The 144,179-nt window shown below is 42.7% G+C and overlaps 1 protein-coding gene and 2 pseudogenes across 2 annotated transcripts; 1 reads left to right on the top strand and 2 right to left on the bottom strand.

The window, feature by feature from the left end:
- The first annotated feature begins 35,785 nt into the window (after positions 1 to 35,785).
- LOC147440075 (adenosylhomocysteinase pseudogene) lies at positions 35,786 to 36,835 on the top strand (annotated as a pseudogene).
- A 789-nt stretch (positions 36,836 to 37,624) lies between these two features.
- On the bottom strand, positions 37,625 to 114,589 carry LOC147440074 (uncharacterized). Of its 2 annotated transcripts, XM_086485749.1 has the most exons (5): positions 113,850 to 114,589; positions 112,983 to 113,016; positions 112,380 to 112,740; positions 38,333 to 38,562; positions 37,625 to 38,239 (listed from the first exon to the last, which is right to left on the bottom strand). In XM_086485749.1, the coding sequence occupies exons 1-4, from the start codon at positions 114,572 to 114,574 to the stop codon at positions 38,480 to 38,482; spliced, it is 1,203 nt and encodes a 400-aa protein (XP_086341875.1). In that variant the 5' UTR covers positions 114,575 to 114,589; the 3' UTR covers positions 37,625 to 38,239; positions 38,333 to 38,479. The 2 variants fall into 2 exon arrangements, 1 of the variants encoding a protein (XP_086341875.1); XR_015184678.1 differs by lacking the exon at positions 113,850 to 114,589 and having other exon boundaries at positions 112,380 to 112,731; positions 112,983 to 113,119.
- Positions 114,590 to 120,865: 6,276 nt separating this feature from the next.
- Positions 120,866 to 125,110, bottom strand: LOC147440073 (uncharacterized; annotated as a pseudogene).
- Positions 125,111 to 144,179: the final 19,069 nt, after the last annotated feature.

The raw sequence follows: 144,179 nt of genomic DNA, 5'->3' as shown, positions 1-144,179 counted from the left end.
TCCAATAGGTATCTTTCACTCTCAGACTGTCGGTCTTCCTATGTGTAGTGATAATATAATTGCTAGATGTATCTACGTTCTCTCTTCTTCTTAATCTTTGTGTAAAATTAGTACGTAATTTTATTAGTGAGGAGCACTCCCCATTTATCTCAATGGTTGGGTGTATCTCAATGGTTGGGTGGAGAGTTGACGAATTACCTCTCTAGGCAAGAAACTCTTCTTAAAGGGGAGGGGCAATGTCAGGTAGCCTATAACGACTCTGACGAGGTCGACCATCCTCTAGCCATAGAACCTTGAGCACGGGGTTCAGGGGGAGACAGTCTGGTCCTAGTGCTCGGGCGGCCAGACCAATGTGGGATGGCAGGCCACACATTTCTAAGGCTGGAAATGAGGGACACTTCTCTCATTATCTCAATGGTTGGGTGGAGAGCTGACAACCTATCCCTCCATGGCAAGTACGTCCGTAGGGGTCTTATAGTGTTCTAATAGATATCTTTCACTCGGATTGTCGATCTTCGTGTGCATAGTGATGATATATGGCAGGCCGTATGCTCGTATTGGCGTTATGCTATTCTTATAGGTATCTATCACTCTCGGACTGTCGGTCTTCCTGTGCGTAGTGATAATATAGTTGCTGGATGTATCTATGTTCTCTCTTCTTCTTAATCCTCTGTGTGAAATTAGTAGGTAATTGTATTAGTGAGGAGCACTCCTCATTATTTCAATGGTTGGGTGTATCTCAATGGTTGGGTGGACAGCTGACGACCTACCTCTCCAGGAAAGTATGCCCGTAGGGGTGTTATGGTATTCTAACAGATATCTTTCACTTGGATTGTGAGTCTTCGTGTGCATAGTGATAATCTAGTTGGCTGACGACCTACCTCTCCAGGCAAGTATGCCCGTAGGGGTGTTATGGTATTCTAACAGATATCTTTCACTTGGATTGTGAGTCTTCGTGTGCATAGTGATAATCTAGTTGGCTGACGACCTACCTCTCCAGGCAAGTATGCCCGTAGGGGTGTTATGGTATTCTAACAGATATCTTTCACTTGGATTGTAAGTCTTGTGCGTAGTGATAATCTAGTTGTTGGATGCATATTTGCTCTCTCTTCTTCCCAATCCTCTGTGTGAAATTAGTAGTTATTGAATTAGTATTGTCCTCTATTGTGTACTGGTCGGTTATACAATCATGGGATCAGTGATCGAGAAGTGATGTTGCTACAGTCAACTTGGCGGTCTTCGATGGCGGCTTGAGGGAGAGTAGTCTGCATTGGAGCTACCCTTGTGTGGAGAGCCTATCCAACCTAGGCCCAAGATGAGTGTGCACTCCTTATAGCTACATCCTTTGTCCAGGAATCCTCATGTATGTATACATGGCAAGGTGCACTCTCGCTGCCTGAAAACAAGTATACCACAATGTGTCAACAAGCTCTATCAAGAGACATCAGAGAAAACATGGCCAGCGGCCGAAGGGTCTATATCAAATCAGTCACGCCCAAGTCTCACGTGTGGTGGAAGAACTCAAGGGCTTGGGCATGTAGCCAATCTAGTGTTATATGCATAGTCTAGTTTGTGTGATCCCTGCCACACAATGGAAAAGAGAAATCAATCGTTGTGTCCAAAGCATTTACACCCCTGGCTGCTAGGAAAAGAATATGAACTCTGAAGGAAGTTGCATCAAGATTAAAAGATGGGCCACCAAGAAAGCGTGTAAAGCCGTAGTAAAAAAAAATCCCATCATCGATGAATACCAAAACTGGTCAGTCCGCGTGGGCAATTCGTCATGAGTATGGAAACGCAAAAAAGCGACCCTTGCAGAAGGTGACTTTGTATTCTTAAAGGTTCTTGCAAAGTCAGAAACCATGAAAATGTGGAAGTGTGACAAACTTTTTCCTATCTATCGTGGTCTTTTCAAAATCTCCCAGTTCGAGCATCTTCAGGGTAGTTTGGACTCCATGCGGGAGCACCATGAGGTGGAGGCCTGGACTCTTCTTCACCATGGTTCATGGCACGCCTAGATTCCATTACCCGCCACTAGTGTGGTTGTTTCCACCTCCCATTTATTGATTGAGCTATCTTTGTACATAGTTTGTTTCTTCATTAGGAGAGTCTCCCCAGATGAGGGTGTAGCCAACTCTTGAAGGGGCAGTTTGTAGTCCAATGGGCAGTTTTCTTAAATAATGGAAGGATCTATCTGTTCAAAAAATAATGGAAGGATCTTTCTGTTCAAAAAATAAGATATGGGATGTAGCTTCTTGTGTCCAAAGCATTTACACCCCTGGCTGCTAGGAAAAGAATATAGACTCTGAAGGAAGTTGCGTCACGATTAAAATATGGACAGCACAAGTCAGAGGCATATGATCTTCTCAAGAATTTGTGTGCTCTTGTGGAGAAGGAGAGCAATGCAGAGTTGAAGACTATTCGTTTGAAACAAAGGTGGCGAGTTTACCTCCAAAGCATTCATCCAATTTTGTTTGGACCATGGTATCAAGCGCAAGCTTGCAAATATCGGATCGCTCTTACAGAATGGAGTTGTGGAGAGGAATAATAGGACAGTGGTTGAGATGCAAGAGACTTCCCTCGAGCATCAAGAATTGCCGAAGTCCTCATGGGCAGAGGAAGTTGCGATAGTATTTCATATCATAAACCGATGTTTGACCTCTTCAGTTCTAGAGAAGATTCCGTTTGAGGCTTATTTTGGTAAAAAGCCCGTTTTTTATCAGTTTTGGATATTTGAGAGGGATACATATGTCCATGTATCAAAGGAGCAATGACCCCAAGTCTAGATGGATGGGTTTTGTTGGCTACAAAAGTCTTTTGGAGGGATATCGACGAGCAATGTGGTCTTTGATGAACATATTTCTTCAGAGAGGGCTCTCACTGCCACGTTCTCCTCGGCATCATCCGCTGATGACTTTCCACGGGGGGATGGCTAGAAGCTTCTAAAAAGCCATTGTAGCTCTATGTGCAACCAGCCACTGGAACAAAGTGACTCTCCTCAACTCTCTGCAGTCCCAAAAATTGCTAGCAACATAATCTTGCTCTTGCATAATGAGACCATAAAGTTGAATTTCGAGGCTCATTTTTGAGTGCTTAGCTTGAGCACCGAAAAGAAGCTCTACGGCTTGCCAAGCGTGAATCGCGGATGTAGCATCATCTATGTGGTGAATGAAATCGTCTGGAAGTACTGTGATGATGATTCCAAGTGCTTGCTCATCTTTGGCTTGTTGATGAGCATTTAAGGTTAGCGTTGAGGCTTGCCTCGAACCGAATGGCGGTTTTACAATGCTCCAAAGAATAGTTTTCATGAGCACTCCCTTTACCTTTGTCCCTATCTGTAAACCCTTTACAATTTCAGGACGTCCAAGACTTACGTCCTGCAATGCAATAAGTGACAGGTCAATAGACATGCGCGTCTCAATGTTGGGGGACTACTCCATCCTTTGGAGATTCCTCAAGGGAAATGGACAAGCATTTTCATGGAGTTTATTACCCAAGACCATTCCAGGAAATGACTCAGTGGGGGTGGTGGATAGTTTAACCAAAATGACAAAGCCTATTGCTAGAATGAAAACGGTTAAAATGCTAGAGTTGGCAAAGCTCTTTATTGAACATCTCTACAAGATTTATGGCCTGCCCGCAGATATAGTGTCAGATAGAGACAAGAAGTTCAATAGTAAGTTTTGGAGAGAAGTCTTCAAAAAGCTAGATACTACTCTAAGCATGAGTACAACAAATCATCTGGAGTTTGATGGTCAAACTAAACGAGTTATCAAATTCTAGAGGACATGTTGCTCTCTTATGTAGGTCTAGAGAAGGAGAAGATTCAGTTTATCAAGGATTTCCTTGAGGTCATGAACGACATGCTCAAAGGTATACGTGAAAGCATTCATAGCGCACAGGATCGCGTTAAAACATATGCAAACAAGGGACACAGAAAAGTGACCTTTATTGAAGGTGATTTTGTATTCTTAAAGGTTCCTATTCTTGTGAAGTCAGAAAGCATGAACATCGGGAAGTGTGACAAAGTTTCTTCTAGGTACTGTGGTCCTTTCAAAATCCTTAAGCAGATAGGGGACATTCTATAGGAGAAGGGAAGAAGAGTAGTAGAAGATCAAATCCTTGCCTATCATAATAAAAATTGCTTTTACAAAGGAAAAGATTATTGGACCTTGATAGATACATTGTCTACGGAGGAGCATATACATGACCTCAATCTACAGACTGGAGTAAAGCTCTAGGCCTTTGGATTTTCTGTCCTGATAGACTTGAGATCCATTGGCTACCCGCTCTAGAGAGGTGTGTCCTTGGCATCATCATCCTTCTTTGATTCTTCTGGGACCTTGTAAACCTTTCTAGTGGTTTGCTTTGTCCTTCCCATGGTAGCTTCTCAGAATGCCCAAACAGAGCAATGGTAGCCGCTTCAAACTTTTAGAAGCACACAATATCATGCGGTGAAGGAAAATTAGAAGACATCGTGCAAGCCCAAGGGACTGCCCAAACATCTGAATTATCGGAATTCTCTGATGAACCATCAGTTGATTCGCATTCTTCTTCTTCTTTGGAACCTTGCATGCACTATCATCTGATTCCCTTACCTCTCCGGAATCCTCTAATGAACTTGCATCTTGCTCCTTTGGTTCTTTCTCTTCACTTGAAGACTCTTGCCCTATTGAGGTCCTATCCGTGGGATAACTCAATGAGCCGGCATACATACCAAAACCTTGTTTCGCATACCCCATTAACCTTTGAATGGAGTCAGACTTCTGTTCTAGACAAAAGGTTCATATCTTTTTTGGTAATCCACAGTAAAACCGCTCAATCTTGTTCTTCAAATGATCCTCTTAAATGAGGACACAGGCAAATATGTATCCCAAAACCTCTGGCAATAGTCATCGAAAGTGTCTTCTTCAGTCCTCCTTAGATGGTTCCATGTTGTGATGACATTGTATTCATATTCTTTCGTCAACCATGCAGAAGTAAAAATTCTCTTGAATTTTACCCACTTCCTTGGTGCTTCCCTACGTAACAACAGAGTAGACCACCATGTCTGTGCATTTCCTTTCAAGTAAGATGCCGCCCCCTTCGTACCTTGGAGTGTTCTGAACTACAACCCCCTGAGAAGGCAATATCAAATTGTTGTACAAATGCAAGGGCTCGATGGGTGTCCTGATAGCTTGAAAACGTGTGAAACTTGTTCTTTTTCTTTCTGTCCAATCTGTCAAAAAAGGACAACATCCTCTCCTCTGAACTTCTAGATGGCCTCTCATGCCTCTCTAAAGCTGAAAAAAAATCTAGGTCATTCTCAAAGTGAACACGCTTCTTGGATCTGCAAGCCATCTTGAAAGCCGACCTCCGGCCCAAATAATTGGGGGATTCCACTGACTTCCTCTTCTTTCAAGAGTGTTGCTTGTTCTTCATCAATCTGTTGACTCGTCGCTCTACAACTTTGTCACCCTCTTTCTGTGAGTATAGCCTCCGCTTGCCTATACATCTTTTCTTTCTATTTCATTTCTTGCATTCTTTATGGCTTATGCCCCTTAAGACAGAGCGATGAAGGCAAGAGCACTCCCTGTTCGCAATGTACGAAGGAAAAGAGTGGCTAGTGTTAGGAAATATGACGTAGCTAAATAGATATTTGAGTAGATTACTTAATGGAGAAAGATAGATTTCACACACAAGAGAGTATAGAGTAGAGTGAGAGAGACAGAGTACACACGATATACATGGTTCTGTTAAGTATGGAGCCTGATTTACCCTTGTAATTTTCTATGGTAAAAGCGCACGTTTGTAAGGCCCCCAACTTTAAAGGCCTCAGGGGCGGAGACCCCCGAGACTTTTTTTTCGCCGGAATATTATGGCCGGACGGCGTCCGGAAAGTGGTCGGAAAACAACCGGTCGGTTGGCCGGTGGCCGGTAGTCAATGGCTGATGGCCGGTGGTCGGAAGTCAATGGCCGGTGGCCGGTGGTCGGAAGTCAATGGCCGGTGGCCGATGGCCGAATTCAAAAGCGGACTTGTCTTCTCAAGGGCGGCCACACATGGGCGGATTGGAGGGTTCGATTTGGACTTATTCGCACAAGGGCGGCTACACATGGCTGTCTCTCATAAGAGAGGGCAGCCCTTTTGGCCTATAAAAGGAGGCCATTTCTACACACATTTCATAGTGTGAAGTTGATGCAACAAGGTGAGTGTGAGGTGGTGAGAGTGAAGCAAGGCGGGAGCTCCATTAAGGGTATAATCCCTTTGTAAACTACTTCTTGTTTTGAAGTACTAAAGCCATTGAGTGGCTGCTTTCCCGTGGACGTAGCCCACATTGGGTGAACCACGTATATCGTGTGTACTCTCTCTCTTTCTCTCTCTCTCTACTCTATAATCTCGTGTATATAAATCTGTCTCTCTCCATTAAGTAATCTACTCAATTATCTATTTAGCTACGTCTTATTTCCTAATAGGTTCACCCCATGTGGGCTACGTCCATGGGAAAGCAACCACTCAATGGCTTTAGTACTTGAAGACAAGAAGTAAGTTACAAAGGGTAAACCCTTTTGGAGCTCCCGCCTTGCTTCACTCTCACCACCTCACACTCACCCTGTTGCATCAACTTCACACTATGAAATGTGTGTAGAAATGGCCTCCTTTTATAGGCCAAAAGGGTTTCCCTCTCTCATGAGAGGCAGCCATGTGTAGCCGCCCTTGTGTAGATAAGTCCAAATCAGACCCTCCAATCCGCCCATGTGTGGCCGCCCTTGAGAAGACAAGTCCGCTTTTGAATTCGGCCCAGCCATTGAATTCAGCCACCGGCCACCGGCCATTGACTTCCGACCACCGGGCACCACCGGCCATTGACTACCGGCCACCAGCCAACCAATCGATCGTTTTCCGACCACTTTTTGGCCACCGTCCGGCCATAATATTCCGGCGAAAAGGAATATTCACCGGTGAAGGAAAAATAAGTCTTAGGGGCTTCCGCCCCCGAGGCCCCTAAAGTTGTCCCTGATTTTTTGCCGTGAAAATTTTGGTTTCCGGCGTGTGATTTCCATACTTAACAATCTCCCACTTGGAGACTGATCTCCAAACCAAACATGTGACTGCTTTCCATCCTGGCTTCTTATCCTTGAATGCCGAATGAAGATGAGCAAAAGCTCAACTTCTCCTTGTTGACCACCTTGTAAACATGTCTGCAGGATTTTCACTTGTATGCGCCTTTCCCAGCTATAGCTGTCCCTCTTCCAAAAGAGTGCGTATGAAGTGATATCTCACCTCAATGTTCTTTGTCCTTGAATGAAAGGCTGAGTTCTTTGCAAGATGGATAGCGCTTTGGCTATCACTGTACAAGACACAATTGTGTTGTTTGAATCCAAGCTCTTCTAAGAATCTGTGAAGCCACAGAATTTCTTTTCTTGCCTCTGTCATTGCTACATACTCTGCTTTCGTGGTAGAAAGTGAAACTACTTTCTGCAACTTTGAAGCCCAGCTTACTGTTGTGCCTCCAACCATGAATACATAGCCAGTGGTGCTCCTTTGAGTATCTTTGTCACCTACCGTATCTGCATCAGCATACCCTTCTAGAAAAATATCAGTTCCTCCAAAATACAAAGGATTTGTTGTTTTCCCTTTTAGATACCTAAGTATCCACTTCACAGCTTGCCAATGCTCTTTACCTGGGTCGTCCATGAACCTACTCACAACTCCCACTACATGTGCAATGTCTGACCATAGCATACATTAGAGAACCTACCGCTGCAGCATATGGAACTTTAGACATATAGCCTATCTCCTCTTGTGTCTTTGGACACATATCCTTCGTTAGTTTAAAGTGACTAACCAAAGGTGTAGAAACTGGTTTTGAATTTTGCATTGTAAACCTTTCTAGTACCTTCTTGATGTAATCTTCTTGAGATAGCTTTATTGTCATCTTCGTCCTGTCCCTTGATATTTTCATACCAAGTATCTTCTTTGCAGCACCTAAATCTTTCATTGAAAAAGATTTAGACAGCCCCTCTTTTAGGTCTTTGATGTCGTGCATGTTAGCACTTGCAATCAACATGTCATCAATATACATTAGGATGATGAATTTCCCATCTCCCAAATTCTTCGTGTAGACGCAGTGATCCAAGTTGCATCTTGTGAATCCATGATCCAACATCCATCAATCAAACTTCAAGTACCATTGTCTTGATGCTTGCTTTAAACCATACAAGCTCTTCTTTAATCTGCAAACCATTTTCTCCTTACCTTTTACTTCATACCCCTTTAGTTGAAGCATGTAGATTTCCTCCTCTAAGTCACCGTGAGGGAATGCCGTATTTACATCCATTTGCTCGAGATTTATCATGAGCAGCCACAAGGCTTAGGATAAGCCTAATTGAGTTCATTTTTAGAACAGGAGAAAATATTTCATTGAAGTCAATACCTTTATTTTAAGAGAACCCTTTTACCACAAGCCTAGACTTGTACCTTTTCTTCCCACCTTCTTCTTCCTTCAGCTTGTACACCCATTTGTTTTGAAGTGCTCGCTTACCTTTAGGCAACTCAACCAACTCCCATGTTTGGTTCTGATGTAGTGAGGCCATCTCCACTTGCATGCTCTTCGTCCATTATTCTTTGGATTCATGTTGCATAGCTTCTTCGTATGATTCCGGCTCTCCAGAATCTGAGATCAAGAGATGGTTGAATGAAGGAACAAACCTTTCTGGAGGTCTACTTGCTCTTGTAGATCCTCGGGGAATAGGTTAAGGCTCCTCATTTGGTTGACGTTGTTGCACATTGTCACCGTTTGTAGTCCTTGAGTCTTCACCATCCTCAAGCTCCATGTACTCATCACCTATTTTTTTTGTTTGTTTTCTTTCCAAGTAATCTTTGTACATATTTTGTTCGTTAAAAATTACATCCCTACTCCTTAAGATTTTACCATCTTCAGGATTCCATAGGCGATACCCAAAGTCACCTTCTCCATAGCCAATGAAGAAACACTTTTTGGACTTTGCATCTAGCTTTGATATTAGGCTTCTATCTATGTGCATGAAAGCCTCACACCCAAACACTTTGAGAAATGCATAGTTCACCGGTTTACCTATCCATGCCTCTTCTGGAACTCCCCCATCCAATGTCGTTGAGGGTGTCCGGTTGATTAAGTACACAGAAGTACTTATAGCTTCCGCAAAGCTCAAGCGATAGACCTGCATGTAGCCGCATGCTTCGTGCTCGCTCCATGATTGTTCTGTTCATCCTTTCTGAAATCCATTTTGTTGAGGTGTCCTTGGGGTTGTCTGTTAACCCTCACGGCTCACGGACGCCCTATCACCTACGAGACGGACGTTGTAACCTACGGTGGACATTGTATTATTTTTTTGGTAGAGTCAGGTACCGGGCTTGTCGATCCAATAGGAAAAGGGTAAGAGTGATCGCCGATGAGAGGCGCACTCTAACTGGGACATTCAAGGGATTAGCTGGCTAAGCATGGACGCCCAAGTGTGAATGGGGTGAGCTCATATAAAAGCCAACTAAACCTAAAATTCACTTATTCTCTCATTTGTGCAATAGAAGAGTGCTCTTGCTCCATCTCCATCTCCATCTTCTTCTTCTTCACCTCCTTGTGTGTGTGTGTATGTGTGTGAGAGAGAGAGAGAGAGAGAGAGAGAGAGAGAGAGAGAGAGCGATCGAGCATTGCGGCGGCACGACGGCGGTGAAGCGGTTGAGCACGACGTAGCGGCGTCTACTTCTTCTTCACGGCGAGGAATCCTCCACGGCAGGAGCATAGAGCGGTGAGTGACACACCATTGCCCTCTTTTGAGCTTACTAGTTAAGCTAGTTGTGTGCTTGGAGCCGTCTGTGGCTCACACACAGTGTTAGGCAAGTCCCTTGCTTCGATAGTGTGGCAAGGAGCGCACATTTTTGGCGCCGCTACCGGGGAATCGCCCTGCACTAAGCCCAAGAGGCACTTTGTGCTTCTCCTATGAGTTGTTTGTAGTAGGAAAGAAGAGGAAGAGGAAGAGGAATGAGTTATTTTTCTACAAGTTGTTAATTTCTGTATTGTCTGCAAGTTCTGTGATTTCTGCATAATGTTGTGTTTTCTATTTGCACACAGTCTTTGCACGGTTAGTAGTCGTTAGCTTGTTCGCAGTGAATGAATAAGTAGGAAGGCAGTTAGCAATTTCTGTTTGCACACAGTCTGTACACAATTTTCTGTCAAGGTTTGCCTGCACACAGTCTTTGCACAGTAAGGTAGTGAGAGAGGAAGTAGGTGGACAGTTAGCCCACTGTCAGTAAGCAGTTAGCAGAGTGGTTAACAGATTAGTTAGTGGTTAGCAGCACTGTTAGTAAGTAGATAAGGTAGTGAGTTGTCTGTGAGCTGTTGACAGAGAGGTTAGGTAGGTGTTGACAGTGTGTGTGGCCAAGAAAGGGTCACCTAAACCGCGCGCGGTCGTCGCCTTTAAAAAAAAATAAAAAATTAAGCGTGAGTGACTTGGGGGCTACACTAAAATTTTGATCGGGATCGGGATCATTTCCCCAAGCCCAAGCCCAAGCCCAGGCCTCAGTCTTATGATATATATTAGACTCACTCTTATATATATACCCTACCCCCTTAAGAGGGAATGAGAGCATGTGGGGCAAGTCCTCCACTCTCCTCCCTTCTCTTCCCACTTGCACCCTTAGACTTTCTAATTTGGGCCTAGTTCCCTACTGGAAATTGACGGTTTTAGGGATTCCGAGGGCATAAAGTGACCAAACGGAGGGCTGTAAATCACGGCACGTCCCTCTGACCGAGACGCTCGTTTTGAGCTATCATATGTTCTATTCTATAGTTGGGTCAGAAAAAAAGGACCAAAAAATCAAAAAAAATAAAATAAGAAAAGACTTGGGTTGTAAAACACCAAAAATTACTAGGTGAGCAGGCTTCACGGGCACTCACTGACACTTCTAGGGGATCCAAGTCATATGAACCTACGCTCTGGACGAGTGTTAGAGCACGAGCATATTGGTAGTGCCTCCATTTACGCGGGCACACATTATTCCTCCACCATAGGTTCTGGACCTTCGGCCGGGACTCAAGGTAGCGCGACCCAAGATCCTCATAGCGCGTCTAGTGATTCTTCCTCTGACTACGAAGTCATGGAGGGGTATCCTACACCAAACCCTGATAGTTCAAGTCAAGACATGCATGCCATGGGCCCACGTCCCGGGTCCAGCGTGTTTAGCCGCTTAAAAGAGACCCTTAGTAGAGCTACTCGCTCCGAACATGTGGTTAATGAAATAAATGAAGGGAGTGGGAAAGTAAATTGGTCATTCATGCCTAAAATAGACCCTATGCTTCTTGAGAGTGTGCATGTGAATGTTCCATCCACTGCACCTCCTGATCCTTTAGGACTATCTCCATCTAAGGTTCTACTACCCGATGGTAGGAGTCTTGCCGAAGTACAAGAGATCGAACGCTATATGCAAGCAACAAGGGAGAGGGAAATTGAGAACCTACGAAGGCTGGAACAAAGTCGAGCCCTGGAAGCAAAGGCTCCTATGAAAACAATCATGCCAGTTGAGCAACCGAGTGCTCCCAAGGTAGCAGTCACGGAGGGGCAAGCGATGGGGAGCAATAATGCTTCCACTTCGAGGGAAACCTCCAGCACGCCAGGCCTAGATGGGATATTCCTAAACGAAATTGGGAGTATGACCTACAAGAAGAAGCTTTAACTAATCGGTACACAGGACACACCTATCATGTGGGTTGATTAGATGTTCTACAATCCACATTGGGTGCTACTAGCATAGATGAGCAACAACAGAAAGTCTGTGATGTCCTCCATAGGATTGTCGAGTTAGAAAGACAGAACACAGGGATCAACATGCCTTCAACGGGCCTAATGAGATTCTTGGATACGGGAAAGTCCAACCAACCAACCCTATCACAAATGGAGACTCCCTCAGTGAGCCCCATTGATCCTCCATATGTTGTTTCGCCAAGAGCCTCAGTACAATCTAAGCCCACAAGTGGTAGCTTTACCTTCCCAGATCTAGCTCATCTTTCTCTTAATGACACTACGGCTACCATGCATATCCCAGTGGTGAGCATGACAAGAAGTACACCATGGAGTTCATTTGTTAACACTGCACCGATGCCTAGTAGCACAGTGCCCCCAACTATACCTACATGTATGTATCAATCATGTGCACCTGTCATACCTCAGCCTCATGTAGCTTCTACACCTCCGATTATTCCAAGAGCTGAAAATCCACAATGGCATTATCCAAGCTCTTATACAAGTGGAGCCATGCCATTTAATAATAACATGCCATATCATGCACCCCCTATGCCTAGGGCCACGCCTGTAAACTTTGTACCACCGTCTGGTACACCACCATACGAAATATGGGACCCAAGAGCCGCGCGTATGCTAAGGCCAAGGCCAGCTCCCATCTCACATGTGGTTCCAGGAGCACATCCACCCATTATACCTGCTCAAATAGGAGATTTGGCAGCATTTGCTCAAACTAGTGGTCGCTCTATTGCGGAAAACATGCGTAGTGCGCCGAATAGAGAGCCTAGGAGCAAGGCAGTTCAAGTAGCTAAGCTCACACAGAAATTCAGTGGAGACGGAGATGCTAGAAAGCATATGTAAGTCTTTGAACATGTGTGCGATTCCTTGGAAGAGCACAATGAGCTACATAAGTGTAAGGCTTTGAGTTTGACCCTAAGAGGAAAGGCTGGAGATTGGTATAGAACCTTAAGAGTAGAAGAGAAAACGATCTACTCTACTCTTAGGAGACTGTTCTTAAAAGAATACATACGAGAGGGAGTACTTTGGGGTGTAGCCTCTCAGCTCCAAAAAGCCCAACGAGAAGAAGGTGAATTCGTGAGAGACTTCATTAGTCGCCTAAAGAATTTGAACTCTCGATGCAATCCAAACGAGCGATTCAACAACAACCAATTGCTTGATAGATTCATTAGGGGACTACGACATGAAAGTATCTATAATGGCCTAGTCATTAGAGGTATCACTACTTGGGAAGCAGTCACCATGAATGCAATCCAATTGGAGGATAATTTAATGATTGCAGGAGAAAGAGTGTCTGCCGAGCCGAAGTCTAGTAGCTCTCAAGCGTCAGGGAATGAGCCAATGAAGATAAAGCCAATCGTGAAAGAGCAAACGATATCTGAGATGACTTTGGCAGATCTCACCAAGGCCATCCAAGAAAGCCTTAGGGGTAATAGTGCTCCACAAAACACTCATATGTATCCAAGAAGGGAGCAGCAATGGTGCTCAATCTGCTTGGGTCCACATACTACGAGTGAATGCCCTACTTTCAGAGTAAAGTTTAACGGGACTTGTAACGCATGTGGTAGGTATGGCCATCAAGCGAAGGATTGCCTAATGCTTAAACGCATCATGGAAAATAGACCGCCTATAGCTTGGGCAGACTCACCTCGAGTTCTTGCATTGATGCCTACTCCACCCATGGAGCAACAGTTTCCATTACAGCACATGGTCCCTAGAACCCAAAATGTAGTCCAAACCACACCGTTGCCACCTCCAGTGCTAGGACCGCAACCCCCTCATCCAAGAGTTACACCTATGAACCTAGCGGGACATGAATCTGTAATTGAAGTACCCGTTAACAAGTTGGGGCAATACTTTGAAGGTGATGAATCTAATGCTACTCTACCAATCACTACTAAAGGATTAATTGTAAAGGGGGTCCTTGATGGTGGTGCGGGAGTCAGCATGGTGACAAAGAGTTGTTGGGAGTCTATGGGGTGACCTCACCTTGAAGCCACAAGCATAGTGGTAAAAATAGCTAATGGATCTATTGTTACGCCTATTGGAATGCTAAAGGATCTCAGAATCAAGGTCTTGGGACACAAGGTAAGGTAGACTTTCATTGTTATGGATTTTCCCAAGCATCCTATGTCATTTGAGATGATCTTAGGGCGTCCATTCATCAGGGAAGAAAAAATGGTGCATGACTGGTCCAAAAACCACGTCTACTTACAGTTCCAAGACACTGTCATTCGAGTTGATCTTTTAAGTGGTCGAACGCATCCTCTAGGAAATAAATTCATCATTGATAATCAATCAAACACAACAATTCACTCAGCTCCATTACAGTATTGTTACACGTGTAACGAAGACACAGATATTGGGGAGAAATCTCCTTATATGGATATCCTACCCGGAATGGCTGAGTCAGACAATGTCGATTGGGTACACCTAGCGGCAACTATAGATACATGGGGAGCTAGAGGAACAACTTGGGTAACACCAGATGGGGAAGAGATACCACACATTGCACCAGTAAACATGTTAGGTGTAGTGCATGTAACATCCGATGATAAGAAAGAGGCACACCTACCTGAGAGTGAAACCGATGATTCCTCAAAGGCTTCAGGCCAATACACATCAAAAACGGAATCTCAGGGAGAAATGGATTCAGAACTTGAAGAAACATCGAGTGAACCAAGTATAGAAACTGAACACTCAAGGCCTAGTACGACCATCTATGGTAATTTATATGAGAGTGAAGAAGATACAAGCGAAGACCTATCAGGCGAGTCGAGTTCAAACATTTACCAAAATCAAAACCTTAACAAGAAACAAAGGTCATATAAGAGACGACGATATCGAGAAAATGTGAGAGCTAGGATAAACAAGGAAAGATCTACTGCAGAATGGCTTAGCTATCTAGGGGCATGTGATGCTCATCGAAAGCTAGTAGACAATTGGGGTGAACATCTCCAGAGTGTCATGTGGTGCAGCCCGCGACCCATTGACCTCGCTCAATTGGAGGTTACAAAGCCGAAATTGAGTCGAACTATAAGAAGACGTCAAAACCGAGAGTTAGCACAGCAACAAAAGGAGGCAGAACTAAAAGAAAGGTCTCCGTCAGGACAAGAGCCTGTTGACTTACATACGGCTCCTGAAAATTTTAAATCTTATACCACGGGGGAGCGAAAGGTTGTGTATGCCAAAGCCCAACAAATACCTACCAATAGAAGCAGTGGAGTCTATGATGGTCCAACGGTAGTTAAAGAGATAGAATTAGCAGAACTAGGTGAGGAGTCTAAACCAGTCTTTATTTCTCAAGAACTTACCGAAACTGAAGAGACTGTACTTAAGGAGCTCCTCAAGGAATATAAGGATATCTTTGCTTTGATATATCATGACATGAAGGGTGTTCCACCTTCTGTGGTGCAACATACAATTCCCATGATCAACACTGCTAAACCCGTCCAGCAACGACCATATCCAATGAATCCTAAGTACGCCAAAATTGTACAAGAGGAGATTGAAAAACTTATCCAATGTGGATTCATATACCCTATTGAGCACTCGGAATGGGTTTCTCCAATAGTCATTGTGCCAAAAAAGAATGGGAAACTAAGAGTGTGCGTGGACCTCAAGAAAGTTTATGCAGCTACTAGGAGAGATCATTATCCCTTGCCATATTCAGAACATGTGCTTGAAAGAGTTGCGGGCAAGGAAGCTTATAGCTTTTTAGATGGGTACTCTGGTTACAATCAAATCACAATTGCATATAGAGAGTGTGCCTAGAGAAGGTAGCAACATAAACATTACACCTAATTAACTTGGCATGACAATACTTGCCAAAGAGAGAGAGGAATAGAGAATTTGACAACAGTTGAGGACCAAGTTGGTCCCCCTTCCAAAAGGCTTTTGTATTATAGTTTCTCCGATGAAGAGAGACTTTGTACATTTTTTATGCTATGAAGATGGAAAGCTTTATGCATCAAAATTAAACATGATAACAACAATTGAATTGTTCCTACCCTCAATCCCAAGGCCTCAATCACCTTCAAAGGTGGAGAGAGCTAGCGGGGAGTGAGGACAGTGAGAAGAAGAAGAAGATGTAACATACGAGAAAGAAGTATTCTGTTTACAATAGATTACTCTTAGAGCTTAGCTTAGCATAGTAATGTAGATTATAGAGAAGATGAGCATCCCATTGAAGCTTGACTCTTGCTTGGATTTGCATTCCATGATCAAGAGTTGTTGGTGTAGGCTCCTACTTCTCAAGCTTGGAGAAGGAGATGGTTTCCTTGCTCAACACATGAGTTGTGTGTGCGTGTGTGAGTAAAATTCAGTCCTCTTTGCCTTGCTTGGTCGACCTCCTTTTCTCTCTCTCTCTCTCTCTCTCTCTCTCTCTCTCTCTCTCTCTCTCTCTCTCTCTCTCTCTCTCTCTCTCTCTCTCTAAATACAATAGCTTGCATCCTATTGGCCTATGCCAGGGCTTAGCTAATGGTTTCTTTCCTTCATAACTAGCAAGGGTTGTAGCATTGTGACAAGTTTCCTTCTTTCCCCTTTAGAGAGAGAGCTTAGCTTATTATTTAAGAGTAGCTAAATTCTCATTAGACCTTTGGGTTAACTGGACAATAGGAATTAAGCTAGATTATGGTTTTCTTAATTCTCATTGGACCTTGCCATAGGGCTTCCAATATGATTCATGCTTCTATGGGGGAAACCTGCCCAGGGACGTGACATGTGTCCTATTTTCCTTATGTGAAAAGGGGGCTTCTTGTGGAGTGTGTCTATGTTCTCTCTCAACCCCCTAGGAAGAGGGCTCGCCCTATGCAAGTTGGGGTCACCACTTGGCCATGTGCAACCTCTTGGACACGATAGTCCACATATACAAAGATTTTCTATACCTAGCTTAGCTATGTTAGTCCTAGCTCCTTATGGATCCCTATTTTCTCTCTTATGGGTCCCTTGCTGAAATAGGTCCCACAACACATTCCAATAGTGTAGCTCTTGTTCCACTTTCATCTTCCCACATTAAATGATCAGATTAATATGACAAAATCATTTAGAAAAGTTAGATATTAGTTTTTATGACAGAAGCCAACTCAAAATGGAGCGCTATGCCCTTGAGAGTAGAGGAGGCAGCAACACCCTAAGTGTAATGGAGAGTTGTAGACAAAACCGGCATTAGCCGCGCTGAAGGATCCGAAGCCAAACCTATTGTGCCATGGGACAATCCCACAAGCAGTGCCGTTGACTCTCCATGGGATGGCTAGAAGCTTCCGAAAAGCCATTGTAGCTCTATGTGCAACTATCCACTGGAACAAAGTGACTCTCCTCGGCTATCTGGAGTCCCAAAAACTGCTAGCAACATAATCTTGCTCTTGCATAGTGAGACCATAAAATTGAATTTTGAGCTCATTTTTGAGTGCTTACCCCGAGCACCGAAAAGAAGCTCTACGGCTTGCCAAGCGTGAATCGCGGATGTAGCATCATCTATGTGGTGAATGAAATCGTCTTCAAGTGCTGTGATGATGATTCCAAGTGCTTGCTCATCTTTATAGGTAATGATGTACTTTCCTTTATGGGTGAATCTAGGCTTATCCTGGATCCATCTAGGTGTATATATTCCAAGTGCTTGCTCATCTTTGGCTTGTTGATGAGCATTTAAGGTTCACATTGAGGCTTGCCTCGAACCGAATGGCGGTTTTACAATGCTCCAAAGAATATTTTTCATGAGCATTCACTTTACCTTTGTCACTGTCTGTAAACCCTTTACAATTTCAGGACGTCCAAGACTTATGTCCTGCAACGCAATAGGTGGCAGGTCAATACACATGCACATCTCAATGTTGGGGGACTACTCCATGCTTTGGAAATTTTCCAAAGTCCTCATGGACGGAGGAAGTTGCGACAGTAGTACATATCATAAACCGATGTTCGACCTCTTCAGTTCTAGAGAAGATTCCGTTTGAGGCTTATTTTGGTAAAAAGCCCGATGTTTCTCAGTTTTGGATATTTGAGAGGGATACATCTGTCCATGTATCGAAGGAGCAAAGGGGGAAGGTTGACCCCGAGTTCATACGGATGGGTTTTGTCAGCTATAAAAGTCTTTTCGAGGGATATCGATGAGCAATGTGATCTTCGATGAACATATTTCTTCATAGGGGGCTCTCATTGCCACGTCCTCCTCTGCATCGTCTGCTAATGACTCTCCATGGGGGCATGGCCAAAAGCTGCCAAAAAGACATTGTAGCTCTATGTACAACCAGCCACTAGAACAAAGTGACTCTCCTCGGCTGTCTGGAGTCCCAAAAACTGCTTGCAACATAATCTTGCTCTTGTATAGTGAGACCATAAAGTTGAATTTTGAGGCTCATTTTTGAGTGCTTAAGTCGAGCACCGAAAAGAAGCTCTACGGATTGCCAAGCGTGAATCATGGATGTAGCATCATTTATGAGGTGAAGGAAATCCTCTTCTAGTGCTGTGATGATGATTCCAAGTGCTTGCTCATCTTTGGCTTGTTGATGAGCATTTAAGGTTTGCGTTGAGGCTTGCCTCGAACTGGATGGCGGTTTTACAATGCTCCAAAGAATATTTTTCAGGAGCACTCCCTTTACCTTTGTCACTGTCTGTAAACCCTTTACAATTTCAGGACGTCCAAGACTTACGTCCTGCAATGCAATAAGTGGAAGATCAATACACATGCACGTCTCAATGTTGGGGGACTACTCCATCCTTTGGAGATCCCTCAAGGAAAATGGACAAGCATTTTCATGGACTTTATTACCTAAGACCATTCCAGGAAATGACTCAGTGGGGGTGGTGGACAGCTTAACCAAAATGACAAAGTTTATTGCTCGAATGAAAACGGTTGAAACGCCAGAGTTGGCAAAGCTCTTTATTGAACATCTCTACAAGCTATATGGCCTGTCGGCAGATATAATCTCAGATAGAGACAAGAAGTTCAATAGTCAGTTTTGGAGAGAAGTCTTCAAAAAGCTAGAAACTACTCTGATCATCAGTACAACAGATCATCTAGAGTTTGACCGTCAAACTAAACGAGTTACCAAATTCTAGAGGACATGTTGCGCTCTTATGTAGGTCTAGAGAAGGAGAAGATTCACTTTATCAAGGATTTCCTTGAGGTCATGAACGACATGCTCAAAGGTATACGTGAAAGCATTCATAGCGCACAGGATCGCGTTAAAACATATGCGACAAGGGACGCAGAAAAGTGACCTTTGTTGAAGGTGATTTTGTATTCTTAAAGGTTTCTATTCTTGCAAAGTCAGAAAGCATGAAAACAGGGAAATGTGACAAAGTTTCTCCTGGGTATTGTGGTCCTTTCAAAATCCTTAAGCAAATAGGGGACATTCTATAGAAGAAGCGAAGAAGACTAGTAGAAGCTCAAATCCTTGCCTATCATAATGAAAAATCTCTTTTACAAACGAAAAAATTATTGGACCTTGTCATCAGTCACAGATGTGTCATCAGTCACAATCGATCCGATGAAGGACGTGAAGCAGATTTGGGATATGCTTTCTTGCGATATGATTGAGTTTCTCTAATGAAGCGATAGTTATGGTAAGGCTTGAGGACCTTCCAAGCGAAACACTCATCCATGAGGGATCACATCAAAGAGATGCAGAAGCTTCACTAGGAGATACTTCATATATGGGGAAGCTTATCACAGTTCAAAGAACATGGCCATCCGGCTTTTGGCCTAGTTACCTCCTCAGTATTCCAACTTCTATTATTCGTTGATTACTAGTGGCCGGCTGAATACTATCTCTTGGGAAGAGTTTGTACCTATGGTGTTGAACCAGGAGGAGCGGTTGAACACGGGGAAGAAGCTAGGCTCCAAAGCCTTAACCGGTTCTTTCAACAACAACAAGAAGGAGAAGGGTCATTATTGGCGGTAGTACCCAAAGCAAGTTGGCAATGCTTCCACTTGTACGGCACCAGCGGTGCAGTCACCAGCCTTTATTCATTTGGAGAGTCTACCCTTAGAGAATTCTCCAAGGAAATCTGAGGTCGAGACGGCACTTGCGGTTCAAGATTGTTGTGATTGGGATTTGCGATAGTCGTGCCTCACGACACATGACACCTATGAAAAATCTTCTGTCCCGACATGCGATGACACACACTGCGATACTATTTTCAGTGGCGAAAAATCTGAAATTCCTATTTACAGCAAGGGTTCTATGGAGCTGATTCCAAATGATAGAGAGGGGATATGCATAGCTCCAATGTACTTTATGCTTCAAGGCTGGGATTTCATCTTATGCCTGTGCAAGCTTGGCATGGAGGTGATCTTCTCAGAGGACGCGGTGTCCATTCACCAAGGCATCCCTGATTTGCAGATTCTTGGAGATGTCAACCGTGATGTTCCTCTGTCGGTCCATGAACCCTCTTCTCCTATTTGTGTCTGTCAGGCTACGGAGGAGATTGTACCCATTTTAGATGATGTAGATGACAGTGGTTCTCACCATAGTACAGAGGTAGATCCCGATGTACCAGTAGCTCCTCCCACGGGGAGCCAGTTGAACAAGTTACCAAAGTGGATACATACGGGAGCGTCATGAGGTGGCGACCTGGACTCTTCTTCACCATGGTTGATGGTGCGCCTAGATGCCAGTAACGGCCACTGCAGTGTGGTTGTTTCCAACTCCCATTTATTGATTGAGCCATCTTTGTACGTAGTTTGTTTTTTCATTAGGAGAGTTTGGATCTAGCGAGATCCTCTTGGGGATGCGCAGCATCGTGCTTCCCCTCCTCTGTCTGTTTGTCACAGTGAGAATCACTGGTGCATGGTCTTAAGTTTGTTGACAAGGCTAGCAACATAATCTTGCTCTTGCATAGCGAGACCATAAAGTTGAATTTTGAGGCTCATTTTTGAGTGCTTACCTCAAGCACCAAAAAGACGCTCTAGGACTTGCCAAGCGTGAAGCATGGATGTAGCATCATCTACGTGGTGAATGAAGCCGTCTTTGAGTGCCGTGATGATGATCCCAAGTGCTTGCTCATCGTTGGCTTCTTGATGAGCATTTAAGGTTCGTGTCGAGGCTTTCCTCGAACCGGATGGCAGTTTTACAATGCTCCAAAGAATATTTTTCATGAGCATCCCCTTTACCTTTGTCAATGTCTGTAAACCCTTTACAATTTTAGGACGTCCAAGACTTACGTCCTGCAATGCAATAAGTGTCAGGTCAATACACATGCGCGTGCCAATGTTTAGGGACTACTCAATCCTCTGTAGAGTCCTCAAGGTAAATGGAAAAGCATTCTCATAGACTTTATTACCGGTTTACCCAAGACTAGTCGAGGAAATGGCTCAGTGTGGGTGGTAGTGGATAGCTTAACCAAAATGACAAAGTTTATTGCTAGAATGAAAACGGTTAAAACGCTAGAGTTGGCAAAACTCTTTATTGAACATCTCTACAAGCTATATGGCCTGCCCACAGATATAGTGTCAGATAGAGACAGGAAGCTCAATAGTCATTTTTGGAGAGAAGTCTTCGAAAAGCTAGATACTACTCTGAGCATGAGTACAACAGATCACCGGAGTTTGACAGTCAAACCGAAAGAGTTACCAAATTCTAGAGGACATGTTGCGCTTTTATGTAGGCCTAGAGAAGGAGAAGATTCAGTTTGTCAAGGATTTCCTTGAAGTCATGAACGGCATGCTTTGAGATGCACGTGAAAGCATTTGTAGAGCACAGGATCGCGTTAAAACATATGCAGACAAGGGATGCAGAAAGTGACCTTTGTTGAAGGTGACTATGTACTCTTAAAGGTTCCTATTCCTGCGAATTCAGAAAGCATGAAAACGGGAAAGTGTGGCAAAGTTTCTCCTAGGTACTGTTGTGCTTCCAAATCCTTAAGAAGATAGGGGACGTTTCTTACAAACTTGAATTACCAAAGAGTTCTCAAGTAGATCCTGTCTTCCATGATTAGAGAGGTGTTTTCCTCGCGGTTGCAGACGAAATCATCATCGGTTTCACCCATTTTCGTTGCACCTTTGACATTGTATCAGAGCACGACAGGCTCTCGAATCAGCTTGATGATTTGTACGAGTTTTTGGCACTGAATTTTCGCTACGAGAAAAAGACGGTTTGCTGTAATTTCTGCGTTTTTCACTCTTTTGCGGTTGATTTTGGTTGTTGTGGGCAGATCTAAACTTTCTCTCTCTCTCTCTCTCTCTCTCTCTCTCTCTCTCTCTCTCTCTCTCTCTCTCTCTCTCTCTCTCTCTCTCTCGACCTAACCCTGTCACATACCTAAATTCTCCAACACGATGGAGACCAGTGACGATTTTGACATAAAGTCGGTCCGTGATGAAGAAGTACGACGAGACGATGTTATGATCGACGTAGCTTTTGGCAATGACATGGCACCACTCGTCAACGAGGAGTGGGGGGATTGGTCCCAGGTTTACATCAGCACAATTGATCAACCAATCCACCTTTCCCTTGGTTCGGCAAATGAATGGGGACAATTATGCCATTGGGAAAGCCACCACGATGGAGATTTTGGATTCATACGAGCTTGGAGACTTCGTCAAGTGCAACTTTCCAAAGCCGACGGATTGTACGGGAGCGAAGTTGTGGGAGCGTGTCAATAATCGGATCCGATCACTCATCAGTCTCAAGAGTACACCATCTGTCATCAATCACATTGGATCAAATGAAGGACGTGAAGCAGATTTGGGATATGCTTTCTTCCTATATGATTGACTTTCTCTAATGAAGAGGATAGCTATGGAAGTGCAATCGAGGACCCTCGAATCGAAGCACTCATCCATGAGGGATCGTATCAAAGAGATGCAGGAGCTTCACCAGGAGATACTTCATATGGGAAAGCTTATCAATTCAAAGGACATGGCCATCAGCTTTTGGCCTAGTTACCTCCTCGATATTCCAACTTCTACTATTCACTGATTATTAGTGGCCGGCTGAATACTATCTCTTGGGAAGAGATTGTACCTATGGTGTTGAACCAGGAAGAGTGGTTGAACACGGTGAAGACACTAGGCTCCAAAACCTTGGCCGTTTGTTTCAACAACAACAAGAAGGAGAAGCGTAAGAAAAAAAGCAACAACAATTCAAAGAAGAGCGTTGCTGAGAAGGATGCCTTCAAGGCGGATGGACAAAGCAGCATCTGCTTGGGAACGCTGATGTGCAATTTCCAAGCGGTTTTTTCATTTGGTTTTTGAGGATAGAAACTCTTCTTAAAGGGGAGGGGCAATGTCAGGTAGCCTTTAACGGCTGTGACGAGGTCGACCGTCCTCTAGCCATAGAGCCGTGAGGACGGGGTTCAGGGGGAGACTGTCTGGTCGTAGTTCCCGGGCGGCCAAACCAACGTGGATGGCAGGCCACACATCTCTAAGGTCTGGGAATGAGAGACACTTCACTCATTATCTCAATGGTTGGGTGGAGAGCTGAGGACCTATCCCTCCATGGCAAGTATGCCCATAGGGGTCTTATAGTATTCTACAAGATATCTTTCACTCGGAACGCCGATGTGTAATTTCCAAGAGCTTTTTCCATTTGGTTTTGAGGATAGAAACTCTTCTTAAAGGGGATGGACAATGCCAGGTAACCTATAGAGCTTACGACCTATCCCTCCATGACAAGTATGCCCATAGGGGTCTTATAGTATTCTAAAAGATATCTTTCACTTGGATTGTCGATCTTTGTGTTGGTAGTGATGATATATGTAGGTACACCCGTATTGGTGTTATGCTATCCTAATAGGTATCTTTCACTCTCGGACTGTCGGTCTTCCTGTGCGTAGTGATAATATAGTTGTTGGATATATCTATGTTCTCTCTTCTTCCTAATCCTTTGTATGAAATTAGTAGGTAATTTTATTAGTGAGGAGCACTCATCATTATCTCAATGGTTGGGTGTATCTCAATGGTTGGGTGGAGAGCTGACGACCTACCTCTCCAAGCAAGTATGCCCATACGGGTGTTATGGTATTCTAACAGATATCTTTCACTTGGATTGTGAGTCTTCGTGTGCATAGTGATAATCTAATTGTTGGATGCATCGGTGCTCTCTCTTCTTCTCAATCCTCTGTGTGAAATTAGTAGGTATTGAATTAATATTGTCCTCTATTGTGTACTGATCGGTTATACAATCCTCATGGGGTCAGTGTTGATCGAGAAGTGATGCTAACGCAGCCAACTTGGCGATCTTCGATGGCGGCTTGAGGTAGAGTAGTTTTCATTGGAGCTACCCTTATGTGGAGAGCCTATCCAACCTGGGCCCAAGATGAGTGTGCACTCTTTATAGCTACATCCTTTGTCCAGGAATCCTCATGTATGTATACATGGCAAGGCGCACTCTCGGTGTCTGAAAACAAGTATACCACAATGTGTCTACAAGCTCTATCAATAGGTGTCACAGAAAACATGGCCAGCGGCCAAAGGTTCTATATCAAATTAGTCACGTCCAAGTCTCCCGTGTGGTGAAAGAACTCAAGGGCTTGGGCATGTAGCCAATCTAGTGTTATATGCATAGTCCACTTTGTGTGATCAAAGAGAAATCAATGGTTGTGTCCAAAGCATTTACACCCCTGGCTGCTAGGAAAGGAATATGAACTCTAAAGGAAGTTGCGTCAAGATTAAAAGATAGACAACACAAGTCAGAGTTATATGATCTTCTCAAGACTTTATGTGCACTTGTGGAGAAAGGAGAGCAATGCAGTGTTGAAGACTATTTGTTCAAAACAAAGGTGGGGAGTTTAGTTTACCTTCAAAGCATAAATCCAATTTTTTTTGGACCATGCCATCAAGCGTAAGCTTGTAAATATTGGATCGCTCTCAGAGAATGGAGTTGTGGAGAGGCAAAATAGGACAATGGTTGAGATGCAAGAGACTTCGCTCGAGCATCGAGAATTGCCGAAGTCGTCATGGGCGGAGGAAGTTGCTGTAGTATCTTTTGAAAGAGAGAAGAAGAGTAGTAGAACCATTAAATCCTTACCTATCATAATAAAAATCGCTTTTACAAAGCAAAAGATTTAGAAGATGATGAAGTGGTTGTGTTTGTGTCCAAATTGTTTAGAGCCTTGCGAGGAGTTGATCAATACTAATATAATTATCATCATGTGGTCTTCATTTGATGTTGAAATGCGTTAAAGTGGTGGTAACATCAAGTAAATTTTGAATCTCGAAAGTTGACAAACTTTGTGGAGGATTATCTTATAATTTGGAAAATTGGGTGTATACTTGGATTCTTGATTTTGTTTTCTAATTTGTAAAAGACAACATGTAGTCAACAATGAATTAGAATGGCCCTACTCTCATTTAAACATCTTTCAACTCATTGCGAAAAATAAATATGTGTGTGTGTGTGTGTGTGTGTGTGTGTGTGTGTGAGAGAGAGAGAGAGAGAGAGAGAGAGAGGGGTCTCTCTAGCAAGAAACAAAAATACAATCTAATGATGGATCAGGAGGGTAAGAAACATCATCCTCCCCGTGATTGTCCTAGGATACCCAGCATCAATGTCGCTGTTGAATCTCGTGAATGTCCTCCATGGTAAATACGTTGATTAGGTGTCTTCTATTCTGTAGTAGAGTAGTCTTGATCTTTTGTTGTAGTTTGCGTCGATATCATGATGCTTCTCGTAGTCGTGGGCATCTTGATCTCCCGAGCTCAAGGGCTCGGTCAATCAATGTACCTCTGGTGCGGGTGGCCTCTGAATCTCACTGTGGTGGCTGCTCCTCTGGTTGCAGAGTAGCTAGTTTGAGAAAGTATGTGGTCTATTTGTGGGACTGTCTCTCTTTTCTTGATCCTCTCGGTAGACCCTCACTGTATCTACGTAGCTCTAAAAGATACAAACCAAGGCATCTGTGATCTTTGTATCTCATAACTCTAGACAATGATCCAAAACCCTCTTTGGAGAGACAGTGAAAACGGCCCCGTGTCTCAAAGTGCACTAGACGATAGCATATATATTGCAACTTTGTCTCTTGTTCCGTATGACATAATTGACATGTCCTAGCTAGTTGTGGTACTCCTCTGAATCTCAAGCTGATATGAAGATTTGGGCATCTGACCCATAGCACATCGTATCCCATGAGATTGTTAGAGTTCAACGATTCCATGGTGGCTCGCATATCTCCCAGGAGTAGATCTGGAAGCCAAGGCTGTTTTAAGGTTGTGTCGGGGCGTACTTTGGGTAGACTTACGTCTCCCGACGATGCACTCCACCGTATTGTCCACCCAGTAGGCTGGCATGAGGCAGGACTCCTGTTCCAAGGGTTAACCGGGGTTAGAGTCTAGACATTTAGAGTTCGTTGTGAATAGAGTTGATTCCAAATGGCAGAGGGAATATGCATACCTCCAAGGTACTTTATGCTCCAAGGCGGCTGGGATTTCATCTTATGTCTATGCAAGCTTGGCATGGAGGTGATCTTCTCAGAGGACGCGGTGTCCATTCTCCAAATCGAGTTTCCAGCGAGAAGGTCGAAGGGGCAGAGTGGTGAACTTTCTCTACAGGCTCCATGCTCTTTCTTCACTATCAGGAACTGTCTCTACAGGCGCCAAGAAGGTCCAAGGGGATAGAGTGGAGAACTATCTCTACAATCGCCAAGAAGGTCTGAGGGGACAGAGTTGAGAACTATCTCTAGAGACGCCAAGAACGTCCAAGGGGGCAAAGTGGAGAAGTATTTCTACAGGCTCCATCCTCCTTCTTTAGTGTCAAGATCCCCCATAGGTGATCTTTGGCATTACAAATTTGGTCATTTAAATGTTGACGCTCTTCGTCGTGCTTTTCGTGAACAGATGATTAATGCTTCCCAAATGTTGAGAGTAAGCATGCAAATGCATTACTTGCATTCGTGGGAGGCAATATAGAGAGGCTATTCAAAAGCACTTCATGTTGCCGGTGGATGATTATAGTCACTTCACTTGGGTATATTTTCGATACCACAAGTTAGAGGCATATGATCTTCTCATGTTGCTGGTGGATGATTATAGTCGCTTCACTTGGGTATATTTTCGATACCACAAGTTAGAGGCATATGATCTTCTCAAGAATTTGTGTGCTCTTGAAGAGAAGGAGAGCAATGCAAAGTTGAAGACTATTCGTTCGGACATAGGTGGGGATTGTACCTCTAAATCATTCATCCAATTTTGTTTGGACTATGGCATCAAGGGCGAGCTTGCAAATAACGGATTCCTCTCAGAGAATAGAGTTGTGGAGCAGAATAATAGGACAGTGGTTGAGATGCCGTAGACTTCGCTCGAGCATCGAGAATTGCCGAACTCCTCATGACGGAGGAAGTCGTGACAGTAGTTCATACAATAAACCGATGTCTGAGCTCTTCAGTTCTAGAAAAGACTCCATTTAAGGATTCTTTTGGTAGAAAACCCGATGTTTCTCATTTTTGGATATTTGAGAGGGATGCCTCTGTCCATGAACGGAAGGAGCAGAGGGGGGAGTTTGACCCCAAGTCCAGACAGATAAGTTTTGTCGGCTACAACAGTCTTTTGAAGGGATATCGATGAGCAATGTGCTCTTCGATTAGCATATTCCTTTAGAGGGTTCTCTCACTGTGACGTCCTCCTTGAAACCCCCCCCCCCCCCCCCCCCCCCTCCCTCGGTTTTCCAATTCTTAGAGATCTAGACGATGATGATCCTCTTTCGATCGATGAGTCCTCTTCTCCTATTTCTGTCCCTCAAGCTACGGAGGAGATTGCACCCATGCCATATGATGCACATCACAACGGTTCTCACCATAGTACAGAGGTAGATCTCGATGTACCAATAGCTCCTCTCAGGGAGAGCCACTCAGACAAGTTACCGAAGTGGTTAATAGAGTATTTGGGAGATGCACTATAGATTTTCCACCAGATTGGATTGATGTTGGTACAATGCGACGTTCTCAGCATCTTCGGATTGCTGCGACATATGTGACTCTATTACAGGTTCCACACTGATCAAGGAGAGGGATCCCTTGACAACTGAGGAGGCCCTTTCACAATTGAAGTGAAAGGTTGCCATGCAGAAAGAGTTAGATTCAATTAAGAAGAACAAGAGATGAGAGGTGGTTCCACAGCCTGCCAAGTGGAAGGTGATTGGTGTCAAATGGGTCTACAAGACCAAGTACATATCTGATGGTTCTTTGGACAAGCACAAGGCATGAACCGTTGCCAAGGGCTTCTGCAGAGACATGGGGTGGACTATGACAAGACCTTTGCATCGATTGCGAGGATGGCAGCCATACCTCATATATTTGATGTATTTGATATGCTTTATATTTTGATGTACCAAAGGAGCAGAGGGGCAAGTTTGACCCCAAGTCCAGAGACAGACGGTTTTTGTCGGCTACAACAATCTTTCCGAGGGATATTGACTTTATGATCCAGAAAATAGGGACATTGTACTTAGCCGTGATGTGGTCTTTGACGAACATATTCCTTCAGAGGGGGCTCTCGCACATCTCTTGATTCGCCGATTCTTGGAGATGTCGACGGTGATGTTCCTCTATCAATCCATGAACCATCCATAGCAGGTACAGTACGGGACGGGACGTTTTATACAGGGCGTTTAATACGCGTACTAGACGTATTTTTCGAGGAGTAAAATAAAATACGTCGGTTTTTTTCAAATATATATATTTTACAAGTATTATATTATATGGGTCCACACAAAGGCTTCGCTAGCTCTATCTCACAATTCTGTCTGTAAATACCAACATCTCGTTGCTCGACATACAAAGTTCACCGTGAACTCTGCCTTCTTGACCACATCAGCAATCCATGGAATATTCCCTATGTCTTCAATAAGGAGATCAATGGAATGAGATGCACAAGGCACCCAACAAATATGCGGGTAATGTAACTCCACAAGATTGCCTGCTGCCTTGCAATTGCTTGCATTATCTATAATAACAGCCACCACACTTTCTTTTCCCACGTCCTCTATTGCTGCCTTCAATTGCTCATAAAGATATTGAGCCGTATGAGATTCATCTGAACCATCTATGCTGGTCAAAAAAGTGGTGCCGAGGCAGCAAGAGACCATAATATTTATGAGAGGCCGTCGTTTTGTGTCTGACTATCCGTCACACATGATGGTGCATCCATATCTTGCCCATGCTGCCCTTTTTGGTGCTAGCTCTCTTTCAATATCGTGCACCTCTGCTTTCAACTCTTTGCTACGAAGAGTCTCATAGGACGAAGGCTTGAAAGTCGGCCCTGCTTCAGCCACTGCACTAAGCATATTCAAGAAAGCATGCTTGCGAGCATGATCAAAGGGTACATTGCACTCAAAGAAGTATTACCGAAACCTTCTCCTAGAATTTTCGTGCTTGATTTTCATCCAGCTTTGTTGCAGGGGCCTCTTGGATGTTTCTTGAAAGCTTTGACATTTTGTAGGGATTGATGGCTTAGAACCCATACCTTGTAGATGAGATGTCACGGGAGCATGAGATTGACTCGGCTACGGAGGGTGCATGTGTAAGAGCCTCAAGCTGAAATCGTGCTTTCTTTGTGGCGCGAATAACGGCCGGATCACCACCCAATTTCACAATGATCTCATCCGGAATGTCAGCAAGACATAACCCAACACCTTAACCAGGAATGGAAAGAAGATGAGCTCTCACTCGCGGTGTACTCCCGGTGTGTACATCATTGCAATGCTTGCATCTCCAATTCACTAGTTTCCCTCCCTCCTTGTTCTCAGTCAGTGAGGCAGCTAAGTAAAGCTGCTAAGGCGAGGTAGGGGTTTTTTGGATAGTTAGGAATGTGATTGAGTCCTTTGGCAAGGAGCTTTCGGACTGTAGTATTGTTGATAATGTTGAGGTCTTGAGTACAGACATGGTAGCCACATTCTTTAAAATGCCTACAGAATGCGAAAAAAATGATTGCAAGTACAGTGAGGGATTGTTTTTTGTCTAAGAAAGTCATTGTTAAGAACTAATCCTTTTAGAGGATGGTGATATCTCCATCCAATGAGAATGTTGTCAAGTAGTTTATGGTTACCAAAAAATATGTCAAAACACTCACAAAAGAGACTTTTAGGTGGGATCCAATCAAGGAGAATGTTGTGATAGAGACAATGCACGTAGGTGGCTCCAAAATTTGAATCCACTTTGCTGAGAACTTTTCTTCCACATGAATTTGTAGATACCTGCAATATATTTTAAGGGTTAGATTTCAGGGAAGCTTCTGATAGCCGGGAATCTGCCTCTCCCTCTAGTAATGCTACAAGATTTTCCTCGATTAGATGAGGAGCTAGGTGTAAAAAAGGAGGTAAAAGAGTTGGGAGTAGCTAAAGAGTTGGCTCTTTTAAAAGCAGGGGAATCATCTTCTTCAATACAGGGTTTTAGCAGATTAGTAATGAATTTGACTCCTTTGTAATTTGAATATGTGGTGAGGTACAGACCGGGTTCCTCAGCTTTTAGTTCTTTCAGAATATCATGCATCAGTCCTCGGAAGATGTTAAAGGCAATTTGAACAATCACAATCTGCTTGGCCTGCCCACCTAGCCAAGAGCAGATGAGGGATAGATGAAAGTCAATAGGTTTCTCTGGGAATGGGAGTTCCAAATGGTTGAGGATAAACCATATAGCATGGTCAAACCACATAATGCTTGACTCATAGGAGGCTTTGGGGTCCAGAAATCTGCAAGCACATTTTACATAGGGTCGGAAGATGTTCCAGATAGACTCTGTATAGAAGTCCAGATTACTTTTAGCAAACTCCATGCTACCCTTAGTGCGTATGTACAATCCAGTGTTCGATGGGCATTTAGAGTGATCGATCAGGTGTAGGTTAAAAGGGGCTTTAATTAGTTCACCTTTGTCCAGAAAATGTCCTCCTTTTAGAATTTTCAGTTTGCAGTCCTCCACCGTTGATGCAGGGAGGTTGGCTAGGTAAACCCAAGTTTCGCTGAGAATTGGAGCCAAGAACGCTTTGTTTGGTAGAACCCAGAGTTGATGGTCTACCCCGAGAGATTCAATTTCTATTTGTCTTAATGGTAAGACTGGAAAGACTTTTGAGATTTTAGGGACCATCTCAAGGAGATTGACATCATTGAGAGCGCAGAGGTTAGATTGAAACTCTTTTACTGCCTCTAGAGTGGCACTATCCCGACAGAAGATTCCACCTGTTGAAGGGATAGCGGGGGTATTAGGGGTGCAAACAAATGATGGATTAAGTCCACAGAGTTTTCTAAGGAAATTTGTCAGCTCAGCACCAGATGAGGAGAAAAGGGCAAGCTCTTGCTGATATTGTGAGGCAAGGACAGGAAGTTGGGCAATGTACTGGGATAGTAGATTAACACCTTCTATGGGGTCTTTGTCTAAAGAAGCTAGAATTTTTACCCAATCATTAAAAGATAACATATGTAAGACTGAAAGCTTCTTGTCTGAAATTAGGGCAGAGTCATAAATAAGTTGTGATGCATCCAAATTGCTAATACATCTGAGGACCAGAGAGGAGGCCACAGAGAGGGGCTCCGAGGTGAGTTCCAAACCTTGAGAAAGGGCAAGAGTCTGCAAAAAACATTGAGATAAGGTAAATCATTTCTTGCCATAGTATGTGATACATGTTTTGGCTTTCCTAGGAAGGAAAGGTCTAGATCTAGCCGCTATGGAGTCTTTTGGTGCATGTTCTTTTATGAAGAGCTTGATCTGGTCAAGGATCTTTGCGTGATTTTTAGGGTTGTGATTTGTACTCATGCGAGCTGTCACTCTATACTGTGAGCAGTCCTGAAACACAGTTGATATAAAGATTAGAAAAGTGTCTTCGAGGTAAAGTCTTTTTTGGTCCTGCAAACCTTAAACCGGCTGAGTCAGAGACTATGGTAGCCGTGAGCAGGGGACCAGAAGAGAGTCAAACAAAGGGGCCACCTAACACCAGCCTACCCAAAAAGGTTTTAACGACTGTGGGTCCCAATATAGAACTCTATTCTATCGAGAATATCCTAGGCCAGCATCCCGGTATCCCCGGAGGGAAGACCGTATGTATAGGATGTGTGTGTAGCTGTATTAAATCTTACTTAATAAGACATAATTGAACTTTTACATTCAAAAGACAACTGGCCAAGGATCAATGAACTGATTTGTACAAAAATAACTCAGTATCAGAATTATCTAAGTACAAAGATTGTGAGAAAGAGATCCTCTTTCAATGTGGTTTGGTAGTAAAAAAACTTCCCCGTTTTTCAATGGATATTTCATAACAGAAGTGCTGCTTGCCAAAGAAAAGAAACCCTCCAAGATAAGATAGAGTCCTTACCTGCATCCATCCAAACAAGACAACAATTCAGTTAGCCTTGGATGTGTTTTACAGGTATTAATGGACTATATCAGTTGTTATCCATGTCCATCTTTACAGAATTTAATTACTTTAGACAAGCTAGGTTATAGAGATTTTTTTTTTTAAAACAGTGAGGTCTACTTGTTTAAGCCATAGCTTGGTAGCTATGCTTGAGCTCATAGAAACAGCCATATACTAACTAGTCAATAAAGTTTTGTAAAAACTCCATTCTTATCACGTGAGACCACATTTCTCGAGTCATATCTCGGTATTTATGCCAAGTTTTGAGAGTACCAACCATATACTTACCTTCAATTTCCCAAGCTTTCTCCATAGCTAGGTAGCTATGCTTAAAAATAACAGTAGCAACTATTCTCTTTCCAAAAAGAGTATCAAAAAAACCTATTCAAGTGGAGCTTTTATGTTTATGAGAAAGAGGTCAAATTTTTCCGCAATGTTGAGAGTAATCCCCACATTCTTACCTTTAAAAAACTTCGAGTTTCTCATTAAGCCCTTAGTATTCCATTCAGTTCGACAGTATTCAGCTCTATTTTAGCCAAGATACTTTTAAGTGTAGCGTCTTTTTATCAGTTCCTTTCCACATGCTAAAAAAACCATATACTTTCCTTCATAAAGAGCAGAATATCCAAAGATTGGTAGTTCCCCTAAAAAAAACCCAGGGTTATGCCAAGCAAGAGGTCATCCTTCCTCACATTGTGAATCCATACACAGTACCCCATGTTTTGAATGATACAAAGCTAAGATTAGCTTTTTTTTTTTTAACCAGTTTTAACGTCAAAAGATTAGTTAAGCCACAAGTTTGAGATAACTCGCAACATCTTGAGAAAAAAGCCAGAAAAAAACCAGTTTTTTTTTTTAAAAACAGCGACATAACCAATCCATCATGCTAGTTTTTTTTCAGAGCCAAGTGACCATTAGGTTCACACTCAAATGCTGCTTCTATTCATATATTTGGAAAAAACCAATTTTTCCGTCAGTTGAAACAGATGTTTAAGAACGGCCATGAAGCCAAGCCAACCAATATACTCCCAACTATATACACCTGTACATGCCAACATACTGCCCCATATCTACCTAATAATTTTATGCAGAGGTGAAGTCTTTCCATGGTTTTTTTTAGAGCCATTTCATCATACTGTGGCAAGCCTCGGCTTCTATGACAAGTTTTTCTCTTCCAAAAAAACCGAAAACAGAAAATACCTCCCTGCATTTCCTATGCATAAGTGATTCCAAGGTCATCAATAATGCCTAGGCCTATCAGAAAAAACAAGTAGATAGGAGCTTGGTGATAAAAAAAATTATATGCAGTAACGAAAAAATTGTCCAAGGTTCCGCAGCAGAACAACCACTATCCATCAAAGTATGCCTTAGTTAGTACATCCAGTCATTTCCCTTGATCTGCCCAAGAGATGCCAGCCCATCTAAATATGTCCCACCCTTATTGAGGGCAAAAGAGTAGGTAGCACTACCCATATGCTGCTACAATCTTTCTTTAGGGGAAAAAATGTTTTAGTCAGAGAGAAAAAAACCAAAGACACCTATTCTGCAGTCATTTAAACGATTGCCAAAGCCTTTGAGAGCTTTATGTAGTATTTAGCAACCATATGCTATGCTAGAACATCTCCAGAACCACAGTCGGTCAAGGGATAATAACCATTAAGCTTGATCAGGCCTCATGCTAAAAAAAACAGCAGTCGGTTTCTGGCGAAAAAGAAGACAGTTTAGGAAGACTTATAATACCTGTGGTGACTGAGTAGCAAGCTCCATTGCTTTTGGTATTTCAAGCGGAAATAACACAGAACGGGTTTACCCAATATACACACTGAATCTCAAGCTAAGTGAGGGCTAAGGAGTGCCCTCACCTTTATAGGTTTGGTATGCACGCTTTTCTGAGTGTCTGAAGTGAAGAGAGTAGAGCCGCCCCATGCTGTGAGAGCGCCTCGTCCGTCAGATGCCATTACTGCCAGGGGAGAAAGCTCACCTTTACACGTTCCGAGGATGGAAGGAGCCGCCTTCCTTCTGTAATGATAGTTTTGAAGATTTTTTTACGAGCTCCTTGCCCAATACCCAAGTCGGTGGCACAATGCTAGTAATGTAGGCCCTACTTTGCCAATAGGGGGGGAGAGAGGGGGGGGGGGGGGAGATATATAAGGCTCCATAATGTTCACCCATAGTGTGTGTGTGTGTGTGTGTGTGTGTGTGTGTGTGTGTGTGTGTGTGTGTGTGTGTGTGTGTGAGAGAGAGAGAGAGAGAGAGAGAGAGAGAGAAAGCTAGAGAGAGATGTGTGGGAAAATTAGGCTAATCTCAAACATTGGCAGAATGTTAGGGCAAAATTAGGAGAACTTGAAATATCAGCAAAATTAGGGCATTTGATATCAATTAGGGAAATTGGGGAAAATAGGGGATTTGGGAAAATTTAGGGGTATTGGAAGAAAAATAGGAAAGATTAGAGAATTTGGGACAATTAGGCAATTTATAGGGAATTGGGGGAATTGAGATAAAGGGGGAAATTAGTGGATTGAGAGAAATTGGGTGACTTAAAGAGGGTAAATTAATTAAAATTGGGCTTTTTGTGTGACTGTGTTAGAGAGAGAGAGAGAGAGAGAGAGAGAGAGAGAGAGCGCTTAACAAGTGATAAAATCACAAGGCCTGCCTACAAGATAAAAGATAAGCAAATATATGAGAAGTGCATAATGTAAAACATGAGCAAGTATATGAAGTGTATGTAATGGCTATGAAATTTGTATAGAGAATAGCGTTTACCAACAAGTGATAAAAGCACAAGGCCCATCCTTGGAGAATATCTTCTAAAAGAGGACGAAACAACATCCGAAAAAATTTAGAGAAAATTACTAAAATACACTTGTAATTTGTGGAAGTTTCCAAAATACCCCTCAAATTTCAAAAATTCCCAATGTACCCTTATTATATTTGCCAAAAATTTCCCAAATGCCCAGAGTTTTTTCCCAAATTTTCCTAATTAACCTCGCAAACATCTCTTAAAACGTTTCTTTTTGAAACTCCTCGTAGGAAGAGTGGTTCTCATCAAAAGAAGACTATACCACTAGGATTTTAGATGGTAATTGAGCTTTTTCATATGAAATTGTTCATCATTTTGAATGCATATGGCTCTATTTATGAGCTTATTGGTGAAAATTTGTCTAAAATGCCAAGAGATAGATCTCCATTGTGATAAACATTACACTATCCAAAAATTGGGACAATTCTATCCCAAAATGATGCAAGGGTATATTGGAACTTTTTGAAATTTCAAGGTTATTTTCAACATTTCTACAAATTTTATGAGTATTTTGGTAATTTTGCCATTAATTTTAAGAAGCTATGCACATAGCTCAAGAGTTGGGCTATAGCAAGAGCTACATAAATGAAGGATCTGCTAAACGTTTCATATGTAGCTTACAAAAAATGTATTCCCACCAAGGATGAAATCAAAGCTCCATGATGTAAATTCCACTCTGATAGAGTAACCAATGCTAAGTTAAAAAAAATTAGAAACTTCACACAATCGATTTTCATCAAGATGCACCTTTGACAACACATTTTTACATTGCTTTATATTTTGTACTTTTGTGATTTCAAGTAGATATACTTGTACATAAACTAGGACATAGTCCCCAACTTTAAACTTTTTAGTCCGCACATGCTTATCAAAAAATTCCTTTTGTCGCCTTTTTTGAGCGTAGATGGAAGCTACTGCTTTTAGGCGAAGCTCCGCCCACCCTGAAATCGGATCACCCGGAGATAGGGTCCAGCGGCTGGTAAAGCACCGCACGTCTCGCGGTGTCCGGTGCGCCCCCGGCGGCCCGTGAAAATAGACAGTATGTTCTCCAACAATTTCAACTTTAAATGAAACAAGTGACATCTTGACTACTCAAGCTAAGCTGTGGTGACGGCCATTGCTCATGATAGTGCATCTGGCTTTGCTTGGAAGGGATAGAATCTTCAAGAGTACTATTGGTGAACTGAGAGGGCCTTGGACTAGGGTCCTAGTGGTGGACCAGATCTGATTGTTGATTATGTTGGTGATGCCAATCCTTATTTATGAGAGCGTGAAGGTAGAGGAAGCTAATGCCAAGGACGGTACCATGCCAGATCCCTCCATTGAGAACCAAGAGTTTCAAATAGTTCTCACAATTCTTCAACATGCCATTAAGAAAGACCCCAAACAAAATGAAGCACACACTTATGGGTATTTTTAAAGAGACTTACCACTAAAGTGTACCAGATGCAAACTAATGAAACTAATATTCTTTGCAATTAATGTGAATGACCCAGTAACCAAAAGCAAGTTTGACAATCTTTATGGTTGTGTCGTCATTCCTTGCTTGATCATCTCTTAAGGGCTATTGATGTCATGATTGGTGGGAAGGTGGTTGTTGTCCGACTATGGTGATGTTGGCAAACATTGTGCTGCAGCCATGAAGGCTCAAGTAGTAATCACTGAGATTGCAAACTCTCATAAAGGGTTTGCCTGTCTTGCCAATTAGAGGATGTGGTCGAGGCTGTAGAATTTTTGTATCCACTACTGAAAATTAGGATATTATTATGGCTAGCCACGTGAGAAAGACGAAGAACAACACTTCTGTTTGCAACATTGATAGACATGCATGGTTTGAAGACTTACTCGGGGCCTCAAACTGATAACTCGATCCTCTCTGAGACAAAATTGGACATCATTGTGCTGGATCCTCTCTGAAAGAAAGATGGGCATAATTGTGCTGGCATAGGGAGATTGATGAATTTGAGACATGCACTGGGCACCCCAGCACTTACGTGTCCTCTATGAAAGAAAGATGGGCATCATCGTGCTGGCAGAGGGAGATTGATCAATTTGAGACATGCATTGGGCACCCCAGCACTTACGTGTCCATAAGTCAGCACTCCAACAGATGGGCTTACTTCTAGAACACCAGAAAGCTCTAGATGAATTTGAGACATGCACTAGGCACCCCAGCACTTACGTGTCCATAAGTCAGCACTCCAACAAATGGGCTTACTTCTACGACACCAGAAGGCTCTAGTTGTCCCTTAAGCCATTCTCCAACCATGTCACATTTCATGATGAGCATGCCATTCTCCAACCATGTCACATTTCATGATTAACATCTGGTCTATTTCCCTCGTTTCAAACCCAAATTGTCCCAATCAACATCAGACATGCTATCACCGTCCCTCTGAAACGAACACAACAATTGGGAAAGACTGACGACTTTGGAATCTAGACGCTGTAGCCACATGCATCTACAGCAATCGGCTACACAAGCGCGCACACACGTGCACCCGTCTTCGAACATACAGGCATGGTACCATATGCTTTCAACTTGAAGATTGGAAAAATTTCCTAGAGACTGAGCTGTTAGTTGAACTAAAAGATAAATGGGGCACCTATTTTCCCAAGTCACCAAGTCTAGGCTGTGAAAACTTTTTGTCACCTTTACAGCTACCGAAGTAGACATCATAGACATTAACTGGAAACATGCCTGTTAGAGATCTGCAACAATGTTACTGAGATAATAAATATCCAAGAGACTTGAACTGCCACTGAAAACAAGGGTATCCTCTTCCAAAATGACCCACATACTTGCATCCATGCATACATACATATGCTCTCAAGAAGAGTCGATGACACTGTTGGGGCGCACGGTCCAATAAACTTGGACACTGGCGTAGACCAGTCTAGAGAATCATACTTTAGCAGTACATTGAAGTGATTTGTACAAGAGAGTTAATACTTCTACAATAACCTCATCCGACTTTCTATAATTTGAGATGTGTTGATGCCATGCTCCTTCACAAATCAGGTGACTACTCAGTTGGAGTTGCGGAATGAAAGGAAGGCTGGCACATTTGCCAAGCAAGTTTTCCCCAAGCATCTGGACGAGAAGGTTGTTGCTCTACATCTGACCAAGCTTGGTACCAAGCTAATCAAACTGTCCAAGGATCAAGCTGCTTACATCAATGTTGATGTGGAAGGCCCTTACAAGCCAGGTCACTACTATTGAGACAGACATACTTGATCTGATTAGAGTAGGGCAAGCTTAAACTTGAACAGATTCAAACTGCACCTGGCTTGCAGCACTTGTGTGAGGGCCTTAGGATTGCAGAGAGGGAGCACAGAGGTTGAGCAGAGGTTGAGGAGGTTGGTGAACGTTAACTACAGAAAGAACCAACCTTCACCATAAAACCCTGGCTTAGCATAAGTCTCGGCAAAATCAGGATGCAAATAAATATAAGCAAACTTATCAAACATATCTGAAAGCACACCTGCAGTGAGCATGCAGTACGAGCTCCAAGCTGTGCACAACAGTGATCTTGCATAGATGCGATTGAACTGCAAGTACTCAGAAGTGCAAGAGAATGAAAGCAGGACACGTAAAAAGAGTACGAGCATCACCCAACACTAGTCGGAGATCAATACGATGAGCAAGGGGCCAGGAGGGTTGCAACCACACGCAAAGAGCAAAAACCCCATGGTGCAGATGCTCCATGGTTTGCTGCAAGAACCGAAACACAGTATGAGCGCTCAATCGCAAAGTTATGGGAATCCTGACTTACCAACTTACCCTTGAATGCAATCCCTCTGCCAAATGAAAATAGGACACATGATGAGACCCATACATTCAAACACAGATTATATATCACCACTCATGTACAATGAAGGGAACGTGGGCTTTATTTTCTTCACTGCCTTGGGTGTTGCCTGTGTGTTGCCGCTGCTGCTACCTGCTTGCCTGCCCTGCTCGCCTCTCTGCAGACAAATGGTCTCGCTGCATATTTCAAAAACGCGTGACTGCTGTTGTTTCAAACCGCGCTTGCCTCGGTGCCCCCTTTAACGCGTTGCTGCCCCCCTTTACTGCCTGCACACAAGCAAGTTTTGGAAGCAGGCTGCAGTTCGATCGCCAACATTTCCTCCACCTTTACACCCTCACAAAACAGAGGAGGGAGACCTTTCTCGCAGTGACGGTCCCTACCTGTGACTCCCGCCTCTGCTATACGACTCTCACCTCTGGATCAGAAACTGAGAGAGAGAGAGAGAGAGAGAGAGAGAGAGAGAGAGAACGCACAAAGCCTTTTCATGCCAAAGGGAAATTTGTCCAAGAGGAAGACTCATGCTGGCTCATGGCGTTTCTGATCGAGGCAACCCTCCCTTCAAAGTTGAAACGTGCTTCTATACTGCATTTCATTCTCTGTAGAGATGGTTCTCAGTCGGTTGTGCACACGGCACAGGAGGGGCAAGAGATAGCCTTAGCACATGAAGAGGAAGGTCGTCGGATCGGCCAGCTGATGAAGCTACCTGCTGGTCAGCTGAAATCGAGGTGAGTGAGCACATGAACAACCCAGCCGGAGAACGTGAGGCAGATAATACACCATCGTTGGCGGGAGAAGAGGAACAGGACAAGAAGAGCTGCATTGCTGTGAATTCATTGGCCCGGTCAGTTTTGTGCCAGCTGGCTGGAAGAGGTGGGCTGTGAACTTTCTCGGCAAGCGGCCAGCCAATCGGCCGGAGCGCACTCCACCTTGTGCTCATTACAAGAGTGTGTGTCTCGCTACATGCACGGATATTTTCAGACTTCAGTTTGAAGTTTCAGATTTTATTTTTCGGATCTTTATTGATTCCGCTCCCATTTTCTTTTCAAAAATGGCTATCACCTGCTCTAGTTGGCCGACACTAGCAAAGAATCAACAAGCCTTTCAAGTTTCTATGCCAACACCTAATAAGTACCAGAGGTGACTCCCAAAATGAGCATTCACTTCATACTTTAAACTCATGCCAACACCTAATAACTAGCGGACGTGACTCCCAAAATGAGCATTCACTTCATATTTCAAAACTCAAGACATGTTTATCATTAGATTTACACACTCTTCATTTAAATGAGTCCCCACTATCTTATTTCAACCAATGAGCATTTTTGGCCTATCAAAAAATGCTTGAAAATACAACTCAAATTTTTTTTCTATTTTAGTAAGCAAAAAGAGAAGGCATCTCTATAGCCTTTGCCCTTTGGGCAGGCCAAAAAGTATTGAAATTTAAAGTTAAATCAAACTAAGGTATTAAAAGTTAGAGAGAGAGAGAGAGAGAGAGAGAGAGAGAGAGAGAGAGGGTTATTACGGTCGTCTTCAGATTTGAGCGAACGACCAGCTGGCAGGTTAAATTGACATTAGAATTTAGAAAGAGAGAGTATACCAACGTATAAAGAGAGAGAGACCCATTTGCGTTTATTAAAGAGCACGCTACAATGCTGAGAGAGAGAGAGAGAGAGAGAGAGAGAGAGAGATATGAAATGAAATGAAATGTTATATTAACATCTTCAAAAGGCCAGAATGACCTATGAGACCAAACTGATACAAAAGTGGTGAATCTGTTACAATGTTTGGGTACCTTAGTACTAAAGTACTAAGTGTGAAAAGTGTGAAAGTGTGAAAATCAATGTGAAAAACTAAATACAAAGTATTGAATAAACTTCTTAGGAGCATTCTGGGTGTCTGGCTAGAATGCTTCTAATCCTTTGTTGTAGTCTCCTCCGGTGAAGTGTGCTTCTGCATCACGGTCGTGGTCGTCTCGATTTCCTAAGCTCAATTGCCCTGTCAATGAAGGTGCCTTTGGTATGAATGTGGGTACTCCTTTGTGCTGGCTGCTGGCCTTTTGCTTCTCCTTCCACTCCTGCTTCTCTCGATCCGAAGAAATCTCTGATCTGCCTCTAAGGCTGTAGTGCTCTTTGTCTTCTCATTAGAATATCCCTGTGCCGATGTAGTTCCAGTAGGTACAAGCCTAAGCATCTTTGATCTTGGTATTGCATGACTCTATCTAGAGGTCCAAAGCCTTCTTTAAATAGGCAATGGAAACGCCACGTAACTTGCAAATTCCCCTAGAGAGAGAGAGAGAGAGAGAGGCCTAATCATGACAATGACCAGCCTCTACCCCAATGCCCCTGACGCAGGCGATATGTGACATGCCCTCACACGTGCAATCTTCTGTCCCAGCCAGATTCGAAATTTTTTGCCTCTTAAAACTTAATGCAACCAACTTTATTAAAGTATACTGCCCACGTTTTTTTTACAAAGCAACGTCTTAAACGTTTTGAAACGTAGCGTTCTGTACTTTAATTAAAAGACGCGTTTTTTAGCTGCTATGGAACCATCCTCTCCTATTTGTGTCTCTCACGCTATGGAGAAGGATGCCTTGAAGGCGGATCGACAAAGCAGCAACTACTTGGGAATGCCGATGTGGAATTCCCAAGAGGTTTTTCCATTTGGTTTTTGAGGATCGAAACTATTCTTAAAGGGGAAGGGCAATGTCAGGTAACCTATTGTCACGTGACACATCCCAACCCTATGTGTCCGTGGACAAGCTACACCACAGCAGGGTGGTTCAGTCAGTTCAATCAAGTCTAGATTAGCAGTGATCTGGCACTTTTGTGACTCTCTTCGTAGACCGTGCATGCCCAGTCACTTAGCATAGATGCATATCCTCCGGTTGCACACAGCATGATCATCAGAATTCCCATCAAAATCCAGTTAGGGGAATTTTCCAATGCATTTAGCCTATTTTCCTATTTATTGGTATTTTCACTTATTATTTTTAAGTGACTTTCCAACAAAAGTAGGTAAGGCAATTTTGCTAAGTTAATATATAAGCAAACCAAAGTCCACACTTTCTGGCAGAAGAGGCAGCAGGAGCACCTTGCTCAACAGGCAACTTCTCAACAAGACCAACCCCCGCGACTACTCTGGCGTCTTCTCCACAGAAGACCTAGCGTTTTTGCATCAGATCAGCCTTGGCGATTTGTGCACAGCAAATTAGCCCCGGCGTCATCACGACACAGCAGATCAGCCTAGCGTTTTTGCATTTGCAGAACCCCGGCGACAGAAGGACTAATTTCAGCCCCTGGCGTTTTTGGATTTCAGCAGCAAATTAAGACCGGCATCATTCACCTAAAGTGTAGCAGATTCAGCCCGTAAAGACCATCAGTTTTCAGCCCTAAGAAACCTCATTTTTCAGCCAAGAAAACGCAGCCAAAACAGTCATATTCAGCCACCGAACAGTCCCGAAATTCAGCTATTAGAAGATCTCAGATTTCAGCCGTCGTCGTCGTCGTTGTAAACCAAATTGCATAGTCCATTGCATACGCATTGTACACCTTTGTGCAATCAAAGAATAGACCACTCTCGCCGACGAGAGTGGGGCCTTCGGAGGAGGGTTTTACAACCTCTCGGGTGTCGTATCTCTTCTCTCTCCTTCTCTCAGTCTGATTAACTTGCACGCACAATCCACTCACTTTGTTCGTGACCACAGCACTCTACAAGACGGAAAGCTCTCTCTTTCCCTAAAGAACTAAAAGGAACCTTGAGCAATAAAGATCACTAATCTTAAGAAAATACAACATTCATTCCGCTGCACCTAACACCTATAGAGCTTACTACCTATCCCTCCATGGCAAGTACGCCCGTAGGAGTCTTATAGTATTCTAAAAGATATCTTTCACTCGGATTGTCGGTCTTTATGTGCGTAGTGATGGTATATGGCAAGTACGCCCGTATTGGTGTTATGCTATTCTAATAGGTATCTTTCACTCTCGGACTGTCGGTCTTCCTTTGCGTAGTGATAATATAGTTGCTGGATGTATCTATGTTCTCTCTTCTTCTTAATCCTCTGTGTGAAATTAATAGGTAATTGTATTAGTGAGGAGCACTCCTCATTATCTCAATGGTTGGGTGTATCTCAATGGTTGGGTGGACAGCTAACGACTTACCTCTCCAGGCAAGAAACTCTTCTTAAAGGGGAGGGACAATGTCAGGTAGCCTATAATGGCTGTGATGAGGTCGACCGTCCTCTAGCCATAGAGCCGTGAGGACAGGGTTCAGGGTGAGACCGTCTCATCGTAGTGCCAGGGCGGCCAGACCAATGTAGACGGCAGACCACACATCTCTAAGGCTGGGAATGAGGGACACTTCTTTCATTATCTCAATGGTTGGGTGGAGAGCTGATGACCTATCCCTCCATGGCAAGTACGCTCGTAGGGGTCTTATAGTATTCTAATAGAAATCTTCCACTCGGATTCTCAAACTTCGTGTGCGTAGTGATGATATATGGCAAGTACGCCCGTATTGGTGTTATGCTATTCTAATAGGTATCTTTCACTCTCGGACTGTCGGTCTTCCTTTGCGTAGTGATAATATAGTTGCTGGATGTATCTATGTTCTCTCTTCTTCTTAATCCTCTGTGTGAAATTAATAGGTAATTGTATTAGTGAGGAGCACTCCTCATTATCTCAATGGTTGGGTGTATCTCAATGGTTGGGTGGACAGCTAACGACTTACCTCTCCAGGCAAGAAACTCTTCTTAAAGGGGAGGGACAATGTCAGGTAGCCTATAATGGCTGTGATGAGGTCGACCGTCCTCTAGCCATAGAGCCGTGAGGACAGGGTTTAGGGTGAGACCGTCTCGTCGTAGTGCCCGGGCGGCCAGACCAATGTAGACGGCAGACCACACATCTCTAAGGCTGGGAATGAGGGACACTTCTCTCATTATCTCAATGGTTGGGTGGAGAGCTGATGACCTATCCCTCCATGGCAAGTACGCTCGTAGGGGTCTTATAGTATTCTAATAGAAATCTTCCACTCGGATTCTCAGACTTCGTGTGCGTAGTGATGATATATGGCAACTGCGCTCATATTGGTTTTATGCTATTGTAATAGGTATCTTTCACTCTCGGACTGTCGGTCTTTCTGTGCGTAGTGATAATATAGTTGCTGGATGTATCTATGTTCTCTCTTCTTCTTAATCCTCTGTGAAATTAGTAGCTAATTGTATTAGTGAGGAGCACTCCTCATTATTTCAATGGTTAGGTGTATCTCAATGGTTGGGTGGATCGCTGACGACCTACCTCTCTAGGCAAGTATGCCCGTAGGGGTGTTATGGTATTCTAACAGATATATCTCACTTGGATTGTGAGTCTTCATGTGCGTAGTGATAATCTAGTTGTTGGATGTATCTGTGCTCTCTCTACCCTCTATTGTGTACTGGTCGGTTATACAATCCTCATGGGGTGAGTGATCGAGAAGTGATGCTGCCGCAACCAACTCAACGGTTTTCGATGACGACTTGAGGGAGAGTAGTCTGCATTGGAGCTACCCTTGTGTGGAGATCCTATCCAACCTGTGCCCAAGATGAGTGTGCACTCCTTATAGCTACATCCTTTGTCCAAGAATCCTCATGTATGTATACATGGCAAGGCGCACTCTCGGTGCCTGAAAACAAGTATACCACAATGTGTCAACAAGCTCTATCAAGAGGCGTCACAGAAAACATGGCCAACGGCCGAAGGGTCTATATCAAATCAGTCACGTCCAAGTCTCCCGAGTGGTGGAAGAACTCAAGGGCTTGGGCACATAGCCAATATAGTGTTATATGCATATCCAGTTTGTGTGATCCCTGCCACACAACGGAAAAGAGAAATCAATCGTTATGTCCAAAGCATTTACACTCCTGGCTGTTATAGGAAAAGAATATAAACTTTGAAGGAAGTTGTGTCAAAATTAAAAGATGGGCCGCCAAGAAAGCGTGTAAAGCCGTAGTCGAAAAAAATCCCATCATCGATGAATACCAAAACTGATCTGTCCGCGTGGGCAATTCGTTATGAGTATTGAAATGCAAAAAAGTGTCTCTTGCGAAGGTGACTTAGTATTCTTAAAGGTTCTTGCAAAGTCAGAAACTATAAAAACGGGGAAGTGTGACAAACATTTTCCTAGCTATCGTGATCTTTTCAAAATCTCCAAGTTCGAGTGTAAGGTGCAGCGGAATATACCTTCATAAGTTCGGAATAGTCTGAACTCACGAATTATAAGAGGGAATAAAGCACTCATAAAACTATAAAAGCAAGGGACAAAAGAAAAGAAAAACAAAAACAAACTAACTAAATCACTTTGTTTGCTACGAAAAAAAACTAGATAAAACAAAAACATTATTAACTTAAAAATGTTTTTAAAAAAGCATGTGTAAAATAAGTTGACGCAACGTATTTGGCTTAAAACAAGTACTCAACTTTAAGCCAAAAAAAAAAAAAAGGATAAGACATCTTAAAAACTTAATCCTAGAAATCAAACTTCACACGACAACTTCTAACGAAACACATTCTTAAGTCCTCAGGTAAGCTAAATACGAAATCGAAAAATGAATACTACTACAAACCTACGAAGAGCAAAGAACCAAACTTGACAATATGTGATCTCAACTTCGCTGCTTGTCCAAACAGGAAGAATAAGATTATCACCTTTATCATGCATAGCTTGGACAACAACTATGACATCCCTACTCATGTCGTCAGTTCCCAAGAGTAGGTGCAAGTTTATACAGAGGTCATTCATGCTTTCTACAAAACCAACGAGCTGAGTTTCTATCACCCTCGGGAGGTGATGGGCATACTCAGCCATGATAAAGGCTAGCATTTGTCAAGCTATATTAAAAATACTAGAAGCGCTAAAGATCAAAACAATAGCATAAGGTGTTATTAAGTCAAACAATAAGTGGGCTTTTTAGCTCCCCACTTCTATTGAATTTACTATTGATTATCTTGAACATTCCAAAGGAAGAAACATTAAAAATAAACTTACTACGATGCAAAAATGAGCGAACGTTTTTCATGATTCTTTTGAATGAGTATCCTTTTTCAACTAGTAAAGAAATAAGATGACAAGATTGAGCAACAAAAGTAGATTTACTAGAACAAAGACGAGAAAATCTAAACAGTTGAGAGCAAATGACACCGTACTTAGCTAAAAGAGAAATGTTCGAAGAAATGTAAGGTGCAGCGGAATGAATATTGTTCTTTCTCAAGATGAGTGCTCCGTATTATGCTCAAGGTTCCTTTTGTTCTTATGGAAGGGAGAGCCTTCCTTTCTTAATGAGAGAGTACAATGATCACAAACAAGTGAATGGAAACTGTGCGTGAAAGTGTATGAGACGGACAGATAGAGAGAGAAGAGAATATGACACCAGAGACGTTGTAAAACCCTCCTCCGAAGACCGCACTCTCGTCGGTGAGAGTGGTCTACTATTGATTGCACAAACTGGTACAAACTAAATGCATGTGACTGATGCAAGTCTAAGCTATGTCGACGACGACGATGGAGATCACGAGGCCGACACTAGGGCTTTATCTGCTGTCCAAAAACGCTATGGGCTGAAATCTGTTGTTGCCAAAAACGTTATGGAAAACGCTGATTTTGCTGGTCTTTATGGCTGAAAATCTGTTGCTATGTCGGGGCTGAAATGGCTATGAAAAGAGGGCTGAAATTCACCGGTTGCAATTGCCCATAGGCTGAAATCTGAGGCTGCTCTTGCTAGGACCAAAAAACGCTAGGCATGGAGATCTCCTGGCGATGGCAACTGTTGCAAAACGCTAGGCTGTGGGAACTCCTGGCGATGAAGACCTTGTTGCTGAAAACGCTAGGGACTACAACGTCCTGGAGTTAGTGCTCGGAAGTGAAAATGCTAAGGCTGCTTGGGGAAAAACTCTAGGAAGCTCTGCTTGGGGAAAAGCGCCCCCAAGGGGTTCTTGCTTGAGAAGTTGCCTTTTGAGCGGTGGAGCTCCTGCTGCCTCTTCTGTCATTAGTGCTAGTCTAGGTTTGCTTATATACAAACTTACTCAATTTGCCCTACCTACTTTGCAACAAAAGTCACTTAAAAATAATAAGTGAAAAATGTCAAAAATAGGGAAAATAGGCTAAATGCACTGGAAAATTCCCCTTGATTGCGGTGAATTCTGATGGACATGCTTATGATCATGCTGTGTGCAACCAGAGGATATGCATCTACACTAAGTGACTAAGAAACGAACACAACAATTGGGAAAGACTGACGACTTTGGAATCTAGACGCTGTAGCCACATGCATCTACAGCAATCGGCTACACAAGCGCGCACACACGTGCACCCGTCTTCGAACATACAGGCATGGTACCATATGCTTTCAACTTGAAGATTGGAAAAATTTCCTAGAGACTGAGCTGTTAGTTGAACTAAAAGATAAATGGGGCACCTATTTTCCCAAGTCACCAAGTCTAGGCTGTGAAAACTTTTTGTCACCTTTACAGCTACCGAAGTAGACATCATAGACATTAACTGGAAACATGCCTGTTAGAGATCTGCAACAATGTTACTGAGATAATAAATATCCAAGAGACTTGAACTGCCACTGAAAACAAGGGTATCCTCTTCCAAAATGACCCACATACTTGCATCCATGCATACATACATATGCTCTCAAGAAGAGTCGATGACACTGTTGGGGCGCACGGTCCAATAAACTTGGACACTGGCGTAGACCAGTCTAGAGAATCATACTTTAGCAGTACATTGAAGTGATTTGTACAAGAGAGTTAATACTTCTACAATAACCTCATCCGACTTTCTATAATTTGAGATGTGTTGATGCCATGCTCCTTCACAAATCAGGTGACTACTCAGTTGGAGTTGCGGAATGAAAGGAAGGCTGGCACATTTGCCAAGCAAGTTTTCCCCAAGCATCTGGACGAGAAGGTTGTTGCTCTACATCTGGCCAAGCTTGGTACCAAGCTAATCAAACTGTCCAAGGATCAAGCTGCTTACATCAATGTTGATGTGGAAGGCCCTTACAAGCCAGGTCACTACTATTGAGACAGACATACTTGATCTGATTAGAGTAGGGCAAGCTTAAACTTGAACAGATTCAAACTGCACCTGGCTTGCAGCACTTGTGTGAGGGCCTTAGGATTGCAGAGAGGGAGCACAGAGGTTGAGCAGAGGTTGAGGAGGTTGGTGAACGTTAACTACAGAAAGAACCAACCTTCACCATAAAACCCTGGCTTAGCATAAGTCTCGGCAAAATCAGGATGCAAATAAGTGTCACGTCAATACACATGCGCGTGTCAATGTTCGGGAACTACTCCATCCTTTGGAAAGTCCTCAAGGTAAATGGAAAAGCATTCTCATAGACATTATTACCGGTTTACCCAAGACTAGTCGAGGAAATGACCGAGTGTGGGTGGTAGTGGACAGCTTAACCAAATGACAAAGTTTATTTCTAGAATGAAAATGGTCAAAACGGTATAGTTGGCAAAACTCTTTAATGAACATCTCTACAAGCTATAGGGCCTGCCCGCAGATATAGTGTCAGATAGAGACAGGAAGTTCAATAGTCTTTTTTAGAGAGAAGTCTTCGAAAAGCTAGATACTACTCTGAGCATGAGTACAACAGATCACCGGAGTTTGACGGTCAAACCGAAAGAGTTACCAAATTCTAGAGGACATGTTGCGCTCTTATGTAGGCCTAGAGAAGGAGAAGATTCAATTTGTCAAGGATTTCTTTGAAGTCATGAACGACATGCTCAGAGATGCACGTGAAAGAATCTATAGCGCACAGGATCGTGTTAAAACATATGCAGACAAGGGACGCAGAAAGTGACCTTTGTTGAAGGTGACTTTGTATTCTTAAAGCTTCCTTCCTGCGAAGTCAGAAAGCATGAAAACCGGAATGTGTAGCAAAGTTTCTCCTAAGTACTGTTGTGATTTTAAAATCCTTAAGAAGATAGGGGACGTAGCTTACAAACTTGAATTACCAAAGAGCTTTCAAGTAGATCCTATCTTCCATGATTAGAGAAGTGTTTTGCTCGCGGTTGCAGACGAGATCATCATTGCCAGAGTTTGACGGTCAAACCAAAAGAGTTACCAAATTCTAGAGGACATGGTGCGCTCGTATGTAGACCTAGAGAAGGACAAGATTCAGTTTGTCAAGGATTTCCTTGAATTCATGAACGACATGCTCATCTTCTTCTTAATCCTCTGTGTGAAATTAGTAGGTAATTGTATTGATGAGGAGCACTCCTCATTATCTCAATGGTTGGGTAGAGAGCTGACGACTTACCTCTCCAGGCAAGAAACTCTTCTTAAAGGGGAGAGGCAATGTCAGGTAGCCTATAACGGTTGTGACGAGGTTGACCGTCCTTTAGTCATAGAGCCGTGAGGACGGGGTTCGGAGGAAGATAGTCTAGTCGTAGTGCCCACGCGGCCAGACCAATGTGGACGGTAGGCCACACATCTCTAAAGTCTGGGAATGAGGGACACTTCTCTCATTATCTCAATGGCTGGGTGGAGAGCTGACGACCTATCCCTCTATGGCAAGTACGCCCGTAGGGATCTTATAGTATTCTTATAGATATCTCACTCGGATTGCCGGTCTTCGTGTGCGTAGTGATGATATATGGCAGGTACGCTCGTATTGGTGTTATGCTATTCTAAAAGATAGCTTGCACTCTCGGACTGTCAGACTTCCTACACGTAATAATAATATAGTTGCTCGATGTATCTATGTTCTCTCTTTTTCTTAATCCTCTGTGTGAAATTAGTAGGTAATTGTATTAATGCGGTGCACTCCTCATTATCCTAATGGTTGGGTGTATCTTAATGGTTGGGTGGAGAGCTGACGACCTACCTCTCTAGGCAAGTATACTTGTAGGGGTGTTATGGTATTCTAACAGATATCTTTCACTTGGATTGTGAGTCTTCGTGTGCGTAGTGATAATCTAGTTGTTAAATGCATGTGTGCTCTCTCTTCTTCTCAATCCTCTATGTGAAATTAGTAGTTATTGAATTAGTACTGCCCTCTAATGTGTACTAATCGGTTATACAATCCTCATGGGGTCAGTGATCGAGAAGTGATGCTGCCGCAGCCAACTTGGCGGTCTTCGATGGCGGCTTGAGGCAGAGTAGTCTGCATTGGTGCTACCCTTGTGTGGAGACGTGGCAGTTATTAACCATGTCACAGAGATGTGGCAGCTACTAACCTTGGTTGTTGGTTTCTTTCCAATGGGGTTTATTTTATTTGTTTAAGATCCTCTTTTTGAAGTAGCAAACGGTCGGACATTGTATGGCCAATGTGAACGGTAGATTCACCCGCAGACGGGAAGTGGTCGGCACTGGAATTCGTATGGTAAGAGGATGTCTAGGCTCAGAGCAAGATCATATAGGTCCCCCCGTCGCACTTAGCAAGTTGGTGGATACTAGGAAGTGAACTCAATTAAGGCGTAAAGTCAAGGTGGGACTACCAACTAAAAGTATCCGACAGTTGGGCCACATTGCAATTTTGGATGCGGTCCCAATGAGGATAGATGGTCAGAAGACCAGTGGGAGCCCAACGGAAGCATCTCCTAAAATTTAGGGAACTGCTATTTTGGGCCGTGAAATGTGTTCGCGTCATTACCTCCGGTATGACTAGGGGAACATTTTATAACTCTGCCGCGAAGTCAACTGACGCGTCGGTTGGGATATTTTTAAGCGGCGAACCCGAAATGGGCAAATGCTTGTAAATGCGCCAAGTGTCAACTTTTCATGCACTTTCCTCTTGCAGAAGAATTGGCGCTGAATTTAGAGAAGGGAGAGGCTTCATTTGCAATCTGTCACAGGTTAAGAGCTATGGAGTGCTTCCTTTCCCTCTCATGTACAGTGCGGTGCTAGGAGTGATGCCCTGCACACTACACACTGCTCTCTCTCTCCCCTACGTGCAGTTATGTGATGCCCCACAAGAGGGCTACTCATTTGACTGATGTACAGTTGTGTGGGTTCATGCTTTTGTGCTGAGGCAAGAGCCTCCTTGAGCAGGAACAGGGGTAGCTAACTGCTGCTCCAAAGCAGGCACTGGTGAGGGTCATAACCTCACCTTACAGGTGCAAAATCAGCGCTGTGTATGCGCTGTAAATTCACTGTTTTTCAGCCATACGGACGCCAGGATCATTGGGAATCGTGCCCCACTGGCAAAGGACAATTAGGGGACTGTTTGGGGCTGAAAACAAGGCAAAAACCAGTAAATACAGCGTGCTGAATTTACTGTTTTTGGACAGGAATCAGAGGGTATACGACAGTGCAAGCGAGTTCCAGAAGGGGAATTGGTTTCGCGCAAGTTTTGGGGCTGTTATGCTGCCGAAATTTGGCCAAATCAAATGGTATCTAGGTGGATACACGTGAAAGATTCCCAAGACCTTACCTTGTAATTTACCCTCCTAAAGAATAAAGAAATACCGAAAGGGGCGCCAATTTTGGGGCCTACAGGTTGTCGGCGTCTGCTCGGAGCATTCTAGCTTCCGACCCGTGTGTGTATTCAAGTGTTAACTCCCGTCGCAGGTTCTCTTTGCAAAGTGCTCTGTGTGTGTGTTTAAAGTAGAGAATTTCGGGTGAAAGCCAACGCCTACCGCCCTATGGGCCGGTTTCAGTATCTTATAACTCTAGACAATGGTCCAAATCCCTCTTTGAAGAGATAGTGAAAATGGCCCAGTGTCTCAAAGTGCAGGACGATGACATATATATTGCAGCTTTGTCTCTTGTTCCGTATGACATAATTGACATGTCCTAGCTAGTGATGGTACTCCTCTGAATGTCAAGCTGATATGAAGATTTGGGCATCTGACCCATCGCACATCGTATCCCATGAGATTGTTAGAGTTCAGCGATTCCATGGTGGCTCGCGTATCTCCCAGGAGTAGATCCGGAAGCCAAGGCTATTTTGTGGCTGTGCCGAGGCGTACTTGGGGTAGACTTACCTCTCCCGACGATGCACTCCACCGTATTGTCTACCTAGTAGACTGACATGAGGCAGGACCGCTGTTCCCAGTAGGCTGGCATGAGGCAGGACCGCTGTTCCTAGTAGGCTGGCATCAAGCAGGACTCTTGTTCCAAGGGTTAACCGGGGTTAGAGTCTCTAGACATTTGCAATTCTCCAATTAAATGTGTTTGTCACGTCACCTATAGTGTTTTGAGTGAGTTTACACATTGATTAGCCATTTATCCGTCAAATAAAGATCCTGAGATTTTTCTTGCAATTAAGGAAATTCCTAGCATTGCCTATATAGACAGCCCTCTTCTCTCCTGTGCCTTTTTGACATGCTCTGAGTACTGCAGATAGCCAGCGTGATACTTTATACGAGAAAGATAATCACTCCAAAGGACATGGCCATCCAGCTTTTGGCCTAGTTACCTCCTCGGTATTCCAACTTCTATTAGTCACTGGTTACTAGTGGCCGGTTGAATACTATCTCTTGGGAAGAGTATAACCGGCCTGTACAACGTAGAGGGCAGTACTATTTCAATTACCTGTTAACTTTACACAGAGCACTGAGAAGGAAAGAGAACACAGTTGCGTCCCGCGACTAGAATGTCACTGTGTACACGAGACCGACACCCTGTAGGCCCCAAAGACTGGCGCCCTTTTCGGTATTCCTTTATTCAAATTAAGGTAGATGATCCGACCACATCGTACAAGCTTTCACAAAGCTGTCCAAACCTGGCGAGGGCTGAAAACGCAGGTTTTCGACCTGATTTTGGCAACATAATGGCACAAAAACCCCTGTAGGCCAAAAGCACCTGTCTAGGACGGATTCCCTCGCTATCTGAAAGCTTTCTGGTGAGCAGTCACAGAATTTCAGCGGGCTGTAATTCCCTGTTTTTCACTGCCGGGTGCCCAAAAGCCTGTACACGCATCCCAAGGCTCTTACGAGGCTCCCCCGGTGTTCCCTTGGAGTTTAGGTGCGAAACCCTAAACCTGCAAAAAAACACAGCAGGCTGTAATTCGCTGTTTCAGATCGTTTTTAGCGGAGCGAACACGCCTACGCGTGTCCCAAGGGCTCCCGCACGCAATGGGACAGTTCCCCTGTGAATTGGTCGAGTTTTCACGCGAGAAAACTCTCCGAACTCGCAATCTTTCGCGATGGAACTGTGGGTACCTGTGGGGGATTAGCAATTAGCTAATCCGGTTCCTGTTCAGAAGGCTCTTGCCTTGGCAAATGCGCATAAACCCCCAGAACTGTACATGTTCATCTGAATAGCCCATCTAGTGGGGCATTACCATATGTGCCAAAGGGGAGAGAGAGATGCACGAGAGCAAATCATCGCGTTACATGAGACAGAGGAGAAGGCAAGCTTTCCATTAAAGCTGTAGACTTGCACCCACTACTCACATACACACTGTAGGTCACTTATGATCAAAAATCAGCCTCCTCTCTCAAATTGGGCGCCCCCTCTTGCTGATGGAAGTGGAAAACTTCACCAGGAGCCGCCATGTGTCCAGTTTGCCCCTTTTGAGTTAATTCTCTAGTTCCCACTAACTTATAAAGTTATAAGTGACTTTCCGAGTGGCCCAGACTTCATTTGGCGCAAACAGGCTTCCATACTCATCAGAATTCAGTGCTAACTGGCCCGACCAGTCCCTGACTGACCGACCCAGACTCCCGCTATGAGAAACCTATTCGGCCGCAGCCGTTTCACACTGGCCATGCAATGTCCACTTGCACCATTTCAAGGGTTCCGAGGAAAACAAGTAAAAATAAAATAAATAAAAATATCTAGTACTTATTTACGAAAGGCAACAAATACACCTCCTGGTGACACACCCCACCCTTGAAATACTGCAAGCGACCTCGCTTGCATGCCAATAATACATGCGGTATCTGTTGATATCACACATTCTATGATGGGAATCCAAGATATACATGCTTCCGGAAATGTAGCGTTGGACGATTAAACAATCCCACCAACCTGGCTACGACACATATATCAAGCATAGAAGTCTTCTAGTGTACTCTCAAGCACAAACTTCTCTAGCTAAATTCTGTATGGAAAGAGTAGATACAATTGCTTAACTACTCTCTTGAGCATCATGAACCATGCTCTTGCCTTGCTCCAAAAAGTCTACATCAAGTCACTGTGGGTTCCATCTGAAAGGCTTCAAGATACAATTGCAATAGCTGAGGTGAATCAACCAATTTTCAGACTCTTCCATCCATTTGGCATCCAACGATGGATAGTTCTTGAACTTCACCAAATAGCGTCTTGCAACCTTTCCTCTAACCTTTCTTTCTTTATGTGCCAATATCTGTTCACGAACAAGGATTTCATCCAATTCTTCAACTTCGGGTTGTTCCTCATCAAGCATATTCTCTGGCAGATCACCAACAAAGGGTCTTAGAAGGCTGACATGAAAAGCATTATGTATTTTCAAGCCTTCTGGTAGCTTTAATCTGTAAGCTACATCGCTGATCTTTTCTGAAATCTGAAAAGGACCATAATATCGCATCCTGAACTTAGGAAACAAGCGTTCCTTGCCTTTCCTTTTCCTTAACCTGGCCTTTTCCAAGCGTAAAAGCACCCAATCACCAAGTGAAAATACAAGTTCACGACGGTGACAATCAGCAGCTTTCTTTTGCTTAGTATGAGTCTTCTCAAGAGCAATCTTTATCTTCCTATATGTTTCATCCATATCTTGTACATACTTGTCTGCCTCAAAAATCTTGTCCTTAGTCTGGAAAATGGGCGGGACTTTCTTCCCTCCTTCCACTATCTCAAATGGTGCCTTACCTGTTGAGGTATGCACAGGGTTATTGTAAGCATATTCAACCAATGCAAGATGGTGTTCCCAAGTTTCCTTGTGCTTTGTCACATAACATTTGAGCAGGTCCGGAACAGTAGAATTTTCCTCTTCTGACTATCCCCATCAGTTTGCGGATGAAACGAAGAAGAGAACTTTAGCGTAGTGCCCATGTTCTCAAACAATGCCTTCCAGAAAAGACTCGTCATACGTGGATCCCTATCATTGACAATTGACTGAGGCATCCCGTGATATCTAAAGATATTGCTCATGAATATCTTGACCATGTGTTCTGGCTTTATCTTCTTCCTCACAGGAATGAAATGGGCTTGCTTACTGAACCTACAAATGATAGTCCAAATCCCATCATTGCCTGTTTGCGTCCTTGGAAGATCAAAGATAAAGTCCATTGCTATGCTTTCCCATGGCCTATCTGGGATCGGCAATGGCTGCAACAATCTCGGTTGCTTTTGTCTGTCAAATTTGACTTTTTGGCATACTAAGCATGATCTTACAAATGTGTCAACATCTTGACGCAAAGCTGGCCAAGAGAAGAATGCCTCAACCCCTTTCACTGTCGCATCAATTCCACGATGCCAAGCATAAGGTGGAGCGTGACTTTCCATCAAAATCTTTGGCCATAACTGTTTAGTAACGCATAACTTTCCATGCATCATGAGAAAGTCATTCTTAAGCATATAGTGCTCATGATGTTGCCCATCAACAAGCTGGTCATAGATCCTTGCAAAATCTGAATCTTCAGCATATTGTGTCTTGATTTCGTCTAGTTCACAATGGTACGGAATTGACACTGCTGAAATTTGGGGCTTTCGTGACAACGCATCAGCCACCACGTTCTTTTTCCCTTGCACATACACAATCTGAAAATGAAACATTGACAAGATGTTTGCCCATCGCATGTGCTTCTCAGACAACTTCGTCTGTAAGAGAAAATATCGCAAGGTTTGATGATCCGTTTGGACAACAAAATCAGCCCCTAGCAGATAGTGTTTCCAACTAGTGAGAGCATGAATTACTGCCAACAATTCTTTCTCATAGACTTGCAAGTTCCTTTCAGTCTTCAAAAGAATTCTGCTCTCATATGCGACTACTCGACCATTCTGCATTAGAACTGCACCAAGACTATGGCCACATGCATCACACTGAACCACAAAGGTTTGGAAAATCTGGCAAAATGATTACCAGATCTGAAGTTAGCTTCTCTTTCAAGTGTTTGAACGCTAAAATTTCTTTGGCTGTCCACTTGAAAGTAACTCCTTTTCCTTGTAGTGCATGGAGTCGAGAAGCAATCTCAACAAAATTTCGGACGAACCTCCTGTAGTAGGAACATAAGCCTAGAAAGCTTCGAATGTCATGTACGGACTTCAAGTCTGGCCATGACCTAATTGCTTCCACTTTAGCGGGTCCATGCGTACCCCATCCTTTGAAACAATGTGCCCAAGGAAGGGAATCTCTTGCAAAAAGAATTCACTCTTCTTCGCATTAATGAGTAGCCTGTTCTTACGTAACTCATTGAAAATTGCAGTCAAGTGATCCCTATGCTCCTCTTCAGACTTCGAATAGACAATCATGTCATCAAAGAAGGTACCCACGAAGTTTCTATGTGGTCTAAAAATTATGTCCATCATTCTATTAAACGTGGCAGGAGCATTTGTGAGACCAAATGGCATGACAAGAAACTCATAGAGACCAAATGTTGTCCTGAACGCAGTCTTATGGACATCTTCTGGCCTAATGCGTATCTAATGGTACCCACTCTTTAGGTCTATTCTTGTAAACAATGATGCTCCCTCAAGCCGATCAAGAATGTCATCTATCCTCGGTATGGGGAACCTGTTCTAGATGGTATTCTTATTCAAGGCGCGATAGTCAATACACATGCGCCATCAACCATCCTTCTTCTGCACTAAGAGTACAGGCGAACAAAAAGGGGATGAACTGGGTTGAATCATCCCCTTCTCTAAAAGCTCATTGACCTGACTCATAATCTGTTTCAGCTGGGCTGCACTAACCCTGTATGGTGATCTATTCGGTGGACTAGAACCTGGCACAAGATCTATAGTATGATCCTCAAGTCTCTCAAGAGGTAAGTCCCTTGGCAAAGAGTCCGAAAAACAATCACTGAAACCACTCAAAAAAGTTGACTTGTCTTTATCTAAGGTAGACAAATTAGATACAACTTGAGGTACTTCTTTTGCAAAGATCAAGTACGCAGAAAGATGATTCTTTATTACAGATGAAATAGCAGAAGCAGAAACAACTGGAACAGACTCGCCTTTAAGCTTTACATCAAGGACATGGGTCTTTCCTCTATGTACAAGGGTAATCTTTTTGTTGTAAGTATCCACCATAGCATGCAACCTGTAACACCATGGGATACCCAGTAACACATCACAGCCCTCAAGTGGCATAATATGAAATTCTTCCGCATCCACATAGCTGTGAATGTGCAGACGAAGCTTGCCCAAAATGGGAGTAACGGGCTCTGAATGACCTGGGCATGCCAAACATGCTTCCCCTGTCATACCCATCTCCTCTGCACGAATGCCCAACTTTGATGCCAATTCTGGTGATATGAAATTTGCACGGGCTCCTGGATCAAAGAAAACCAGCACTGTCTGGTCTCTAACTTTGCCCCAAGCTCTGCACAGCTCCGTGGCATCTGTGTTTGGCTTGTCTCCAACCAAATCTGGAACAAGTCCTGCACTTTGGCTTTGGCTTCTTCCCTTTATGGTCTGACTTGTCAACCTAATCCTGTGACTTCTTCTGTGGACATTCATTTGCAAAATGTCCTTCCTGTTCACAAATGTAGCATTTCTTGGCCTCCCTAAGAGCTTTCCGTTCTTCAAAAGTTTTGCCAGAAAAATGTCTCTTTTGTCCTTGTCCTCGTCCCAAAGAAGACTTAGACTTCTTCTTGGAAGTATCACCTTCTTCAGGGGAGGGCTTCTTTGTGGGAAGCTCAGAAGGCTTTGCTGCAACATTTCCCTTGGCTGAAAATTGTTTGCCTTGGGACCCTTTCTTGTGGCTATCAAATCCATCGGAATCTCTCTTCGACAGATTGTTGGCCACTCTTGCATTCTCTATCAACTGAAACATATTCATGACAGTAGTCTTTGTGCAATAGTCCCTGAATGTCTTTGGCAATCCACAACAGTACTTTTCAATTTGTTCTGACAATGGCACAAACCTATAAGAGGTGACTGGCAACAGAGCAGCCCAAAACTATTTATTGTACTCTTCCAAGTTCGCACATTGTTTAGCATTCAACTCGTGCCATTCTGTCATCACATCCACTTCAAAAGTGTTTGTCAACCATGCAGGCGCAAAAAGCTGTTTGAATTACACCCACGTTGTTGGAGCTCGACCCTGGTTCAACAATGCAGTCCACCATTCAAGCGCATTCCCTTTCAAGAAAATGGCAGCCTTGCGTATCTTTGAAGATTCCGTGAAGTTTCCTCCAGCATAAGCTGCATCGAACTGTTGTATGAAGGTCAAAGCCTTCAATTGATCATCAGTTCCTCTGAAAGTTTCAAACTTCACTCCCTACCCACCTTCCTTGTAATCCTTAAGCTCACTCAAAGGAGCCACATTATCATAAACAGGTGCCTGTAACAGTGGTGCTCCATGAGTGTTCATTCCAGCACTCGCATCAACTGTTTTCCCTATCATCTCTGCATTTTGTACGTATGGCTGCGAAAAACCAGCCATACCAAATTGTGTTCCAGGCACTTGAAACTGGCCATAGGCACCCTGAAAACCTGGTTGCACACCCATGTTCGCGTACATAGGGTTACCCATGCCTGTTTGCATTGTCCCGAACACATTCCCTGGCATATAACCTGTGGAAGGTCCAGCCATAGCTTGAAACATTGAACCACCTCCAAAATAACCAGGATAAGTAATAGGTAATGGAAGTGTCTGACGCATAGCGTGTTCATTACTCCCTTGACCATTCACAATTGGTTCCTGTCCAACTAAAGCAAGTTGCTTTGGATCATTGGACACCGCTAGTTGCTCAACCACATGGGCTTTCCCTCGAGCATCATGAGTCTTCTGCGCATTGGAAATCTCCTTTTTCTGCAACGGCTCAATCATGCCCTGTGTAGGAGGCTGAAAACCCTATGTCGGAGCCTGTAAGAACTCCTGCATCCTTGGGTTGTTAGCCAACTGCTGAAACATGTGCATGCAGCAACGCAATTGAGTTCTAAACAACCTGTCCTCTTCTTGAAGAGTTGAAGGAATTTCCTCTGTGCCATGTGAGGAAGATCCCTCTTCAGGTACTTGGTCTCTCTTCCCTGCCATATCGACAAGCTCTATGTTGCTTTCACCCACAACGATCCACGCTGCACTTTTTGAAGAAAAAGTGACTATCCCGTCGATGGAACCATATAACCGGCCTGTACAACGTAGAGGACGGTACTATTTCAATTACCTGTTAACTTTACATAGAGGACTGAGAAGGAAAGAGAACACAGTTGCATCCGACTAGAATGTCACTACACACACAAGACCGACACCCTGTAGGCCCCAAAGACTGGCGCCCCTTTCGGTATTTCTTTATTCAAATTAAGTTAGACGATCCGACCACTTTGCACAAGCTTTCACAAAGCTGTCCAAACCTGGCGAGGGCTGAAAACGAAGGTTTTCGACTTGATTTTGGCAACATAACGACGCAAAAACCCCTGTAGGTCAAAAGCACCTATCTAGGACGGATTCCCTTGCTATCTGGAAGCTTTCTGGTGAGCTGTCACAGAATTTCAGCGGGCTGTAATTCCCTGTTTTTCACTACCGGGTGCCCAAAAACTTGTACACGCATCCCAAGGCTCTCACGAGGCTCCCCCGGTGTTCCCTTGCAGTTTAGGTGCGAAACCCTAAACCTGCAAAAAAACACAACAGGCTGTAATTCGCTGTTTCGGATCGTTTTTAGCGGAGCGAACATGCCTACGCGTGTCCCAAGGGCTCCCGTACGCAATGGGATAGTTCCCCTGTGAATTGGACGAGTTTTCACGCTAGAAAACTCTCCGAACTCGCAATCTTTCGCGATGGAACTGTGCGTACCTGTGGGGGATTAGCAATTAGCTAATCCGGTTCCTGTTCAGAAGGCTCTTGCCTTGGCAAACGCGCATAAACCCCCAGAACTGTACATGTTCAGCTGAATAGCCCATCTAGTGGGGCATTACCATATGTGCCAAAGGGGAGAGAGAGAGATGCACGAGAGCAAATCATCGCGCTACATGAAACAGAGGAGAAGGCAAGCTTTCCATTAAAGCTGTAGACATGCACCCACTACTCACACACACACTGTAGGTCACTTATGATCAAAAATCAGCCTCCTCTCTCAAATTGGGCGCCCCCTCTTGCTGATGGAAGTGGAAAAATTCACCAGGAGCCGCCATGTGTCCAGTTTGCTCCTTTTCAGTTAATTCTCTAGTTCCCACTGACTTATAAAGTTATAAGTGACTTTCCGAGTGGCCCAGACTTCATTTGGGGCGCACGGGCTTCCATACTCATCAGAATTCAATGCTAACTGGCCCGACCAGTCCCTGACTGACCGACCCAGACTCCCGCTGTGAGAAACCTATTCGGCCGCAGCCGTTTCACACTGGGCATGCAATGTCCACTTGCACCATTTCAAGGGTTCCGGGGAAAACAAGTAAAAATAAAATAAATAAAAATACCTAGTACTTATTTACGAAAGGCAACAGGAAAAATACACCTCCTAGTGACACAGAGATTGTACCTATGGTGTTGGACTAGGAAGAGCGGTTGAACATGGGGAAGAAGCGAAGCTCCAAAGCCTTGGCCGGTTCTTCCAACAACAACAAGAAGTAGAAGGGTAAGAAGAAAAGCAACAGCAATTCAAAGAAGGGCGATGCTGAGAAGGATGCCTTGAAGGCGGATAGACATTGAAATAATTGTAGAGAAAAGGGTCATTATTGGCGGAAGTGTCCGAAGGAAGTTGGAGTTGCTTCCTCTTCTACGGCGCCGGCGCTACAATTACCAGTCTTTGTTCATTTGGAGAGTCTACCCTTAGAGAATTCTCCAAGGACATTAGAGGTTGAAACGGCCCTTTCGGTTCGAGATGGTCGTGATAGGATTCTTGATAGTCGTGCCTCACAGCACATGACACCTTCAAAATATCTTTTGTCTCAACATGCGACGACACTGCGGTACAATTTTCAGTGGCGAAAAATTTGAAATTCCTATTCACAACGAGGATTCCATAAGAGTTGATTCCAAATGGCAGAGGGGATATGCATACCTCCAAGGTACTTTATGCTCCAAGGCGGCTGGGATTTCATCTTATGTCTATGCAAGCTTGGCATGGAGGTGATCTTCTCAGAGGACGCGGTATCGAGTTTCCAGCCAGAAGGTCGGAGGGGCAGAGTGGTGAACTGTCTCTACAAGCTCCATGCTCTTTCTTCACTGTCAGGAACTGTCTCTACAGGCGCCAAGACGATCCAAGGGGAAGAGTGGAGAAATATCTCTACAGTTGCCAAGAAGGTCTAAGGAGACAGAGTTGAGAACTATCTCTAAAGACGCCAAGAAGGTCCGAGGGAGCAAAGTGGAGAAGTATTTCTACAGGCTCCATCCTCCTTCTTCAGTGTCAAGATCCCCCATAGGTGATCTTTGGCATTACAAATTTGGTCGTTAAAACGTTGATGCTCTTCGTCGTGCTTTTCGTGAACAGATGATTAATGCTTACCAAATGTTGAGAGTAAGCATGCAAATGCATTACTTGCATTCGTGTGAGGCAATATAGAGAGGCTATTCAAAAGCACTTCATGTTGCTTCTGGATGATTATAGTTGCTTCACTTGGGTATATTTTCGATACCACAAGTTAGAGGCATATGATCTTCTCAAGAATTTGCGTGCTCTTGTGGAGAAGGAGAGCAATGCAAAGTTGAAGACTATTCCTTCGGACATAGGTGGGGACTGTATCTCTAAAGCATTCATCGAATTTTGTTTGGACCATGGCATCAAGGGTAAGCTTGAAAATAATGGATTGCTCTCAGAGAATAATAGAACAATGGTTGAGATGCCGTAGACTTCGCTCAGGCATCGAGAATTGTCGAAGTCCTCATGACAAAGGAAGTCGTGACAGTAGTTCATACCATAAACCGATGTCTGAGCTCTTCATTTCAAGAGAAGACTCCGTTTGAGGCTTATTTTGGTAGAAAACCCGATGTTTATCATTTTTGGATATTTGAGAGCGATGCCTCTGTCCATGAACGGAAGGAGCACAGGAGGGAGTTTGACCCCATCTCCAGTTAGATAAGTTTTGTCGGCTAAACCAGTCTTTTGGAGGGATATCGATGAGCATATTCCTTCAGAGGGGGCTCTCACTGCGACGTCCTCCTCGGAAAAACCCTCTCCGTCGGTTTTCCGATTCTCAACGATCTCGACGATGAGTCCTCTTCTCCTATTTCTGTCCCTCAAGCTACGGAGGGGATTGCACCGATGTCAGATGATGCACATCACAACGGTTCTAACCATAGCACAGAGGTAGATCTCGATGTACCAGTAGCTGCTCTAAGGGACAGTCAGTCAAACAAGTTACCGAAGTGGTGAATAGAGTATTTGGGAGATGCAGTATAGATTTTCAACCAGATTGGCGTGATGCTCGTACAACTTCAGATTGCTGCGACATATGTGACTTTATTGAAGGTTCCACACTAATCAAGGAGAGGGACACATATGTGACTTTATTGCAAATCCCTTGACAACTGAGGAGACCCTTTCACAATTGAAGTGAAAGGTTGCCATGCAGAAAGAGTTAGATTCAATTAAGAAGAACAAGAGATGAGAGGTGGTTCCACAGCCTGCCAAGTGGAAGGTGATTGGTGTCAAATGGGTCTACAAGACCAAGTACATATCTGATGGTTCTTTGGACAAGCACAAGGCATGAACCGTTGCCAAGGGCTTCTGCAGAGACATGGGGTGGACTATGACAAGACCTTTGCATCGATTGCGAGGATGGCAGCCATACCTCATATATTTGATGTATTTAATATGCTTTATATTTTGATGTACCAAAGGAGCAGAGGGGCAAGTTTGACCCCAAGTCCAGAGACAGACGGTTTTTGTCGGCTACAACAATCTTTCCGAGGGATATTGACTTTATGATCTAGAACCGAGAGACATTGTACTTAGCGGTGATGTGGTCTTTGACAATCACATTCTTTTAGAGAGGGCTCTCACACATCTCTTGATTTTCCGATTCTTCGATATGTCGACGGTGATGTTCCTCTATCAATCCATGAACCCTCCTCTCCTATTTGTGTCTCTCACGCTATGGAGAAGGATGCCTTGTAGGTGGATCGACAAAGCAGTAGCTACTTGGGAACGAAGATGTGCAATTTTCAAAAGGTTTTTCCATTTGGTTTTCGAAGATAGAAACTCTTCTTAAAAGGGAGGGGCAATGTTACGTAGCCTATAACGGCTATGACGAGGTCCACCGTCCTTTAGCCAAGCCATAGAACAGTGAGGACTGGGTTCAGTGGGAGACCATTGGTCGTAGTGCCCGGGCGGCCAGACCAATGTGGACGGCGGGCCACACATCTCTAAGGTGTGGGAATGAGGGACACTTCTCTCATTATCTCAATGGTTGGGTAGAGAGGTGACGACCTATCCCTCTATGACAAGTACGCCAGTACGGGTCTTATAGTATTCTACTAGATATCTTTCACTTGGATTGTCGATCTTCGTGTGCGTAGTGATGATATATGGCAAGTACGCCCGTTATTGGTGTTATGCTATTCTAATAGGTATCTTTCACTCTCGGACTGTCGGTCTTCTTGTGCGTAGTGATAATATAGTTGCTGGATGTATCTATGTTCTCTCTTCTTCTTAATCCTCTGTGTGAAATTATTAGGTAATTGTATTAGTGAGAAGTACTTCTCATTATCTCAATGGTTGGTTAGAGAGCTGACAACCTACCTCTCCTGGCAAGTATGCCCGTAGGGGTGTTATTGTATTCTAACAGATATCTTTCACTTGTATTGTGAATCTTTGTGTGCATAGTGATAATCTAGTTGTTGGATGCATCTGTGCTCTCTCTTCTTCTCAATCCTTTGTGTGAAATTAGTAGGTATTGTATTTGTACTGCCCTCTATTGTCTACTGGTCGGTTATACAATCCTCATGGGTTAGTGATAGAGAAGTAATGCTGACGCAGCGAACTTGGCGGTCTTCGATGGCGGCTTAAGGAAGAGTGTCTACAAGCTCTATCAAGAGGCGTCACAAAAAACATGACCAACAGACGAAGGGTTTATATCAAATCAGTCACGTCGAAGTCTTCCGTGTAGTGGAAGAACTCAAGGGCTTGGACATGTAGCCAATCTAGTGTTATATGCATAGTCCAGTTTTTGTGATCCCTGCCACACAACGGAAAAGAGAAATCAATCATTGTGTCCAATACGTTTACATCCCTGGCTACTAGGAAAAGAATACGAACTCTGAAGGAAATTGCGTCAAGATTAAAGATGGGCCGCCAACAAAGCGTGTAAAGCCGTTGTCGAAAAAAATCCCATGTCAATAAATACCAAAACTGGTTAGTCCACGTGGGCAATTCGTCATGAGTATGGAAACCCTGAAGAGTGACCCTTGCGTAAGTGAATTTGTATTCTTAAAGGTTTTGCAAAATCAGAAACCATGAAAACAGGGAAGTGTAACAAACATTTTCCTAGCTATCGTGGTCTTTTCAAAATCTCCCAGTTCAAGAACTTCAAGCTAGCTCGAACTGCATGCGGGAGCACCATGAGGTGCCGGCTTGGACTCTTCTTCACCATGGTTCATGGCCCGCCTAAATTCCAATACCGGCCACTAGTAAGGTTGTTTCCACCTCCCATTTATTGGTTTAGCTATCTGTGTACATAGTTTGTTTCTTCATTAAGAGAGTCTCTCCAGATGAGAGTGTAGTCAACTCTTGAAGGGACAGTTTCTAGGCCTATGGACAGTTTTCTTAAATAATGAAAGGATCTTTTTGTTCAAAAAACAAGATATAGGACGTAGCTTCTTGTGTCCAAAGGATTTACACCCCTGGCTGCTAGAAAAAGAATATGAACTCTGAAGGAAGTTGGGTCAAGATTAAAAGATAGACAGCACAAGTCAGAGCCATATGATCTTCTCAAGAATTTGTGTGCTCTTGTGGAGAAGGAGAGCAATGCAAAGTTGAAGACTATTCGTTCGAAACAAATGTAGGTAGTTTACCTCGAAAGCATTCATCCAATTTTGTTTGGACCATTATATCAAAAGCGCAAGCTTGTAAATATCGGATTGCTCTTAGAGAATAGAGTTGTGCAGAGGAATAATAGGACAGTCATTGAGATGCAAGAGAGAAAAGTTTGACCCCAAGTGCACACGGATGGGTTTTGTCGGCTACAAAAGTCTTTTGGAGAGATATCGACGAGCAATGTGGTCTTCGATGAACATATTTCTACAGAGGAGGCGCTCAATGTCACGTCCTCCGCACCGTCTAGATTGCGGATTCTTAGAGATCTCGACGATGACGTTCGTCTTTCGGGCGAAGAATCCTCTTCTCATGTTTTTGTCTCTCAGGCTATGGAGGACATTGCACCCATTCCAGATGTATGATACAGATCACAACGGTTCTCACCTTAGTACAGAGGTAGATCCTGATGTACCAGTAGCTTTTCTCGTGGAGAGCAAGTAATAAAAGTTACCGAATTGACAATTAGAGTATTTGCGAGATGCACTATAGATTTTCCACCATAATGACGTAATGCTGGTGTACGACGCAATGTTCTAAGCGTCTTCGGATTTCTACGACAGATGAGATTCTATTACATGAGAACTATTCAGTGCCAAGGTTGATTGGTTCGAAGCATAACTCTCTCTCTCTCTCTCTCTCTCTCTCTCTCTCTCTCTCTCTCTCTCTCTCTCTCTCTCTCTCGTGTGCATTCTCCCTGACGGCTTTCGCATCGCAACTTTTGATATGCTGCAACCCTTATATCACATAAAGACATGACATTTTTTTTTTTTTTAATTGATCTCACAAGAGATCTGTTTGATATTGCTTTATTTGTGGAATATGGGTATTTTGTTCTTTTAAGACACATATAAATTCTGCTATTATTTCTTTACATATTTAGTCGACGTCTATCTTTTGAAAGAGGGAAGAAGAGTAGCAGAAACACAAATCCTTACCTATCATAATAGTGAAAATGGGTTTTATAAAGAAAAAGATTTAAAAGATGATGAAGTTGTTTTGCAGGTGTCTTAATGTTTAGCGCATTGCGATGAGTTGATAAATATTAATATAAATATCACCGTGTGGTCTTCATTTGATGTTGAAATGCGTTAAAGTGGTGGTGACATCATGTAAATTTTAAAACTTAGAAGTTGACAAACTTTGAGAAATGTTTAGAGATTTTTGAGAAGTTGATAAATACTAACATAAATATCAACGCATGTGGTCTTCATTTAATGTTGAAATGCGTTAAAGTGGTGGTGATATCATGTAAATTTTAAAGCTCGGAAGTTAACAAACGCTCAAAGGTCAACATGTAAGAAACGTCACCTTTTCAGTTTTGAAACTTGAACTTCGATGGGAATAACACAAAAAAATGGGTCGATCATGTATATAAATATATATATATATATTTTTTGATGCAAACTTTATATCACATAAACACATGATATTTTTGTTTTTGTTTGAGAGTTCATCTTTAAATACACGTAATTGATATTCTTTTATTTGTGAAATATAGTACTTTTATTCTTTTAAAACACATGTAAGCTATGTTTTTGTTTCTTTATAGATTTGGTCGACGTCTATCTTTTGAAAGAGAGAAGAAGAGTAGTAGAAGTACAAATCTTTATCTATCATAATGAAAATCTCTTTTACAAAAGAAACGATTTAAAAAATGATAAAGTGGTTGTGCTTGTGTCCAAATGTTTAGAACTTTGCGAAAAGTTAATCAATATTAATATAAATATCACCGTGTGCTCTTCATTTGACGTTGAAATGTGCTAAAGTGGTGGTGACATAATCAAAATTTTAAAGCTCAGAAATTGATAAACTTTATAAAGGATTATCTTATAATTTGAAAAATTGGGTGTACACTTAAATTCTTCATTTTATTTTTTTAATTTATAAAACACAACAAATAATCAATAATGAATTAGAATGACTCTACTCTCATTTAAACATTTTTCAACTTATTGCGAGTCAAAATAAAAATAAATAAATGTATGTGTATATGTGTCTGTGGTTCAAATAGAGAGAGAAACAAAAAAAGACGAGCATGAAAGACATGCACCCAACATAAGAGAAGCGAGGTATGTGACCTCCTTCATGCTCGTCTCTCTCTCTCTCTTTCTCTCTCACACACACACACACAAACATGCATTTATTTATTTTTATTTCAACTCGTAACGAATTGAAAGATTTTTAATGAGAGTAGAACCACTTTAATTCTTTGTTGATTAAATGTTCTCTTTTACAAATTAAAAAATAATAATAATAAATTTAAGTATACACACAATTTTTCAAATTATAAGATACTTCTCCACAAAGTTTTTTAACTTACGAGATTTAAAATTTATATAATATCACCTACGCTTTAACGCATTTCAACATCAAATGAATAACACACAGTGATATTTATATTAATATTGATTAATTCATCACAATGCTATAAACATTTGACACAAACACAACCCCACTTCATCATCTTCTAAATCGTTTCTTTTGTAAAAGCGGTTTCAATATGATGAATAACTATTTTTCTTTTTTCACTCTGTTTTCGTCTTTCAAAAGATAAACGTCGACCAAATATATAAAAAAATAAAAACATGGTTTACATACGTTTTAAAAAAATAAAAATACTATATTTCACAAATATACAATATCAATAAAATCTTTTGCAAATCAACTTTCAATAAAACCACAAAAATGTCATGTTCTTTATGTGATATAAAATTTACAACAAAATTTATATATATATTTATATACACGCTCTATCTATTTTTTGCTCTATTTTCATAGAGCAAAGTCCAAGTTTTAAAACTGCAAAAGTGATCTTTTTCATGTAATTATATATTAACGTTTGTAAACTTCCGAAGTTTAACATTTAAATGATATCACCACCACTTTAATGCATTTCAACATCAAATAAAAACCACGCGATGATATTTATATTGGTATTTATCAACTCGTTACAAAGCTTTAAACATTTCTTAAAGATTGTTAATTTTTAAACTTTAAAATTTACATGATGTCACCACTATTTTAATACATTTCAACATCAAATGAAAACCACACGTTCATATTTATATTAGTATTTATCACTGATCCATTAGGATTGTATAACCGACCAATACACAATAGAGGACAGTACTAATTCAATATCTACTAATTTCACACAAAGGATTGAGAAAAAGAGAGACCATAGATACATCCAACGACTAGATCATCACTGTAACAAACAGACAGAGGAGGGGAAGCACGATGCTGCGCATCCCCAAGAGGATCTTGTTGGATCTAGACTCTCCTAATGAAAAAACAAACAATGTACAAAGATGGCTCAATCAATAAATGGGAGTTGGAAACAACCACACTCTAGTGACCGGTACTGGCATCTAGGCGCGCCATCAACCATGGTGAAGAAGAGTCCAGGCCGCCACCTCATGACGCTCCCGTATATATCCACTTAGGTAACTTGTCTGACTGGCTTTCCATGTGACTGGCTCCCCGTAGGAGGAGCTACTGGTACATCGAGATCTATCACTATAATATGGTGAGAACCAAAAATGGGTACAATCTCCTCCGTAGCCTGACAGACACAAATAGGAGAAGAGGGTTCATGGAACAACAGAGGAACATCACCGTCGACATCTCCAAGAATCCGCAAATCAAGGATGCCTTGGTGTATGGACACCGCGTCTCCATGCCAAGCTTGCACAGACATAAGATGAAATCCCAGCCTTGGAGCATAAAGTACATTGGAGCTATGCATATCCCCTCTCTATCATTGGAATCAACTCCATAGAACCCTCGCTGTAAATAGGAATTTTAGATTTTTCGCCACTGAAAATTGTAGCGCAGTGTGTGTGATCGCATGTTGGGACAAAAGATTTTTCTAAGGTGTCATGTACCGTGAGGCACAACTATCAAGAATCCCAATCACAACCATCTTGAACCGCAAGTGCCGTCCCGACCTCAGATTTCCTTGGAGAATTCTCTAAGGGTAGACTCTCCAAATGAGCAAAGGCTGGTGACTGCACCACCCGTGCCATCAACCCGTGTTCCACCGCTCCTTCTGGTTCAACACCATAGGTACAATCTCTTCCCAAGAGATAGTATTCAGCCGGCCACTAGTAATCAGCAAATAATAGCAGTTGGAATAGTGAGGAGGTAACTAGGCCAAAAGCCAGATGGCCATGTCCTCTCAACTGTGATACGCTTCCCCATATGAAGTATCTCCTAGTGAAGCTCCTGCATCTCTTTGATGTAGACTCTCCAAATGAACAAAGGTTGGTGACTAGAGTGCCGCCGCCACAGAAGTGGAAGCAATTCCAACTTGCTTCGGACACTTCCGCCAATAATGACTCTTTTCTCCACAATTATTTCAATGTCTATCCGCCTTCAAGACATCCTTCTCAACATCGCCCTTCTTTAAATGGTTGTTGCTTTTCTTCTTACCCTTCCGCTTCTTCTCGTTGTTGAAAGAACCGGCCAAGGCTTTGGAGCTTCGCTTCTTCCCCGTGTTCAATAGCTCTTCCTAGTCCATTACCATAGATATAATCTCTTCCCAAGAGATAGTATTCAACCGGCCACTAGTAACCAATGAATAATAGAAGTTGCAATACCGAGGAGGTAACTAGGTCAAAAGCTGGATAGCCATGTCCTTTGAAGTGATTATCTTTCCGATATAAAGTATCACGCTGGCTATCTGCAGTACTCAGAGCATGTCAAAATGGTACAAGAGAGAAGAGGGCTGCCTATATAGACAATGCCAGGAATTTCCCTATCTGCAAGAAAAACCTCACGATATTTATTTGACCGGTAAATGGCTAATCAATGTGTAAACTCACTTTAAACAGTATGGGTGACCTCGCACACACATTTAATTGCAGAACTGCAAATGTCTAGAGACTCTAACCCCGGTTAACCCTTGGAACGGGAGTCCTGCCTCATGCCAACCTACTAGGAACAGCGGTCCTGCCTCATGCAAGCCTACTCGGTGGACAATATGGTGGAGTGCATCGTCGGGAGAGGTAAGTCTACCCCAAGTACGCCCCGGCATAGCCACAAAACAGCCTTGGCTTCCGGATCTACTCCTGGGAGATACGCGAGCCACCATGGAATCGCGGAACTCTATCGATCTCGTGGGATACGATGTGCTATGGGTCATATGCCCAAATCTTCATATCAGCTTGAGATTCAGAGGGGGTGCCACCACTAGCTAGGACATGTCAATTATGTCATACGGAACAAGAGACAAAGCTGCCATCGTCCAATGCACTTTGAAACACGGGGCCGTTTTCACTATCTCTTCAAAGAGGGTTTTGGACCATTGTCTAGAGTTATGAGATACAAAGATCACAGATGCCTTGGTTTGTATCTTTTAAAGCTACGTAGATACAGTGAGGGTCTACCGAGAGGATCAGGCAAAGAGAGACAGTCCCACAGATAGACCACGTACTTTCTCAAACTAGCTACTCTGCAGCCAGAGGAGCAGCCACCACAGTGAAATTCAAAGGCCACCCGCACCAAAGGTACATTGATTGACCGAACCCTTGAGCTCGGGAGATCGAGATGCCCACGACTACGAGAAGCATCACGACATCGACGCAAACTACAACAAAAGATCAAGACTACTCTACTACAGCATAGAAGACGCCTAATCAACTTATTTACCATAGAGGACATTCACGAGATTCAACGGCGACATCGATGCTGGGCATCCTAGGACAGTCACGACGATGATGACGTTTCTTACCCTCGTCATCCATCATTAGATTGTATCTTTGTTTCTTGCTAGAGAGACCCAACTCTCTCTCTCTCTCTCTCTCTCTCTCTCTCTCTCTCTCTCTCTCTCTCTCTCTCTCTCTCTCTCTCTCTCTCTCTCTCTCTCACACACACACACACACTTGGGAACTAAGCTTGATTTTTCATCGGCTTATCATCCTCAAACAGATGGTCAAAGCGAAATAGCTAATGCCACTATTTTAGATCTCCTCAAGTGCTATGTTTCGGAACGACAATCCAACTGGGAACAGTACTTACCAATAGTTGAGTTTGCGTATAATAATACCATACATTTCTCAACTGGTAAAGCTCCCTTCGAAATTATTCATGGAAAGCCACTCTTACTTCCTATTATGGTCACCAAAGAAAACATCTTCGCCGCAGATGAATTTGTGCGCAATATTGATATTGCCCATCAACAAGTAAAGCAAGCGATTCTTCGTACTCAAGAGCAACAGAAGAGAAAAGCAGACAAGCACAGAAGGAATCTCAATCTTGAAAAAGGACAATATGTCGTGCTTCGGTTTGAGAAAGCTAGATTGAAAAAGCGGATCGAAAAAGGAAAAGTTGTCAAACTTTCCCATAGATTTTACGGCTCTTTCAAAATTACAGATAAAGTCAATGATGTGACTCTCAGATTGAATTTGCCTTCTCACTAGCGCATCCATAATGCTTTTCATGTCAGTCTCCTCCGACCATATGTTGGACCTCCTCCAGTGGCGCCCGTACAAGAAGATCCTCCAGAAGTCGAAGAGATTGAGGAAATCCTTCAACCTGAACAGATAATACACCACTCGGAGAGACAACTCAAGTTGAGGAATCTGCATCGAAAGTATTTAGTCAAGTTCAAGAATTACACTCCTTTAGATGCAAAGTGGATGACTGAGTCCGATCTTAAGGACTACCCAAACATCTTGCACAGTTATGTTGACGCTCTACAATTGAGGTCAACTATTTAGAACCAAGAGGGATGTAACTATGTTAGACTTTGTAAATAATTAATTTATTTACGAGAAAAGAATTATCTAATTAGTTGTGTGCACATCAGAATAGATCTAGCAGTTTCTAGGGCCTCAGGTGCGCCCAAGTTTGGGGTTGAGCACCTCAGGGAGACCCTAGCAGAAAAATACCCTGAAGCCCTAGTGATTGGGAAATCGGGTCTTCAATAAAGGGATAGATAGTAGCCTCAGATTTCAGGCTCAGAAAATTACGCGCGCTAATGCAAGTACAGGAATGAGATCGGATCCTTAGACTATTAACACTAAGGCCTGATTATTTTACGGCCTTAGGATAAGTTAGTTAAAGTATTCTTGAATGATTTGCGTTGGACCAAATGGCTGGACAAGTGCGAACAGGTAATGCCAGAGCAGTGTCGGTACGGCATTGCGCTAGGGAGCAGCTAACAATTTAATTGGTTGCATCTATGGGTGCAGTTGTGCACTTAATTGCACATTTCATTAATTAACATAGGACTTTTAAAGTCAAAAGTTGAATGGTTTTTAAATTATTAAGTAAGTTTGCCACTTCGCATACTTACCCATGCTCTCTCTCTCTCTCTCTCTCTCTCTCTCTCTCTCTCTCTCTCTCTCTCTCTCTCTCTCTTTATGCTAGCGCCCCCTCTTCTGTAAGGCTATAAGAGAGCAACCCCTCCCCCTCTTGCCAGGTTGGCAGTGCACTACCCCCCCTAAGTTGAACGTCCTCTACGCAGTGAAGCTCTCAATTTAAGCTTGAGAGCAGCACCTTGGGATGTATGTGGAGCCTCTGTGCACCCATCACCTAGAACAAGGCCTCTCATAGTCGTAGGCAGCTGTGGGAGAAGTTTCATCGCGTAAAGTAGTAGAAAACTCTCTTTCTCTCTCTACTAGCTGCTGCAAATTCTCTGTTTTCAGTCCCTAATCACCTGTATTAGGGTGAATTTCAGCAAAGCTTTAGTAGGATCTTATTCCTCTCTACCTACTCTACACATACACAAAGTTTGGAGCATTTCCATCACGAAAAGGACCTCCGTTCTGGCATTGGAACGCGCTCAGGTAACAATTTCTGGTTATGTGCAGAAAATTACAGCAAGTGTGTGTGCGTGTGTTTTGCATGTTTCCTTCGTGGGTTGACTACAGGAATGATTATGTCCGAAGAAACATAGTTAGCGGAAGAGTTTTTGAGAGCTTCCGATGAGTTTTGTGGAAGATAGACTCTCATCTACGAGAGCTTCCCAAAATCTCACAGAAGAGGAAAGATCCTCTCAGTAGTCAGGAGAGCAGTTCTTCTACTCTCTCAGTCAGAAGAAGAAGAAGGACAAGAAAGAATAGAGGACGGGCTTTCGCCCCGTTCATGTGCTTGTAAAGAATTCTCCCTTAGTAATCAAGATATTCTCTTTATGGGGGGGGACCAACCCATCTTCTGGTCCCCAATGATGTGTCAAGCTTTCTCTCTTTCTCTCCAAGTCTCTTGACTATATAAATTGCATTTAACAGTCAGTTTTCGCTTCCGTATTTTTGTGACAGACATCTCTTGATAGAGCTTGTTGACAAATTGTGCTATACTTGTTTTCAGGCACCGAGAGTGCGCCTTGCCATGTATACATACATGAGGATTCCTGGACAAAGGACGTAGCTATAAGGAGTGCACACTCATTTTGGGCCCAGGTTGGATAGGCTCTCCACACAAGGGTAGCTCCAATGCATACTACTCTCCCTCAAGCCGCCATAGAAGACCGCCAAGTTGGTTGCGGCAACATCACTTCTCGATCACTAACCCCATGAGGATTGTATAACCGATCAATACACAATAGAGGGCAATACTAATTCAATACCTACTAATGTCACACAGAGGATTGAGAAGAAGACAGAGCACAGATGCATTCAACAACTAGATTATCACTATCACACGAAGAGTCACAATCCAAGTGAAAGATATCTGTTAGAATACCATAACACCCCTACGGGCATACTTGCCTGGAAAGGTAAGTCGTCAGCTCTCCACCCAACCATTGAGATACACCCAACCATTGAGATAATGAGGAGTGCTCCTCACTAATACAATTACCTACTAATTTCACACAGAGGATTAAGAAGAAGAGAGAACATACATATATCCAGCAACTATATTATCACTATGCACAGAAGACTGACAGTCCGAGAGTAAAAGATACCTATTAGAATAGCATAACACCAATACGAGCGTACCTGCCATATATCATCACTACGCACACGAAGACCGACAATCCGAGTCAAAGATATCTATTAGATTACTATAAGACCCCTACGCGCATACTTACCATGGAGGGATAGGTCGTCAGCTCTCCACCCAACCATTGAGATAATGAGAGTAGTGTCCCTCATTACCAGACCTTAGAGATGTGTGGCATGCCGTCCACATTGGTCTGGCCACCCGGGCACTACGACCAGACGGTCTCCCCATGAACCCCGTCCTCACGGCTAATTGGCTAGAGGACGGTCGACCTCGTCACAACCGTTATAGGCTACCTGACATTGCCTCTCCTCCTTCAGAAGAGTTTCTTGCCTGGAGAGGTAACTCGTCAGCTCTCCACCCAACCATTGAGATACACCCAGCCATTGAGATAATGAGTGCTCCTCACTAATAAAATTACCTACTAATTTCACACAGAGGATTAAGAAGAAGAGAGAACATAGATACATCCAACAACTATATTATCACTACGAACAGGAAGACCGACAGTCCGAAAGTGAAAGATACCTATTAGAATAGCATAACACCAATACGGGCGTACCTGCCATATATCATTACTACACACACAAAGACCGACAATCCGAGTGAAAGATATCTTTTAGAATACTATAAGACCCCTACGGGCGTACTTGTCATGGAGGGATGGGAAGTAAGCTCTATAGGCTACCTGACATTGCCCCTCCCCTTTAAGAAGAGTTTCTATCCTCAAAAACCAAACGGAAAAACCTCTTGGAAATTGCACATTGGCGTTCCCAGTGAAAGATATCTTTTAGAATACTATAAGACCCCTATGGGCGTACTTGCCATGGAGGGATAGGCCTTTAGCTCTCCACCCAACCATTGAGATAATAAGACAAGTGTCCCTCGTTCCCAGACCTTAGAGATGTGTGGCCTGCCGTCCACATTGCTCTGGTCGCCTGGGCACTATGACCATACGGTCTCCTGCTGAACCCCGTCCTCACGGCTCTATAGCTAGAGGACGGTCGACCTTGTCACAACCGTTATAGGCTACCCGACATTGCCCCTCCCCTTTAAGAAGAGTTTCTATCCTCAAAAACCAAATGGAAAAACCTCTTGGGAATTGCACATCGGCGTTCCCAAGTAGCTGCTACTTTGTCGATCCGCCTTCAAGGCATCCTTCTCAGAAACGCTCTTCTTTGAATTGTTGTTGCTTTTTTTCTTACCCTTCCCCTTCTTGTTGTTGTTGAAACAACCGGCCAAGGCTTTGGAGCCTAGCTTCTTGAATCTTCCCCATGTTCAACCGCTCTTCTTGGTTCAACACCATAGGTACAATCTCTTCTCAAGAGATAGTATTCAGCCGTCCACTAATACTCAACGAATAATAGAACTTAGAATATCGAGGAGGTAACTAAGCCAAAAGCTGATGGCCAAGTCCTTTGAATTGATAAGCTTTCCCATATGAAGTATCTCCTAGTGAAGCTCCTACATCTCTTTGATATGATCCGTCATGGACAAGTGCTTCGCTTCCAGGGTCCTCAATTGCAGTTCCATAGCTATCCTCTTCATTAGAGAAACTCAATCATATAGGAAGAAAGCATATCCCAAATCTCCTTCACGTTCTTCATCGATCGAATGTGACTGATGACAGATGGAGTACTCTTGAGAATGATAAGTGATCGGATCCGATTATTGACACGCTCCCATAACTTCGCTCCCGTACAATCCGTCCGCTTTCGAAAGTTGTCGTAACAAAGCCTGCAAGCTCGTATGAGTCCAAAACGGCCATCGTGATGGCTTTCCCAATGGCATAATTGTCCACATTCATTTGTCGATCCAAGGGAAAGGTGGGAAGGGTGAGGCTCTCGATTGGTTGATCAGTTGCGCTGATGTAAACCTAGGACCAATCTCCCCACTCCTCGTTGACGAGCGGTGCCATGTCATTGCCAAAAGCTACGTCGATCGGAACATCGTCTCGTCGTACTTCTTCATCACGGACCGAGTTCATGTCAGAATCGTCACTGCTCTCCATTGTCTTGGAGAATTTAGGCATGTGACAGGGTTAGATCCAAACAGAGAGAGAAAAAGTTCAACTCTGCCCACTACAATCGAAATCAACCACAAAAGAGTAAAAAACGCAGAAATTATAGCAAATCATCTTTTTCTCGTAGCGACAATTCAGTGCCGAAAACTCACACAAACCATCAAGCCGGGTCCATAGTTGCCAAGAAACGCGTTTCTTCACTCATGAAACATACGAACGTTTCTGTATGAGTTTGAACGTTTCAAAGGTAAAGTGAAGGCTCATGTTATATGTAAACCTTGAAGCCTCTTGTTGTTTGTTTCGGTCATGAAATCCTCAATGTCATGAATGTAGCTTCTATCTTGCTTCTAATGATGAAAGTTAGTCCTATTCTCCCTCTTTTTGATGTCTAGTTGTAAGGTAATGCTTAAAACATAGATCTCAGCTTATACCACTTAAACTTACGTACGTTTCTTTAGTTTGCACGAAAGTTCTGTTTTGGCGTTTCTTTCTCGGACGAAACCGTTTCAAAACTTTTGAAACTTGTTTCAAACGAAATGTTTCGAAACTCCGTGGCAACTATGGCCGGGTCGAGAGCCCGTCGTGCTCTGATACAATAACAAAGGTACAGCGGAAATGGGTGAAACCGATGATTATCTCGTCTGCAACCGCGAGCAAAACACCTCTAATCATGGACGACAGGATCTATTTGAGAACTCTTTGGTAATTCAAGTTTGTAAGCTACGCCCCCTATCTTCTTAAGGATTTTGAAAGCACAACAGTACCTAGGAGAAACTTTGCCACACTTTCCCGTTTTCATGCTTTCTAACTTCATAGGAATAGGAACCTTTAAGAATACAAAGTCACCTTCAACAAAGGTCAATTTCTGCGTCCCTTGTCTGCATATGTTTTAATGCGATCCTGTGCTCTACAAATGCTTTCACGTGCATCTCTGAGCATGTCGTTCATGACTTCAAGGAAATCCTTGACAAACTAAAACCTCTCCTTCACTAGATCTACATAAGCAAGAGCGCAACATGTCCTCTAGAATTTGGTAACTCTTTCGGTTTGACCGTCAAACTCCGGTGATCTGTTGTACTCATGCTCAGAGTAGTATCTAGCTTTTCGAAGACTTCTCTCCAAAAATGACTATTGAACTTCCTGCCTCTATTTGACACTATATCTGCGGGCAGGCTATATAGCTTGTAGAGATGTTCAATAAAGAGAGTTGCCAAACTCTAGCGTTTTAATCGTTTTCATTCTAGCAATAAACTTTGTCATTTTGGTTAAGTTGTCCACTAGCACCCACACTGAGCCATTTCCTCGACAGTCTTGGGTAAACCGGTAATAAAGTCTATGAAAATGCTTTTCCATTAACCTTGAGGACTTTCCAAAGGATGTAGTCCCCGAACATTGACACGCGCGTGTGTATTAGCCTGACTTTTATTGCATTGCAGGCCGTAAGTCTTGGACGTCCTAAAATTGTAAAGGGTTTACAGACACTGACAAAGGTAAAAGGGATGCTCATGAAAAATATTCTTTGGAGCATTGTAAAACTGCGATCCGGCTCGAGGCAAGCCTCGACACGAACCTTAAATGCTCATAAAGAAGCCAACGATAAGCACGCGCTTGGAATCGTCATCACGGCACTCGAAGACGGCTTCATTCACCACATAGATGATGCTACATCCGTGCTTCACGCTTGGCAAGTACTAGAGCGTCTTTTCGGTGCTTGAGGTAAGCACTCGAAAATGAGCCTCAAAATTCAACTTTATGGTCTCGCTATGCAAGAGCAAGATTATGTTGCCAACCTCGTCAAAAAACTTAAGACCGTGCACCAGTGATTCTCACTGTGACAAACAGACACAGGAGGGGAAGCACGATGTTGCGCATCCCCAAGAGGATCTTGCTGGATCTAGACTCTCCTAATGAAAAAACAAACTACGTACAAAGATGGCTCATTCAATAAATAGGACTTGGAAAAAACCACACTGTAGTGGCCGGTATTGGCATGTAGGCGTGCCATCAACCATGGTGAAGAAAAGTCCACGCCGCCACCTCATGACGCTCACGTATGTGTTCACTTTGGTGATTTGTCTGACTGGCTCCCGTGTGACTGGATCCCCGCAGGAGGAGCTACTAGTACATCGAGATCTACCTCTGTACTATCGTGAGAACCACTGTCACCTACATCATCTAAAATGGGTACAATTGTCAATCTCCTCCGTAGCCTGACACACACAAATAGGAGAAGAGGGTTCATGGACCGACAGAGGAACATCACCATCAACATCTCCAAGAATCCGCAAATCACGGATGCCTTGGTGAATGGACACCGCGTCCTCTGAGAAGATCACCTCGACGCCAAGCTTGCACAGACATAAGATGAAATCCCAGCCTTGGAGCATAAAGTACATTGAAGCTATGCATATCCCCTCTCTATCATTTGGAATCAAAAAACCTCTTGGAAATTGCACATCCGCGTTCCCAGGTAGCTGCTACTTTGTCGATCCGCCTTCAAGGCATCCTTCTCAGCAATGCTCTTCTTTGAATTGTTGTTGCTTTTCCTCTTACCCTTCTCCTTCTTGTGGTTGTTGAAACAACCGGCCAAGGCATTGGAGCCTAGCTTCTTCCCCATGTTCAACCGCTCTTCCTGATTCAACACCATAGGTACAATCTCTTTCCAAGAATAGTATTCAGCCGGCCACTAGTAATCAATGAATACCTATCGACGAGGTAACTAGGCCAAAAGCTGGATAGCCATGTCCTCTCTAAATTGATAAGCTTTCCCATATGAAGTATCTCCTGGTGAAGCTCCTACACCTCTTTGATAAGATCCCTCATGGACGAGTGCTTCGCTTCGAGGGTCCTCAATTGCACTTCCATAGATATCCTCTTCATTAGAGAAACTCAATCATATAGGAAGAAAGCATATCCCAAATCTCCTTCACGTTCTTCATCGATCGAATGTGACTGATGACAGATGGAGTACTCTTGAGAATGATAAGTGATCGGATCCGATTATTGACACGCTCCCATAACTTCGCTCCCGTACAATCCTTCCGCTTTCGAAAGTTGTCGTAACAAAGCCTGCAAGCTCGTATGAGTCCAAAACGGCCATCGTGATGGCTTTCCCAATGGCATAATTGTCCACATTCATTTGTCGATCCAAGGGAAAGGTGGGAAGGGTGAGGCTCTCGATTGGTTGATCAGTTGCGCTGATGTAAACCTAGGACCAATCTCCCCACTCCTCGTTGACGAGCGGTGCCATGTCATTGCCAAAACCGAGTTCATGTCAAAATCGTCACTGCTCTCCATCGTGTTGGAGAATTTAGGTATGTGACAGGGTTAGGTCCATACAGAGAGAGAGAAAGTTTAGATCTGCCCACTACAACCGAAATCAACCCCAATAGAGTGAAAAACACAAAAATTATAGCAAACCGTTCTTTTCTCGTAGCAAAAATTCAGTGTCAAAAACTCGCACAAATCATCAAGCCGATTCAAGAGCCCGTCGTGCTCTGATACAATGTCAAAGGTGCAACAGAAATGGGTGAAACCACCTCTCTAATTATGGAAGATAGCATCTACTTGAGAACTCTTTGGTAATTCAATTTTGTAAGCTATGTCCCCTATCTTCTTAAGGATTTTGAAGCGTTTTAACCGTTTTTATTCTAGCAATAAACTTTGTCATTTTGGTTAAGCTGTCCACTACCACCCCACACTCGGCCATTTCATCGACTAGTCTAGGGTAAACCGGTAATAAAGTCTATGAGAATGCTTTTCCATTTACCTTGAGGACTCTCCGAAGGATGGAGATTCCCTGAACATTGACACGCGCATGTGTATTGACCTGACACTTATTGCATTGCAGGACGTAAGTCTTGGACGTCCTAAAATTGTAAAGGGTTTACAGACAAAGACAAAGGTAAAGGGGGTGCTCATGAAAAATATTCTTTGGAGCATTGTAAAACTGCATCCGGTTCGAGGCAAGCCTCCACACGAACCTTAAATGCTCATCAAGAAGCCAACGATGAGCAACCAAGGGGAATTTTCCAATGCATTTACCCTATTTTTCCTATTTTTGACATTTTTAAGTGACTTTTGTTGGAAAGTACGAAGGGCAAATTGAGTAAGTTTGTATATAAGCAAACCTAGGCTAGCACTAATTGGCAGAAGAGGCAGCAAGAGCATAAGCTCAACAGGCAACATCTCAGCAAGAACCCCCTTGGTGGCGTTTCTCCTCCAAGCAAGTCTTCCCTTCACCTAGCGTTTTCATCAAGCAAGACCTTCACTTGGCTGGCGATTTTCAGTAGTTGCTCATCGCCATCATCATCCTCAAGCTAGCGTTTTCAGCACGGATCCATCGCGACAATTTTCCCCCCTTTTTGCTAGCGTTTTCAACAAGACCCTCATCGCCTAGACTCCCAGATTCCAGCGTTTTCAGCATCGCAACAGCCTCAAAATTTCAGCCATTAAGAACCAGCAGAAATTCAGCTTTGGAAAAGCCTCAAAACCAACAGATTTCAGCCAGCAGATTTCAGCCAATTGCATTTTTGGACAGCAGGACTAGAGCAGCAGATTTCAGCCAATTGCATTTTTGGACAGCCAGACATAAGCATCAGTTTTCAGCCACAATGTTGGTCTCGACATCCCCGTCGTCGACATCGACCTAGCCTAGACTTGCATCAGTCACAGACTCACATGCATCCACTTTGTACCTGTTTGTGCAATCAATAGTAGACCACTCTCGCCGACGAAAGTGGGGCCTTTGGAGGAGGGTTTTACAACATCTCTGGTGTCGTATTCTCTTCTCTCTCTATCTCTCAGTCTCGTACACTTGCACGCACAATGTCCACTCACTTTGTTCGTGATCATTGCACTCTCTCATTAAAGACGGAAGGCTCTCCCTTCCATAAAAACAAAAGGAACCTTGAGCACAATTCGCAGGACTCATCTTGAGCAAAGTTCAAACATTCATTCCGTTGCACCTTACATTGGTATCAGAGCTTTGGCAGTGTTCTGTATCACTCAACGAAAGAATCACAAGAATTTTTTTGCTTGTTGCGGTCGCACGAACCCAAGTTCACTTGGGCATGTCGATTCCTAATCGTGTTTTTGAAGAGTGACAAGAATCCCAGGACAAAAGGGCTTGTCCAGCCTCCCCTTGTGCCTCTTTTCACTCATTGAGAGCGGACCGTGCACTAGCGGCCGGCCAATCGACGCGAGGTGGGAAAAAGCAACCTTGGTGTGAGCGAAAGGCCGCCTAGGGATGCACCCGCGGAAAAGAGCAGAACTCAGGTGAAGAGAAGATCCTTCTCGAAACAGATTGCAAGCAAAAGAAGAACCTCAAGAAACCTCAAGAACTCAAGACCCTCAAGAACCAAAGAACCCAAGTTCCTCGTGAACTTGAGAACCAAAAATCACAATGCATGGTCATCACCCGAAGTGGAATGGATACTTCGCATACAAGTGACGAGCATGGGAGTGGCGAGGAAGAGTTTTCCCCACCAAGAGTTTTTCCCGATCCTCCCCCTTCCCCATCTAAGCCACGAGTTGTACCAAATCCTATGGAGGCGATGGTCAAAATAGATGATGGAGATGATGGCACAACAACAAGAAACGACTCGCGTTGCAATGGCACAACTAGAAAGAAAAGCAGAACGATAGGAAGCCTTGGAGCACGAACGCCAACTCAGACAAGACACCTTTGAGCGTGAGCGTGATCAAGCGCGCTTGGCGGTCGAAGAACACAGCCGAGCGTGCGGTACAGAGTGAACAACGCATACAAGAGTTGGTACGACATGTTCTCGCTTCGAAGTCCGAACCAACCAAAGATGTTGGTAGTTCCTCAAGTGGCGCAAGCCGGGATGCGGATTCCAACAACCCAGTCACAGAGAAGTTGACTTTCAGTAAGTATGATGGTAAGATGGATGCTACGGTTATTCATTCTTAGTTACATCAATTTAATGCTTATTTTGCGACAACTAAGAAGACGGGAAATAGCAAGGTTTTGACCGCACTCACCGCAGCTATGTTGTCACGTGACACATCCCAACCCTATGTGTCCGTGGACAAGCTACACCATAGCAGGGTGTTGCTAATTGGACTATTTTCTTATTTTTAATGATTAAATCTCTTTTTTAGGATATTTTATTATGTGCACTAAGAACTGTTAAAAAGATTGTAGCTACAGGAACTGCCATCAGGAACGGACAACTCTGATGTGTCATTTGATGGGTGACGTTAAACATCGCGAAGGAGTTTCCGTAAGTTCGGTGGAAACGGCCGGGTTACGAATGCCCCTGATGCGTCACATGATGGGTGACGAGTGCATCAGTAAGGGGGCATCCCGTAGGCTAAGGAGGAAATCCGAACTGAGTAAGAAAGTACGCGTAAGAACGCAAGCACAAGAATAAAGATGGGTTCAATGACGCTTTTTACGAAAAGCAGGAACGCTCGCGGGAGGACAGATGTTTTCTCGCGAGGAGTCTGTGTCTGCATTGCATCTGTGTCGTGTCCTGCACCCGAGGACGCCTGGAATGTGTCCGTGTAGCATTGCTTTCACTAACTAAGTGAGTTTTTAAAGTTTGAACAGGTTCACACTTTATTTTATTAAGTGGCCGGTCACTTTTAAGTGACCAAGCCTTTATTAATAAAATAAAGCAAGCTACTCAAAAAAAGGCCAGCGTTAAAAAAAAGCTACGGAATGGGGGGGCTGATTTTTGCGATCTCTCTCTCTCCTCTCTCTAGGAAGCGCCCAGCCCTGCTTTTTGCCGGCTATTCCCGCCGGGTGCCAAACCCTATAAAACGGTAGCCAGCGTTTCAATTTTCAAACGCCGGAAGCAACAGAAAAACACCAGCGCTAAAAGCGCTCTCTCTGCTAGACGAGGGCAAGGACATCTCTATCTCATCTCCTTCTTCCTCTCCTGATTATACTTCTACTTCTCGATCATCTCGTCAGAAGAAGGAAGCCGCTACTACTGCCACTACCCTACATCAACCTAAAGATAAGCCTCGATTCAAGAAGCATGGTCGCAAGTCTCAACATCGCATGAGAGTCTTCAAATCGGGCGACAAGGACATCAAGTTCGAAACCTACAACGGACGGAGAGACATCTCCAAAGCACTGTCCTTCATCAGACAGTTTGAAGTCGCCTTTACCAATGGGCACTTCACAGAACAATCCAAATTACGCCATGTGGGGATGCACCTCAAGGAAACGGCAAGTAATGGGTGGTTAGCCAAGATTCTGGAAGGTTCTCAGGCCAAAACTTGGGAGAGCTTCAAATCTGAATTTTATGAAGAATTTCTTCCACCTGACTTCGAGCAGGACATACGGAAGGAATGGGATTGGCTTGCCCAGAAGGAACGTGAAAGAGTAACGACTTATGTGGACAAGTATTGGTCGGTTCTTCTGAAGGTCACTCCCTTCATGAAGATTGCCGACGAGGAAAAGAAAAGAAAATTCGAAGCGGGTCTCCAACCGCAGCTTCGAAAGAGTATGAAGGTGTATCCGCATGATACTCTTCAAAGGATGATGGAGTCAGCAATCATCACTGAGGATTTGCACTCTACTGGGACGCCCAGAAAGATGGAGCATAGCACTTACCGTGCAAGACAAAGAGGGGTCTACGATGACCAAGGGGGCCAAGGAAGAAAACGTCCTCCATCTAGAGACGATGATCACTCTAAGAAGCCAGAGGGCACTAGCAAGCGAACTAAGTATCTTTCTCCTACCCAACTTCAAACTTTCAGAGAGGAAGGAAGATGCTTCTACTATGGCGAGAAAGGACATATGAAACCGGACTGCCCTCTAAAGCAGCAACGGCAAGAGCAAGCCTCTACGAGGCAAGAGAAAGCAAGGAAGGAACCCGCACCACCAAGTTCGAACTCAATCCCAGATGTTCAAGGAAACACAGAATCTGAGAAAGGGAAGCGTCAACTTCTGAAGGGCTGGGGGCCTTTGAAGAACCAGCGAGTACTGATTCTTTATGATCCAAGATCCACGGATAACTTCATCTCCCTGGAAACTGCGGAACAATTGTGCCTCACACCGGCTCAACTTGGCACACCGGTTACATCCGGATCGGCATTCGAGCGGTTGACAACCAATGCAACTCCCGTGCAAGGACAGCTCAATCTTCGGATTGGCGAGTACAAGGACCGCGAATCATTTTTGTGGCACCCATCGAGGGATGTGATATCATCTTGGGTATGCCATGGCACTTTCACATGACACCTATTCCCGATTATGTGGAAAAGACCCTCACTTTTCATCATGGGGGTAAGAAAATAAAGATTCAAGCTGATGCAGGAGATTGGCAGTTCCCAATTGTAAGCCATATCTCCATTAAGAAAGAAATGAAGAAGTGTGTTTTTGCTTACTTGATTTTTGCAAAGGATAAAACTAGTAGGGACTCTCTCTCTAGTCTGGAAATTAAGCGTCTTCAATTTATTGAAAAGTACAAGGATTGTTTCACGGAAACACTTCCTGATGAACTCCCTCCGGTACGCCCGGAAGATCACCGCATAGATCTCATACCGGGTAGCTCGCCTCCCAATCAACCCCCTTATCGGGTGAGTCTTGCTCAACAAGAGGAAATTTTGAAGCAAGTCAACGAGCTTCTAGAGAAAGGGTTAGTACGGCCAAGTGCTTCACCTTACTGCTCTCCAGTTCTACTGGTGCAGAAGAAAGATGGCACGTTTCGAATGTGCATAGACTATCGGTCTTTAAACAAGATCACAATCAAGAATCGCTTTCCGATCCCTCGGATTGATGATATACTTGATAAGTTGCAGGGTGCAAGTGTCTTTAGTCGCATAGACTTAAAGAGTGGGTATCATCAAATACGGATCGCCCTTGAGGATGTCCATAAGACTGCTTTCCGCACAACCTTTGGACTATATGAATTCTTGGTAATGCCTTTCAGCTTGACCAATGCTCCTGCGACGTTCAATCGCATGATAGACCGCATTTTCAGCCCGTATCGAGCTTTTACGAGAGTATTCTTTGACGACATACTCATCTTCTCTAAGTCAGAAGAGGAACATCGGAAGCACTTGGACTTAGTGTTTCAAGAATTGCGAAAGCATGAGTTGCATGTGAATGCAAAGAAGAGCGAGTTCTTTCTCTCTGAGATACACTATCTCGGCCATTTAGTCTCCCACAATAAAGTGAGTATGGATCCTGCCAAGGTCCGAGTGGTAGAAGATTGGCCTATTCCCACTACGGTACATGATGTACGTAGCTTTCTGGGATTATGTTCATATTATCGAAGGTTTGTCCGAGGATTTGCTCATGTAGCAAGACCACTTCATGATTTGACAAAGAAGAAGATTCCTTTCAGATGGGGATCGAGACAACAAGGAGCTTTTGATCGGCTCAAGTACTTGCTAAGCCATGGACCTATTTTGATAGTGCCTGACTTAAGGAAACCATTTGAGGTTCACTGCGATGCTTCAGGTGATTGCATCGGAGCAGTGTTAAACCAAGAAGGCCATGCAGTGGCTTATGAAAGCAGACGGCTTAAGGATGCAGAGTTGCATGCATCAATCTACGAAAAGGAACTCACGGCTATGATTCACGCCTTATCCAACTGGAAGCACTATCTTCTAGGAGCGGATTTTGTGATCAAGACTGATCACCAGAGTTTGCGGTATTTTCTTACGCAAAGGAAACTATCTGAGAAGCAGATGAGATGGGCAAACTTTTTGTCTATGTTTCACTTCCAAATCCTTCACACGGCTAGGGGTAAGAATGTGGTCGCAGACGCATTGTCTAGGTGGCCAAGGGTGAACGCTATCACTTCGGTGTATCACCAAGAATTAGAAGCACTACCGGATTTGTATCCGAATGATCCAAACTTCTCCACCATTTGGGGAAAGCTACATCCTGATCACCAGAGTTTGCGGTATTTTCTTACGCAAAGGAAACTATCTGAGAAGCAGATGAGATGGGCAAACTTTTTGTCTATGTTTCACTTCCAAATCCTTCACACGGCTAGGGGTAAGAATGTGGTCGCAGACGCATTGTCTAGGTGGCCAAGGGTGAACGCTATCACTTCGGTGTATCACCAAGAATTAGAAGCACTACCGGATTTGTATCCGAATGATCCAAACTTCTCCACCATTTGGGGAAAGCTACATCGTGGAGAGAATGAGTTTCCCTACTCCATTCGGGACGGTTATCTCTACCACCATCAGGCCATATGTGTGGCGGAACCATTAAGAAAGAAGATCATGGATGAAGCACACGCTTTGCCTTATGCGGGTCATCGGGGTATTCTCCCTACGACCTTAGCAATGGAAAGATATTTCTTTTGGCCTAACCTTAGAGCAGACATTGATCAGTATGTCAGGGAATGCTTGGTTTGCCAAAAAGTGAAGTATGATCGGCATAAGACGCCTGGGTTGCTACAACCTCTGTCTGTGCCTAATGAACCTTGGGAAAGTATTGCCATGGACTTTATCATGGACCTCCCTAGAACTCAGACTGGAAATGACGCGATATGGACCATTGTGGACAGGTTTAGCAAGCAAGCACACTTCATACCAGTCAAGAAAACGATCAAAGCAGATCATATGGCTAGGGTCTTTCTAGCACAGATCTTTAAGCATCATGGAATGCCTAAGTCTATTGTGAGCGATCGAGATCCTCGCATGACAGGAAATTTTTGGCGTGCCTTGATGGATAATCTTGGTACGAAGCTGAATTTTTCATCTGCCTACCATCCTCAAACGGACGGGCAAGGTGAGATAGCCAATTCCACAGTATTGGATATGTTAAAAGCTTATGTGTCAGACCAGCAATCTGATTGGGAGAAATATTTGCCTCTTGTCGAGTATGCGTATAACAATACCATACTCATCGACAGGGAAAGCACCTTTTGAGATTCTCTATGGTAAGCCTTTGCTTCCACCCATCCTTTTAACTAAGGATAAGATCTTTGCAGCCAATGAATTTGTCCGGGATTTGGACACAGCCTACGCGCAAGTTAGGAGAGCTATCCTACGCTCTCAGAAAAAGCATGAGAAAGCTGCAGACAAGCACAAAAGGAATCTAGACTTAACAATCGGACAGTTAGTCTTACTCAAGTTTGAGAAGGCAAGACTTAAGAAACAAGCGTCTCATAAGGGAAAAGTGGTAAAACTTTCTACCCATTATTATGGGCCGTTTAAGATTACTGAGCGAGTGAATGATGTCGCTTTCCGATTAGAGCTACCGCCTAATTGGAAGATCCATAATGCTTTCCATGTGAGTTTACTCCGGCCGTATGTGGGACCGCCTCCAAGCCAGCCTAGCGCTGAGGAACCTCCTGAGGTTGAGGAAACAGAAGAAATACTCCAACAGGAGCAGATAGTAAGTCATCAGGAGCAGTCTCTCAAATCCGGAAAGATAACACGGAAGTATTTGGTTAAGTTTAAGAACTATTCGAATCTAGATGCTCAGTGGATGACGCAGGAGGAATTACCAGCTTATCCCGAGATACTGGAGGTATATGTCCAAGCACTACAGTTGAGGTCAACTGTTTAGAAGCCAGAGGGATGTTCTTAATTGGACTATTTTCTTATTTTTAATGATTAAATCTCTTTTTTAGGATATTTTATTATGTGCACTAAGAACTGTTAAAAAGATTGTAGCTACAGGAACTGCCATCAGGAACAGACAACTCTGATGTGTCATTTGATGGGTGACGGTAAACATCGCGAAGGAGTTTCCGTAAGTTCGGTGGAAACGGCCGGGTTACGAATGCCCCTGATGCGTCACATGATGGGTGACGGGTGCATCAGTAAGGGGGCATCCCGTAGGCTAAGGAGGAAATCCGAACTGAGTAAGAAAGTACGCGTAAGAACGCAAGCACAAGAATAAAGATGGGTTCAATGACGCTTTTTACGAAAAGCAGGAACGCTCGCGGGAGGACAGATGTTTTCTCGCGAGGAGTCTGTGTCTGCATTGCATCTGTGTCGTGTCCTGCACCCGGGGACGCCTGGAATGTGTCCGTGTAGCATTGCTTTCACTAACTAAGTGAGTTTTTAAAGTTTGAACAGGTTCACACTTTATTTTATTAAGTGGCCGGTCACTTTAACGTGACCAGGCCTTTATTAATAAAATAAAGCAAGCTACTCAAAAAAAGGCCAGCGTTAAAAAAAAGCTACGCAAGGGGGGGGCTGATTTTTGCGATCTCTCTCTCTCCTCTCTCTAGGAAGCGCCCAGCCTTGCTTTTTGCCGGCTATTCCCGCCGGGTGCCAAACCCTATAAAAGGGTAGCCAGCGTTTCAGTTTTCAAACGTCGGAAGCAGCAGAAAAACACCAACGCTAGGAGTCTGGAGCAGAGTCTGGCGACGGAAACTGCGAGTGTTCGCGTGACGACTCAGTAGAAGGTCGATTCTCCGAGCAAGAAGCGACAGGTATAAGGTGTTGATACGCATTGAGAATTGTCGCTCTGTGTGGTTTGTTTTGCAGGAATCTCCCGTCTTACGAGAAGGCCCTTCACGGGAAGGTACGGCTTCACCCTTAAGTCCCGTACGGGAAAGTACGGCTTCACGCCTAAGTCCCTTACGGGAAAGTACGGCTTCGCGCCTAAGTCCCTTACGGGAAAGAACGGCCTTGTGCCCAAGCCCTTTACGGGAAAGCACGACCTTCGGGTCTAAGATTACAGAACGGAGGGGTTTTCTCGGGTTCTCGTGCTTGTATAAGAATTCTCCCTGAATAAAAGAATACTCTTAACGGGGGGGGGGGACCAGCGCATCTTCTGGTCCCTAATACTGTGTCGATCTTCTCCCTTCTCTCATGTTTTCAAAGAATTATAATTTTCAGATTTTCTAAGTGCTCGTGTACGCTCCCGTTTTGTGACACAGGTTCCCGTCAGTCAAGTCAGTTTAGATTAGCAGTGATCTGGCACTTTTGTGAGACTATTCGTAGACCGTGCATGCCCAGTCACTTAGCAATAGATGCATATCCTCCGGTTGCACACAGCATGATCATCCGAATTCCCATCAGAATCCATTAGCATCAGTTAGGGGAATTTTCCAGTGCATTTAGCCTATTTTCCTATTTTTGGTATTTTCACTTATTATTTTTAAGTGACTTTCCAACAAAAGTAGGAAGTGCAATTTTGCTAAGTTAATATATAAGAAAACCCAAGTTAGCACTTTCTGGCAGAAGAGGCAGCAGGAGCTTCCCGCTCAACAGGCAACTTCTCAGCAGTACCCCCAGCACCCCCAGCGTTTTTGGATCCCATCCTCACCGGGCAAGTTCCCATCCTCAGCGTTTTACTTCCACACCATTAGCATCGCCATAAGCTTCTTCTCTGGCGTTTTTCCCGCGACCTACAAGCCTCAGCCCCAGCGTTTTCCTTGCAAAAACGCCTGCACCAGTTGCAGATCTCAACGTTTTCAGCCAACGATCTCAGCAGCAAAAACGCAGATTTTCAGCGTTGACAAAACGTAGATTTCCAGCAGATGAACAGTAGCAGATACATCCCAAGTTGGTTGCACAAGTTCCCCCCAAATTCAGCCATTAAAACGCAGCCAAACCAATCATTTTCAACCACCGAAACAGTCCCGAAATTAAGCGATTAGAAGATCTCAGATTTCAGCCATCAGGTCGTCGTCATCGGCATAGTCCAAGTTGCGTCAATCCTTTGCATACGCATTGTACACCTTTGTGCAATCAAAGTAGACCACTCTCGCCGAGGAGAGTGGGGCCTTCGGAGGAAGGTTTTACAACCTCTCGGGTGTCGTATCTCTTTTCTCTCCTTCTCTCAGTCTCATTCACATACACGCACAATATCCACTCACTTTGTTCGTGATCAAAGCACTCTCCATAAGACGGAAGGCTCTCTCCTTCTCTAAGAACTAAAAGGAACCTTGAGCAATAAAGATCACTAATCTTGAGAAAATACAACATTCATTCCGTTGCACCTTGCATATGTACCTTGCCGGTGATGCCATCAATTGGTACCACGCATGACAAGAGGCATAGTTAGCCGCGCACCTAGAGGAAGCTGACGAATTCACGTCCCTTTCCTTCAATTGGGCTGATTTCCAAGACAAGCTCAAGGCGCGGTTTATGCCACCTCAATACCTTGCACGATTGAAAGACGATTGGCGCGCTCTCAAGCAAAATGGTATGCCGGTTATGTCTTTCTCAAATCGTGTTTTGCACCTAGGTACCCAATTACGCAAGTCGGATGATGAGCACAAAGAGGCATTCTTTTTTGGGCTAGACAAATAAATCAAGTTTGATGTAGAAGTCTTTAGTCCCAATCGATCTCAACAAGGCGGTAGCGATTGCTCTCGCACAGGAGATGAAGCACAACAAGGGAAAGCCTAAGGAGAACAAGACTTCCACGAGTACCTCTTAGACTTCTCAGAACCCTCAGAACGGTAAGAACAGTAAGAATGGTACGAACGGTAACTCTTCTAACCAATCTTCCAATAGTCTCTCAAAAAAGAACTCTCAAAGTGAACCTAAGGGTAAAGCTAACACAATTGCTAAACCTAAGCTCACTCCATATGAAAAGGTAGCACAAGGAATTTTAGGAGGATACATCACATCGAAAGAACAAACAACTTATTCTAAGAAAGGTCGTTGTTTTCATTGTCACATTAAGAGTCGCATAAAAAGAACATGTCCTTAGCTTTGACTCTAATAAATCGAAAGAATCCAAAGAACCCACTTCCTCTGTCAATGCAATCAATGACAACATGAGTGTCCAAGTTTCTCATGACCCTCCCATTGATGAGTCTCTCCTTATATGTTATGGTCATATGACGCGGCAGCGTTTTGTCATATTGTTTGACCCAGGTAGTATGCATGATGTGATCAGTCCCTCTCTTGTTGACAGTGGCAAAATGTGACGCTTCCATTTTGTCATTAAAAAGTTATGGACTCAAAGCAATGGCAGAGTGTGACGCTTCCACTATGTCGTTGGGACAGGGTTCACACGCAAGCAATACATGTGTCGACGAGGTGTTGAATACACCAAGGTTGACAATGAGCATGTATGTGTCATACATGTGTCGACAGGTGTTGAATACACCCGAGTGCTGACTGTAAGCATGTACGACATAGGTGCAAACGAGGACGTTTGAGATTTCAAGAGGGGGGTATGTCACCAGCCAGTGGCAATTCCATTTTTGTTTATTTCTCTTTCTTTGGGGAATTTCGTTTGTTTTACCTTTTGGAAACACCCGTCTAGAAATCTAACTGCCCTGCATTGCATAGCCAGTGTGGAATTGTTCAGAGAGAGTCCATGCCTAAGGGCTAAAGAGCACTAAGGTTGGACAAGGACTATGGTTAGCCAAAGTGGGGTCATTGGCCAGCCAAAGCGGAATCCTTTGCTACATAGGCTACATTTCAGTTCTGGGTGTGGCTGCAGTGTACAAAGAGGGTCAGATAACCTAGAAGAATGTAATGGCAGAAACTCCTAAATTTTAGGGACTGTTATTTTTGGACGGCAAAATGTCTTCGCGTCATTACGTGCAGTTTGACATGGGGATCATTTTGTTACTCTGTGGCCAAGTCAACAGAGGCTACAGGTGAGATATTTTTAGACCCGAGGGTCTAAAGCGAGAAAATGCACAAATGAGTGACACTTGGCACTCTGAGGCCAGTTTACTACTTAAAGAGAAGGCAAAAACGTGATTTTCAGCTGTGAGCTCGTTTTTGAGGGCTGTCACAGGTGGGAGAGCTTCAATGGAGTGCTGGCTTACCCTCTATGTACCGTGAGGTGCACGATGTCATGACCTGCACACCTCTCACTCCTCTCTCTCTCCCCTATTCTTTATGGTTATGCCCCTCTAGTGGGCTTTTCATTTGACCAATCTACAGTTGTGTGGGTTCATGCGCGATTGCCGAGGCAAGAGCCTCTTGCACAGATACTGGATTAGCTAGCGGCTAATCCCCCGCTGGTACAAGTGATTCGGAGAGGTTTCACGTGCGAAATCTCGTCCGATTCAAAGGGCAAGTAGCCCTACCAATGCGGGAGCTCGAGGTCTTGCTACAGATGCGACCGGCACGCGAAACGGAGCCCAAAACAGGGAATTACAGCCTGCTGTGTATTTTTGCAGGTTTAGGGTTTTGGCCCTAAACGGACCCTAATACCCCCAAGAGGTTCGGGGACGCAAGGGGACCGCTGTACAGGTGATCTGGCGCATTTTCAGGGCAGAAAACAGAGAATTCAGCGTGCTGCAGATTCTCGCCAGGTTTTGCAAAGTGTCTGTATGCGTCGGGAAAGTCATCCAATGTGTGGGAATACTGATTGTGAAGGGTCCTAGTACAGTTATGCTGCCGAAATCGGGCCAGAACAGAAGAAATTCAACCCAGATTGTGCGGGGCAGCTTGTAGGGAACCACAGCTTTTATTCCCTCTTTTAAAGAATAAAGAAATACCGAAAGGGGCGCCTATTTAGGGGCCAATCTGGTGTCTGACTCGCATACAGATGCATTCTAGCATCCGTATCCCATTCCCCTCTCTTGTGTCATTATAGCACAAGTAGAATAGACGACTAATAATGGGTGAAAGCTAAATCAAGGTTTGAAGTAAAGTCTACCGCCAATTTTGAAGTTAACAGGCCGGTTACATCAACCACTCTCCTATTATTCCTCTCCAAAACTCCATTCTCTAAAAGCGATCCGATATTTGCAAGCTTGCGCTTGATGCCATGGTCCAAACAAAATTGGATGAATGCTTTGGAGGTAAACTCCCCACCTTTGTTTCGAACGAATAGTCTTCAACTCTGCATTGCTCTCCTTCTCCACAAGAGCACACAAATTCTTGAGAAGATCATATGCCTCTAACTTGTGTTGTCCATCTTTTAATCTTGACACAACTTCCTTCAGAGTTCATATTCTTTTCCTAGCAGCCAAGGGTGTAAATGCTTTGGACATAAGAAGCTACGTCCCATATCTTGTTTTTTGAATAAAAAGATCCTTCCATTACTTAAGAAAACTGCCCATTGGACTACAAACTGCCCCTTCAAGAGCTGGCTACACCCTCATCTAGGGAGACTCTCCTAATGAAGAAACAAACTATGTACAAAGATAGCTAAATCAATAAATGGGAGGTGGAAACAACCACACTAGTGGCCGGTACTGGAATCTAGGCGTGCCATGAACCATGGTGAAGAAGAGTCCAGGCTACCACCTCATGGTGCTCCCGCATGGAGTCCAAACTACCCTAAAGATGCTCGAACTGGGAGATTTTGAAAAGACCACGATAGCTAGGAAAATGTTTGTCACACTTCCCCGTTTTCATGGTTTCTGACTTTGCAAGAACCTTTAAGAATACAAAGTCACCTTCAGCAAGGGTCGCTTTTTTGCGTTTCCATACTCATGACGAATTGCCCACTGGACTAACCAGTTTTGATATTCATCGATGATGGGATTTTTTTCGACTACGGCTTTACACACTTTCTTGGCAGCCCATCTTTTAATCTTGACGCAACTTCCTTCAGAGTTCATATTCTCTTCCTAGCAACCATGGTGTAAATGCTTTGGACACAACGATTGATTTCTATTTTCCATTGTGTGGCAGGGATCACACAAACTGAACTATGCAAATAACACTAGATTGGCCACATGCCCAAACCCTTAAGTTCTTCCACCACACGGGAGACTTGGGCGTGACTGATTTGATATAGACCCTTCGGCCGCTGGCCATGTTTTCCGTGACGCCTCTTGATAGAGCTTTCCGTGACGCCTCCGGATTTGTATGGAAGCAGAAGAAACGTGGTACATGCACACATACGCGAGCATGAGGTAACAAAGTATCTTTCTGTTTCACGTATATAAATATAAAAAGAACAGAAGCAAGATGTGTGTGTGTGAGCGTACCATGAGAACCCTGCGCACCCCTTCCCCGGGCAACCCCTTTGCGTAACTTTCAAATCATTGAATTGCTGAGGTGCTGGCTGAAATTCTGCACTGATGGACTGCTGGATTGAATTGACCGTTCGTGCTGGCACCCCTTCCTCCGGTTCGCACCCCTTCTCAGAGAATCGCACCCCTCCCTTCCCCATGCGCTGGGCTGAAACGCCATGTTGGGCTGCCTCTTCGCTGCAAATTGCAATCGCTGGACTAACTCTTTGCTGGCCTTCAATTAACGTCAACCTTCAGCAAGGCGCAATGTATTAAAATCTCTAGCGCTATAGAATTCATTTACCCCACTTTTGTATGCCTTAAGTGGCCGGTCAACCCCATACTTTTTTAAAACCCCATGTGAATTCACTTATAACTTTAAAAAAAAGCTTTTATGAGCTTACGTTATTATAAAAATAATTAAAAAAACGTACGTTGCCTCTCCCTTGCTCTGCTCTGTGCGCACCTTCTCTACGCAAGACATTTCGCACACATGGCAGACGAGAACAAGTACACGAAATTTCTCGATGAAATTTTGCAGGTGAATTTCTCTGCTCAGAACTGGGAGTGATAATTATTCCCGATTCCCCGACTCTAGAGCGCGAACTTATTCCAGAGGCATTTTCCGCTCCAGAGCACTCGTCCCCGAACCTGTTCTCGACCCAGAACTTGCACCTGTTCGAGTTTCTTTTGAGACGTAACCATGCCGAATTCTCAGGACGGAGGTGGTCAATCTGACGATGCCCTTACTCTTATCAAGGGGCAAATGGCCACACTTTCCATAAGCCTCGTATCACTTCACACTCACTTGGATGAGATGTAGACACAAAACACTTCTCGAAGTCGTCCTGCTGTTTCTCGGACTACTAATGCAGCATCTTCAACACATTCTTCCGAAGCTTCAGTAGACGACCAAACGAACCAGATCCAACTGAAGAGGTAGACAATCGTGAACTTCAATTACTTTACAAAGTTTTTAATTTTGCACAGAAGAAGAAGCTTGATGTTAAACTATCGGAACCATACACTGGTCGCCGTGACAAGCGTGTGCTGGACCAATGGCTATTCAAAATGGAGGTCTACTTGTCCAACACAGACTTGGTCGAGAGTAAAAAAGTTACACATGCTAGTTCTTTGCTCAAGGATACAGCATTTCTTTGGTGGCAACGACGGGTTACTGATGGTAAACACACACCTTCTTGGGATAAATTCCGGCCTGCTATTCGCAAGGCGTTCGAACCTGCCAATGCGGATTTTCATACCTGGTCCTCTCTTTGCAGCCTGAGCCAGACAGGTTCCTTGGCCGCGTCATCACAGAGTTCCAAAGGCTAACTCTGGAGATAGAGACTCTTAGTTGCTCTGATAAACTTCACAACTTTATCGACGGACTCGAACCCAACTTGAAGGACGATGTGCACAAATACAACCCTACCACCTTGGATGTTGCAATTGCCTATGTGGAGCGTCTTGGCGATAATCGGCGCCCTACACGGAATTTTCTCCCTGGTGACAGATCTTCAAACAGCGCTCGCTTTTCACAACACGATTGCAGAGACAGCTATAGCCAAAGTCAGCAACATCAGTCTCAATTCACACAGCAAGCAACGCAACCTTATTCAGCTTCAAGGTTCTATTCTCAAGATCGACAATATGAAAGCAGATCTTCTTCACATGTTCCTCCACTTGATCGTGATAAAGGATATGATTTTTCTCAAGATCGGCATTCCAATACTCAGCAAGGCTCTTCGTCAAATGGATCTTCGACTTCAAAGAAGGAAGGATTATGTACAATTTGCAGTGGTGACCATAGATGGTATCAATGTCCAAAGAGACCAAATCTGTTTAATTCGAAAAGAAATTCCAACGCGGAAACATCATCGAATTCTGAACAACCAGATTCTGCTAAGGATAAAGGAAAATATGTGGTCAATACGATTCGTGTCTCAGAGGATACGAGTATTCTTATGAAGCATGCTCAGTGCAATTCTTCAGTTTTGGAGTCTCTCTCAAAGCAAGTTTTGAGCCTTCTTGGACTACTCAATGGTCGCTCCATCAATATTTTGGTGGACAGCGGATGCTCGAATAATTTCGTCAACACTCAAATAGTTCAACAGCTTGGCTTACCAACTCAAAAGACATCTCACTTATATGATGTGAAATTAGCAGATGGATCAATTTTGACTTGTGATCAGACAGTTCGACAATTGCAGTTCGAGATTCAAACTTATGCAGACCAATTGGACTTCGAAGTCATGCCTTTATCTTATTACGACATGATTCTTGGTCAGCATTGGTTATTCCAATATGATCCAGCAATTAGCTTTCGAGGACATACTATCAATTTGTTCAAAGATGGACGTGAATTGACTTTACACGGGCTTTCTCATGCGGAAAGAGTGATTCAAGCCTCACGTGTACTAGTCAAGCGACATGATAGGGTGGATTATGAAGAGAATATGATTTCCGATGCAGATGCAGATTTTATTATTGATGAATTTTTGAATTCATTAACTTCTCCTCAATCAATTGCTGAAGACAAAGATATGGAGATAGTTGCAGATTCCGAGTCTGAAGACGACTATGCTTTCTTTCATTCTTTACTAGATCATGATATGCCAATTGCAAGTCATAAAGTGACAGTTCTTGAAGATGATTATGAAGAATTTTGGGATTCATTATTGGAAGATGATTACAGTCTCAAGCCAAAATCCTGTCCAAAGATTACTAAAGTTGAAATTACCCCATCTGAAGAATGTCTTGAGAAGATTTCCTCTTTACCAAGTATTTCACAGTTATTGGAAGATTTTGAACCAGAAGGCTTACATCACATGAAAGATTTTGAAGATCAATCTCTTGTTGCAGTCAACCTGATTAAGCCAATTCCTCTAAAAAGTCTTTGAACAATGCAATGATATGGGACTTAGCAGTCAAAGCAAAAAGGTTCCGCAAGAAGCAAAGGTTCAAGACAGAGGTTTCCGATAACTCAAAGATTGAAGATTTTCAATGATTCAATGCTTTTCCAGAGTTCTATCAACATCAGAAGTCATTTCTTTGACACGGGCTCTCATTTTAAATGGAGGGAATGTCACGATTGTGACTATGTTAACAGCAATACATCTACTCCTAGTTGCAGAAAAACGCCGAGTGCCATGCCAAGGAGGACCCCTGCGCTTGGATGGTCACACCCCTTCGCCCAAAGGACGTGTCTCTTCACCAAAAGCCACACATCTTCGACGATTGGTCACACCCCTTCATGCTACGGGTGCGACTCTTCGCCCAGCGGTTGCAACTCTGCGCCGAAAGGATGTGTCTTTACGTCTGAAGTTGTGTCTCTTCACCAAGAGACGTGTCTTTTCATTTATGTCTCTTCATCAAAAGACGTGTCTTTTCATTTATGTATCTTCGTCTCCTATATAAGGAGCCCTTGTATCACACATTCAATCAATCAAACACAGAGTCCTTGTCTCAGGTACAGTTCAAGTTTCTTAAGTCTTAATCATGAGTTTAAGTACTTAATTAAGGATTAGCACCTAGAATCCTTACAGAGGTAAGTCGTCAACTCTCCACCCAACCATTGAGATAATGAGGAGTGCTCCTCACTGATAGAATTACCTTCTAATTGCACACACAGGATTAAGAAGAAGAGAGAACATAGATATATCCAACAACTATAATATCACTACGCACAGGAAGACCGACAGTCCGAGAGTGAAAGATACCTATTAGAATAGCATAACACCAATACGAGCGTACCTGCCATATATCATCACTACGCACACAAAGACCGACAATCCTCGTGAAAGATATCTTTTAGAATACTATAAGACCCCTACGGACGTACTTGCCATGGAGGGATAGGTCGTAAGCTCTATAGGCTACCTGACATTGCCCCTACCCTTTAAGAAGAGTTTCTATTCTCAAAAACCAAATGGAAAAACCTCTTGGAAATTGCACATCGGCGTTCCGAGTCAAAGATATCTTTTAAAATACTATATCTTTTCATATGCTTTCCCATATGAAGTATCTCCTGATGAAGCTCCTACATCTCTTTGATATGATCCCTCATGGACGAGTGCTTCACTTCGAGGGTCCTCAATTGCACTTCCATAGCTATCCTCTTCATTAGAGAAAGTCAATCATATAGGAAGAAAGCATATCCCAAATGTGCTTCACGTTCTTCATCGATTGAATGTGACTGATGACAGATGGTGTACTCTTGAGAATGATGAGTGATCGGATCCAATTATTGACACGCTCCCACAACTTCGCTCCCGTACAATCCGTTGGCTTTCGAGAGTTGCGCGTGACGAAGTTTCCAAGCTCGTATGAGTCCAAAACTGCCATTGTGGTGACTTTCCCAATGGCATAATTGTCCCCATTCATTTGCCAATCCAAGGGAAAGGTAGGAAGGGTGGGGCTCTTGATTGGTTGATCAATTGCGTTGATGTAAACCTGGGACCAATCTCCCAAGTTGAATTCCAGTCACAGGCTTATTCGTGAAGTTTCTCTGTGTATCTAGTAAAGTAAAGAATTTCGGGTGAAAGCCAAAGTCCACCGCCCCACGGGCCGGTTTCATGGTTCCATTGCTGGGACAAAATCACTTTTTCCTCAAGAAGTGAGCCTTGGTTGTTTTGGGTAAAGACACAGAGTACAGAAACTTGGAATTACACTATGACTGACAGGATGAATGACATCAAGGAAGAGGGTTTCTCTTCACAGAAGAGACGGGAAATTCCGCATCTTCGCCCTGCCAAAAAGTGGTCAAATTAGGGCTGATTTTTTGATGCGTTTTTAGGATTTGCAAGTATGAACCAAGATGAGATAGGGAGAGGTCTCACGGTGGTAGATTGGCCACTAGATCTCCTGCGGGAGTGATGTGGGTATGCCAGGTGACACGCTGCTTGCCGATTCTCTGAGGCGATTGCTTGGATTCTATGACGCATCGATAAATCATCTTGAAATTTGAGCTTACTTGGTCGTGGGTGGTACTTCACAGTGTTGTGGAATTATGCTCGTTTGCGGAGGCAAGAGTCTTTTGCACACGTAAAAGTTAAGGGACAGGTTGCAAAGATGCTATTTGGTGAAGTTCAAGAACTATCTACCTATGGATGCAAAGTGGATGGAAGAGTATAAACTGTCAGAGTCACCAAATGTATTGTAGCTTTACCTTGAGGCCTTTGGGTTACAGCCTATGTATGCCCCAACCCAACGTCTGCATAGGAGGGGTAATGATAGAGCTAGTACATCGAATGTACTCATGGATTCAATGCAATAGCAGTGTACAGTTTGACAAAAGTATGAAGGTCTCATTAAGTCATTTGTACACATGTTTTGACAGTTTTTCTTGCGGATACATGCGATGATAAAAGGGTGCTTACGAACAAAAGATCATCTATGGCGTGTATATATGGCACGCAATCGAGGACGTTTGCGATTTTAAGATTGTGGTATGTCACGAGGATGTGGCAATTGCTAACTTGAGTTGTTGGTTTTTTTCGGATGATTTTTGTTTAATTTTTGGGACCCTCTTTTTGCAGTTGCAAATGGTCAAACATTGTGGTGAAACGGCCAACGGCTGAGAGTTTCACCCGTAGTGGGGAAGGGCAGGTCACCACGAGTTGGTCGGGCTAATCGGCACTGGAATCCGAGTACTAAAAGGGTGTCTAGGCTCAGTTCAAAGTCATTTAGGCCCCTCGCGACACTTATAAGTTGGTGGATACTAGGGAATTAACTCAAAAGCGGCAAACTGGACACATAGCGGCTCCTGATGCAATTGCCAGAAGCATCAGCAAGAGGGGACGTCCATTTCAAAAGAGGGGGATGATTTCAGCCCATTAAGTGCTACAGTGTCTGTGAGTAGTGGGTGCAGGTGATCATAGCTTTAATGGAAAGCTTGCCTTCTCCCTTGCTCTATGTAGCACGATGATTTGCTCTCGCACATCTCTCTCCCCCCTTTGCACATATGGTAATGCCCCACTAGTTGGGGTTCTCAGATGACCATGTACAATTCTGTGGGTTTTATGTGTGTTTGCCAAGGCAAGAGCCTTCTATACATGAACCGGATTAGCTAATTGCTAATCCCCTTCAGGTACGCACACTTCCATCGCAAAGGAATGTAAAAACGGAGAGAGTTCTCGCGTGAAAACTCGTTCGAATTATAGGGGAACTATCCCATTGCGTGCGGGAGCACCTGAGACACGCATAGGCGTGCTCGCTCCGCTCGATACGGTCCAAAACAGAGAATTACAGCCTGCTGTGTTTTTCTACAGGTTTAGGGTTTTGCACCTAAATTGTAGGGAATCGCTAGGGGAGCCTCGGAAAGGCCTTGGGATGCGTGTACAGGGCAGTAGGCACCTAAAAGTGGCAAAACAGAAATTACAGCATGCTGAAATTGACCTGCAACTCACTAGAAAGCTTCCATACCGCAAGGGAAAGTGTCCTTGACGTGCCTACAGGGATATTTGCGCCGTTATGTTGGCGAAATTGGGTCAAAAACCTGCAATTACAGCCATGGACAGGTTTGGACAGCTTGGTGAGGGCTAGGTGCAAGGGTTCGGATCGTTTATTTGTCAGGGGAGCCTCGGGAAAGCATTGGGTGCTTGTACAGGCCATTTTGGAGAGATTTCCCGCGAGGAATCTCGTCTAATTCAAGGGGCAAGTGACCCTATAGGTGCGAGAGCTCGAGGGCTACCCAGAAAAGTGATCAGCACGCGGATTAGAGCGCAAAACAGAGAATTCAGCGAGCTGCAATTTTTCGCCAGGTTTTGCAAAGCGCTCTAAAGTGCGTGGAAAGTCAATGTTTGCTTGGGATTTTGTCTGTGGAGAGTTCTATTGTGGTTATGTTGCCGAAACCGGGTTGGAGTAGAGGAATTTCAGCCTAATAAAAGTGGGACATTTTGTGGAAGTTTACAGGTTTTTCTCAAGTATAATAAGAATAAAGAAGTACCGAAAGGGGCGCCAGTCTTTGGGGCCAACAGGGTGTCGTTGTCTGATTGGTAGCGCTCTAGCTGCCAAGCCGTGGTTTGTCTTGAAGCGTTGAATTCTAGTCACAGGCTTATTCGTAAAGTTTCTCTGTGTATCTAAAGTAAAGTAAAGAATTTCAGGTGAAAACCAAAGTCCACCGTCCCACGGGCCGGTTTCATATTGAGCACAATACTAGTCACATATACTTCAAAGTGTAGTCATCCCTCATCTTTACCACTTGCATCTGGCAGGTAAGTGATGGCACTGTTATTGGGAGCAGATATAATGTGGTAACGAAGGGCACATCAATTGGTTGTGTGGAATGAGAGTGGCATGGATGGGTGGCAATATGTTGACATAATCTAGCATTGAGGCAAGCCATCAAGTATGGAAGCAGGCTGTGAACACAATGGAGGCATGCATGGCCAACAATTGGTGTCCACAGCGGGCAAAGCGGTTGTAGATGGGAAGCCTTGGACCATTGCTAGCAACAAAGGCAAGACAGAGGATGCACGTCCTAATAGATGATGCAAAGGGTGCCAATGCCAACCGCAAAAGAGACAAAGGATCTGCCCACCGCAGGGACCATGCATGGAAAAGGCTTTGCCCATAGCGAGGAGACCCAATTAGGTTTGACTCAAAGTTTTCATGAGTCAAAGAATCCTTCTTGCTTTTTAGGATTTTAACTTTTTGACTCAATAGGCCTTGGGTGTACTAAAGATCTCTCTCTCTCTCTCTCTCTCTCTCTCTCTCTCTCTCTCTCTCTCTCTCTCTCTCTCTCTCTCTCTCTCTCTCAAACTTCAAATCCACCTAGAGCCATTGGGCTTGGGAGAGAGACGTTTACGTCTACGAGGACCACCAAGACATTGATGGAGCTCCGTCATAGGATCAAGACTATTCTGGCACAACATGAGAGTCGTTCAATACAACTATTTACAGAGACGGACATTAACGATGCTCTTCAAAGACCGATGCAGTACATCCTTGGATAGAGCCCAAAGTTGGACATCCTCGAGCACTCATGTTCTTTTAGCTTTCATTTTACTTTATTTTATTTTATACCCAAACATTGTATTAACTCCACTAGGATTGTATCAATTTGGTGTCACAGGTCAAAATGACCTTTAGAAGACATTCAACATAACATTTCAATTCATTTCATCTCTCTCTCTCTACATTACATTACATTTTATTTCATCATCTCTCAATCCACTAGGATAGTTTCCTACGACGTAAAAACTCTCTTCTTCTCTCTCTCTCTCTCTCTCTCTCTCCATTAAATTTCATCATCTCTCAATCCACTAGGAGAAAACCCAAAGAAATTCAACATAACCATGGTTTGTGTAAATTTGATCGCAATTCAAAACAGGCCCTTAGATCATCTGACTGATTCACGCCTGCTCTCCTCATACATTCAGTATGGTAATGCCATGTCGTCACTCTAGTCTCCCTCGATTATGCCTACAAAATTGGCACGCACCCATTGGAATTCCAGTCAGCGCTTTCACTACCGACAGACCAAAGAGAGGGCCCCATTTGTACAGCCTTGCCACATTATTGTGGCAAGGCTTCCAGGCAGGTCCTTGCATAATTCCAAGACTGCAGACTCGACTCCGATAGCTATATCTGTGATCATCAATATGAAAAGAAGTTCCAACACCTTACTTAGGGGCAAATGCAAATGCATCTAAGTACAAAACTACACTCTATCCTGTCTCATCTTCGATGCTCTTGTCAACTGAGGTGTTTGCAGATTTTCAAGTTTAGTGGAAATGGCTTAACAGGACAAAGTATGTGGTTTAGAGAGAGAGAGAGAGAGAGCACATGTGCATAAGAGTGCACAATTGTATGTATAAGCATATTCACATCTACACATTCCAGGAAGCATTTAAGCAAAAGAACTCCACAAGATTGAGGCCATTGGGCCATTAAAAACAGCCAGACCATACATCTGAAAGCTTTTGCAACAACACCAACAAACAGATTTTCTTTCTGTACTCATCCTTGGTGAATCGGAGTGCTCTCATCTTCACTTCATAACCCATTACCAATTTTACAAAAAGAATGGTACTGCCGTAATGGAAGACGCACATAACTAGCAGGAAGGAAGAAAGCCAACAAACAAAGTACAAACAGCACCCCTACACCCCAAGTTCCAACATAACATTTCATTTCATTTCACTCACTCTCACTCTCTCTCTCTCTCTCTCTCTCTCTCTCTCTCTCTCTCTCTCTCTCTCTCTCTCTCTCTCTCTCTCTCTCTCTCTCTCTCTCTCTCTCTCTTAATTTAAACTGTTGAAAATATGCGTAGAGCTTGCTCGGACACAGATTTATAAGGCTTGTTTTGCCAATCAGCAGATTTGTGCGCGTAGTTGAGGGAGGGATTAGGAGCTGAGGGCGAGGGAGGAAGATGCGGTAGCAGTCTCGCGAGGGAGGAAGGTGGGTGCAGCAACACGCGCGCACAGGACTTAGATTTGTCGGAGCGACGCCATTGCAGCAAGATTAATGAAGCAACAGAAGAAGCTATAGGGCAAAGGCTAGAAAAATAAAATTTTCCTGTAAGGTCAAACTCGAAATTCTTTGGTCAAAGTTCTTTGGTCAAAATTTGGTAATTAAACTAAAACTTATGTAAATCTCCCTTACATCTCCCTCTCTCTTGAATAGCAGGTCTTGAGTTCAACTCTCCTCGGCAGATAGATCTTTAAGGTCTCTTGGGATAGTTTTCTACGACGTTAAAATTCTCTTCTGCTTCTTCTTCTTCTTCTTCTCTACCTTATCTCGTACTTGCCCTAATTAGTGTCAGAAAAAAAAAAATTGGGGTCTAGTGTATTTTAAACAGTTGAAATTGTAAAATCCTCGTTAGATTTTGAGATTGGCTTTAGGAAAACCGGGATATCTACATAAGTTTTATGGTAATTACCGGCAAATGCTGCAAATTTTGACCAAAAAAATGGGGATAATTTCAAGTTTGCTCTTATTTTCACCGGTTAGGAAAATTGTAGTTTTCTAGCCTTGTTCGCATAGGGATCGCACGGGTGGCAATGTCAGAAAAAACTCGGGGTCTAGTGTATTTTAACCGACTGAAATTGTAAAATGGTCATTAGATTTTGAGCTTGGCTTTAAGAAAACCGGAAAATTTACATAAGTTTTAGTGTAATTACCAGCAAAAGCTTCAAATATGAAGAGAAAACTGGGAGAATTTCAAGTTTGCCCTTATTTTCACCGGTTAGGAAAATTGTATGTTTCTTGCCTGAATTGTGCGGGCGCCTATCGCAACCTTCAGAGCTTGGTACAATGGTATCTGGAAAAAAAAACCTCGAGGTATTGAGAAAAGTCAAAGGACACATGACCTATGAAAATCCTAACCAGGTGCCAACTTTCTATATAGAAAACAATTGGAAACTCCTTGTATTCTTCTAACGACCTTTTGAAGTTCGTCTCTTGCTATTTCTACTTTAGTTAGTGCCAACGCCAAACTTTCCTTATTCATTGTGGCTTTCATCTCTTGCCACCATTTTCATACTCCAAGTTGATTCTCCTCAAATCTTCATGCAAGACAACAGCTTTCACATTTGCTAGTTCCTCTGCTTGAGTTGTTGACCAAGCATGCTCCTTGACAGTTGCTCGTTCAACCCAAAGGTGCCAAACTCCAAGTTGGAAAATGCAAAAGGTCTGGATTACATCTCTCCAGGGAGGAGGAAAAATATTGCTCCCAATTAAACACACATACCTCAGTGTAAGTTACAAGGGTGGAGTGCAATATACTACTGGGGAATAAAGAGCCCTAACTTGCCTTTGTGTAAGCATTGTGCACAGGATTGGCAACAGTAGACCACACCAGGAAAGTACTCATCAATGCGCACGCACGCGCGCGCGCGCACACACACACACACACACACACACCTACTAATGAATCCTAAAGCAACGGTTGATGTGAGGCCAACTACCTCCCCAATGATACACTTCATTAACTCACAACATGCTACTCAAAGTACTCTTTGTTTGTGAAGCCCTTTTCTAATAAGGCAAGTAGGTGGAAATTAATTAATCTCTCTCTCTCTCTCTCTCTCTCTCTCTCTCTCTCTCTCTCTCTCTCTCAACACCGCTCGAAATTTGAATACTATTGCAAGCATGTCAACACAAAGTATTGGGAAGACTATAGCACAAACCCAATGGAAGCCCAGGCCCACATACGAACACCCATGCCCCACATGGCACGAAGAGCCATCTCTTTGATGCGCACAAGGTCACATATGCTCAAAATAGAAACAGAGGGCTGGCTGAAAATTGATGCTTCTAAACGGATATGCACATCATGTACAATGCAAGCTCCCGAAGATGAAGCACATGTGACATTGGAATGCCCAGAATACGCTCACATCCGAGCTAATTTTCAACCACTTCTAAGCGGTTGCTCTACCTTTGCGGACCTATTATCCAAGACAGACCCCTCCGCTACAGCTCTCGGAACATACCTTACCCGCATACTTGAGCATCAAAAGACACTCATAGGAACACAAAAAGAGAATAACACACACCACACCATACACCCTCGTGAGGGGAGACTATGTATCACTTTGAGGTCCCATGGGTCATTTATGGCCCCCCGCGGATGTTAATACCAAATCAAATCTCTCTCTCTCTCTCTCTCTCTCTCTCCCCCCCCCCCCCGTTGAAAAGACCATTGTATTTAAGGTGGCCCAGGTAGCTATATGTAGCCCCCCCCCTCTTATGTATACGATATGAGTATGAAATAATGAGGGGCTACCCCTATTGTATACGCTTATGTAAAAAATCCAAAAACCCCCCTCTTGTACAGTCACGTGGTACCATACAAAAAAACCTTAGTGAATCCCCCTGGATCTCATGTAGCTAGCAAGAGAACAAGATGCTCAAACACATTAGCAATAGAAGGCATGCGGGGCTAGAACACCTCATGTACAATATTCAAGATAAGGATAGAAATATGTAATCAAATATATGGAATAGCATGCATAATAAATTTAGCATGCACTCAAAAAGACACCTCATATATGAGATGCATGAAAAAGACATAATATGCAAACAAATAAACATATTTGATACAGATTGAATATTACATATTTTTAAGTAATCGACAGATAGTATATTGCTTTGTAGAACCCTAGAGAAGACTCAAAGTTTTGTTGTGGTGTTAAGATATTGAACTACGGGTAACTCCTCCAGCATTAGATATGTTGGGCTGAAGGAAGCTGCTGTTGCGCCGGTCGCTATTGGTGATGGACCAAGAAAAGCTCGTCCAAACGTAGATTTTATGGAATGAAAAGAGCTTCTTGTGTATTACTTAAGGGAGATGTTGCTAGACTGAAGGAAACTCCTCGAGGATTGGTTGTGTCGGACAGACTCAAGTTGTTGAAGTAGCTCGGTAAAGTAGCTTCTCCACAATGGTCACCTTCTCCCTAGATAGAAGTGTCGGTAAATACGGCAACATGGCTTGAACTCTCCTCTCCATATCTGCATCTCTTGAGGATGCCAACAAGATATCCTATCATTATACATAATGGCCATAAATAAAATGAGGACTAATATTACCTTTAAATTACCTTGTATATTTCATTAGCAAAAAAGAAAACCCAGCTTTTGCCCTTTGGGCAAGCCAATAACAAGCAACAAGTGATAAAATCGCGAGGCCTTCCAATGACAAGAGAGTGCAAGTTAAATACCACCATTGAAACCACACATCCCAAACACAAAGTGTAACCCACCCACTAGAAGGTACATACAAACTAAACAAATGCTTCATATTAATAGCTAGCAGAGTTTGGCCGCATTCAAAGCGAAGACCAAGAGTGAGGCTACCAATAGGACCTTGCTCCCTTATTGGCCTTGACGATGTTGAGGAGAAGTTGCCTAAGGAACTTGATTTGGGATTACTGTGCAACAATCTTTGGATGAGTGAACTGAACAAATACAAACTCTTCTCTACTAGTAACAAGAGGCCGGGGAGTTTAGAGTCAACTATGATCAAGCTTCAAATAATATATAAACATTCCTTGGAATACTTTTGCATGTACTTTAGCATTAATTTAGACTTCAAATAATCTCCATCTCAGTAGAGTGGGTCACAACAACAAGTAAGAGCCCCAAAATATCTAACTAACAGACACCCTCTACATACAACTCCACATGGGAGTCATCAAAACTCCAGAACTACTACAAGTAATTGTAGGCCTTACAAATGGGATTTGCGCTTAGTGGTTTACTATAGAAAAGGCACAAGGCTCTTTGATTGTGTAAGTGAGTCTTGTATATTCTTTCAGGAAAAGCCTTTGTGGTTTATTGAAAGTTGATCCATCTAGCCTATACTTGAATAGCATTGATGTACAAGGCTAAGATATTGAAAGCCAGCTTGGCAGAGGTCGGAGAAGTGCTATGCAAAGTGGATCACTTTGGTCAAAGAGTTGCTGCCAAACTCTACAGGAAAGAATGTGGCTTTTGCATTGGAGCATGAAGCTAAAATACTAGAATGGTTGAAGGGTGTAGAAGGCATTCCAACAATAGTTGGAAAATGGTGTTGAACAATTTTTGCTACTAATGACTCTCGCTGTTGGCGAAAGTTTGGCTTCTAGAGACTCTTTGGAGGGTTGGGTTATGGCATAACATGAAGAATAAATATAGAACATCCCTCATTTTGAGGCCCCATAGGCTACTTTGACTTGCAAACTAGTTTCAAACGTTGATGACACTACTATCATCATTCAAAGGAAGGAAAAAATATGACTAGTCTACCCAAGCTTAACTAAGAAAGCTTAAGCCTTAAGTTCAATAAGTCGTCCACTAATGTTTGCAAACATCACCATCATTCAAAGGAAGGAAAAAATATGACCAGTCTACCCCAAGGGTCTACCCAAGCTTAACTAAGAAAGCTTAAGCCTTAAGTTTAGTAGGTCATCCACCAATGTTTGCAAGCATCACCAAAAAGCCAATGCTGTGATAGGTTGTCAAAATTAGGGAGCACAATGCTTGTTGTTTTTGGCATATACTTTGCCATTGTGTATGGATGTAGCCCCAAAAAGTCAAATTGCTCAACAAATTTCTTCACAGAGCCCTTGCTTCCAACATATACCATGTCTGATACTAAATTATCATTAGTTGCATGACTTAGTGCAAAATTCTCCACCTTTGTATATTTAATTATTTATCTCAATGTATATTTGTATGTTTAATTTGATGTATATTTATATTGTATATGAATAGTACCCTTGTGCCGGAACAAGTAGAGAGCAATGGTACTACTATCCTCTTCCTCCTCTCTACTTCTGCCAACAAAATAATTAAAATGCTAATAGAGTAAAAACAAAACCAAGATAAAAGAATCAAAATGCAATGGTATGAGGATACAATAGATTCGAACTAATATACATATACTAATATACTTGCATACCAATATACACAAATTAATATACTTACATACTAATATACACAAATTAATATACTTGATTACCAATATACACAATCAACATACAAAAACAAGATAATAGAAGCAAAATGCAATGGTATGAGGATACAATAAATTCAAACTAGTATACATATACTAATATACACAAATTAATATACTTGAATATTAATATATATAATTAATATACATATACTACTATACAATTTGGCTTCTTTTCTATATGTTTGTGTTTGTACCCTCTTGGTAATTTTCACCTAGATGCACACACAAATATAGAGGTAAGGAATGCAAAAGATGATAGTACCCTTGTGCCAAAACAAGTAGAGAGCAATGGTACTACTATCCTCTTGCTCCTTTCTACTTGTGCCTCTACAAATATAGAGGCAAGGAATGCAAAAGATGATAGTACCCCTGTGCCGGAACAAATAGAGAGCAATGATATTACTATCCTCTTGCTCCTCTCTACTTGTGCCAGCAAAATGGTATAAAATGCTAATAGAGTGCAAACAAAACCAAGATAATAGAAGCAAAATGCAATGGTATGAAGATACGATAGACTGTTTGGTGTTTTTTTGGTGTGAGTAGAATACAACGTACAATAGATTGTGAGGGTCACAAATGATTTTGCAATGCTATATTGATATATATTTGTATGCATATTTTTGTGCATATTGGAATGTATATTACAATGCACATAAAAAGATCCATGTCTTTTCTTGAAGACTAAAAGAAACTACTCAAGGAGATTAAATCAACGAGAAGACTTCCAAATCTTAATTAGTCTGCAAATGGCAAGATTTGGTAAGTGGGATGGCGAGAGAAGCTCACTGGTTCATTTTTGAGACTGGAAAAAAAAAGTGAGGTAAAAATTGAAGCTCATTCTCACTCTTAAACATAGTATGAAAGAATACTAAAAAAGCTTCTCACATACATGAATAAAGAAAAATTTACAGAAAAAATGAAAATTAGCAATCCATTGATTGAGAATGAGTGAGAATTGGTTTTGGGTTTACGAGGAGCCAGTTGGAAGGAGATTTCCACGTCTGGTTTTGTAGCAGAGAAGGAGGCATTTAACATCGATTGCAACCCTTTGCCTATTGGAAGCACCCACGTCCCAATGCGGGACTCCGGTGGCATTAGTCTCTTCTTGCTCTTTACCTCATCAAAATTGGATTCAAACTCAAAAAGACACAAAATGTAGGAAACAGCCTCGTCTGTCTCAACAAAATTCGAGTCATTCTCGTAAAGCTTGGAAACGACATCCTCACAGTGGGAACTCCTACCTACAAGCACCTCTCTCTCTCTCTCTCTCTCTCTCTCTCTCTCTCTCTCTCTCTCTCTCTCTCTCTCTCTCTCTCTCTCTCTCTCTCTCTCTCTTTGACACCCATGTACTTCTGTGTGGCTATTGCAGACTCTATGCAATCATCGCACATTAACCAAAGGATATCAAGAAGCGGTCGAACAGTGAGCTCATCACCTATCAAAACAATGTCGAAGGACACGACCCCCACGCCCCCCAAGGAATCAAGGGACATGACAATTACATGTACTACCCATGACATATGGGGACTGCTACTGTCTATCCAGGAACATGTACGACAACAGAATGAGGTGATTTCATGTCAAAATGACGACATCAAAGCCCTGACACTCCGCAACCAAGAGCTGGATCATACCATTAAATTACAAGCTCTAAAGCTTCAGCAACAAGAAGACACCATGAAAACGCTGCAATCCCAAGTGCTGGAACAAGGAAATCACATAACACAAGTCACCAATAATGTAATCGATGCACCCGAGGGGTCTCCTCCATCTTGGGCACAAATAGTAAAACAAGAGAAGACTATGGGGCACATGACAGGAGAAATGTATACGCATGAGAGCATGTATACGCACGAGGATCCTACTGAGTACAAGGAACGGGAGAAAAGATCCCGAAACATTGTGATACGAGGCATGCCAGAACCTGAGGGAGAAACAGTCATGTCATTGAACGTAGATGTTACCACCTTGTTAGCAGAAAAGCTTGACATGCAAGATGCAGGAGTATATGGGGCACATAGTGTGAGCCAGAAGAAGACTGATGCTCATCGGGCAGTTGTATGCACAATGTTGGATGCTCGTAAAAGGAACATAATTTTGGAAATTGAACGCCTCTACTTGAAAGGCACTCAATACAACACCAATCAGTCCCCAATTGCTTGCAATGATCTCAGAGATATTTTCAGCTCAGCATAATTCATTTTAAGAGCATTTGCCTGTGCCTCTAGCCAAAATTGATCACTCTCCTCCATGACTTCTTTCCAGAAACACATGATAGATTCAGGCTGCCCTGATCCGTTGTGTAGTCTGGAGGCAGTCTGTCGATTATAAAATAAGAACATGCATCTTACAAGAGATACCAGATCATCAGCAAAAGTAATACTCCCATTTACTTCTGCCTTCGTCAAGATACTGCTGAAGAATAAAATCAGAGGCGGTGGTCAAGCTTCCAGAAAAGCTCTCAATGGAACCAGATTTGGCAGCGAAACCCAAATCCAAAATAAATAGCCTCTTATTTTCATTGCCAATGCTTCTTGCAATCATGATATTCTCTTGGCGTATATCATAGTTACCGGGGAACGCCCCCTAGCCCCCGTTCCGACGTTCCGGGGGGCAGTTCCCTTCCCGAACGTTCCGGAACGTCCCGGAATGTCTGACGTTCCGGGTGGCCAATGCAAACCGGAACGGCCGTTCCGGAACGTTCCGAAACGCCCCCGGACCGTTCCGGAATGCCCCTGGAACGGCCAATGGCTACAAACAAATTTGGCAAAAATTGAAAAAATTGAAGTAAATGTTTGGGCTTCTTTTGAAAGTGTGCAAGGCCTCAAGGACTCATAAAATGCACCCCCCTCCCCCTTTCTCTTCACAAGCTAATCCTCAAGGCTCAAGCTCTCTCCCTCTCACTCTCAAGATCTCTCCTTCTCAAGACTCACTCTCTCAAGGCTCAAGGCTTCAAGCCTTCAAGCTCTCTTCCTCTCCCTCCCACTCTCTCAAATCTCTCCCTCTCCATCTCACTCTCTCTCTCTCTCTCTCTCTCTCTCTCTCTCTCTCTCTCTCTCTCTCTCTCTCTCTCTCATCATCTAGTCATAGCAAGGTTGAATGGTCTTCAAAACGAGTTTTTTGTGAGTATTAGAGTCAAAGCACTCTAATACTCCTTGTATTTAAACACAAGGAGCTAAAAATTGCACTATTTGGCTGTTTTTTATACCTCCCGTTCCGCGACGTTCCCGTTCCGGATCCCTAGCCGTTCCCCCGTTCCGCGGGGATCCCGTTGCCGTTCCTGTTCCGCGTTCCGGGTAACTATGGCGTATATCCCTGTTCACTATTCCTCTTTTGTGTGCAGATTCCAGTATGTCCACCAGATCACCCACTCGAAGTATAACTCTGTAGCAACACATATACTCGCGAGTAAAGGGCTCACACCAACAGGTTGTAAAACAAGTGCCGATGAGCTAAGGGCTAGGTGAACTCTGGGTATCCCATCTATACCTGCAAGCTCGTTGAGAAACTTCAGATCATTATCAAGCCTATAACGTTTATGTGCAACTTTCACAGCATACGTTTTGGAATCATCTCCAGAAACCAGGTGGACAGTGCTTGTCTGACCATGGCCCAAATGGTGCAGCAGCTTCCAACTAGCTGGTAACAAGGATTCCCAATTTAGAGTTGTTGTCACGTCTAAAGAGGTGGGGTGAGCTTGTAAATATGCAGAAAGGACTTCCGTGATGTTTGAGGTGGGTTCATCCCTCCAAACATTGAAACAGTTCAAATAACTGAGAAACAACGAATCTTCTTCAGCACGCTTAACTCAGAAGAATCTGATAATCTTAAAATCACCGACACCTACCACTATAGATTTTCTTTCAGGCCCAGCCTTTGATAGAAATAACTGAGCCATGCTGATAATCTTCCCGACATTTGCATCACTATCATAGCAACCTGTACTGGCACTTTGTAAATTAATCAGGGCACCAATTGCCTTCCATGAATGCAAAGAATGACCCTTAAGTATTAGCAGCACATCTGGCTTGAGGTTGTCAACAGTTTGTATTGTCCCTGCCACTTTGAGTTAAAAAAAACATCCTCTCAAATCAGCAGCATCCACCAGGGCTTGCATTGTACTTTCATGAGATGTTCCCATCGATAAAATTTTAACCCAGTCTGCCTGTTTCCAAGGAAGAGTTGTATGTATCGGGTTCCTTGGTAAAGTTGGATCAATATGACTCTTTTTTGCCACTACTCCCTTATGTTATATTGTAATAATGCATTGTCATTACAAGAAATGCTCCACAAACATGCAGTTTAAACTTACAAAATTAAGTAGTATCATCGGCATCTGTGCACACGAAGAGTTGAAAACTTACATACTGAATGAAAGACAAACAGAGCGAAGTAAGATGCAGTTGATTACCTGGCTTTGACAAAAAGCATGCTGCAATTGCAGTGGCATCAACTTTTGTAATACCTGGCACTAGATTTTCAATAGTTCCCACAAGACAAGCTGGTTGCTTTAGTGCCCGTTCCTTTAAATGCAGACAAGACCTGGCGAGTTGCACTGCCTGTTTGTGGACTCTTGAGCCCGGCTCGTCGTATAGCGATGCATTTTCTGTCACCTCCTGAACAACTTGAGTGCGATTATCCAGACTAGAACTGTTGTTCGAGGCTCCTACCCCACTCGAACCCCTCCTTCTGCTGATCGGGCTGTGTATCTGTGCACCTTCATCCCCGCTTACTCTTTGTAACCGATTGGTTTCTGCATTCTTCTGCCAAACCTTTGATGAATTCATCAAGACAAAATTAAGCAAGATTAAATAATCCAATAAAATTTTCACTGCTGAAGCACTTCCTGCATCCAACCCATGAAAGAACAAACTCTGCACACACACACACACACATAGAGAGAGAGAGAGAGAGAGAGAGAGAGAGAGAGAGAGAGAGAGAGAGAGAGAGAGAGGTCCTGTTGAAAAGAAGTTGACTTGTTTTTAGAATCAAAGGGAGAGTAGGAGAGGGGTACCGCGTTGTCAGACTCAGAGCAAGTCTGCGTAGGGCTAGCTCGGCAAGATCCCGCAAATGGTGTTTGAAAAAATCATTTTCCCAGAAGCATTTAATCAGTTTGCAAATATATTTCCAAAGAGATTTTTTACAGAAATGAGTGCAACACGCGTCCTACGGACGGAAGAAGACATCTTTACCTTGATTATCTAATACCAATTTCTGGAACAGAGCAAGAGGAGGCATGCCACTTGGCAGCCATTGATTTGAGGAAGTTAATTTTGGTGCACAAATTGAGTTAAAGCTATACTTAGCCGAGAGAGAGAGAGAGAGTGCTACTTGGCCAAGAAGCGTTGTGCTATTTTCAGCAAATGCGAAGCGAAGCCTCTCCCTAGACACAATCACCTACGTTCGCATCTTGCAGGCATGTACCTACGTGTGCATCTTGCAGGCATGTGCCTCTATGCAAGATGCTGATATTGGGCACAAAAATTCAGAGGCTGTTGAAAAGAGATGCCATACTTAGCACTGCTTCGCCAATATGTATAGTAGAGAATTGCCAATAGAGCAACTTATATGACAACAACTAATGTGGCCAAGGCAATCAAGATCGTTATCTTCAACCCTAGATGAGCTTTTCCATGGGGGGGAGTCCAAAGCTTATGTATAGTTGAACCAAAATTTTCATGAAGCCAGCATGCATCAAGGTGCTCAAAAACACCAGAGACGGGAATGGGACCCTCGAAATCTTTGAACGAAACATTGAGAAATTGAAGGTGTTGTAAAGTTGATGGCAACAAACCTGTGAGCTCATTGCTAGAAAGATCCAATGATATTAGTTTTGGTATGTTGCTAAGATGTAGCGGAATCTCTCCAGTTAGGTAGTTACCAGAGATTGAGATATTTAAGGCTCACAGAGTCACAAAGATTCTCTGGTATGGTACCCACGAACCTGTTGTGGGACAAATCAATCTCCTCCACCATCATTAGTTGTCCAAACCAAGGCGGAAAATTTCCAGAAAGTAGGTTGTGAGAAACCTTCAGAGACACTACATTTCCGAACACATTGGCAAGGTTCTTTGGTAGGGTGCCATTGAGATGATTAAAGGATAAATCCATTGTCTGCAAGTTGCTTAAACCCAATACCAAATCAAGAATTGGGCCTTGTAGCAAATTGTATTCCATATGTAAATGTTGTAAGTATAGAAGCCTTCCCAATTTGCTAGAAAGACGCCCAACAAGCTGATTGTATGACATATCAAGCTTACATAAAAGACTACAATTGAAGAGGGTGTCCCAAGGAATATTACCTGACAGCTGATTGTAGGCGAGTTCGAGTATGACAAGCTCTTTGCAACTGCCAAGGGATTCTGGGATGATTCCATTGAGATTGTTCTTCCAAAGTCTCAAACGTTGAAGTTGAGCCAGCTCGCCAAGCTCTGTAGGGATGGAACCTAAGAGCTCATTCAAGCCAAGTTCGATAATTATAAGGCTTGTACAATTGCTCAAGTTGCGAGGGATGGCACCCATGAAGTTGTTGTGATGCAGATACAGACTTGTAAGACTAGTTAAAGCTCCCAGCTCTTCAAGAATGCCACCTTTAAGCTGGTTCATATGCAAGTAGGAGTAAGAGATTCTTGCACATGCCCAAGCTAGATGGGATAGCTCCTACCAGCTTGTTTTGTCTAAGCAATAGCCTTTGTAGCTTTCCCTAAAGCCCGATCTCATCGGGAATGCGGCCTGAGAGCTAGTTTGAGTAAAGATGCAGATCAACAAGGCTCATGCAATTGCACAAGCTTGCTGGGATGGGACCTTTGAGGCTGTTATTGTGGAGATACAGAAGCTGCAGCATGGAGCAGCGAGAGAGCTCTATGGGAATGCCTCCCATGAGAAGGTTCGAGGAGAGATCGAGGGTGGACAAGAACGTGAGGTTTCCAAGATGTGGTGGTAGAGAGCCTGCCAACTCGGAGCTGGTCAGATTGATGTCGGTGATGTGGCATTGCCCAGAGACATAACTGCAGGTCACTCCTCTCCATGATGAGACGTTATTGCAAATGCTCTGCAAACTACTCTCATTCCAAGCTCGAAGATCAAGCACCTATCATGCATCAGAATTTGCGAGGCGAGCCTTCAACTCCAGAAGAGCATACAATTCAGGAGAGGGAATGACAGCTACAGCGGATGTATTCCATGTACTATTGCTATTGGCAAAGATTAAAATCTGCAAAGATTAAGGGACACAATTAGCTCAAGAGAAATGATTAATCACAGTAAAAATGTAATAGCTAATTGGAATGGATCCTTATCTTACACAATTGATGATTTCATAGATCATAATTATACCTGACTCAAGAGCAGTAAGCAGTTAATGAGTAGAAGGAAGCCTTTAGCTGATGGTGGTGTCTTCATAGTTACTCCTGTGATTGAAATAATCTGTGCAAAAATCTTAGTCTCTTTAATCTGTTTACCTCGATTATCTAATACCAATTTCTGGAACAGAGCAAGAGGAGGCATGCCAATTGGCATCCGTTGATTTGAGGAAGTTAATTTTGGTTCGCAAAGTGAGTCAAAGCTATACTTAGCCGGGAGAGCGGGAGAGAGAGAGAGAGAGAGAGAGAGAGAGAGAGAGAGAGAGAGAGAGAGAGAGAGAGAGAGTGCTACTTGTCCAGGAAGCGTTGCGCTGTTTTCAGCAAATGCGAAGCGAGAGCGCACACACCATCACCTACGCTCGCATCTTGCAGGCATGTACCTACGCGTGCATCTTGCAGGCATGTGCCTCTACGTAAGATGCTGATATTGGGCACAAAAATTCAGAGGCTGTTGAAAAGAGATGCCGTACTTAGCACTGCCTTTGTTGACATGTATGCCAAATGTGGTGTACTACATAAAGCACAACAAGTGCTTGAGGGGCTTCTTGTCATCTCTTCGAATTCCTTGATCGTGGCCAGGAAGCTCTGCATTGTTTTAAGCAAATGAGAAGCAATTACCTATGCGTGCATCTTGAAGGCATGTAGCTCTACACAAGATGTTGATGTGAGCTTGAAAATTCACTCTGATATTGTTAGTTAGGGGTTGTTGCAAAAGAATGTCGTGCTTGGGAATGTTGTGGTTGATATGTACGCCAAATGTGGTGCACTTCAAAAAGCACAAAACATGCTTCAGGAGCTTCTTGTCCAGAATGTCATCTCTTGGAGCGCATTGATTAGGGGATACGCACAGGGCTAGAAAGCTGTAGGCTGATTTCAGCGGATGCAAAGCAAGGACCTCTTTCCATATGCAATCACATATGTGTGCATCTTGAAGGCATGTGGCTCTGCGCAAGATGCTAATATGGATGGGTATAAAAATTCACGCATGTGGCTCTACGCAAGATGCTATTATGGGCTTAAAAATTCACTCTAATATTGTTAGTTAGGGGCTGTTGCAAAAAAATGTTGTGCTTGGCAATGCCTTGGTTGATATGTATGCCAAATGTGGTGCACTTCAAAAAGCACAAAACGTGCTTGAGGAGCTTCGTGTCTAGATTGTTGTCTCTTGGAGTGCATTGATTTCGAGATTCGTGCAAGAGGAGCAGGACTAAAAGCTCTAGGCTGTTTTCAACAGATGCAGAGTGACGACCTCTCTCCAGATGCGATCACATACACGTGCATCTTGAAGGCATGTGGCTCTACACAAGTTGCTGATATGGGCATAAAAATTCACACTAATATTGTTAGTCAGGGGCTGTTGAAAAAGATGTCGTGCTTGGCAATGCCTTGGTTGACATGTTTGCTAAATGTGGTGCACTTCAGAGAGCACAAAAAGTGCTTGAGGAGCTTCATGTCTAGAGTGTGGACTCTTGGAGAGCACTACTTGCAAGATTTTCCCCACAGGGACAGGGCCAGAAAGCTCTAGTCTGTTTTCAACAGATCTAAAGCGAGGACCTCTCTCCATATGCAATCACCTATGCATGCATCTTGAAGGTATATGAATCTATGCAAGGTGCTGATATGGGCACAAAAATTCACAATTATATTGTTAGTCAGAAGCTCTTGAAAAAGATGTCGTGCTTGGCACTGCCTTGGTCGATTTGTATGCCAAATGTGGTGGGCTTCAGAAAGCACAAAAAGTGCTTGAGAAGCTTCTTGTTTGGAATATCGTCTATTGGAATGGAGACGACCTGCAGTAGAAATTTGCAGCAATCAGGCAAGTGCATTTTGAGAGAGAGCGTATGTATTGTTTGAGTCATGGTGTATTTGGTGGCAGTAATCTTGCCTAGGAAACTCACTTGGTCTGCTGGTTGCAGGTTTGGCCATGGATGCCATAGATATCAAAGAAACGATGACGCAAAATCATACTACTGGCAAGGTGGTGCAACAGCGTAAGGAAGGTTTAGGAGCCGATCCATCCAAGATTGTGCTTTGATGCAAATGACCAATACCAAAGGTACATTTATATTCCGTATTTCGATTTCGTTTAAGTTATCTCAAAAGCATCATGTGCACATTAAAGCAATGAATTTATATCAGTTTTATTGAAAACACTGTAGATGAAGGTGAAGAACTTATGCGATGTCTAACAAAGAGACACATGGGGATTACACCACGACATGGCAACCTAGGATGATACATGTTATCGGTAATGAGTTCTTCTTGGTGTAAATGCAGTATTTTTACCATAAGAGAGTCCCTCAAACACTCGAGGAGAAGCATAAGTCCCCCTTCAACACTAGAGGGGATAAAAGTGGCGGGGGAAGGACACATTCCCTACGGTATTATTATAAATGTGGAGAACGGTGCCAACTCCACACCATACGTATGCATGGTTTTCTTTTTTTTATGGCACAAGCATCCCAATGCACGAAATGCATTTTCTTTCATCTCTAAAATTTACTATTTGCAAATTTTCTCCTCCACACATCCGTTAATGCCAAATTTCGTTTGTCTTGCGAGGTCGTGGAGCTTTTGGTAAAAGCTTCGAGGAGATGCTACGAAACCTCCAAAATAAGAGACGATATACGGTGAAAGGTACAACAGTGCTCGTTTTCTTTAATCCACACCATTTCCACAGTGCATCAATAAAGACAAACTAGTTTTGACAACACATGAACTCTCTCTCTCTCTCTCTCTCTCTCTCTCTCTCTCTCTCTCTGGTTGCGCGCACTGTGTGTAGTGAGGCTCTAGAAGTGACAAGCTCCTGCCATGTGTCAAACATATAAAGCTCCCTACTTTTAGGGTGTTCAACATCCTTTAGTATATAGTAAGAAATCCTATGGAGTGGAACAATTTTGTGTGTGTGTGTGTGTGTGTGTGTGTGTAGCAAAAGAGAAAGACATTCGGGGTCGACCAAACTGCCTCCTCCGTTGAAGTAGAGACCTTCTTGGTCACCATGCGCAGGAGGCAAACGCCATTGAATGGACTGCAAAAACAAGAACAAGACATTGGTTTGGCAAAGTGAGGATGAACACAAACAAGAACTTCAGGGGCTATAAAATGCAGTTGTTTGCCATGGCTTCCTACTTCTCTAGAGAAATTAGATTACGTCCTCAAGCAAGATAGGAGAGGAACCCACGCAGAAGATGAGGTATCTGCAAAAAGAGGCTTCATGATAGGCGAGACCCCATATTGTTCCCTCATTGGTGATGACAGAGCCGGTTGAAACTAGATGCCATACTTTTTCATTCTTTTGCTTCTCCTTGGTCTCCCTTAAGATGGCAATCATTGAGGTGATTGCTTATTTTTTGAAGTTCTAAGAGGCTAGTTTTTGCATCCTTAGGTTTCGAGTAGCTTGACTTCAGATTTGAGAAAATATGATGGGCCTCATTTTCTAGAATCATCTAGAACATCTAAGTCTAGAATATATAAGTCATCTTCTATGTTGGGTCAAATAGTTGACATGGTCAAGAACTTATTTGACACCTATTGTTATATGCTCAGTGAAGGTTTGCTTGCACAACCAACAAATAGTCTTTATGCCTCAAAGGATAGCCAAACAAGCATAGCTAACCTGTTTTGGTTTTAATGTAGTTCCCATAGACCAATGCTTTCTAATCCCAGGTCATGAGCAGTCATGAACCAATAGTCTTTATAGCTCAAAGGATAGCCAAACAAGCATAGCTAACCTGTTTTGGTTTTAATGTAGTTCCCATAGACCAATGCTTTGTAATCCCAGGTCATGAGAAATACATAAAAAATGGTCCACTTCTTTTTCAAAATTATTTAAAAGATATGGAGAGAGCATTGAATGATACAACTGACTACTCGAGGAGTCAATTATGTGATGAGATATTGTTGGACTTTATGTTTCCATGTACAATATGTGGATTACACGGGGATTACACACTTCGTGTAGATAAGCCAAGCATCGGTAGCTCCTTGTGCTATTCTTAGTTGAGTAGGTCGGTCCAATCTAGAAGCACCATCATAGTTTGAGTGAAGCCAATCATATAGGCTTCCATTCTCTATGTAAGAATAGATGAAAAGTAGCTTCTTTCCTAACTCTCTATCCATGTGTCCACAATGTCTAGTCAGCTTCTTTATTGCAAACCAGAATCCATCTCCCAACTCAGTTTTGTAAACAATACCAGACCCACCCCAACCTACAACGCTTGCTAAATTAAAAATTTTTGTTGCTTTCGAGAGGTCTCCTACAAACAAGGTTTTGATTATTCCAAAACACTATGTCTTAACTATTGGAAAAATTGAAATCTCTTGAGCTTGCAAGGGCATGATGTACTGCTTTTAAAAGCACCCAGAACAATGCACCAACCAAAAAAAGTACCACCCCAACACCGAGAGAAACCAGTAAAAAAACTTTTGTCATTGCTCTTCTATTGTGGCAGGCCTGATAAATTGATAAGCGGTGACTTTAGTAACGCATAGCCTATTGCCATAGAGAAGATAGACATCTTGTAGGATAAATGACTCCTCTTTCTTCCCTAGTGCAAGTGTTGAAATCACATCCTTGAAATCGGGATCATTAGCGTACTCATCTATCATAATAGATAGATCATTGTTGTGAGTAGTTATTGATACCCCATTCACTCTTGGTCGTCTTTCAGAGTGCATCGGCTACAAGATTATGCTTGCCAGCAATGTGAGCAATATGAAAGTGAAATTGTGAGAGAAAATTTTCCCACCTCATTTGTTTATCGGAGAGCTTAGTCTGTGTCATGAAGTACTTAAGGCTTTGGTGATCCGTTCGTAGAATGAAAGGAGTCCCCAATAAATAGTGCTTCCACGAGTCTAAGGCATGTAGAACTGCGAGGAGTTCCTTTTCATATATGCCTAGATCTTGCTCAACAAGATCGAGCCTTTGACTCTCATAGGCTATGGCGTGCTCTTCTTGGAGCAAAACAGCCCCAAGGCAATCACCACAAGCGTCACATTGGACCTCAAATGGCTTTGAGAGGTCCGGTAGTGTAAGGGCTTGAAGAAGTGGTTAATTATAGAGAGTAGTCGAGTAGGTCTAACATAACAAAGTTGCCAAGGGCTAGCTCCTTTCATACCCTAAAACCATAAATCCTAAACACTAAAACCCTAAACCCTAAGCCATAAACCTTAAACCCTAAACCCTAAAATCTTGAGCTATGAACTAAGGGTGTGTAGAAGGGATGTGTGGAACTATATCCTCAAGTTGATTCCAAAATGCGGCTCTCGCACTAGCAGGTCCTAGTTCATTGTTTGTATTGTATAGTTCGTAAGGCATAATCCATAGTTCATAGTGTATAGTTTATAGTTCATAGGTCATATTTCACGATTTATAATTTCTAATTGATAATTTTCTGTACTATGCACTATTAGCAATGAGTGCATCGTGTATATTGCAGACTTCATAAATCATAGTGTATATTTTATAGGTTATTCCTGACAGTGTATAATTTAGAAATCAAAGTTCATTGTTTCTATTGTATAATTCATAGCTCATTCAGGACAATGCATAGTGCATAGTTTGTGAATCATAGTCTATAGTGCATAGTGCATCATCCTCCTCTTTCAGGCTAAATCGATAAGGTTTCCAAGAGAAGGGATGGCTCCTCAGCAAAAGCTCTATCTTGTGATCGAGATCGGATCCACAAGACGGTGGAAGCCCATCTGGTAAATACGGTGGAAAGACGTCCACAAATTCAGCAAGTAGAGAATCCAAATAATGCTTAACCGTTACATCATGATCAGACACAGACTCAAAAAATTTCGATGCAGAAACATCACTTTCTTAAAAAAGAGAATGAAATGAGACTGAGAATTAACAAAATTATTTTTCACCCAACGAAGTTCCACATCAAGTTCATGAGACAACATATTGAATTCTTTTGCTCAAAGCAGATTTACATCATAATCAGCGGTCAATGAAGAAAGAGATCCCTTGACCACATGGTATACACCATCAAGTTCAAAAAACACTATATGTGAAGCACAATTGATAGACATAGAATTTCTCTTATCGTAAAACCATGGCATAGACCTTTGTGATATACGCAGACCCTCAGTCGTAATTTTTAGCGAGAAGAACTAGAGCACCCGACAGAGACTTACTAGGTTCAATGAAAGGCTTGAAGCTGTCTTTCATCCTCCTCTTTCAGGCTAAATCGATAAGGTTGCCAAGAGAAGGGATGGCTCCCCGGCAAAAGCTCTATCTTGTGATCGAGATCGGGTCCACGAGATGGTGGAAGCCCATCTGGTAAATACGATGGAAAGACATCCAGCAAATAGAGAATCCAAATAACGCTTAACCGTTACATCATGATCAGATATAGACTCAGAATTTTCCGATGCAGAAACATCACTTTCTTAAAAAAGAGAATGACAATGAGACTAAAAATTAACAACATAGTTTTTACCCAACAAAGTTCCACCTTATAAAGGGGGGACTAGTGGGGGGAGAATACACGAGAGAGAGAGTTTGTTCGAACCAACCTCTTCTAACCAACCAACCTTGGCAATGAATTAGTGATTTACAATGGGGACATAGATTGCTTATATAGAAAAGTTAGTAAATTGCCCTACCCCCACAATTTGACAAATAAGTAAAATAAAGTACCTAATGCCAAAATAAGCATGGGTTCACATTGGACAGTTCACTTGAGATGCCTAAACTTTAACACTCTCTCTGTAGCTCATAGTGGACATCAATAGTGAGACCAAGTCAATGATGAAGAAGCTACCATGGACACTCCAACAACAGCTCCTTGTTGTTTTGCTGGATACACCTCGGATCTACTACCCTCAACTTTTTACCTTATAAGAATGTCATATTGAGCATCAGTTGACTTTTAGAAAATTGAACTGTAAAACACAATACGTCCAAGAATCCCCATTCGTGGACCGTAACCACATCACGTCCAAACATTCCTAAATTATGAATTGCTGGAACACATACCGTCCATGATGGGACCAACAACAATAAATTGATGCATACATCCATAGTGTTTTAGATACGTCTGATTGGCTCCTTGCCAGATGCGGCGCCTTGAACTTCGACCCACGGGTCCAAACACCGAGAACTTGAACTCCAACACATGGGTTTAAATCAATTATATGGGAGCATGGTCCGTCCCTCTCTGCCACTCACAAGCCTCTCTGTGGTGGCTGAAGTTAGTGGCAACAACTGCCATTTGACTAGAAATTTGGTGTAGTGGCCATTGTGGTTGTCCCCACGTGTGGCATGTCGATCTGCTCTATTAATATTTTACCATCCTGATCTTTGTTTAGCTTGCCTTTCCCTTTTGTCTTCATATGACTCCCTGATTTTGCCTTTGACTTCAAACTCCTGAGTCAAACAAAGCGTCCTCTCGCATTGATAACAACGGATCTCGGACCTCACAGCAGCAGGTACTGACGACGGAGGAGGCAGCTAATTGAGCACTGGTTGCGTTGCATTTATTTGACTGAATAATGCAATTTATATCGAATAATTCATCATCATTATTCGTGCATTATCGTAAAATATGTGGTATTTTTGATTGGTACAATATCAATCGATACGCTAGATTTATATTAAAATAACGCGCGTCGTTGTTCAATATGTTTTCGATCGATTACGATTTTGGAGCTTTTTAGTTGTCACACAGCTCACTCTCTACCTCATACTCTCGAGACGCATTGTATTCTCTCTATGTTTATAGCAATGAATTTGTTCTGGACTTGCTAATGGATGACTTTGTTTGAGAGTCAAGCAATGTCTTTTTATTTGATTGCCAAGCAATGTCCTCAATACTTATGTCTATGCAAATTCTCTTCAATACTTTACTTTGTTGCTACTAAATAAAAAAAGTGAGATATATAGCTCAATAGGGAGCTACAATGAGAAAAGTTGAGATACATTTATGAAAAGATGTTTACATTTCGCCATCTATCACAGGCACCAAGTCATCAACCTCTTCATTGTCTGAACATTCTGTGGCCACTCCATCTCATCGTCGCTACATCTCTGTTCCACCATAGTTTCATGAGTTTGAAGCACTCCAAAGAGTACTTTGATCGCACGTGTGGCTATCTTTGTGGGTGCATGAAGGAGATGCATGTTATAAAAGACGTACACAAGGTCTGCGGCACGAGCAGGACTTAAGCAATTTTTGCATTTTGAGTGCACAAAGTCATAAAAAGACAAATTGCGCTCACAACTACCATTGGATGCCGCGATCGAAAGCACCTTGGTCGCCACGTGTTGTAACTCAACTACGTCTCCTCCATATTCTTTCCACCATACTGTGCTTGAAATATTTTTGACGCTATTAAGAACCTAAGGATCTCCGAAAGTTCCTTCCCTATTGGCATAATCCACCCTCTTCTGGAATGCATCCATGCCATTGTCGCCTGACAATAACTGCGAGCAGACATTTCTAAAGTTTCTCATCACCTTTTTGTTGGAGGCTTGTCCGTTCATCTGGAACTTTGGATCCAAGACAAATGCAGCACCATGCAATGGTGTGTGCATTTGAGCCCATCGTTTTTTCACAAGATGCACGATTTGTGATCTCTCTCTTGCACTGTAGTGGTTGTATTCTTTGGTTTGACGTAACGCCTCAAACATGATCCAATAAACCTTACCAATGACAAACTTATCTGTGTCGACAACCCTTAGTAGTTCCACATAGGGCTTACTAACCCCAACAAGTTTGTCAATGTTCCGCCAAAAGAGAGAAGATTGCACCAAGGATACACATTTTTGAGTTGCTTCGCGATGGCTTGGATACTTGCTGAGCCAAGCCTCCCAATGAAAATCTGCAAAACAGTTTTTGTAAGAGCTGCTGCCACTTCAATGACATTATTCAAAACATAGTATGATGTAGCGAACCGTGTGGCCCAGAAGATTTGAAGTGCTTTTTTTGGAGACTTGGAGCGAAATAAAGCATATGTAAACTGATGTTCCAGTATAAACTTGAATATGTGATTGGTGTCAATAAGAACCTGTTTTATGAATGATAATTTGCCCATATCCTTTTCAAGGTGTGAGCTGTACATCCAATCCATGTAATTTTTGATTACTTTTTCATAATGGCTAAACACCTCCTTTGTAGTTTGAAGCATTATCCGTAACAATAGCTGTCACATTCTTCGGTCCACCCAGTCGAGCAATAGCTCGCTCATATACCTTTGTCAAGTAGAGAGATGAATTCTCTTTCAATGAGGTATCAATGGCCTCCAAAAACATTGCACCTTTGGGACAAATTACCAGGACGTTCATCAATGGTTTTTTTTGCCAGCCGGTCCATCCGTCGAGGGCTATGGTACAACCAAACGATGGAACAAAGTCAAGCACTTTTCGCCTGAGAATCACTTCTGTACTGCTCTTGACTTTGTCAACATACTCTGTTCACATTTTATTATAATCATGATAAATGAATCCTTCTTTTGCAGTTGACATTAGGACGTCTTTGAAAATAGGATTTCTTATGACATTAAATGGGATTCCATAAGCCATGAAGGCTTGTGTCCACTTTAGATGCAATTCGAGCATGTCCTGTTGAGTGAATGCTACCTGTAGATTCCCAGGCGTACCGGCTCTGATGGATGTCCCGGGACTAGCATCTATCCCTCCCATGGCACCATTTGGAAAAGTGTAAGGACTTTGAGGTGTTCCGGTTGTTCCCATTGAAGATCCTTGGTTAGCTCGCATGTCTTCTTCATCCACACTCACTTCTTCTATGTTGATAGATGACGCACCTACCATGTCCTTCTGTCTCTTAGGAAGAAGTCTTGCATGTTTACATTTCATTACATACCCTGCAAAATGGACCCATATGTCGTTAGGTGGTGCTCCACATTCTTTCACATTGGAACTAGTGGCGAATAAATGTTCTTTGATGCGAGTTGCATTGCCGTGCCACTTATGCCCACAATGTTTGCATTCCAAAATTGAAACTGTTTTGCCTCTCTCTTTTTCCTCCACATACGACCACTCTTTTCCTCGCACAATGCTTTCTAACTTCAACAAAATATATCCTACAATCAATAGATACATTATGATTATAATTTTTCACCATAATAGCGCAATGAGAAAGATAAAAGGTTATAGATATGATTTGCTAAATTAAAATGATGAATGAATAATGCTAAGATAATATTGTAGGGAAGATCACCAATGGTTATATCATTCTTTGCTACTAGGTGGTAAAGAGCGTTTTCTCAAGACAACCTAAATGAGCGATTGAGGTATCTCACATTCCACTATGTATGTCTCTTGGAGGTAGGAACTACTGCTCAAACACAACCAATCGACCCTAAAATAATTGAGTTCTCTAATTTCTATATCAACATAGAGGTAAGAACATGAGCTCAATAACATCCATGTGACTCCCAAGTCCTATGCATAACTAATATTCACTAGGAGGTAAGAGCTTTCGCTCGATCACAACCTAGTGAATTCTATAGGTAATCCACCATATTCACTTAGAGGTAAGAGCATAAGCTCGATAACCACCAAGTGAATCCTACTTCATATCTTAAACCTCACTTGAAAGTAAGAGAATCATCTCATAACAACTAAGAGGCACTAAGTGGACCTATTTTATACAACCAAGTGAATCCTACTTCATACCTTAAACCTCACTTGGAAGTAAGAGAATCATCTCATAACAACCAAGAGGCACTAAGTGGACATATTCTATGTCTATATGGAGGTAATAACATTTGTTCATGACAACCAAAAGACCCTACATGTATGTTGTATATGTTCCAAAATGTATGAACTAACACTATTATCTGTGCACATATTATAGCTATGATAGATTTTAACCATCAAATATCAGTTTTAGTATCTATTCTAAAACAAATAGAGCTGAGAATATAGCTTCTAATGTTTAGGATTATACATTCGCACTATAGCTAGAAAAGTAGCCTCTAATGCATACAATTATTTATTTATCTATTCTTAAACAAGTAGAGATAATGTATAGTCTCTATTGCTTAGAGTAATTTATTTAATCTTATCAATAGAGATAAAGAATAACTTCTAAGAATTATAAGTGATTCAAATCTATATCATTATTTTGTTTTTAATGTATAAACATTAAAAATAATATTTTCTTAAAAAATCAAAGATTTTCTAAGTTAACAACTCAACCTTTCTATGCCGGAGGTAACCTGACACTTTGGTGAAGGGAATTGTAGATAAAACACGCAAATTTGAGCTTTATATACTACTACTATATCGATTGAAAACATATAGATCGATTTATACTATCAATCGAAAGCCTATCTGACGTTTTTTTGAAAAAAGTTGACGTAGCAGCGAATAATACATACGAATAAATATTTAGAACGTATTAACCGACCATTATTCACAAATAAAATGAATGTCAAATAAGGAATCATGCAACCCAGAGCACTGGTACATCCATCCCTATGAAGCTTGCCTTTGCCTTTGTCCTCTAGTGAATTCATGCATTTGCATTTGGCTTCATAATCCCGAGCCAAGCAACTTGCGGTTTCCTTGAGAACTTCGAGTAAGCATAGGTTGTTAACTGGTTGGTCGATCGATTATCCATAACCGATGGTTGGTGTTGGTTGTTTTCACTCTTGCTAGCGATCGAGCAAGGGGGGGAGGAAGGGGGGCAAATTGAAGTTACAAGATCTGAATTGATGCTTTCCTTCTCGCACTCCAAGAAGTAGCCTCCGTAAATCCCAAGCCGTTCACCAATAACAAGATCTCCTCCGTGAACTAGGCCTCCAAAGGCTACTTCTATGTCTCTCTTTCCAAGCCCATTTTCTTCGTAAGAGGTTGTTAAGGAGGTTCTACCAAGCTCACACTCCATGATGCCAAGATAGTCGACTTTGCTCAAAGGAGGACAAGAGACCATCCTTGTCGGCAGTGTTTTAAAATGATATGGCAGGGGGTGTCGCTGCTACGAGCATGAGGCTCACCGTCTCAAGGAGATCACTAGACAATGTTTTAAAATGTAGCAGGTAGGAGGAGGTGGAAGGGGTAGCCGTCATCGCTCCGGTGTAGCCATCGGTGGCGTTTCAAAACGTCATCGTCTCGCCAAGGGCAGCCCCACCGCTAGTTGCATTTTGCATAAACTACAAACTATGGAATGTAAACTCTATGAGTTATAAACTATGCAAAATGCATGATGACCTATAAACTATAAACTATAAACTATCATCAAATGACCTATGGACTATACAATATGAACAATGAACTTAGATTTTTGAACTATACACTATCAATGCTAAACTATGAGCTATCCATATAATTTTGAAGTATGAACTGTCATCAAATGAGCTATGGACTGTCATTGATACATGCCTGTTTCACATGTATATGATAAACTATACAATATCAATAATAAATAGTGCACATGCACTATGAATAATGAATTATAAACTATACACTACACATTGATAATAATTTATGAATCATGCACTGTACATTAATAATTGTGTATAATACAAGTACATAGGCATGCAACCTTAGTTGCAATAGGCACATAATCTTGCATAGCAACAAAAAGAAACAAAGTTGAGGTGCATAGCACAAGGAAGAACCAAGAGGTCCATGTTTATCCTTGTAGAGGTATATACATCTAAGTGTTATGATTTTCAAAACTGATGCATGCTTTTAAAAATCACCATGTTGACTATGAAACTATGTGTATCTAGCTAATAGATAGATATATAGATAGGTAAATACATAGATAGATGTATATCTAGATAGTTTTAGTATAACATCTTTGTGGATTGGAGATGGTGGGGTTGTGTTGCTTCAAGTTACAAGTTACTATATGATTTATGAATTATGCACTATGCATTATAGACTATGATTTATAAACTATGCACTATGCACTGTCCTGAATGAGCTATGAACTATACAATATAAACAACGAGCTTTGATTTTTGAACTATACACTATTAGGAATAACCTATAAAATATACACTATGATTTATGAAGTCAGCAATATACACTATGTGCTCATTGCTAATAGTGCATAGTACAAAAAATTATGAATTAGAAATTATAAATCATGAAATATGAACCATGAACTATAAACTATACACTACGAACTATCGATTATGCCTTATGAACTATATAATATAAACAATGAACTAGGAGTTGCTAGTGCGAGAGCCGCATTTTGGAATCAGCTTGTGAATATATTTCCACACATATGTTCTGCTTGCACACCCTTAGTTCATAGTTCAAGATTTTAGGGTTTAGGGTTTAAGGTTTATGGCTTAGGATTTAGGGTCTAGCGTTTTAGTGTTTAGGGTTTATGGCTTAGGGTTTACAGTTTTAGGGTTTAGGGTTTACGGCTTAGCTTTTAGGATTTAGGGTTTAGGGTTTATGGCTTAGGGTCCACTTGATTTCATAGTATGTGCTAACCTCTTTGCTAGTACATAGTTCATAGTTGAGTTTATAGTAGGTTTCTATCCCTCTTAAGGTAGCTTGAATCCCTCTATGCCCTGCATAAGGAGGAGCATGGGATTCGTACATCACTTTCTCACATAGTGAGCTAGTAACACATAGCCTATTGCCATAGAGAAAATAGCCATCTCGTAGGGTAAATGGCTCCTCTTTCTTCCCTAGTGCAAGGGTCGAAATCACATCCTTGAAATCGGGATCATTAGCGTCCTCATCTATCATAATAGATAGATCATTGAGTAGCTATTGATACAGCATTCACTCTCGCTTGTCTTTGACAGTGCATGGCTACAAGATTATGTTTGCCCAACAATGTGAGCAATATGAAAGTGAAACTGTGAGAGAAAATTTTTCCATCTCATTTGTTTGTGGGAAGCTTAGTCTGTGTCATGAAGTACTTCAGGCTTTGGTGATCTGTTCGTAGAATGAAAGGAGTCCCCAATAAATAGTGCTTCCATGAGTCTAAGGCATGTAGAACTGCTAGGAGTTCCTTTTCATATATGCCTAGAGCTTGCTCAACAGGGTCAAGCCTTCGACTCTCGTAGGCTATAGCGTGCCCTTCTTGGAGCTAAACAACCCCAAGGCAATCACCACAAGCGTCGCATTGGACCTCAAATGGCTTTCAGAGGTCCAACAATGTAAGCACAGGCTGAGAGATAAGCTTTTCCTTGAGCTTTTTGAAAGCATTGTTTTCTTCAGGAGACCATGTAAAGTTAATGTTCTTTTTAGTTAGGTCATGCAATGGTCCTGCTACCATTAGTGATATTTTTTCTAGAAACGTCTATAGTATGCACACATATCTATAAAGCTTCTTAGTTCATGAAAATTCCTTGGGATAAGCCATCCTTTTATTACCTGTAACTTTGATGGATCCATTTGGATGCCATATTGAGAGATAATGCGACCTTGATACTGAATTTCTTGCAAGAAAAATTCACTTTTCTTTTGATAAATGCCTATTCTCTCTCAGAACTTGAAATATTACCTGAAGATGTCGCTTGTGTCCATCCAAAGAGTTGGAGTACATGATAATATCGCTTGTGTCCATCCAAAGAGTTGAAGATGTCGCTTGTGTCCATCCAAAGAGTTGGAGTACATGATAATATCATTGAGAAAACTCAAGTGTAGAATATTTAGAATAAAACTATACCATGCATATTCATGTGTCTTGTTTCTTTTGTAATTAAATGTGAATTTTTACATCCTCAGGTTCTATGATTTAAAAAAATATGCAAGACCTCATTTTATGGAGCCATCTGCAACATTCTTTAAAAAATATACAGGTCATGGTTTATGTTGGTTTGAGTATATGACACGGTCAAGTAATCATCTCATAATTGTGGCGATATGACCCTCAAAGGGTTGTTTGCACTAATCAAATAGTTCAAATGCTTGAAAGCACAAAACCAAAAGAGCAGAATAAACATGTCCTATTTGAATGTAGTTCCCATTGAGGACCAATTCTGTTTGATCCTCCCCGGTCATGAGAAGTACATCAAGAAATGGTCTAATCTTTTCCCAAAGTTATACAAAAGATATGGTGACAACATTGAATGGTGCAAAAGATGTATATACCCTTGACACCCTAGACCCTAACTAAGGCATATTTTTACACCTTTAGCCTTAGATCAAGACTTCATGGTGGTGACACCCCAGGATCAAAATTGACGCTCTATGATGCCCATTCTGGGAGTCGTTAGGTGAGACATTATGGTAACAGAGAAATTTTAAACCATGCTATTCCCACAAACTCCACAAGTTCTTGATGAGCCTTTCTCGACATTAGAAAAGTCCATCTTTTTTTACAAAAAAAGAAAAAAGAAAAGTCCATCTTGAATTTGAATTTTGGGAAATTTTTACAGTTTGAAATGGGATTCATGTGGCCCGAAGGTGGGGTTTTTGTGAGAGAAGTTTTGGGCTCTTGTCAAGATCTCCGTGGGTCCACCACATTTGGCATATCATGATTGTATACCTAGCCCATATAGTGATGCATATTCCTAGTGGGAGAGCTCCATCATTAGCCCCTCACCAAACATGAGACTAAGGCTACCAGTCGGTGTTTTAGAGTTGAGAGATAATGGTTTGGTAGTAGAGGACATGCCTTACACCAATAAATTGGCTTGGGAGGAAGAGAGACCCCAAAGATGGAGGCTCAATAGTGGCTTGGCCACTTGGTCGATTTGGCAAGCACGATGTACTCAGGTCATTGGGGACCAGTTGCCTCGCCTGCTTTTGCTGAGGTGGTTTCGGAGTTCTAGTCTAATTTAATACACGCCCTTAGAGGTCAATAGGATTGGATGCAGGGCACTTAAGATCGTATGAAAAATAGTGAAGATATATTTCTGAAGACATGGTATCAAGGCCTCTTCCTTCAAGCTCATGGATGTACTGGCCCCCGGCACGAATTTTCTTACCTCCGATTATCCTAGATATCCTTGAGGGTAAGTGAGTTTACTAGGGGAATTTGGATGAGATTTCATGTCAAAATACAATGGGGTCTTACGAGATGCACTACCTATACATATGTCTCCACTACCTATGGGTCCACTCCACTATATAAGGGTGGACTTGTTTTATAAGGGGAGATCGATTCTATAAGGGATGGACACTCTCTAAGGGGTACACACATTTCTAATTCATAATTTTTTGTACTATGCACTATTAGCCATGAGCACATAGTGTATATTGCAGACTTATAAATCATAGTGTATATTTTATAGGTTATTCCTGATAGTGTATAATTTAGAAATCAAAGTTCATTGTTTATATTGTATAGTTCATAGCTCATTCAGGATAGTGTGCATAGTGCATAGTTTGTAAATCATAGTCTATAGTGCATAGTGCATCCTCCTCCTCTTTCAGGCTAAATCGATAAGGTTGCCAAGAGAAGGGATGGCTCCCCGGCAAAAGCTCTATCTTGTGATCAAGATCGGGTCCACGAGACGGTGGAAGTCCATCTGGTAAATACGGTGGAAAGACGTCCAAAAATTCAGCAAATAGAGAATCCAAATAACGCTTAACCGTTACATCATGATCAGACACAAACTCAAAATTTTTCGATGTAGAAACATCGCTTTCTTAAAAAAGAGAATGACAATGAGACTCAAAATTAACAACATTATTTTTCACCCAACATAGTTCTATATCAAGTTCATGAGACAACATATTAAATTCTTTTGCTCAAAGCAGATTTACATAATAATTGGCGGTCAATGAAGAAAGAGATCCCTTGACCACATGGTACACACCATCAAGTTCAAGAAACACTATATGTGAAGCACAATCAATAGACAAAGAATTTGTCTTATCGTAAAACCATGGCATAGACCTTTTGTACCATTCAATGCTTTCATCATATCTTTTACGTTGAGTACACAAAAACATGCATGCACTCTAGACATTCATGCATGTGTTTGCACATACACATGTACACACACACACACACACACTATTCATAGCATTGATAACAAGTGAGGGAGGCCAATGACACCTACCTTTTTTATCTTTACAAAACATTTTTTAACATGTTTTTTTAATTGATGGTAATAGCTCTCTCTCTCTCTTCCTCTCAAGGTTGTGATTAGATGTTGGTCTACTATGGTAAGTCATAGTTGAACTGCCAAATTGGCCTTCAAATATGCAATCTACATTCAAAACTTCAAAACATGCATTATACATTCAAATATTTTTTGAGATATGCAATCAAATATACATTCATATATACATTTGTATATACATTAAAATATAAATCTAAATAGCACCTTTTGATTCTAGGAGGTGGTGTTTCTCATCACCTGGCAAGAGGCACCTTTTCATTCTAGATGGGCATGCGAGCCACAATAGCTCAAAGGTGGTGGGTGGAGAAGAGGGCAAAAGAATTAGGGGGCACACAAGGTCAGATACTAACTTCCATTTCTATCATACAGTTGGCCAAAAGAATTCGGGGGCACACAAGGTCATATAGTAATTTCAATTTCTATCATACAATTTGATACAAAACTCATGTTTTAGAGATTCAGTCTTAAACAAGTATACTTGCATACTATATGCAGTCAAATATGTTATCATAACATGGAGATTATAGATAATATGCATGATAAATATATATCTCACATATAATATGCGATTAGATATACATCTTTAATACACAATTTGAATGTATATTTGAATGTGTAATACATATTTGAATGTATATTTGAACATACTTGTCCACCTCCAAAAACTCACCAAGCTTGATTCCCTCTACTTGCAAAAGATTTGCAAATGTGTCACTTTAAAGAGGATGGTAAGCACAAACTTTAAATAAATTGAAGCAAAGATGAATATTGATGTACATTTGTATACTATATTGTAAAGATATACTCCATGATGCTAAGATAGTCGGCTGTGTCCAAAGGAGGACAAGGGACCATCCTTGTCGATAGTGTTTTAAAACGATATCACAGGGGGGTGTCATTGCTACTAGCATGGGGCTCGCCGTCTCAAGGGGATCACCAGACAACGTTAAAATGCAACAGGTAGGAGGAGGTGGAAGGGGTAGCCATCATCGCTTAGGAGTAGCCATCAGTGGCGTTTCAAAACGTCGTCGTCTTGCCAAGAGGAGCACCACCACTAGTTGCATTTTGCGTAAACTACAAACTATGGAATGTAAACTCTATGAGTTATAAACTATGCACAATGCATGATGACCTATAAACTATGATCTATCATCAAATGACCTATGGACTATTACAATATGAACAATGAACTTACATTTTTGAACTATACACTAACAATACGAAACTATGAGCTATCCATATAATTTTGAAGTATGAACTATTATCAAATGAGCTATGGACTATCATTCATACATGTCTGTTTCACATGTATATGATAAACTATACAATATCAATAATAAATAGTCCACGATGCACTATGAATTATGAATTATAAACTATACACTACACATTGATAATAATTTATGAATCATGCACTGTACGTTAAGAATATGTGTATAATACAAGTACATAGGCACGTAACTAAACTCCATGCTTGGTTGGGTGCTGAGAACTCCTCCTCTATGCAAATGCTTCCGCAACTCTGATGTATATTGAAAATTGTATAAAAGTGTAAATTGTATATTTTGTGCATAGACCCGCGGGCGGGGTATCTCTCAATATAAGGGAACTAAGAAAACAGGGTGAGTCCTATGAAGGACCTAAAAATGCAAAGAAGATAGTGTAGCCGAACCAAGAGAAGAGCCTAGACCTACTTACATTGCAAACGACTTGACTGAAGTAGAAGAAGAGCTTTTTCTAAGCTTACTGAAAGAGTACCGAGATATCTTTCCGTGTTCTTATAAAGATCTTAAGGGTGTTGATCCAAAATCTAGCAGCATACCATACCTATGAGAGATGATGCTAAACCAAGTAGACAACGTCTATATACTTATAATGAAACATTTGCCAGAAAGACTAACGCATAGCCTATTGCCATAGAGAAAATAGCCATCTTGTAGGGTAAATGGCTCCTCTTTCTTCCCTAGTGCAAGGGCTAAAATCACATACTTGAAATCGGGATCATTAGCATACTCATTTATCATAATAGATAGATCATTGAGTAGCTATTGATACCGCATTCACTCTTGCTCGTCTTTGAGAGTGCATCGGCTACAAGATTATGTTTGCCCAGCAATGTGACCAATATGAAAGTGAAACTGTGAGAGAAAATTTGCCCACCTCATTTGTTTGTGGGAGAGCTTAGTCTGTGTCATGAAGTACTTAAGGATTTGGTGATCCTTTCGTAGAATGAAAGGAGTCCCCAATAAATAGTGCTTCCACGAGTCTAAGGCATGTAGAACTGCGAGGAGTTCCTTTTCATATATGCCTAGAGCTTGCTCAACAGGGTCGAGCCTTCGACTCTCATAGGCTATGGCGTGCCCTTCTTGGAGCAAAACAGCCCCAAGGCAATCACCACAAGCATCGCATTGTACCTCAAATGGCCTTGAGAGGTCCGATAGTGTAAGCACATGTTAAGAGATAAGCTTTTCCTTGAGCTTTTTGAAAGCATTGTTTTCTTCAGGAGACCATGTAAACTTAATGTTCTTTTTAGTTAGGTCATACAATTGTCCTGCTACTATTAGTGATAATTTTTCTACAAACCGTCTATAGTATGCATACATACCTATAAAGCTTCTTAGTTCATGCAAATTCCTTGGGATAGGCCATCCTTTTATTACCTCTAGCTTTGATGGATCCATTTGGATGCCATATTGAGAGATAATATATGTGACCTAGATATTGAATTTCTTGCAAGAAAAATTCACTTTTCTTTTAATAAATGCCTATTCTCTTTTAGAACTTGAAATTTACCTAAAGATGTCGCTTGTGTTCATCCAAAGAGTTGGAATAGATGATAATATCATCGAAAACACTCCAATGTAGAATATTTAGGAATAAAACCATAGCATGCATATTGATGTGTCTTGTTCCTTTTGTAATTAAATGTGAATTTTTACATCCTCAGGTTCTATGATTTGAAAAAATATGCAAGACCTGAGCCATCTGCAAAATTCTTTAAAAAATATATAGGTCATTGTCTACGTTGGTTCGAGTATATGACACGGTCAATTAATCATCTCATAATTGTGGCGATATGCCCCTCAGAGGGTTGTTTGCACCAATCAAATAGTTCAAATGATTGAAAGCACAAACCGAAAAGAGCACAACAAACATGTCCTATTTGAATGTAGTTCCCATTGAGGACCAATGCTGTTTGATCCTCCCCGATCATGAGAAGTACATCAAGAAATGGTCTAATCTTTTTCCAAAGTTATGCAAAAGATATGGTGAAAGCAGTGAATGGTACAAAAGATATATATATATATATATATACTTGACACCCTAGACCCTAACTAAGGCATATTTTTACACCTTTAGCCTTAGATCAAGGCTTCATGGTGACATCCCGGGATTAAAATTCAAGTTCTATGATGCCCATTCTGGGAGTCGTTAGGTGAGACATTATGGTAACAGAGAAATTTTAAACCATGCTATGTTCACAAACTCCACAAGCTCTCGATGAACCCTTCTCGACATTAGAAAAGTCCATCTTTTTTTGCAAAAAAAGAAAGAAAAGTCCATCTTGAATTTGAATTTTGGGAATTTTTGGCAGTTTGAAATGGGATTTATGTGGCCCCAAGGTGGGGTTTTTGTGAGAGAAGTTTTGGGATCGTGTCGAGATCTCCTTGGGTCCACCACATTTGGCATATCATGATTGTATACCGAACGCATATAGTGATGCATCTTCTTGGTGGTAGAGCTCCATCATTAGCCCCCCAGCAAACATGAGACTAAGGCTTCCAATCCGTGTTTTAGAGTTGAGAGAGATAGGTTGGTAGTAGAGGACATGCCTTACACCAATAGATTAGCTTGGGAGCAAGAGAGACCCCAAAGATGGAAGCTCAATAGTAGCTTGGCCACTTGGTCGATTTGGCAAGCACGATGTACTCAGGTCATTGGGGACTAGTTGCCTCGCATGCTGCTGCCTGCTGAGGTGGTTTCGGACTTCTAGTCTAATTTAATACACACCGTCAGAGGTCAATAGGATTGGATGTAGGGCACTTAAGATCGTATGAAAAATAGTCAAGATGTCTTTCTGAAGACATGGCATCAAGGTGTCTTCCTTCAAGCTCATGGATGTACTGGCCCCCGGCACGGCGTTTCTTACCTCCGATTACCCTAGATATCCTTGAGGGTGGGTGAGTTTACTAGGGGAATTTGGATGAGATTGCATGTCAAAATACAATGAGGTCTTACAAGATACACTACCTATACATATGTCTCCAGTACTATGGGTCCACTCCATTGTTTAAGGATGGACTTGTCTTATTAAGGGGAGATCGATTCTATAAGGGCTGGATACTCTCTAAAGGGTACACACATTCTAAGGTGTGGACCCATTCTAAGGGGTGGAAACATTCTAAGCCCCCCCCCCCCCCCCCAATAATGGGGTAACATAACAAACTTTGTGCAGCTCTCACATCAAGATATGACAGGACCCTTGTACGACTAAAAAATGGATGCCTTTGTCAACTTTTGAACTACTAAATCCCTACCAATGTAGCACACCAAGTGAACACATAGGTGTCCATTCCCAAATTGCAACCAATGGACTTGAAAACAGGCAAATATTTACACATTTTAGGTTCTTCATGAGGCTAATTAGCATGGTAAGGCCTTTGAAGTTTGAGCTTCACAGTGTGGCACGAGTGATCGTTGCCTGCTGCTGGACTTTTATTTTTTCTTTTTTGGCAAAAAAATATGGACTTTTCTAATCTCGAGAAGGGTTCATCGAGAACTTGTGGAGTTTGTGGGCATATCATGGTTTAAAATTTCTCTGTTACCATAATGTCTCACCTAACGACTCTCAGAATGGGCATCATAGAGCCTGAATTTTGATCCCGGGGTATCACCACATGAACCCTTGATCTAAGGCTAAAGGTGTAAAAATATGCCTTAGTTAGGTTCTAGGGTGTCAAGGGTAAATATGTCTTTTGTACCATTCAATGCTTTCACCATATCTTTTGCATAACTTTGGGAAAAGATTAGACCAGTTCTTGATGTACTTCTCATGATTTGGGAGGATCAAACAGTGTTGGTCCTCAATGGGAACTACATTCAAATAGGACATGTTTGTTGTGCTCTTTTGGTTTTGTGCTTTCAAGCATTTGAACTATTTGATTGGTGCAAACAACCCTTTGAGGGGCATATCACCACAATTATGAGATGAGTACTTGACCATGTCATATACTCGAACCAACATAGACGATGACCTAGGGTCTCTTTAAAAATCAGTGGTCTCATCTATGAAGAAACACGAGGGGTCCTCAAGATGTTCTTGGGAGTTATCTCGGATATGTCCAAGCAAGCAAGCGCTCGTCTAGTTTAACATGACTAGCTGGCATGACCAGCCTACCGACGGGTGTCCTGCCAACTCTTACAGTCGTTACTTCAAAATACAAAGGGTAGTCTCAATATCAAAGCGATTGAGCTAGGGCTTCACAAACGATTGAGGTAGGGTTTCACATAACGATTGAGCTAGGGTTTCACAGTGAGAGCTAGGGTTTCACAAATGATTGAGCTAGGGCTTCACAGGCGATTGAGCTAGGGATTCATAGTAACAATTGAGCTAAGGCCACACATAGTGATTGAGCTAGGGCTTCACACAGTGCTTGAGCTAGGGCTTCACAGAGTGATTGAGCTAGCATCACAGCTATTTGACTTCACAAACAATGATTGAGCTAGGGCTTCATAGCAATTGAGCTAAGGTGTGAGCTAAGGTCTCACAGAGTGATTGAGCTAGGGCTTCATTGTGGCAATTGAGCTAGGGGTTCACCGCTCTAAGGCTTCACAGCGATTGAGCTAGGGCTTCATCTCGCTAGCTTCATCGTCTCATAATGATTGAATTAGAGCTACATTGCTAGGGCTTCACAAAATGATTGAGCTAAGGGCTTTGAGCTATATGGCATGAGGCTTGAGCGATCATCAACATAAAGTAAGTGAGACTAATGCCAACCCCCCAACCCCAAATGAAATCTGAATACTAGGGTTCTCATTGAGGTAGTTTTACCCATGGACATCATCCCACATTCGTACCTCTTATATGTGCTTGCATTATAGTCTTGCTACTCCAAAGATACGATTTTCTTGAGTTGCCAAAAGCCAAGTTACACCCAAAAGCACAGGGCCAATGAAAATATATGTGGTGGAGCTGGGTCCTTCTATAAGATGCTTCTTGAAGGGTGATAACATGACCCGTAGCTTCAGGAGGATGCAATTACCAGGCTCCATGTCATCACATATTTGCATGCCAACTTGATTTGCAAGAGCAGAAATGCTTAATAACGCAAGCGTTGGGCATTCACAAACGGGACTTTGTGATTGAGGAAGGAAATTCCATTCTTGGCTGTGGGTTTTTGTTCTGAGCAAGCATTGTCAGTGCGGGACAATGGTCCACGGTTACGTTACCAACCCTTTGGGTGGGTCCTTTACCAGGGCAGCTCTTTCATTGTTGGCAGCAAAGTGGGTACCCCTTATGGAGAAATTTTTGGGGTTGGATCAAAGATACAAGTACATTTAGCATAGTCATCTATCATAATAGATAGATCATTGAGTAGCTATTGATATCGCATTCCCTCTCGCTCGTCTTTGAGAGTGCATCGACTACAAGATTATGTTTGCCCAACAATGTGACCAATATGAAAGTGAAACTGTGAGAGAAAATTTGCCCACCTCACTTGTTTGTGGGAGAGCTTAGTCTGTGTCATGAAGTACTTAAGGCTTTGGTGACCCGTTCGTAGAATGAAAGGATTCCCCAATAAATAGTGCTTCCACGAGTCCAAGGCATGTAGAATTGCGAGGAGTTCCTTTTCATATATGCCTAGAGCTTGCTCCACAGGGTTGAGCCTTCGACTCTCGTAGGCTATGGCGTGCCCATCTTGGAGCAAAACAGCCCCAAGGCAACCACCAGAACCGTTGCATTGGATCTCAAATGGCTTTGAGAGGTCCGACAATGTAAGCACATGTTAAGAGATAAGATTTTCCTTGAGCTTTTTGAAAGCATTGTTTCCTTCAGGAGACCATGTAAACTTAATGTTCTTTTTAGTTAGGTCATGCAATGGTCCTGCTTATAATTAGTGATAATTTTTCTAGAAAGCATCTATAGTATGCACACATACCTATAAAGCTTCTTAGTTCATGCAAATTCCTTGGGATAGGCCATCCTTTTATTACCTCTAACTTTGATGGATCCATTTGGATGCCATATTGAGAGATATTGTGACCTAGATACTGAATTGTGATAGCATTTTCATCTTTTCAATCTTAAATAGCTATTTTCTCCAATGCATCACAGAAAGTGACTACAGAGAGTCTCTACACTTGGGAACCATTTCTGAGGTTTCAATAGTAGGCACACTATCTCAGTTAGTAACTTTTTTAGAAATGCTATCTGCATAGATTAGAGGAGAGCTAACCTCCAAAAAGAAAGGGGCTCTTAAGAGGCTCCGACATGCATTGCTTCTCCATGTTTGCTATTATTTGGTCCACCTTACCTCGCTCTTGCTCTCCAGCTTGTGTTCATCCAAAGAGTTGGAATAGATCATAATATCATCGAAAAACACTCCAATGTAGAATATTTAAGAATAAAACTATATCATGCATATTGACGTGTCTTGTTCCTTTTGTGATTAAATGTGAATTTTTACATCCTCAGGTTCTATGATTTGGAAAAATATGCAAGACCTCATTTTATGGAGCCATCTGCAACATTCTTTAAAAAATATATAGGTCATCGTCTATGTTGGTTCCAGTATATGACACGGTCAAGTAATCATCTCATAATTGTGGCGATATGCCCCTCAAAGTGTTGTTTGCACCAATCAAATAGTTCAAATGCTTGAAATCACAGAACCAAAAGAGCACAACAAACATGTCCTATTTGAATGTAGTTCCCATTGAGGACCAACGCTGCTTGATCCTCCCCGTTCATTAGAAGAACATCAAGAAATGGTCTAATCTTTTCCCAAAGTTATGCAAAAGATATGGTGAAAGCATTGAATGGTACAAAAGATATATTTACCCTTGACACCCTAGACCCTAACTAAGGCATATTTTTACACCTTTAGCCTTAGATCAAGGCTTCATGGTGGTGACAACCCGGGATCAAAATTCAAGCTCTATGATGCCCATTCTGGGAGTCGTTAGTTGAGACACTACGGTAACAGAGAAATTTTAAACCATGCTATGCCCACAAACTCCACAAGTTCTTGATGAACCCTTCTCGACATTAGAAAAGTCCATCTTTTTTTGCAAAAAAAGAAAAAAGAGAAGTCCATCTTGAATTTGAATTTTGGGAATTTTTGGCAGTTTGAAATGGGATTTATGTGGCCCGAAGGTGGGGTTTTTGTGAGAGAAGTTTTGGGCTCTTGTCGAGATCTCTGTGGGTCCACCACATTTGGCATATCATGATTGTATACCTAACGCATATAGTGATGCATCTTCTTGGTGGTAGAGCTCCATCATTAACCCCCCACCAAACATGAGACTAAGGCTTCCAATCCGTGTTTTAGAGTTGAGAGAGATAGGTTGGTAGTAGAGGACATGCCTTACACCAATAGATTAGCTTGGGAGCAAGAGAGACCCCAAAGATGGAAGCTCAATAGTAGCTTGGCCACTTGGTCGATTTGGCAAGCACGATGTATTCAGGTCATTGGGGACCAATTGCCTTGCCTGCTGGTGAGGTGGTTTTGGAGTTCTAGTCTAATTTAATACACGCACTCAGATGTCAATAGGATCGAGTGCACGACACTTAAGATCGTATGCAAAATAGTCAAGATGTCTTTCTAAAGACATGGCATCAAGGTGTCTTCCTTCAAGCTCATGGATGTATTGGCCCCCGACACGGCTTTTCTTACCTCCGATTACCCTAGATATCCTTGAGGGTGGGTGAGTGTACTAGGGGAATTTGGATGAGATTGCATGTCAAAATACAATGAGGTCTTACAAGATGCACTACCTATACATATGTCCCCACTACCTATGGGTCCACTCCACTGTATAAGGGTAGACTTGTTTTATAAAGGCAGATCGATTCTATAAGGGATGGACACTCTCTAAGGGGGGGTACACACATTCTAAGGTGTGGACCCATTTTAAGCTGGAAACGTTCTAAGCCCCCCCCCCCCCCCCCCCCCCCCCCCAATAATGGGGTAACATAATGAACTCTGTGCAGCTCTCACATCAAGATATGACAGGACCCTTGTACGAATAAAAAAAAGGATGCCTTTCTCAAGATTTGAACTACTAAAGCCCTACCAATGTAGCACACCAAGTGAACACATAGGTGCCCATTCCCAAATTGCAACCAATGGACTTGAACCCACAACTTAGAGGAAGTGGAACTTGTAGGCCAGCATTCACGAAAAACCACCGTCCTTTAGTGTAGTTTTCATCGGTTAAAATTCCCAAAATTCCGGCTAGATTATTCAACTTCCTCTTGAAGAAAACCGGCAAATATTTACACATTTTAGGTTTTTTATGAGGCCAATTAGCATGGCAAGGCCTTTGAAGTTTGAGCTTCATAGTGTGACACGTGTGATCGCTGCCTGCTGTTGGCAAGTGTGACCGCAATGAAGGGATGACCATCAATCTAAGTCCACTACTCGTCGATGATCATTGAAGGGATGGCCACCATCAATCTAGGCCTACCTTGAGGTTCCCTGCTCAAAAATCAACCTACTCTGTGTATTTAGCATACTCTGTCTATTCACACGACGAGCAATCAATGGAGGGGCCTCACAGCGGCTGTAGGAAATCTCTCTGTGCAATCAATGCTTCTCTCTGCTATGGAGAGGAAACCTTCAACCCCTAAGGAGTGCTGGTCAGAGAGACTTTTGAAGTAGAACCAATCCTCCTTAGAAACCCTTTGTAGGATCTTACAAGAAAATTGCAGGTTGCAAATGAGAAGCAACAAGATAAGGATGTTTTGAGTCTCCGTTGTCCGCCGATAGGAGCAAGAAGGGATCAAAGTCGTCCTCTTTGGCTTCAGAAGGTAGGGTAATGTGGATGTTGCTGCAGATGTGAGAGACGTTCTTCTTGAATTCTTCCCAGAGGATGATGATGTTGTAACCCAAGATGTATGATTTGCGAAGGAGTTTCCGACGTTAGTGTTGCTTAGCCCTGATGAAAGCCTCAAGATGCTTTGTACTATTTTTCCAAACGGATGATGCAATACTTGTCAATGTATCTGTCGCCCTCTCCAAAAGAGGGCTAAAAGATAGTTCAAGGTACTCACCCTTCTAAGTCTTCCCCTGGTCCTTAAGCAGGAGTGGTTGATTCTGGTTATTGTGTGTGTGTGTTGAAGGAGGAGTAGTGGGTCCTTAAGTAGTCTGTCATATACTGTCTCACATTCCTATCAAGCTAAAGGTAGCCAAGTAGAGGTGTTGTTGCAAGTCAGCAACGGTGGATAGCGGCCACCACTACATCAAGTCAAATCCCCGCCTTTTGTATTAATTTTCTGCTCTGAAGCCGAGCTTGTAATATTTTTTCTATTCAAATGTAAAGGATTTATCTTCTGGGGCCATGGGCTTCCAAGTTGTACTGATTCCCAACTCAAGCACACAATTGATTATTGAGCCATGTATCTATGGGAAACCCTCCTCCCACAAGACCTAAGTATAAAGGTCAAAATGAAGGGTTTTGTAGGATTGATTTTATGAGTTAAAAAAAACTCTCTGTGTGGGCAGCTTATCTATTTTTTGTGTGTGCATCTTCTTTGATTGCTATCTTGTGCTGCACAAGTCGCATTGCAGAACCGAGACCATAGGTGCGTTCAGCTTATCGAGCTCTTCGATTCAACGCCAACCATTCGCCACGAGACGCTACTTCACGAACCTCAACCTATGGACTTACAGGCGAGTTTTAGGGTAGATTTCAGCGAAACCAACCATAGAGTAGGGTAGCTCTCCCTTAGATGCAGCTGTAGAGACCATCTGGGACCGTTTTCGACAACTTCCATTTTGCTGTCAGACAGTAAGCGTGTTTTCTGCCAGTGTGCAGAATTCAGGTTTGAGGGTCTAGGTAGCTTGGGGACATGTAGGAAATTGCCTACAGTGAGTTTCGTGCAAACCGAGGTAATTAGCTCAAGGTTTAGCTTAGTTTCGTGACGTAGGAGGTTCTTGGCAGATTTGGGTATTCCCACACACACAGGACTTAGAGATCTTAGATGACCATTCCATAGGTATTTGACAAGAGGTTGACACCCTCTTGGCCCGCCTCCATGCCCTAATCGGGTCAGCGATGTCCCTAGTTGACATTTTTATGTGTTGAGTAGGTTCTCGCTTGCTACGAGCGACACTCGAAAAACAACTGGCGCCGCTGCCGGGGAAGAGCTACCTAGATTAGAGTGGATACCTTAGTGTGTGGTTATGGCTGTACGGAAAGAATCTTTCATTACTTTGCCAAAGTCGAGTTATCCTTGGCTTTGTTAGTCTAGGACAGGTGAGTTTCTTGCCGCTGTCATTGTTACTTTAGAGTATCATTGTAGTTTAGTGTAAAAGTTGTGTTTTCAGCATTCAGTAGCTTAAGAGTGTTTGGCTTAGTGTGTGCCAAAAGTGCATGTTAGGTCAAGCACAAAAACATCCAAAAAAAAAAACACCTAAAAATTGCTTTTTCTTAAGATTTAGATACCATTCAGTGTTTTCTTTGTTGTTTTAGGGTTCGAATAAGTAGGACACATGTGTGGAGTGTTTTGGATGTGAAAGGTTCAGTTTACTTTGGATTCGCCCAAGGTCGGTGTGTTTGGTGCTGTAAAGTGATTGAAGTGACCTAGAAAAGCCATC

The sequence above is a fragment of the Adiantum capillus-veneris genome, chromosome 16 (assembly GCF_014529385.1).
Source record: "Adiantum capillus-veneris isolate H3 chromosome 16, ASM1452938v2, whole genome shotgun sequence".
NCBI classification, from domain to species: Eukaryota; Viridiplantae; Streptophyta; class Polypodiopsida; order Polypodiales; family Pteridaceae; genus Adiantum; species Adiantum capillus-veneris.
The sequence above is the reverse complement of the archived record's forward strand: the minus strand, read 5'-3'. Positions and strand labels throughout refer to the sequence as shown.

What these genes read in the sequence shown, in the direction of transcription:
- LOC147440074 (XM_086485749.1), bottom strand. Translation starts at nt 114,574, where the DNA reads ATGAACCAGCTTAAAGGTGGCATTCTTGAAGAGCTGGGAGCTTTAACT. An exon ending in CTTAAATATCTCAATCTCTG is followed by an intron (nt 113,017 to 113,849) that starts GTAACTACCTAA and finishes TTGCCGAGCTAG; the next exon opens with CCCTACGCAGACTTGCTCTG. An exon ending in ATGCTTTTTGTCAAAGCCAG is followed by an intron (nt 38,563 to 112,379) that starts GTAATCAACTGC and finishes CGGTTCTTGCAG; the next exon opens with CAAACCATGGAGCATCTGCA.